The sequence below is a fragment of the Primulina huaijiensis genome, chromosome 11 (assembly GCF_012295235.1).
Source record: "Primulina huaijiensis isolate GDHJ02 chromosome 11, ASM1229523v2, whole genome shotgun sequence".
In the NCBI taxonomy this organism is placed as follows: domain Eukaryota; kingdom Viridiplantae; phylum Streptophyta; class Magnoliopsida; order Lamiales; family Gesneriaceae; genus Primulina; species Primulina huaijiensis.
The window spans coordinates 24,571,432-24,710,220 of record NC_133316.1 but is presented as its reverse complement, the minus strand read 5'-3'; the positions used below and the strand labels follow the sequence as shown (position 1 = coordinate 24,710,220).

Here is a 138,789-nt window from a genome sequence, read left to right as displayed (position 1 = left end):
TGGTTAATTTCTGGTTATTTGGCCATGTTTTTACCTCTTGGTTTTGGTTTTAAAAACTTTTCTATGGTGATAATCGTTGGTTAATGGTGTAATGCTGGTGAAATGACAGGGGTCGACACGTGAATTGTTGGAGGCGCTGCAGAATGAAGTTTTGGAGGGTGATTTGCTAAAGGACTGCCTTGAATTGGGTGCTAATGACCTCCAGGGTTTGATTCAAGTTTTCAAGGACATTGTTAGTCAATATGCTTATGCCTCAACGAAGACTGAGCTGTGAGCTAGACATTTTATTGCGTGGAGAAGAATTAATCAATACGAGGAAAAGCAGTTTTGTGTTATTACTTCTTTGCCAACTGATTGTGGTGATGAAAGTTAACTCATACGTGGAGGGCGCGCCTTTTCAAACACGTGATGAGTTCACATTTTGGACCATCAATTTTGTCGCCTCGTAGATGTTTCTCTGGTGGAAATAAATTTATTTAGCACTAGAATTTTCCATTTCCCTTCACCCCATTGCCTCGGGGACTACAGGATGAGTACCCTGTTCCTGCTAAGTTCTTGAGCTATATTGCTGATGTAACATCTGCACGGGACATAACCTTATTATGTTTATGTGAATGGTGTCACGATGATTGTACATGAAATTTCTTTGTTCTAACTGAAATTACTCTATTCAAAGTTTGTTTCTTTTTCCCCCTTGGAGTGAGTGCTTTCGGTGCACAATTTTATTTTATGGAGTATTTACTTCTTTCAAGGATGAAGGTATTGAATGACATCTTCTTTTCATTTGTTTTGCGCATATCTTCATGAATCATGATAGATATTTATTATGTCCCTTGTGACGTCGATATTTAGTCTTCCTAAGATTTTCTCTAACAATTAACACGACAATTAAGAGAAATATTTGTACATGGCCAGATGAATTTCCTGCAGGTTGATTGAGGATTGTTGGAATGAGAATCCAGAAGCAAATTTTCCCCCAATGGAGGCCGTATATAACAACTTGGGTTACAGAAGGCGATGGAAGGTTTCTATAATCCTTTTCTTACTACTAGAAGCCATGGTCGTCTTCATGCCAGCCTAATGCATTGATATTATTATCTTTACAGGTTGGACCATTGAAATGCTTTCAGAAGAGGATAATAGCTTTGATCATTCCTCTCGATCTGATGGAAGCATTTAGACTTTCGGCTACCTTATTTTTCATTACATTGCTGATGTGATATATATATTCTTCTTTTGTTTCGTTTCTTTTTTGGTATGGTATTTTTTCGAAAGCAGCTGAAAATGAAAGGTGATGGATAATCCTACACCTGACTTACTCTGGTGTTTTAATGAAACTGTAATTGTATTGTGATATAATAATGTTGTCGGCCATTTCCAAACTATTCCGCCTTTACATGTTCTGAGTGCTCGATTTTTTTTTTATTTTTATTTAAAAAAAAACATTAGTTGTGTCTAAATCCCATTTTCTGGTGATATTTTGAGTAAATTGTTCAGTAAATGGTTATTAAACAACAAATGGGAATAATTGTCCTTTTTAATATATGTAAACTAGGAGGTGCTCCTGAACTTTGATTGTATTCCGACCTAAATTCATGATTTAATATTTTTTGATTTTTTTCTTGGTTTACTTGAGATTTTATCATATTGTCTATAATTTCAATGGAAAAGGTATTATTTTGAATTTTATGATGTATTTGCCTATAAACAAAGCATATATTCAAACATAAAATATTTTTATAAATTAAAATTATTATAATTGTAATTAATTAAGTAAAATGTAATTAATTAATTATTTTTTAAAATTCCTCTATTAAAGTGTATTAAATAGAGAAGATGAGTTATGTCTCATATTTTAGTTTGATTTACGTTGAACTTTGTATAACTAAACTAAAATTTTAACTTATTTTTTTTTTAATAAAGTCCATGAAATGAAGTATTTTTATTCCATTATCGATTTCAAATAATTTTCCATGCAATTTACCATTATTCAAGGTGGGGAAATTTGTAAAATAATACTATCAACTATTTTTTTAAAAAAGGAAATGACAAGTTATGTATATATGGCATACCTAGATACATACTGAATACGTGAGCAGCAAATAATGGCTAAATAATTAAATTAATAGAATTAAACTGTTTGATGTGAACTGCATGCCTCCCATTTAATTATAATTCCAGAATAATAACAATTGACCATCTCCATTGATTCTTGTTAACTATGGTAAATGACATATTCGCCACTACATTCATAAATTCCTCAAAACATACGAAAACAGTTGCAGAACAAAACACAACATCAAAATCACATGTAATAATCGTACTAATGATCAAACTTTGGTTATTTCTAGGATTGAGCTAAGCGACTGATGTCGTAGGGATATGCATCGGATGCCTTAGCAGCACGATATGATCGCCTACCGACGACAATATTTGCGGCTTCCGTTGGATGAAATGCGTCCCAGAACAGATACTCGTTTCGGTTTCGGCATGCGGGTTGAAACGGGAGACATGTTATTTGTCCATTGTTCCTCCCCACACCGCAGCATCCAGCATTCGTCACCCTAAACCCTGAGATGGGAAAACAGAGTATATTAGCCTCTGATCATGATGTGCTACATTTGGACATGCACGCATACGATTGGTACACAATGTTGCAGGATTGCAAATTATGATATTCTTACCGAATGATGCAGGACTGCTAATCAAATCTTGAAAAATTCCGTAGGCGTCGATGTAGATAAACCTAGCATCCCTTGTATTCTGGTTAAGGTTACCAACCAGTCCCTTGAGTTTATTGTTAAATATTTGGTTTGCACTGTTGATTCTTTGCACGCATGTGGTTCCATCGGGGCTGTTTTGTGCCAATGCATTTGGGCTGCACCCGATTTGGCCTATTCCGATCAAAGCAAACTTCCTAGCTCCAAAGTTATACAAAGTCTGCACAAAAAATAGAATTAAAATTAGGATCAAGAATCATCCAAAAATAAATAACAAGATTCAAGTTAATAAAATTAAGAGAGTTCAAATTTGAGGCATTAGTAGGATTACCGTTAATTGCTGGGAATACTGTTGAATGAGAACGTCGGCATATTGTTGAGGCGTGTACTGGCGGCTGGTAGAGTAATAATTAGGCATGAAATAGTTGTTAAGGTAGTCATTACTGCCTACTCCAATGGAGAAAATGCACTTGCTCAGATAATTTGCAGCAGTGTTTTCGTCACCGAGTATGCTCACAATCTGCGAAACTGTGTTCTTGTAGTTGTTTACTTGTCCCGAAAAATCGATTCGGGCACCCTGTTTAACAAGAAATTTGCCGTTGGTTATTTGTACTACTGTTGTGAATTATGCGCCTTTATCCTCGATGTGTTAAAGACATACCAATTGCTGGCCGGTTTCCCGTCTGATTCCGGCAGCAGCAGATGCAAAGTTTACTCCCCGGAGTAATTGCTGGCCACGGGCGGTGGCGTATGGCGGGATGTAATCATCAAAGCCTAGTAGCTCAGCTGTAGTAAATGTCCAACGATGATAAAACATTATAAGAATGATATGCAGAAATAATTCACACAGATCAAGTGTGCCATAATCAAATAATCCCGTCAAATTCTTGATAATTACTATGAAAAAGGGAGAAAAATAGCTTACCAATGACATCAACGGTGGTTTTACCATTGGAAAACCTTCCAGTTGGGCCCGCAGGAAAATCAATTCCGTATGGCAGATAATTAGCTCTGGCCAGTGACTGAATATTATTGTTGTTACCATTGTCCACTAAGGAATCACCGAATATAAAGTAACACGGGACCTGAGGATCCGCCGCAGCCATATTTACGGCAAAAACGGCTACGAACGTGATAACCACCAGCATCCATCTCTGAATCCCACCACCCATCTTTGTATGTATTGCGAGATATATATATGTGTAATATGGACGAATGATTATGTAGTAAGTAAGAATGTAAGAGAAGAAAGTTTCTGAGGATGCATGAATGAAGATTCATAGCAGCACTTTTATAGTATTGGGAATGGGGGACATGCAAGATTTTCAGTGGGGTTTGACTTTTTTGAAAGGTTTGGAGTTGACAGAAATGTGGTTGGAAAGAAGCATTGCATTGATTTCACGCGGAACGGTGGTCAATGGTAACGTCGATTCTTTACTAAATAGTATTTCATATTTATGCTATCCTATTATTTATAATATTATGATCTTACATGCACTCTAATTAACGACGTTACAAAGAAATCCATTTTGAACTATGCTTTAAGGAAACTATGAAATAATGATACCGACTCTCAAAACAAGAAGATGTATTTGCATCTTAAATTGCATGCATATTGAAATTACGAACGTTAGGATACTATATAATATTGTTCCTACTCCGGTATCTATCGGTTTAAGCTACGCTTTGAATTGATTTGAATTAAAATTTATTCTCTCAAATAAATATACAACTTGTAATTAATTCGATAAATAATGCTTGTACATTAGTAGAAACTTATTATTAGTATGTATGTTAGGTAGCAAAGCGACTGGTCAATTTAATGCCAAGGACTAAGTCGTGGGTGGTAACGTGCTGTGTTTTTACTAATGTTTATATATAAGTGTGAGCTATTAATTCCCCATCACTTCTTCACATGGCAAGAGTATAAAATGTCAACTCGATTAAATTACTTCAATCTATAAGACACCAAAAAATCACGGATAATATTTGTAATAATAATACAGTAAACGGAACTAGGCTCTCATTGTATTGACTAATAGTTGCATATAGGAAGGATAAAGGCTTTGAAGCTTTTCTTTTGTTTCAATAAATGAGGCAGTTGGACAAAGAATACTTCAAAAAGGTTCACGAGTGAGTCCCTGAGGATGCGAAGTATCCATCACCGGCACCGGCAAATTTCAACGCTAGCTCTCCTGTACCTCAAGCTTATTCATTACGTTTTGGCAATTCTAGGTTTCAATTCTAGATTAAGAAGAAATTTCATGTCGTGACACCATTACATAAACATATAATAACTTTGTGTCTCGTGCAGATGTTATATCAGCAATTAGCAGGAACAGGATGCTCATTTTGTAGTCCCCGCATTCTGAAATGAAATGGGGTGAAGGGAAATGGAAAATTCTAGTCGGACGCTTTCGCTACAAAAATTTATCCTCCACCAGAGAAATATCTGTGAGCCAGCAAAATTGATCATCCAAAATCTGACCCTATCATGTGTTTGAAAAGGTGCACCCACATAAAAGTTAACTTTCTTCACCCCAATCAGTTGGCAAAGAAGTGATAGCACAACATTGCTTTTCCTCGTATTGAAATCACCCTCCATAACTTCTTTCTGCAGCACCTCAAGGCCACACGATAGTAAACCGAACTTGATGTTTCAGCCCAATTATATGGCCCATATCATATCCAAGCCGGGACTTTAAACAGCTGTTCAATATATGCTGAGATTTCAAACCTGAGCAATCCAGCAGGCAGCAACATATAAAACCCTCACGAGTCCTAGCAAACCTTTTCATCAGCATAAACACGCCAATCACGGCTATTGAATGTTTGAATCTAGGTAAAACTAGAGTCCCTTCTCCCCTTCGTTTTGAATTATGGTCAAGTAAATTTTTACACTCTTTGTTTACAGTTTTGGATATGGCTGCTTATCATATTCTTGCTGCCATTTTTTGGGCTTTTTTTTAAATTTTTTTTGCTGAATAATTGGTTATAGGCGAGGGACAAGAAGTGTGGAAGAGCTGTGTGGTCGTGACCATAAACAGGAAGCAAATAATGTTTGATTGTGGCATGCATTTGGGATACCTTGACCACTGACGATATCCAGACTTCTCTTTAAATTCAGATTATGGTGATTTCAATGGTTCACTCGCATGCATTATTATTCACACACTTCCACTTGGATAACATCGGAGCCCTCCCATATTTTATTGAAGTTCTTGGGTACAATGGCCCCATTTACATGACGGAACATATATCTTGCTTTTATGTGCTTCATAGAAGTTTCGCGAGTGTGTCCTACGAATTTGTGTATCCAAATGAATGTTTTGAATGCATTTTTTGACAACAGTAGTTTTCATCTCTAAATTTCTCTTTTATTTCACACTTTTTTTCATTACAACACGGTGGAGGGGGTTTGCTGACATAAAGGTTTAAACCCCGGCCTCTCCCACAACGGGAAGATGATTATGTAACTCCAATCACAATGGTGGTGGCCTTTATCTCACACCTTTTGGGTTTGCACTCATAGAATATGCATGGAAGCCATATAAAGGAAAAAACATATAAAACAATAAAATTCCAGCATAAAAGATGTTATTTGAGAAATGGGGCTCACGTAAATAAAATTTCAGAATATTGATATCCCACTATCGAATGTTTACAATTAAGTCGTTGGGAATTAGTTATAAATAGAGCTAAATTCATTCTGTTATTGTATCCCAAAATCAAAAGCTTTTTAGCTTTAATAAAAAGAGAGTGCATAGAAAAAAGAGTATATTTTTTTCTTGAGTACGAGAATTCTCTTGTGTGAGTTAGAGAAATTATTTTCTCGGTATACTCGGGTTGGGAGTATGAGAAATATTGAGTGTATTGGTGTATACACTTGTTGTAATAGTTCTTCCAGTTATAAAAGTTGCAGTGCTCCGTGACGTAGCATATATTGGGTGAACCACGTAAATCTTTGTGTTCTTGTTGGTTATTTTATTCCGCAATTTTTTGGGTATTATATTATCATCGTGGTCGGCATTGCTTGGGTGTAATTCCCCAACAGAAGAGACAATGAAAAAGGACACTGAACCGGTCCTGGAAATTTCTAAATAAAAACAATTAGGCACAAATTAAGAGAATAGCAGAAGACTCACAAAATGTTTTTCACCATGTTTATCCAATAGTTCGATCACGTCATGTTTCTTATAATGTATGGCATCTGCAATAGGCTGTTTAAGTAAGATCATGTTTAGATTTAAGCAAATCTTATTATTACTATAAATGAGCACATTCAGGATTTCAAATTCAATAGACGTTTCGAAAGAATTGAACTTCAGCTATACATCAAGCTTTAATATATTTATTAGTTTTTGTTATAAATACATTTAAAATTCAACGAGTTATATTCGAGCCAAAGTTACAGCATTTGCTTAATGAAGGAACGATTATTAAGTTTGAACCAAACTAATTGAGCTTCATTTCAAAACTTAAGACGAGCTGAGCCCAATTCTTTTCTAAAAAATAAAAATAAAAATAAAAATCGAGCAACCTAACAAAAAAATCTATCTCGACCTCAAATATAAAAAATGACAGGTATTCAGCAGTTAGTTTGCAGCCCTTCATATATCTTTCTAAACCAAAATCCGAAAATAAAACCCATAAGTACGAACAAAGAGATTTCGAAGATCACTGAAAATACAAGTGTAGGTCTGTAGGTGTCCCCGGCTAGTTCATGAGTACGATGTCTACCAGGCGGATTCAGAGACCCAAAGAATCGGAGATGAAGTGGGAAAGACTTTTAAGAATTACGCTAGAAATTTGTCGAAATGGTTTAAGACTTGGCTACGAGCCGGTCGGGGTCGAACCTGTTGGGTCTGGAAATTATCGACCATTGACTGGCCTGGCATGTTCGTGGCTGGTTATGGTTCTAGTCTGGTTAACCGTTGGTTTCCCATCCAGTTTGATCTTTTTTTAATGTCTGTCAAAGCATTTAAAGAAGGAATTTTTTTTAAAAAAATTAATTTTTTTCAAAAAAATTCCTTCTTTAAATGCTTTGACAGACATGTGAAGTGTGAAATTAAGGACGATAATTTAAGAGAGATGTTTTTTATTTTATAGACTTGTAATATCTTTTTTTCCATTAAAATTTTGATTTGAGACAATGAATATTATTTTTTAATACTTATGTATTGTTTCACATTGAAAATTTAGTGAAAGAGAAAGGATTGAAAGTTTATAAAATAAGAAGTCGAACCATTAAATTCTCAAAATAATTTCAATACAAAGGCAATGTTTACGCAGCGGTCACTTCATATTTATTTTTATTTTTTAAAAAATATAATACGACCCATCGGATTAGACCCGTTGAACTAACCAATCGGCTCATTGAACACGGGCCAACACCGATCAGGATCAGATCCGACCCTTGGCCAGATCTAATTATTTTATGACATGGCTGATTTATTGTTTTTTATCTTTAAAATATATAATTAAAACATAGTTATCATCTATCGTACTAAAAAAATTAAATCATCATAATCATCGAAAACTTAATTATTTAGTATTATATTAAACTATAGGCGTCTATTTAAAAATTTTTATAATCTTTCTAAATACTGTTACGTGTTCTCATGAAAAGTTATATAAAATTATTTTTTGTGGTTGTTTGTAATTATTGTTTGGATAGTTTAATTTTATTTTAAAATGACATAAATATACTATATATGTTTGTAATTTATATGGATAATATGGGAAATACTAAATTTTGGATTATACTTGTAAGTACATGGGGTAATTGGATAGCATCCCATAACATAAAATTTAAGGTTTAAATTTTTTTGTGTAAGAACTTGTTTGCATCTAGAAAGGATTGTTGAAACACTATATCTAATCTCTCTTCTTTTTTATTTTTTTTATGACGTGTAAATCATACTCTTCGGTGTGTATTGAAAAAACTCTCGAACTTATGTAATGGACTGCAAACTATGTTAGCAATATAAATCAGACTAGATAAGCCATGTGTGACAAGCTTGCTCAAGAAGTTGTTAGTAATGATAATCAAACTATTGTCCATTGATCAAGCTAAGTGTGACAAACTTGTTCTAGAAGATGTTGGTAGTGAGAATCGAACTCTTAATTATTAGTCAAATATTTGTCTGCTCTACCAACCGGACTTTGGAGCTCTTCTTATCTTGTTTCTATGGAAAATTATACTGGTAAGACTTCCCATATCTTAGATTTTTTGTTTGTGTAAGATTCGTTAATCTGTAACTGACATTGATTATATATACTAACTAGATATCCATGTTGAAAATATCATTAAAACATACTCTGGCACTCATCTTTATTATTTAGTTTACAATAATATCATTGTTGTTGGGGTATTCAAAATTTGAGAGGAAAACAAGAAGAAAACATTGATATAGGCTTTGTAGAGGCAAGTGTTGAACACTTTCTCTTTAAGAAGAATTTGCCCCTCACAATGTGCTAGAGGTTTGTGGTAATCTTCTCCCAATATACAACTACAACTCTTGAATAATGATCACTCAAATATTCAAGTTCTATCACAAGGAAATGAATGAACTCTCTCTTATTGAAGAAGGAAGAAGAACAATATGCAAATGCTTGGAAAATCATGTGTATTTGTTTTTGATTTTCAATAAATCAATATTTAATGTTTTTCAAGTGAAAACACATAATATTTCATTCATAGGGTTGTCCCTTGGCCATTGTAACTGACCACAATCATCAAACAATGCCAAGAGAATGAAAAAAGGCAAGAAAAATCTGAAGGGACGCATCTTGGTGCGCGCGCCCGCGTGCACGCTGCCGAGCACTCTCGGCAGGAGAGCGCGCGCTGCCGAGCGCTCTCAGCAGCGCTCGGCAGGCGCGCGCGCAAGCGCGTAGAACGGGGGCGGCCGCGCGCACGCTACTGGTAGGCGCGCGCGGGTGCTCCGGTGCTACTGTCCATCGAACTTTTTTTTTTTTTTTTTTGTTTCCGTACCTGAAATTTTTCGATTACTCGTTTGAAGTTCTTTCAACATTCGATGAACTCGTTTCGAGTTTAATTCAGAACCACCGAACTTAATATTCGTTCATTAAGCTTCGTTATTCGTTTCGAATTTTTTCATTCAGACACATTGATTAATTTGCTTAATTTTCATTCATTAAGCATCAAAATTATCCAATAATCAGTTCCGGTTATATATGTAAAAGTTATTGCTCAAGTAATCCTTTAATCCCAATGGAATCTTTAACCAAACAATTCCCGTGATTTCTGCAGCCATTTTTATTTTATCCCCCTGAATCTTGATCTCGCTTCTCTAAATCTGCACTATTCTTGAACAATCTGCAGCTCATGAACCCTGCTGCTCTCATTTGCACTTTCGGGGATCACTTTCCTGTACTTGTACCTACTTGAGACCCACAGGTAGATGCAAAAATTGATCAAGCTCAAGAAAGAAAGCAGCCAATAGAACAGATTCAAATGGCCACGGTTGATGTTATTTCCTGCCAGCCATCCCCCACTACTGGTGATATTCTTTGTAACACCGTTAACTATCTTCACAGTTATGGTGCTAAGGAAGTACCCAAGCGCCATTGAACTCCAAAAGAAACAGCTCGATAACGATTTGAGATCTTTCGGGGCCTGGGAATAGAAGAATTCGAGGAGCCCAACGTATGTAAACATGTCTGCTACTCCGAATATGAAGTACTGGAACGATAGCCAGAAAACGCTGATTGGAAGTGGCGGCTGAAGCAACGGGATTGAGTCAAGCATGTTGTAATCCCTTGCAACTCGTTTGCGCTTTACCTCCATTATCGCAGCTGCGGCCATTGACAGTGAGGATAGGATGAGCCCGACTCCAACTCGTTGAAGATACGTTATTCCTGTGGGAATGCCAGTGAGTTTTCGTGCAAATGGAACAAATATTCGATCGTACAGTGGAACGCCGATTATTAGAAACAAGACAGGGAGGACTGATATCGATGCAGGTGGTATATCAAATTTTTTTATCCTTGTGTCCATTGTTATTCCCTGTTGGATGGAGAAGGTTTGAAGCTGAGCCAAGCAAAGGGTCATGATGGTGGTGCAGCAAAAGATTGGAACAATGTTTAGTATTATTTTTGCATTTTCGACTTGCGTCACTCGACAGAGTTTCCATGGATTCGGCCTTTCCGAGTTTTGTGTTGAAGGAGTCAGGATAGCTGCTTTATCAAGAAACCTGGCAAACAAAATCACCAGAAAATCTGATATATAAAAGAAGCAATTTATGTCATATATTTAAATTCTTTGAAAATGAGGGAACCTGAAAGCATTTGTGTGCGGTAAAACTTCTGGTTGATTCACTGCTTCCATGTCTTTATTGATCTCATACAAGTCACTGAAGTCATCAGGAAGTATAAGGTTTCTGTTCCGGGTGGCTGCAACATACACCTTTTCGGGCAAACAAAACTGAAATTAATTTTAGTCCAAAGAAGAGAAAACAAAGATTATTCGTTTACTATGTTCACCTGTACTATTGCAGAGAGGGCACTACTCCCATTTATTACATGGATACGATACCATGGTAACCCAGTAGCGAAGATTACTAACCCACAGAACATAGCCATCGTGCTCGCAAAGAAACCCCAATCCCACCCTTTGTTATCTTGGATCCAAACAAAAACAGTGAGACTAATAGCACCTCCTAAGCATCTTGCCAATAGCAACCAGTTAAAGAAACTCGACCTCTGTCCCTCCTCCTTCGGATCCTTATCATCGAACTGGTCAGCACCATGTGATGGCAATGCAGCTTTTATTCCTCCAAACCCAACGGCTGCGGAATAAAGACCAACAAACAAGAGCGCAGCTTTGGTTCCACCGACTTGAACACAATGAGAGTTTTTCTCATATATGCTGCAGAGAGGTGGCTTGAGTTTTGGATAATGAGCTTGCAGAGCTAGCAGCCCAAGTCCCTAAATTAAGAAAAATTCAGTGACTACAAAGTTTTTAATGAATGAGGCATCTGAATTCATGAAAAACTAACCAGAAACTCGACAGAAGCTGCTACAAGAACCGCTTTGAATCTGCCAATATATGTATCTGCTAGAAAGGCCACACCGATGGTTATAATGTAACTAGTTCCCAACAAGTTTGTCAGTTGAGTCGCTGCATCGGCTATGCTAAAGTGCATCACCCCCGTATAGTATGTCACCAGGTTTACTGCTAAGCCGAAAGTAGCCATGTGCTCGAACGCAAACGTCCCTTAAAAAAGGTTGACGAAAACCAACATTAGTACCTGACAGACCTAAAAGTATGTTTTTGTATTGAAAGTGATATGGCGGTACCTAGAACGAGTGATGAGACACCCATTCCACCATGCTTATCTTTTCGAGCAGTGTTTCCTTTCCAATCCACCTTCCCTTCAACAAATTTAGTCTTCCCCTGCATAGTTTTTGGGTACATGTAGTATCATATGCATATGGAAACCAAAAATGCTAAGTTACAACTTGTAGTGAAGGAATATTTGATTGAATAGAAGTAAAGAGAGTACCATTAGCTAGTCGAATTTTTTAGTAGCCCTTTTTGCAGAAGATCCCAAGTAGCAAGAATTGCAAAGGCAAGAATCAACGAGGCTATAAATATATATGATTCTAGGGAGATTGTATGAAAACTATGTTGATTATTTTGTGTACGTATAACACTTTTACCAAAGGTCGAAGCATTTTATATCAGCTGAGTTGGCCAAAATCTAAAACAATAAATACCAAAAGTCGAAGCATTTTATTTTGTGTACGTATAACACTTTTGGATTGCTCGTATTTTTAACAAACATAATGTCACTCATTAGATGTATAAAATAGGAGGTTATATAACAACAAATAGAACAATGACCAATATTTATACAATAATATGTTCTTCATAGGAATGAATAATCTGCTAGAAAACATCAACTATTCCAACTCTAATCTAAAACAATATCCAATAAATTATTACGATAATCTATCGTTATTCTATCTTTCCATCATGCATTAGGAAGCGGCAAACTCGACAAATTGTATCGGGAAACAGTTCCCTTTTTCCGAATATTCTTGTACATATTCCTGGAATTTTGCCTACTTGAGAGTATATTCGGTCGCCCAAGTCAACTGTTGCAATAAAAGGCAAAAAAAACGCAAATGATTTCGATGTTTTTGATGTTTTTCCGGTAACCAGAAACCAAACATCAACATCAAGCTTCATTTATGCTGGTATTTTTTGCACAGCAAATAGAATTCTTGGACAGTTTTTGTTAACTTTTATGGTAGTATGTTCTTGAAATTATCCAACACTTCCACCCTATTGGGATGGATGGTTATTAGTAGAATGCCATGGAAAACCACCCCTTGGTTCGAATACTCTTGTTTTATCTATTTAAATTAATGTCAGACTCAGCATATCTTGATTCCATCTGATTATTTTTTGAACATTCGCAATCAGGTTCGAGTTGAATTCTAGTCTTTTATGTCACAACATTCAGTTCGTTCATAATATTCTTCCTTACGAAAAAACATATTTCTAAAACCGATAAAGAGGGACAGAAATTTTTTGACCAAAGAATAATTTCGGGCCAGATACAAAATTGTTTATATGCAGATGAATAGAAAGAAAATTTAGCTTCGGCAAAAATCTACAATTTTTTTTTGTTGATATGCAGATGAATAGAAAGAGAATTTAACTTGTGAGAAACCAAATTTTTTTGCAGGTTTTTGCCCTTACACACGACAAGCATCAAGTATAATCTCAATAAATATCCAAGCACAAAGAATGACTAACTATATTGGCATAATGTACAGAAGAATACGGCGGCAGATCGCCTGATCGAAAAATGAAATTATACTGTCCTGTTAATGGAGGTGGTACATTCAGAATCCTAACTAGCAATCAGTAGTTCAGCAGAGAGTTCTTTACACGTAAAACAATTTTCCCTTTATCAACTCCAAGCTTGGCTCCAGTTACCAACCAGTGCCCTGGAATATCTTGGGGCCCTTTCAACATTTCCGTCATATCCACAATTTTGGCCAGTTTTCCAAATATGCTGGGACCGTCCCCTTTTTCGTTTGATAATGATGTAGACGAGCCATCGAGGTTTTGTGCAGCAGATAGATTCGAGGGACTATGATCCCACACAGATCGCCTCAAAGTACATCCTGGTACTTTGGAAAAGAGGAGTTTAAGGTGAAGTACACTTTTCGCCCCAAAATCCCATACACCTAGCTGAGCCCCGGTGACAATATGAACGCCAGAAAGATCTCCGATGCATGTATCTGTGTACTCTATTGGTGCAGTGCTTACATGCGAGAATTTTTTCCACTTAATTGGTTCAAACCATCTGCTATCCTGCTCTTCGGGTCCTTGCCACTTTGGTGCACCTATAGCCATGTGGGAGTCCCAATGGGGTTGAAGAATTTTGGGAAGAGACACTAGATGTTGCAGGTTTATAGAAAGACGATTTTGCTTGCTACCATCCAGGCTGAGCTTGAGCCCCGTGACAGGCTTCCGTCCTACAGTAACCTGTAACATTGTAGAATATCCAAAATTAAACATTGAAATAAACAATGGAAAGTCGACCCTGACATAACATTGTAACAGCAGACAAAGATACCTGATCAGGGTTTATATAAAGCTTAGGACCCATTAAACTGAGCTGGAGAGATGAACACACGGGTCCCTTCCTTTGTAGGTTGTTCTGCTCAGGAGCCCAAACCCGAGGAATTTGGAAATCCAAGAAATACTGGAGATCCTCGATAGGCGGCTTATCTGAACAAAATGATTTTTTTTTTCAAAGTTCAAGATGTAAGAAAAACATCTAAGATATTTCAATAAAAATATATTTTTCAGCCAAATCATCAATTTCCGAGAATTTTGACCAGATAATTAGAAGAAAATTCTGCATGATTTCCAAATTCTGTTTAGAATGAAACAACAGAAGAAGATAAAGTCTTACACTCCAAGTACAACTCAATAGCACGAGCTAAGTGTTTTATTCCAGGCACTCCTTCAAGCAAAGACACAATGGGCATAAATGTCATGTTGATAACATCAGGCGCTCCTTCTACGGTCCTGGCCCACTTGCCATAGCTCTGTTCAAGGTCATCTCCTCCTCTCCTTCTGAAAATGACGGTAACGTCCTGCGTAAATAAAATAAATGCCAAAACTCTGTAAAAAAATTGATACATAAATCACCTAAAAGTATTCAAGAGGAAAAAGTATGTTTAATGATCAGCACATAGTCAGCTATATGGTACAAACTCAAAGAATGCTGCTCCACTAACCTTGTCCTTGTATTTTAAGGCACCAGAACTCGTGTAACCCTTTGAATCTGAGAACCTCTGCTCCCCAATGTCTTTCACGTACATTTCAATATCTGACATTGATAATGGCGATGGCTGGTGCTGTCTAATGTAGACAACATCCCTTCCGCCAATAGTTGCGGAGGTAACGATATGGGTGCCATAGTTTTCAATAAAGCTGACAAAATATTTGATGTAAGAAAATCGAAGAGCGTGTGATTTCATATTCATATTGTAGAAGTAACCAAAAGCTATAACTTCAGATACACTTCATAAACCAGATAAACTTGGAAACTTCATGCAATATCCTAGAAAAGGATGATATATCAGTGAAATTCGGATGCTAAAACCAACGACTTTCATAGATGTTACCTTGCCAAGGATGCAGGATCCCAGGAATATGGAACAGCACTTTTAACTTCTTCCCGCAAAATTAAATTGGGATTTGTTAGTTTGACCGTATATAAGGGAATAATATATCCGACCATTGCGAGGGATTGTGTAGCTGCTGCATCAAGCTGCCAAGAGCCAGTGAAGTTAAACATGGCATTGAAGCTTCCAAGCGGTACATGACCAGGTATATCTGATTTTTCGTTGAAATACTTAGCCATCTGCAAATGCAAGTACCGAATAAACATAAGATGAATAGCTAAATGAGGAAATTTAATTGTAAAAGAATACCAAAAAAATAAATCATGAGCAGCTAATGCACATTTCAGACACAAAGATGGATTGACATTCTCAAGTCCATAGGTCCTCGTTCAAGTATAATAAAAGTTTAAGGGTGCCGTCATATCAGGAAATAAAATATATTGAGGACTCCACCAAGAGAGATACTCATTCTCTAGAGCATATGACAAATTTATTCACCTATTTAGAGCCATGGCATCAAGATTTAGTAAAGATGAATGAGGAAGCAACATTTTGAGATTTATCACAGTTTTACCTTAGCCCATGATCAAATTTGAAACAAAACATTGTCTTAAATGAATTGTGCAACACAAAAATGGGTAACCTTGTGTGGCATGTGATCAAGCTATTTGCCCAGAGCTATTTAACTGTCATGATATAACTAAATTCCTCGATAAACACCACATTCAGGAAATAGGCAGGCACGATTTGCATGTTGTCGCAGCAAAAGGTTTTCTCAAATGTGGTTTCATCTGTAACACCACTGTTTTCAATCATGATAAATGTCCACAAAAGTGGTCACGCGCCAACTTCAGATAGAAGCATTTTTTCTCAGTCTTTTTTTTTTTGGGGACATGCCTATAAATCATACTATGGATCTGTCTAGGTCAAGAAGTGGTTTCCAATAGTGCTTAAATTTTTAGAGAAGCTACATTTTTTAAGCCTGCCGGGATGTATAACATTGGTCGTGCCTTTAAATGCCAGCATCCACGTCTGGATAGCCTTCATTAACCAAGCAACATCTGTCATATTCGACTTAATTCTATCTCTAATATGAGTATGGATTACAATGCAGGCACTTAAACAAAGATGGCGCTTTCACAGGTCGCCCATCTGCTATACCATTCATAAAGGAGCACCAATATTATGCTATAAACCAAGAGAATAAACCAAAGAAAATAATAATAATAATCAGTCTGTTAAGTGAAAGCAAAAAGCTTAAAAATAGCCCCCACATTCGTTTAGAATCCATTGTGGGACATACAACAGAGTGTTTTTAAAGAATTTGCTCGTGTTCCTCAACATAAGAGAAAGAAGACAATGTTTCCACACTAGATCCTACATATAACCAGACGATCCGTTGTCAAGAAACGAGTCGTAGCTTACAAAAAAGTACAGTTCATCATCAGCATTTTTAGTTCAAGTGTTCAATAAAAAACTAAATCTTGCACAGCCTCCTTCAAGATTCAGTATCCAACCAAGAACGATTCATTATCATAACCACAACAATTCCAAGGATCTCAATCGAACAGAATTAAGTCACGTGATTAGGTCAAGGCAAAAAAAAAAAACCTCGTGGAAACTAAAAACAGGGGTCTCTTCATTAGAGCTATGGCCTAAGGAACACTCGATGTCAACAGAAACATCTCGGATTGCACAAGATTCAGAGATTTCAAGATCCTTGGTGGCTTCTTCATCAATATGCACTAACCTAGAGCCAGGGGCTCCTTTACAATAAAGCAACCTGATGTCAGAGGTGACGTCAAAACCTCGTCCTAGTGCTTGGATTGAGTTGCAGAGAGTGGTGATCAGTGAGTTTTCTGGAACTGCGGGGCTACTGATGCTCTTCTTCGGAAAATCCATGGAAGAGCAGAGATTCAAGATGTTTCATACAGTTGATTGGAGAGGAAAAAGATTGAACTTTGTTCTACATGATTTTCTTGGGGGGGTTTGTTGAGACTTGGTCAAAGATTGGACTTTTAACAATTTTGTTGGATCGGATTCGGTGGTGGCCTATTAAAAAATTTAATCAAAATGAAGCTTTTTGACTGTATGCATACACATAATAATGACAAGAAACGCGTTGCCTTTGTATGATTCCAAACCATATCTTTTCTCCTCCTCCTCCTCCTCCTCCTTTCCATCTTGGAAATGAACATTCTCGGGCCATTTTGCAACTCATCATAATAAATAACCCAAGACCGTATGTTTATAATCGAATTTGCCTTTAATTTAAAATGTTCCAAACTCATTTATTTCTGAATATTTCAATCTGATGAGATTTATTATATTTTTTTAGATATAAAATAATCTGATATTTAGTTCTCCAGATTTTACAAGATCAAGTATTAATGAATCTTGAAGTGTGTAAACAAGAATATGGACGAAAAATAGCTCGTATCATTGGAAACAAAATCACAGTCAATATAAAAGCATTTTAAGTGCATTCAAATTTGGTAACTAAAATATGTGAGAGCATTTTTAACTCGATTGATATAGGAGGTGTAATGCCAATTAAGAGTAGATAAACTCGTAGCTTTCATGCAATCATCTTGTAATCTATCTATTAAAATAGTCAATTATTTTGAATCGTTGAGCTCTTGAAGAAAGATCCGGTCTTGGTGATTTCGTGTAGAGGCTTCTGTGTGAATCTGATAATATTATAGGCCCAGGCCCCAGATATAGCCCCGAAAGTTGGGCCTACAAGGTATATCCATATGCCTCTATAGTTGCTCCAAACTATAGCTGGGCCTAAGCTCCTTGCTGGGTTCATCGAGGCCCCTGAAATTGGCCTGCCCAACGCAATATTCAACTAGTTTTAATTATTAATAAAATAATATGAAGTTTAGTACTAATTATGCCTCTCCAAAAAATAATACTTAAATCAGAAATGAGTATATATATATATTAGTTAATATCCAAACGTACCCAGCAAACATGACATTAAGCAATATGGTAGCCCCAATAGCAAGACCCGCCAGTTCTCCGATCTACAAGTATAACAGATGAATTTAATCGAATTCACATTCTGTGAAAGTAAATAAATTCAAAAGAAAATGAGCCATCATTCCACTAATTATACAATATTGTACACATCAACACCACATCACTCCCACTTTTTGTCATAGCGAAAAAAGACTAAATTGTAAAAAAATATAAAGATAACATATTTACTGAAATTCGATAATATAGAAAATCAAAATTACAAATATACATATGTATATATATATAAAATTTTAGCAGAAGAACTGCACTAACAGCTCTGTTATCTGTGGCAACTCCAGAGATGACGAACATGAGGTAGAATGTAATGATAAATTCCACCACTAGAGACTGCAAGTCTGTGCCAGTTGGAAGAGTTCCGGCGAAATGGTTGTGAGGTCCGCCAAATAGTAGTCTTAGGGTTCCGCTTGCTAGGGTGGATCCTAGCATCTGAGCTGAGATATACGCAGGTACCTACAACAAATAGTTGACTGATAAATTCACAAATGAATTTTTTTTCTAATGAACATGATCTGAGAATCGTGATATTTACCTGTTTCCATGGGAGCCTCTTGCAGGTGGCAAAAGCAACTGTTACTGCGGGGTTGAAATGTGCGCCGGAGATGTGTCCGACTGAGTAAACCATGACCATCACAACTAGGCCCCACACGATGGCGATCCCCGGCTGCGTCAGCACCTTGTCCTTATCGGCATCCACCACAGCCGCCGCACAGCCGGCAAATATCAAGAAATAAGTGCCCAAGGTCTCTGCTATCATCTGCCATGTGAAATATTAATTAAGTATTTTTTCATACATGAAAGTATTCATGATTGTAATAAGTTAATATATTACTTTTTGCATGAAGGGTAGACTGAAAAGGGTGCATTCGGTTGAAGAATTCTCATTCATGAAATTTACATCATCATCCTTTATATTTACAGTTACGCCAATACTTGATTCTGCTGAAATACCGGCCATGTTTGAGAGACGATAGTGAAAATCGAAAGGGAAGATTACTTGAATATATATATATATAATTTGGTTAAGGCGGGTGAGCATATCTGAGTCAAAACACCGAATTATTTATACATGCACCGAAGAAATAATGATTTCGTCATTTTTTTTGGACTTTAATGAACTGCATCACTATAAATTAATATGATATATTATTTAATTGATTTGACATCAACCAATATATATAGTGGTACATATAGTCCAACTTCTATATTTAGTATCATGCATGTACTCTATTTGTTTCCTTATTATTCAATAAATATATTATTTATTTCCAATAATCATAATAAATCACTTATTAAATAACGATAAAATGATATTTTTCCGTAAAACTATCTTTTCTGATAATTTTTCTTAATTTGTGTGAAAAATACACAAATATTGTTCAACTCATAAATATAACAATGGATGGTGTGTCTAAATTATCGATGGAAGCATATATATAAAGACAACATTTCTATTTTAGAAGTAACAATCTTGAAAGCCATTAATTATGTACTTGTGAGGAAATTAGGACAAGAAAAGGAAACAAATTATATGATGCTAGAATAATGTCCCTTATGTATGTTTCATCAATATGTGATCAAATGGCTAAAGTTCAAGCATTAGAAACTATGGAAGCGGGATGGTATAAATTAAAATCAGATACCCCGGCCCATTCTGACGTTTTTTGATGTTTAATTCTTCATTTTTTAAAAGATAATTTTATAGTCGATATTATAAAGAAAGTTTTATTATAGGAGTCAATTGAGCACATATTCGAAAAAACTAGCTAGTGCATGTGATAGGCATTCAAATTTAAAGACAAATGTCACTTCCTTTCTTAGAGGTTGAGTTTAAATAAATATTTGGTAAATTTGAGTCCAAATTTTCATATGGCCTGGCCGGCGGGGCCGGCAATGAGAACTATCCATCAAGTCTTTTTCTCGAGTCACCACGTATATTAATGCACTAACTATGCCATCCAAATAAGAAACTAAGGAATAAATTGTGGTATTTATTTTATATATATTTGGTGAAATAAACCTTTATCTGATTATATGATCGTCTATCATTACACATGTGTTTTTAATTAAATTTATATATTCATCAATTCAACAAATTTGCACATATATTTGTGTAAAAGTTAGCATTAGATCGATGATGATGTATTATAAGTGGCCATCAATATATATAACTCGCAGGGACAGATGAATTTTCTTTTTGATTAATTTGTTTTATATATATATATATATATATCCTGTCTCTCGGGACGGATGAATTTTCTTTTTGATTAATTTGTTTTCTCGCTTAAGTTCTCGGAGGGTAAAAAAGGGAGATCAAAAAATATAATTCAAAATTGGCCTATGCAGGTCTCGAACCTGCGACCTTCGCGTTATTAGCACGACGCTCTAACCAACTGAGCTAATAGGCCTTCGTTATAACTTTCCAATCTTGTAATATATATTCAAGTTTAAATCGTGAAATCGTATATCTTGGACAAATGATTTGATGACACAGGATCGAAGCCTTCAGGGTATCGGCGTCAACACCTCCGCTTGATTTGTTTTCCCAGTCATTCGGTTTTCAAGAGTCGATTAAGCTTTGAAATCGGGTCTTTGATTTTGCAGGTTGTTTGTGTTTGAACGTTCTTCTATGGAGGATTAGACTGGACTTCGTTGGTTGATGGTGTCCAATGAAAGGCGTTATTTAAGCCTGATTTCCTCTTATTTTGTTTGATTAACTTGTTCGTTCGATCGTAGTCCTACCAGTTGCCAACTTTTTTTATTGTCTATTTTAACTTGGTTCATTTACAGGGGAGCCCGAATTTGCTTGCAATTCCAATATCGTCGGTTATGGTATGTTCAGTTTCACCCTGCAAATATAGATTGTTCTGTTTTTGAAGCTCCAAATAAATTTGTTAAAAAAATTTTTGATTTGATTCAGCTCCTTGTTATGTGAAGCTTGTGTTTTTTTGGTTCATTTTTCTTTCCTTTTCTTTTTGATTCCGTTATGCATAGAACCCATCGTTGCTTTATCAATGGACTAATGGATACCCTTGAGAAATGTGATCTTCAAGAATCCTTAGACTCCCAGGTGGATATATCACATAGCTGAAGGCTCATAGTCATAGCTGAACAATCTATTTCTAACTTTCCAATGCAGAGCAAAGGCCAGCCGAGTGATGCAAAAATTCGTCTTCAGAGCGAGCATGGAAAGGAGGAAAAGTGTTATCGGTCTCAGGATATAACCAAGAACTGTGTTATGGAGAGCGACGTAACATACCAAATAACGTCCAAAGCTGAAGAGATTGGTTCTTTTTCTTTATTGGAATATGAAGGAACTTCAACCAATGAAAGTGATACTTTTCGCTGCGACTACCTGCTTAATCCTGCCGGGACTGATCTAGACGCCTCGCAATCCTCTGAGGAGTTGAATGCCAATTATGTAAATCGATTGGGTCGTCAAATAGCTGTGATTAATGAATGTGGTTCTCCCTCAATTGAAAAGATTGACAGCAATGATGCTGTTCAGGATACTCAAATTTCAATTCAAAATCTTATGAGAACACCACCTCAAAATGAAGAAACCAGTAACTCCCAGAAGGAAATTTCATGTGCAAGGAATAGCGCAGAAGAAAAGTACTTTTATTATGAAAAGCCTCTTTATGAAGAAACTGGAATGTGGATACCTGTTTCTGTTCCTCCAATGTCAGAAAGTGAGCATGAAGAATGGACAAAAGGTATTTGTTCAAATGGTGGATTTATTTCGGAAGGAGAATTGGGTTGGGATCAGACCGTTGGTGCGGAAAAGGAATTGACCATGTGGGATGTGGTGGTTGAAATGTTACTTGTGGCCCGTGGAAAAGTGACTGGTCTAACTTCAGTGGATATTACACAAATTTCGTGGATATCGGCCCACGTAATTGAGCAAGCTTGGAAAGAGATGGCTGAAACTCTCACGGAAGCTAATTTCAGTAGTACCCAGGAAATTCTTGAATCTGAACCACCAAAATGGTTGCCTGATAGCCTAGCTTCTTCCTGTATGCTTTGTAGTGTGCGGTTTCACCCAATCATGTGCACTAGGCATCACTGTCGGTTTTGTGGAGGAATCTTTTGTAGTGAGTGTACTAAAGGAAGGAGCTTATTACCTGAAAAGTTCCGCACCAGGGATCCACAAAGAGTGTGTGATGTATGTTGTGTGCGTCTAGAATCTGTGCAGCCATACTTGATGGATCTTGTAAGTCGTGCTGCACAGCTGCCAATCCACGATCTGACGGACTTAAGCACTTTAAGATCCTGGGTAAATTTTCCATGGGGACAGTCAATGGAGTATGAAATTTATAAGGCCACAAACACTATTCGCAGTTACAGTAAGGTGCTTGTTTGAGTCATACATTTCTTTAAGCCATGCTGTGACATGTTTCCCTTTATTTTGAGTGGAAAAATATCTAAAAGGCATGTGTTATGATGCCGAACAAAACTAAATTCAACCATTTGAACAGACATGGAATGTTAGGTGATACTTGAACATGTGAGTATTTTACGTGTAAAGTTCCTCTTTATCCTCGAATCTAATGGCCTAGAATATTCCTAGCTCATATATCAAATGAGGTAATTTAGCAAGTTGTAAAACATTGATTTTCGTGGATAGCCTTGTGTAAGAAAGGAGCACTTGCATATACATAGGGAAACGTGAGTCCATTATGAATCTTCCGTGCCGTGTGTATTAATTTTACAGAGGGAAAGGAGGACTTCTCTTTCCAAAACATGTCTATCTAGTTAATGTTATTGTGCTTACCGTGTTGATACACTGAATATACTGTGGAATTTTCCAGGTTGGTTCCTTGGGAGCAGAGAAGAGAATTCCAGAATCCATATTACGAAATGCTTTAGGTTTTGCAATACTTACAGTTGTGAAAGTTGGAATGATGGTTACATATAAAATCGGAACAGGTTTGGTGATTGCTCGTCGGGAGGATGGCTTATGGTCACCACCATCTGCCATTTCTTCATTTGGTGTAGGATGGGGAGCTCAGGTGAAGTTGCACTGTTTTGCTTCTACTGTCCTGTATTTTTCTTTTTGCTTGTGGTAACTGCTGGAATAGTTTTTAACAATTTATGGATGGGAGATTATATAGTCATTTTTCTTACCGGTTCATAAACTTGATTTGCCAGCTTATGGCTGTATCAGTTTGTTCTTTGGAAGATTAATGTATGCTTATAAATGCAGATGATTTAAGTTCGTGTGGTTATACAATAATGAAAGCTTTTAGAAATTCATAAGTTTCCTCGGAACATAACATTGTGTTGTGATATCCTGTATTGATTTTCCCTTGCAGGCTGGTGGAGAGTTGACGGACTTCATTATTGTACTGAGGACAAATGATGCTGTGAAAACCTTTTGTAGTCATGCACATCTCTCGATTGGAGCTGGTCTGAGTGCAGCAATAGGAATTATCGGACGCACTGCAGAAGCTGATATAAGAGCTGGTCCCGGTGCACATGCTGCTTGTTATACATATAGCTGTAGTAAAGGTTTTCTTTTATCCTCCTTATTTCGACATCTCTGCAGTGTGCTGTATGGGATATGGTTATATGCTATTTTACTAACTGGATTAACTGGATTATTTCCTGGATAAGACATGGTTCACAAATTTAATGACAAAATTCACTGCTTGCTCTATAGGTGCTTTTATCGGATGTTCTTTGGAAGGGAGTGTTGTCACAACTCGTGCACGAGAAAATTCAAGGTTTTACGGTAGCCAGTTCATAAATGCTTCAGAAATTCTTTGTGGTTCATTGCCACGACCACCTGCTGCTGCCACGCTTTATCGTGCATTGGATGAGATGTATATGGAGATTGGAAGGTGAGTGCATATTTAAGCAATTTAGATTGCCATCCCAAGATCAAGGGGCGTGGGTATATTCTTCTCTGTGCAGAATTAGTTTGTGATTATTGATCGGGATTGGTTTCTCATAGTTTGATTCTTTTAGTCGTATATACTCAAATTTGTACAGTATTTATGATGTATACGGGGAATTTATATGCTTTAATGTGTGTAAAATANTGGGTGTTTTCTAAAAAAAATCTTTACTTAGTAACATCATTCGTTATCGTACTCCCACGTGATCTTCAGTTGTGTCTTGGATTGGTCGATTTTCTAGAAAAATATATACATACAATCATTGTTTTTTCTCTCTTTACCACACAAGTTTTGCAAGTGTCGTGATTTGATTTCTTTCTATTTTTCTGCTGTTAGTCCATTAGTTTTTTAACCTTATTTCGATCTTATTAATGTCGAATCAACTTAAAACTTCTTGTTACCATCAAATCGTAAAAGTAAAAGTGCATAGCATTTTTTCGAGTTAATCTATGTTTCACCGAGAAATCTGTTCTCAATTTTTGTTTTGTATAAATGATTAGACGATCATATCATTTTAAACAAAAAATATGAGATCCATCAATATTTTTTATTTTACAATGAGATAGTTAGCTTATCATATCATACAAACATATCGGTAAAACTCTCGACATAAGATAGTCTCGTCCTTTTTTACCAAGCCTTGCGCAAGTAAAATCATTAATTCCTTTTTTTTTTTCGGCGACGTGATAGGAGGTTACGGATAGGAAAAACCCAGGAAATGCATAGTCTTGCCAGACGAGCCGTACAAGAAAATTCGATATCTTTTCACGTCCAAAGTACATTCAATTACAACACAATTAAATACTACAGAATGTTTCGGTATTCAAAGTGGAAAAAAGAATCAAAACAATTTGCAGAGTAAAACAAATTAAAAACCCCTGCGCGGGAAAAAAATGTGCAGGCTAACTACATAAGCTAATTATACTATAATATGTAGTAGACATTCTTTTTAGAAAATAGTGAAACAAAAAGGAAAAGACAGAAAGTAACCTGATCCTACTGTGTGCAGTAATTTTAAGAACGGTCAACACAAACGTAGATAGGTACCGGTCTTAACACCTTTCTGCCATGCCATCACCTGAAATTTTACCAAATCAAACATTTTGTCCTCAACCAACCACAAACAAAGCTAGAAAAAAAGTCAAAGAAGAAAGGCTTGTGTGTTACCTATTACCAGAAATCCCAAGAGTAAGCTCGAGATCATCAGGAACGCACTCATCATGTATTCGCTCTCCTTCCCAAGGTTTCACTAGTCCCTTGGTGTTGCTTCCAAAGGCAAACTCAGCTGAAATTGCGTCGGACATTGGAACATCAGCTGTCTTGTCAAACCCTACCGTGATAGCAGGAGAGCAAGCTCCGCTTTCGCCTGGGGTCCACATACGGGAACCCCCATTCGACAATGGTTCTTTGAAAACAAACGGGTTTGCTGATACAAGGCTGAATGTTGGAGACGAAGGTCCCTCTTGAGGAGTTTGAACACCAGAAAGCCATCCTGAATCAGTAGGAGTTTGTATACCGGGACTTTGGGGAGTAGAATAGGGTAGGAAAGGGTGGTGCTGACTAGGCCATGCTGAATTGGTTTTTGCTTCATCCCAGTTACTTTTTAATTTAGGAGTACGTGAAGTTGGTGAGCTCAGTGGAGGGGTGACTGGAGCACTTATAGAACCTCCTGGTATATAGAGATGAAGCGGGAGCTTAGATGAAGCGGGCACTGACCCGGATGATAAGTTTTTTAGCCATGGGATGAGAGAGTTAGGATCGGCAGTGTTACTGACATTTACAGCATAAGGAGTAGAGATGGGGCTAGGAAAGGAAGATGATGCAGGGCTTGGATTGAAAGAGGCTCCTGGGCTTGGTTGATATGGCGAGCATGGGCTGACTGCTGCTGAAACCATGATGTCCTTTCGTTCAACAGGCTTGCAACCCTGAAAAAGATAAAAGCGGTTGCGAACAAAAATGGAGGAGCTAAAGACAATGAAATAGGTCAACAGCATGTGTAGCCGTGGAGACCACTAGAGCCCAAAATATGTTCATTAGGGACTTCAACTTTATCACAAGGTTTCATTGATCCACCGTTCAACTAGTCCATTTCAACATGATAATTGTGAAAATATTTCATATTAAATGAGGGATGCAAAGGCACGAAGATTTATCATGTCCTTAAATCTGTAAAACAATGAATCCATCACTGTATAATTGGGTGGAATCAACATGTGCTGGCAATCACATTATGGGTTCCCACCAGTTCAATGTGTATAATTTAACACAGCTTACTCGTCAATACTCGATCCTTGTACTCAAGTAGGTTTATGTGGTTGGTTCTCAGGTCATAAACATTTTAAGATCGAATTGCAAAACATGGAAATAGGACAAGCCCAAGTCATGTTAGACAATCCATTCTCCCCCGCCTCACCATAAAGTGTACAATGATGGAGATATGCCGATAACACGGTCAAATAGCAATTATTCCAGCCCTATAAAATTTCTTTAATAGCATAATCATACTGTCATCCATTATCGCAGCATTCCCCCTCATAAAATTCAAACTAAAATAAACATGTTCCATAACATGCCCACAACAGCCTTATGGTTAAGTAAATGGTATGGCCATAATGAAGACGAGTTCAGTTTGATACCCACTGTTCCACCATAATTTTTTAGTCTAAAGCATTTGCAACATGCAATGCAGAATGGAGTGATCTGGCCTAGGCATTCGATTGAAGGGAAGTAGGGACGATTTAGTGAGCGTTAATTCATGGTATTGAGACTTTTCATTGCATACCACTGCTGAGCTCTTGGATCTTCCCGAGTACTATGTTCACCAAAAATCAATGTCAAAAGATTAAAAAATAAGCAAGAAATGACGGCCGGCATTACTGACTAGAGTTCTACATATATTAATGTCTTGAGTCCCTGCAGGCTTTGCCTAAAGAGAAAAGTGAAGATATTGCCGTCATTCACGGCGAGTGGTAAAACCCTAATTTAACCTCGACAAACATCGTATAGGGTTTGGTTTTCCAGACAGGACCAATACCGACTTTATTTGTTAACGCCGTGGATATTTTTTTTACCTACGGTAAAAAAAAGTCATGTAACCAATGGTTCGGAATAAAAGAACTCAGATAATTAATTGCCTGACAATTTGATCTGTACAAACAGGGAGAGAAATTACAGAAGGCCCATGTGTTTGTCACTTTGCCTATTATTTAATATTTATTCATTTATTCCTCCAAAAAGAAAAAACCAGCAAGATGACTGGGAATGGTGGCAAGAAACAAGAATTTTTAGAGGTCCGTGCACTACTAAAAGTAAAATCTGAGGTGATCTATATCGTACGCCTAGAACAGTAAGAATCACGGGTCTTTCTTATGCAAAAATATCTTGCAATATCTTTAGTTCAGGAAAAAAAAACATTAGTAGCGTATTTATACTTACTCTGTGGAGAAATTTTTGTTAAGAAAATTTCAGTTACAATTAAATACAGAGCACAGAGGATAACAACCAGATTACTTTATTCTTATTTTTTACAAAAAAAAAATATTATTATATTGTTATATTATTCTCCCCTCCCATTACTAGGAGCACCTGCTGACCGGATCAACACGACCACGTCGAGCGATTTTAGCAGACAACCAGTGGCAGAGTCAAGAATGACCCGGTTAAGATTTTAATCTCGACCGTCTTTTAATATTATAAATTGATCTATTCGTACTAATATTATATTAATTCAAAATTATAAAAAATTTACATATAATTTTTTTTTAGCCCGGATATCTATACACATGTTATGTGGCTACGCCACTGCTGACAACACCACACAGAAATGAAGAAAGCTCAAAACTACAAGCATAGCAGTTATCATTACGGTTCCAGAACTAAACTAATCAGCTCCAGTCTAAAGATCTACACCACCATAGAGCAACTAATACGAGGCGGAGTGTTTTCGTTAATTGTATCGTACCTTTCTGTATGTGGTCCCGTCTTCTTCCACGATCCAACCAGCTTCATTGCAAAGAGCTTTCAACACCTCGTTGTTGTCACAGTGCTTGGGGAGCTTGTAGTTTCCGTACAAACGCAATCCGGAGAAGATCTTTGCCGCGATCGCACGCCGCCGTCGCTCCCTCCGCTTGTTATTCTCTCTCTCCTTCCATGTCGGCAACCTCGAGCCCGACGTCATCAAAACGGCTCGGTTTCGAGATCTTCCGCAGGCAGATGGGATAAAATCACCGGCGAGTTGAATGAACCGAGTTGTGGTATATGACCGGTCCGATTGGACCGGGATCGTGTGAAGATGATTTCAGAACGTAATGGAGAAGGGTTTCGTATTTTGGGTTGTTGTGGTCAGTTAAGGAGAGGAGGATGGTGTTTTAAATAAATATTTTGGGATTGATAGTTGGGGTTAATTACGGAAGTGCCACTGCCTGATTGGGCTTTCCCATTTCCCTTGAAATGCGGGGGATGCACATGTTTAGCCTTTTTAAAGTGTTTGGATTTCATAGCTTCATTGGTTACACCTGTAAGAAAATATAATTAAAAGGAATCATGATTATTATTTATAATATTTTATTGATTTAGTTAATATTATATTCCATAAATGTTTTTTTTGTATAAAATATCAAACCATCTATATATTATGTATAACGTTATAAAGATATGTGACATTTATAGTCACCAAATTTACACCTTTTATTTTAGTTTTCAGAAGTGATTATTTTATTCATTTAAAAATAAAATCAAATATAAAAATAATATTTTAAAAAAATATTAATATACTGTATTTTGATTTATCGCGTTCAATAATATGGTACATGAAGATACACTTTTTATTTTAGTTTTCTAAATTATTTACTTGGAAGATGGGAAAAAAACTATAGGTCGACGGTCGGTGTGGGACCGAAAGGCCTATCCAAATTCAAAGCAGGTGCACGTGCGCGGACGAGTGGGAGTGGGACGTGTAAGTCGTGACAATAAATCAACGCTATCGGAATATGAAAGTTGAGACTTGAGATAGAGCGTGGGATCAAGACTTATTCGTCGAGGTTTCTTGCCCCTGGTTTTTTCTTTTAAAATGTCACATCTATTTCTATTTATTTAAATGTCGGATTTATTGGTTGGGACTTTGGGAAGGGGAAGTGTGAAAGGTTTTCTATGTAGGAACATCTACTGAATATATACATATTGTATATAAATGTGTATATGTGTGTGAAAGAAGTATTTTGTTATTATTGAATTTAATTTTTTTGAAAAATAATGTCTGACCATGATATCCAGCAAGATATTACAAGTTTAAAATTGAACTGGTATTGAGTGGCATTAATCGATTCAACCCTGTTATGTTAAATGAGACAAAATTAGAGATTTTCTTCATTTCCATGGTATGAAAATCATGAACAATTTTCAAGAACATTAGTACTAAATCAAAAAATAAATTAATGCCGGTGCGTGTGGACATCTTGAGCGTTTGATTTGATATTGTTATGACGTTAAATATTTGTGTTGCGGGATCACAGCCAGCCAGCACATTGACATGGAGTACCGGCCTTTTGGTAGGAAACTGGCAATCAATCATTAATTCTCCTCCAACGCGGAGACTAATTTATTATTAGGTCAAGTAGGTGCGAGATTAATCAAAGTAATTATGTTGCCATTTTCTCAAAAATATGGAATATTCCACGCTAATTGGATGTGTTTTTGACAAATTACATACGTCTATCGCCTCAAATTGTACAGTAAATAGCCACCGTAGTGTAAAATTATATAAAAATTTCGAAAGATATAAATTTATTACTGCAAATTTTGATTCCTCTTGAGTAACGGTTTATATATAATGTGTGTACACATATATATGACGTGAGAACCGCAATCGCTATCCTTTGGTGTGCATTGACTATTGATTAATATTTGAACTAACACAATAATCTACAAAACATTTTGAAAACCGAATAAATTATACTGGACAGATTCTACATGATAAGCTTGTCCCGAAAAATATTGATAGTATACGATAAGAAAAAGAAGTGTTAAACTTCATATGATCAATTGTTTAATTACATAAAACTCTTCCAGTACTTAAAAAAAAAAGTTATGGAGTCGAATCATGTTAAAACATATCATCAGTAAATTGTAACAATAAACACTTATCGACTTCATTAAAAGTTGCAAATAATTTACATAAATGCTCATATAAGATGGTTTCATATGTCAGTTTTGTGAGATAAATATTCAACTCGGTTTGATTTATGAAAAAAAAATTTATTCTAAAAGTATTATTTTTCATTTTAAGTATAAATAGGGTCGACCCGTCTCATGGAAAAAAATGTGAGATCATATCACAAAAGACGTATTCAATAATTTATTTTATGAAATGTATAATATTTGAATTGTTTTACATAACTAGATTAAAATTTGATGATGTTGGCGCCTAATAGTTATCTCTGTTAGGGACTTATGAGAACGGATGACAAGTTACACTTGAGTTGGTGTAGGCATGCTTAACGGACTGGTTCAGGCGGGACCGACCCGAAATCGGTCCGTTAAGCCCGGAACCGGAATCGGTATAGAAGAATCGGACCCGAAACCATATACAATCCTTTGGTATGTGGGTTGAACCGGTTCATCATTTTCTGAACCGGTTTCGAAACCGACCCTAACAGGACCCGGAACTGGAGCCATAACCCGGAATCCGAAATTTTAAAAGGCCTTTGGGCCAACGGCTGCTGCACATTTCATTAGCTGTTCAACGGCTACTGAAATGTGCAAATTTTTTTTCCATTTTGGGGGCCCAATTGCAAATATAATTTTTTTACCCCCAAAATCACCTATAAATACAAGTCATTTTTTCTATTTCACATATCAATTTTCTCTCAACTTTTCATTTCTCTACAATCATTATCTTTCTTTGCTATCATTTCTCTAAATATATTCAATAATTGTGTCATAATTTTATCTATAATCAGTATTATTTTTATTGTTATTTATTTATTATTTCGTAATTTACTCATATAAATAATTCGAATTTCAGTGGCATCATCTTCAAACCGTCGTGGTGGTGGTGGCGAATACGTTCCCGACTTTGGTGAACATTTTGGCTACATCCCCGACTTTGATGAAGTTGAACCTGACCACGAGGATGAAGAAACCATGGAACTCCCTAACAAAGATGTAGAGACGCCATCGTCTACTCGAGCAAGCAACACAATGTCAACGAGCACGACGACAGCCCGTGCAAAGCGAAGCAAAGTTTGGGATCACTTTGATATTGAACAACAAGGTACGAATAAATCTTTTGCCGTTTGTAAAATTTACAAAACGAGGTATTCTTACAAAACGGGTGGTGGTTCCGGTGGAACCGACACTTTGAAAAAACATTTAGTTAAGGTACATAAACTTGACCCTGATACGTACAACCATTCAGTAGGGAACCAACACAACAACAAATTAATCCTTCAAGTGGTAAAGCTTTCACAATTACAAAAGAAATTTCTCGGAAAGCCATCGTAAAGTTTGTTACTAAATGTTGTCAACCTTTTATAATAGCTGAACAAGAAGGTTTTGTTGAATTTACTAGTACTATTCAACCTGATTTTCACAATATTTCTAAGCACACACTTAAGAAATATTGTTTTGATATTCAAAATATATTTTAATAAAGCCAGAAACACTTTTCATGCTAACATGCCTACAAGATTGGTTTGCAGCAGAAAAAAAGAATAGGACCTCTGACGCGATCGACGAATTTCAAAGCTCAAGCTCCGACGAAGATCCAGAATATTCAAAATATATTTTAATAAATCGTGATGAATTTTAAATGTTTAATTGTAAAAATAAATGTTTAAATTATTTTGTTATAGTTTTTTTATATAATCACATTTATTTGCAATCAAAATACTAAATAAAAAATTGTCCATTAATATTACTAATTTTAATTATATAGTAAAATATAATAAATTAGAGTTCGGAATCGGTTCAACCCGAACCAAAACCGGTAGGAAACGGTCCGAAACCGGTTCGATCGAACCGATAAACATGCTTAAGTTGGTGAACGTACAATTTAAAAGATTATAGTGTAACATTATTAATAATTGAAAAAGTAAAGGGGCAATAGGAATTTAAGTACATGATTGTTGGCCAAGAAATTAGCCAAACCTACGAATACCACCACCCGCACAGACTTCATTGATGCAAAACCCTAAAATTCACCACCTCATCTTTATCCACTCAATTCAAACAAACCCAACTGCAGACAATGAGATCCGGTAGTTGTTGAGCCTTGTAGGTATACATTGATAAATTAAATGGAAAATTAATATAATAATTAATTATAAGTATAGATGAATGTGTTTGATTTGTGTTTTCCTAGTTTGTACTAAATTTGATGCTTTTACTTTAAGATTCGGGTACAGCTTTCTGATCTAACGACCTTGACGTGAATGTAATGGCAGCTTTTTCATTTTAGTTTTGTATGTTCTTGTGCACAATTGCAGCGAATGTTTTGTGGCGGTTTTTGTTGTTTTATTCGGTTTAATCTCTGTATTCGTTTGGATTTCACGGAGCGTCGCAACGAACAAATTGGTGGGATTCTGAAATTTCTTGTATGGGATTTGTAGGTACTCGGAATTATACAGCCACAGAGAGTATCAATCTGGTGTTTCCTAATTTGGGGTCGAATGAGTGGGAATTTACGGGAAACCCAAAGCGTGAGGCTGGCAAGAATTTGAAGAGCTCTGTTGATTGAATTTCAATTCGGTAATCGTGGGCGAAATTTCCAGGAGCGTGTGATTGTGGAACGGATTTAGGATGGATGAAGCCCCAAGCACCTCCAATTCCCTGCCTCCTTTCCTTGCAAAAACTTATGAAATGGTGGATGATCCGTCTACAGATTCTCTTGTATCGTGGAGTCAAAAGAATAATAGCTTCATTGTGCAGAATCCGACAGAATTTGCTGGAGTCCTCTTGCCTAAATTTTTTAAGCACAACAATTTTTCCAGCTTTGTTAGGCAGCTGAATACATACGTAATTGTTTTGGTCGTTTGGTTTTTAGCTATGGCTTTGATAGATTTTGGACACGCGAAAATTATTGTATCTATGCTAGCTTATAGGTTTCGCTTGCAGGGTTTCAGGAAAGTTGATCCTGAGCAGTGGGAATTTGCAAATGAGGATTTTGTCAGAGGCCAGCCACAACTTTTGCAGAATATCCATAGACGCAAACCAGTTCACAGTCATTCCACACCAAATGTGGCAACTTTACCTCCACTAACTGAAATGGAAAGGAAAGGGTACGAGGATGATATTGAGAGGGCAAAGGGCGATAAAGAATCCCTTCTGTTGGAATTGCACAGACGCAAAGAAGAGCAACAAGGATTTCAAATGAAGATGAGGGCTTTGACAGAACGTGTGCAGAATATGGAACAAAGCCACATAAACTTGTTATCCTCACTGGCACAAACGCTACATGAACCAGCTGTTGCTCTTGATCTTATCCCTCAAACTGAAGCTCATGATAGAAAAAGAAGATTTCCTGGAAATAGCTTCTTCTACAATGAAAGGAGCATGGAAGATAATCAAGGAGTTTCTTCTCAGATTTCGTCGATGGAGCATATAGATGTTGATTCACTTTTGACTCTCAACATTGAAGTGTTGGAGCAGCTGGATTCTTCTCTTATGTTGTGGGAAAAAATAGTGCTTGATGCCCGTGAAGGTTTAGCGCAAATTTATTTGCCTTTGGAGTTGGATGAATCTACAAATTGTGCACCTAGCCCTACCATATCTTACACCCGACTAAATATTGATGTTGAGTCCAGGACTTCTGGGATTGACATGAATTCCGAGCCTAATTCTGCTGTTGTTCCTGAGGACCAACCTCCTACTGAAGAACAAGCAGTTGGGACATCTAATACTGCAAGAGCTGGGGTCAATGATGTTTTCTGGGAACAATTTCTTACTGAAAATCCCGGTTCAAACGATTCATCTGAAAGTCAAACAAGGAGGAAAGATGAGGAAGGGAAGAGAAATGAACAAAAACCAGTTGATCGTCGGATGTATTTGTGGAATATAAGGAGTGTAAACAACCTTGCGGAGCAGTTAGGACATCTTACTTCAGCGGAGAAAACTTGATACCAGTTGGTAATGTGTTAATTCTTTTTGGTTGATGTACTTTCTAGGTGTATTGCTTGGATTATGCAATTATAGATATGGCTTGTTTGATCTTGCTGTAGATAAACATTTGATGTATAAACTCCACTTTATGTGAATATATTATGATGTTTGGTCCAGAATTTTTTAATGTTATTGCACAGCTTTGTCACTGAACATGGAACTGCGTGAAAACTCCGATACTTTGCATGCATGAACTTCAATTCATTAACAAAGATTGATACTTATCATTCATGTAACAGTATTATTTTAGTGTTAGCTCAAAATTTTTTTTTAGTGTTTTTGCACATCTTTGTCACTGGGCATGGGACTGCCTAAAAACTCTGATTCTTTGCATACCTGAACTTCAATAAACGAAGATTAATATTTATCATTCATTTAACAGAATTATTTTACATTTTACTATGCGATCATTGGAACTGTGCTGCTAAAGTTCTTACATTAAGCTCTGGGCTATTCTCTGCTTTCAGGGTCAACATCCCCTGTTCAGCTCAAACCATACTTGCCGGAAGACCTTGATTATGAGATGATGATATTCATCGCAATTAAATGTCAGATAACAAGCCAAGAGTTCTTCAAGCTCTTCTGTTCGTCGAATTCCTTTCTCCATTATCATCTCAATCATCGACTCTCGGAAGTCCTGTTGCGGGTTAAATGAACTCTTCACCACTGCAAAGCCATCGAACATGGTTCCTCCCTCCACCATTTGCCTCTTCGGCACCTTCTTCTTCAACATCTTTCTTGATTTCTTCATGTCTTCTAGTGCTTTGATTTTGCATTCTGTTCTTGGAGAATACACTTTTACGTTGTTGTCCTGCTTTGTTTTCCTGCTATAAGATTCCCTGCTTCTGTATGCAGCCTTTTTCTGAGACTCATTTTTCAATTTTATGTTCTTAATATCAACGTCTTCAAAAATCTGCCATTCTGAAATTGACACTCTTTCAGAAGGACAATCTTCCTCAATTGAGCTTAAATTCCAGTTGGGAAAAGAAACATCACGCTGCTTTCTTGGATTTGAAACTGCAGGCTCAGAATATTGATCCTCCATTTGAACCATGCTCTGTTCTATTTCAAATATATCCTTCTGTTCTTCATCTTTCACCCTCGAACCTCCATGGTTCAATTCTCTTAACCGTTGATCATTTATTACACCATGCTCCTCCTGTTCTTTTTCTTTCATCTTCTTTATATCTAACACCATATCATTGAAATTCCATCTTTCTTCACGTCCTGGCACTTCCTTATCTCTAAACTGTAAGCACTTAAAACTTGAAACCGGAACCTGAGACTCATCATCAGAGTCATACCAAAGAGGGTTCATTAATCCCCCTGTACTCCGCCTTCCTTCGACCTTTTCTCCAGTAAACGAAAGCCTCCAATAAGCATCATCTTCATCCATGCTATAAAATCTTCCTTCCCTCCAGCAGGGAGGCAACGATGAATTGGGGGTCGGGAAATCCACCTTACCTCTCTGTTGTTCCTTGACTGAATTAGTCTCGAGATTCCCCCCTCTTTTTTTGAACTTGTTAATCCAAGTTACTGGAAACACACGACCAATTATAGAAGAAGCAGTAGTAGCGGATGAGGAGGGGTGGTCGCATTTCTTTCTACCCCAATTCATTTTCATTCAAGAAGCTAGATGAATAATGGATTGAATAAGAAGCCGAGGATGGAGAATGGGGCGTATATTCTAATTATTGAAAATGTAAGAGTTAGTGTATGTGTGCAGTTAGGAGATGGTTAGAGGGTTAATAGGGATGTGGCTTTCATACTCTTATTTATTTCAAAAGAAAGGCCCGCCTTAGATCTTGTGACCACTTTACTTTACTCACTTTATCCCACTTTCTTGTTTGTACCTTGTCCACTTTTATAGAATAGCTGTTCTTAGTTGAGGGGACCTTATTTTTAATATTATCTTTTTGTAATATTTTCTTCCTCCTATGATTATCCCATTTATTTAACGGAAAGTCCATATTCTGTGTTTTTATTCCATTATTATTATTAGCCTCAGTTCCATATTAGTTGAAGTTGTAAGTTTGTCACAAGTTAGTTTACATATACATTTTGCCTTTTCTTTCATTTTCCCGTAGGCGAGCATGTAAAAAACAGTTGAGTTCATCAATGCCCTGAATGTGTTTGTCAATGATTCACATTTATTTTTATGTGTATGGGCTTCGTAATCTTTTTACGTAGAACTCATGTGTGCAAATGAACGTGGATAATTGGATGTATTTTTGGTAATTTTATCATAGTTATATCTTATTAACCCATGAAAACTGAAAATAATTGCATCCAAAATGTCAAAATCATGGTCAATCATTCATTTGTTTGTGTTGACCATTTTCTTCTCTCTTTGATGTATATTATTATTATTTAAATATTATAATTACAGTGAAATTTAGCAGTAAAAGTTGACGCATGCATTCGTTTAATCTAACAAATACATGAAAAATGATATGTTGCCCGTACCGTCCCTTCAGTGATATCTTAGCATTGGAGTCACCATTTCTGCGACTCTGAATAATGCAAATACGTGATTATTGTACAATTTGTACTGTTGTTTATCCACGTCTAATTGGAGCCTGTTTCCCCAATTTTACCCCGTCCTTCACTGTTGTTTTCACTAGCATAGCCTGTTTGTTTTGTATATGTACTGTTCCATTTAAACTTCCCTTCCCGTCAATAATTTGTGGGTTTGTGAGTTTTCGCAAAAATAAATTGGATTGGAATGGGTGAAAATGTCTAAAATTTCGTGTAAAAAGACGGGAAAATTTCATTCTACTTTTTTTACAATTTACAAAGAGAATCGATCCGACTCCTTTTTTGTTTTTTCGTAGCTTATAATTTTTTTAGCGAATAAAAGAAAAAAGAAGAAGGAAAAGGTTTACTATATTCTGTTCAAATTTTCTCATTGATTTTCATGGGCCAATAGGCGACAACCTCTGTGGAAGGCCCAATCTTCTTCGCAGGCTGAAGGCGCCTTCTCGAAACGGGACTGGCCCGTAAAATCAGTGACCCACTTAATTCATAATCAGTGGCAGTCCTCACTTCTTTTTAGCGAATGATTATTTTGCTTGTGTGTAAATTACTTATATTAGATAATTTAATTTCATTAATATTAAGATTTGATTTTTTCGAATTAGCATTAAATATATTAATGATAGATAGTATTTTAGAAAATACATGTTAAGATATTTATTAAAAATGAAAAATCTACCAGATATACCGAAAATTAGTGGATGACTTCTTGAATTGGACAAGCCTACGAGACATTATTTTATTCATAAAAGACAAAAATTACATCTCAAGTCATTGGTGGAACTATATTCTTGCATAATATCCTATCTTTTATTGTTCCAAATAACAAATATGAGTCTAATGGAATGTCCTAAAAGAGAAAAGTACACAAATAAATCCAACTGATAGTGCTGAAATCTGCTATGAATCTATCTAGTATTTAACATTGAGGACCTACCAGAGAAACACCTTCCACAGGAGACTAACTTCAGTAAAGCATCTGGCCCCCTTTTTCTAACTCTCAGGCGTGAAAGCTGCATTTAAATATACACTTTGAGTCGTTTGCAGGACGTTGATGTTGGGGAAAAAAAATCAATCTCCAAGAATAATGCAAGTGCAATAGCAGGATGTTGTCATGGCAAAAGACATTTTCCGTTCCAATTCAGGCTATTACAGAGCAAGGTAAGTATATGGTAGCTTTGCAGAACTAATTAGAACCTTTTTACATTCTTTAAGCTATATGATGACAAAACACGACATATTCGATATCAATTATGATGATTATATACATGAAGATTAATTTAAACAGATGCAATCCAATGTCTAAGCTCTCGTATGTCTCATATCATGGTTGTGTTTCTGGCAATGGATATATGAACTATATTTCACTTGATAATATTTTTGATGAATTGATTGTGTGGTTGCTTGGTTATATTCTGTTTCCACAAATTTCATAATGTCTTAAGTCCGATCCGTAAATGTTTTAAAACTAAAACATAATTCCACCAAGTAAATGCATGCAAATAGCTTATATAATTACTTTATATTTAGCCTTTCCATTTTGTCGTAATATGCAAGATTTTATCACAAGAGCTGATGTAATACAAAATCATAATTTTTAATAATTCTACCTTACGGTGGGAAACTCTTGGAGGGTTCCAGCAAAACAATCTCCTCGATCTTGATTCTAGTTTCCTGCGAAGGGAAAGAAATATACCCTTTAGAAACTATATCCCGGTAGGAGTTGATACTTCATAGTCAACAAAAAAGCAATACAAAATTGATAGCAGTGGTTTTCTAAACAAAAGGCAGCAGCACTCACAGATTTTGTCGTTCAAGCTTTTCAGCAATGGAAATCCCTTTGCCTTTTGACCATCCACTGTTTCGTGAACAGACCTCTGCATGCCTAAATACATGAGCAAGGGAAACCTTACGTCTAACAAGGCTAAGACTTGGTTTACTGTTTCCCCTTTTCATGTGATCGGGAAATGAGGAGGTATTAGTTGTCTTTTGTGATGTTAATCTTCTAGGAAAAGCTTCAATTTCAAGAGTTTGGGTTGTACCCACTCCAGCAGACAACTTGTCTTCACCTCTCAGTTTGAGAACACCATTGTTTTGTGGAATAGATATTCCACTACTGGTAAGAAGATTAAGGTTTGTGTCCAAATGAGGTGGATCCTGAGATGTTGGTAATGAAATTTGACCTGGCCTAACATCATCTTTTGAGTCACAGATAATCTTGATGGTCACTGAGGATCTCAGAACAGTTTCGAAAGCTTGTATGATGTGTGGTATAAACTTTTCAGCCTTAGATTTTGCCAGCTGAGAATTGAACAGCAATTGCACAGTTGGAGCTGCAAATAAGACCAACGGTAAAGACATGCAATCTTGTTATACAATAACAAGAATGATTTGGTGACATTAGGACATACGGTGTTGCAAGAAAATAGTACCTGCGCCATAACTGAGTGAAATCAGCTTCCCATTCCGATACATCAACTCTTTTATGCTATGGATTGGGATCTTTTCCAGAACTTCCAACCAAATTACTTCGATTTCTTGACGAACTTTACCATGGAATTGAACCTCATATATGTTATCTTTACCATTTGTCGCAGTGTAAACCTGTCGAGGAACCCGATCTTTGATACGTCCTGTGACATCCGAAATAATTCCTTTTAGCTTGGCATTACAGTAAACATTTCCAGAATTTCCAACTTGAGCAGCAAGAACGTCAGTATCAATTTTCCCTCGTTTCTCTTTGGAAGAGAGTGGACCATGATTAAAACTAGTACGTGAAGAGGAACTGTGTAGCATGTACTGTTGATCCGGAGCCAGTTGCAGAAGCGCAGCTGTCAGCCAAGTTATCCTGTCATTTGACGCCCGCAGCTGTTTCTCTGCTTCAGATAACGTTTTAAGAGCTTGACGCAGTTTCTCCATGTCTTCTTTTGTTACTGTAAAAAACAAACTTTTTCTGAGTCACAGAAAGGAACACAAGATCAAGTCATGCTCCACGATAAGACTCACATTCTTGCCGGTGAAAAAACTTTCTTGTAGGCCTTCCTTTCAGGAAATCATAGCTTCCAGCAAGAATATCAGTTATGAGAGTAGCAAGCTGTGACATCAATGCCAATGGCTCAATACCAGATTCCATGATGTGTCTCAGATTCTTCACTGTATTTACAGTGTCTGCAGATAATGCTATATCAAGCAGGTCCACTAACTTTTCATCTGAAATGAGCCCAATCTGCAACTCATCAAAACAAATCCTCAAGTATTTTGATGCGTCTGATTTACAAATGTACATTACACACCCACACATGCACAATAATGCTATGTAAGAACCATACCAGTTCCTGTACAAGACAAACAGAAATTCTATGTCCAAGCAAACTTAATTGTTCCAATGTCATCTCAGCATCCCTAAGAGATCCATCTGACCTGGACGCGATAAGCTTCAGAGCATCCATATCAGTATCTAATTCTTCTTTAGTTGCTATCGATTGCAAAGTATATATTATGTCTGAATCCTTCAACTTTGGGAAAAAAAATTTCTGGCACCTGGATATTATTATGTGAGGTAATACATCAAAACTTGAACAAACAAGGACAAAAACTACATGCCTAGGGGCACGAACGATGAACTTCAAGATTTCCTTCCAACAATCCGAAGAAAAGGTATCACATTCATCAAATATGAATACTCTGTATCGAGACTGAGGTTGTGAGGAAATCATATTGTCAAGAACATCAATTATGCCTTCCAAGTCAATGTTACTAACTGGTCCTATCTCCATAATATTTCGGTTTTCTCCCATGTCATGTGCAGAACAAGAGCTACAAAATCCACAAGGTTTTGAATGCTTCAAAGATTGGCAATTCAAAGCTCTGGCAAATATACGGGCACAAGAGGTTTTACCAGTTCCATGAGAACCATAAAACACATAGAGCGAACCAACCTTCTGCTTTACAACTACATTTGAAAGAGCCCGTGCCACCAAGTTCTGGCCCACCAGGTCTCTGAATGTTCTTGGCATATATCTTTGTGTAAGATTTTGATGCATGCCATTGCGGTTTTGCCTTCGAGATTTGTGTTTCTCAGGTGATCTATTTCTTGATGCAAAGTTGAAGCAAATCTCCTGCTTGAGGAGATTGTTAGCAAAAATACCTAAATCTCCTGAATAATCATGCTCCCACACAGAATTGTCCACATTTCCTTGAGATCCCGAAGAATCCAGCAACAGAGGTAATGCTTCGCCATCAGATTTGGTAGATGAGCTTGGACACTCCGATATAGCAGGCATGTGAGAGATATCCCTCTCTTGAGAATTAGAACTACCTTTCTCTAACCTTGCATCGGTTAAAGCACAAGAGAGGCTCCGGCCTGCCATGTCAGAAAATGACTTCCCTCTGAGATGAATGCTCGAATAATTCCAAGAAATGCTATCTTTTGGAGCACCCGGAATAATTTTCCCTGTATCATACTCTTGGCCCGTTTCAACTACATGATATTTCTGGGAATCTCTGCCTCTAGGAATAGAGGCCATTGAATTTTTACTTTCACTCTGAACTTCTCCGGCTGCAATATAAGATTGGTTTTTTCTTGAACCTCGAAACCTGAACCTTTTCACCCTATTTATACTATTACCATGCCTGTGGCAGCTTCCTCTTACATGTTCAGCCTTTTTTTCATCTCGTCTCTGCCTCACATTGTCAATATTTCGAGATGAAGCTCCGTCCTCACATTCAGCTGTAACATCTTTTACCTGGTCAGAGAGCGTCTCAAGATGTCTATCTTGTCTATGGCCTGATTTTGTTTTCACACTCCTGTCTCTCAAATTTGAACTTTCAAAGACACTGTCAGAGACCATAACATTACCAAGTTGTGGGCAATCATCGTGCCCACCCGTGATATCTTTTTCAAGTGATCTTTCATCTGATTCTTCCCTCTTAGCTCTTCTGCATTCATGTATCATGTTCTCAATTCTGAGGTTAGTAGCAGCGGCAGCACCTCCATTATGCCTGCTAAACTGGACGGTAGCCGCTCCTGATTCTGGTAGAGTAGTAACTGGGGGGGAGATTCTTGATTCTTTGCCAAACTCCATTATAGGTAGCTCATCGCCAACAGATTGTCTTGCATTGTATAAAGCTTCCCTTTCACCACCTTTGTAAAGCTCATCAACAATAGGAGAGTGCCAAGAATGTGGACTAGCAGAAGGATCTCTTAGAGACCTCGATCTTTGAAGGACAACAAGGTCCCTCATAAGAGCTTTATCGGCCAAGATGGAACTATGCCTGTAATGCACATGATTCTTCAAATGGATGCAATTTGTTAGGTGGATGTGGTTGTGTTGATGGTCGCTAACATTACCATTTACATCCTTCAGTATTCGGTCTCGAACAGCCTCCGTCATGATTGGAACATAAATGGATCCAACCGAGATGTTAATGGATTACGTCAAGAAAGGAAGCTTATGATCTTCTTAAGTTTTTATTATTTCGACTCGACTAGTCATCGACACCCACCAATCAAAGATTCCACCAATTGCCTTCTGACGATAAAAAGCCTAGAGTTCAGTAATGGCGCCCCGAAATTCCAAATACAAAGCCTTGAATACATATCTACAATTTATCATCTGAGACATAAAAAACTACGCATATGAAGAACAAAACCCACCTAATTTCAACAAACTATAGACTTTTCTCACCTCCAAAAACCAACTGTTAGCTTTAGGAACAGTAGTGCATGCAGTATGTAGAAAAAAGCTCCTTACTTTTTTAACAAAAAATTAAACGACTCAAACGTTGTTTCTTCCCTTAACTCACCAATCTTGTGGTTCTAGCATTTCAACAAACAGTAGCAATATTCTTTTTTTTAAGCGGTATAAAACGTTAATGCGCAAATGGGTGACCAGAAAAATCTCCGACACATGGAGAAAACAGAAATTCTCACCGACTCACCACCGCCATCAGAGCAAGCTACCCATTGCCTTCATTAAGCGACAGCAAATAGTGCAAGAACAACCTTCTCGCCATCTCAGATCTTTTTCTCCACAATCTCACGAGAGCAATTCTTTCATTAAAAACGATGTAGACACCATTAATATGTCAAAGAAACAAATAATACATGGGAGTGCGGTGCTAGAGGCCGAGAAAATATATGCATAAACAAAGAAAGAAAGAATGAGAATTATTGTTGTATGGAACTGGAAGCTGGCGGTGGTGTCGACTCTTCACAGAAATGCACCACAACGGGATACTGCAACAAGCACCATGCTCCATTCATTTTTTAACCTTCGTTAACATATACATACATCAAATGTTTATTATATATTTTTTATGATTATACAATATATGCTTAGGCTTGCACGGGTTAAATTTTAAGATAACTCATTACCTGCAAAACATGCTAACAAGATAAATTATATTGACCAAAATATGTGAGACATATTCGTTGAAAAAAGTATCCGTCCAAAAATCAAATTATCGACCATTCATCAAACATTTTCTCACTCCATCAAAAAATGCTTATATTGATAGTTATTTGATTGATTATTATTAAGTGATATTTTATATTGTAATTATTAGAGTCAGTTAAATCTACTCTCTAACTTGTTTCATCCTATGTACAATAATCATGAAATTATTCTCTTAATATGCATGTGTAGATTACATATAAATTTACTGCGGAATCTTTTAAGTGTTAAATCATTAATAATGTACATGCACATGGAATGATTCCTTAATTTTTGTGAAGTATCTAGCTAAGAAAAGAATCGTGCTAATTGGGTGAAAATGATTTACATTTAGAAAATAAATAAATAAAATTGCAAATGCACTGAATTTTTTTGCATATTTATTTTGAGGAAATATGTATAGAAATTAGTATGACGAAATTAAAAGGGCCATTTATTCAAAAGCAAACAAAAAAACGCCGTTGCGATATGTACGGACGCAGGTGGGACGGAATTTTGAAAGGGAAGTTGAGACATAATTGCATTTCGTTCGTTTCAAAATTAGATTTAAAAAAAAATTAAGTACTAGGTTGAACACCAACATAAGCAATAAATATATGCCAACACAAACGATAAATATATGAAATAATATTAAAATATCATTTGCAATAAATTTTTTTATTATAAATAAATTTGTAAAAAATTTGAACTAAACACATAAAAAGAAAATTTGTTGGAACATGAGATGATCTGAGGAATAAAAATTTAAAGCTTTGTTGGATAACATAATTGTAATATTAATGTGATATATTGAGGTTGATATAGTGTATTAATTGATAATATAAAAGCATTCGAGTAACCCTCTTCATTGGATTCTCTGTAATGGAGTTTTTTTTTATAGTGTCATGTGTTTCAGATTTCAAGAATGGCTCTTACATTCTGGCACCATGTGCTTCCTAATTTATTCAACAACTTGTTCATTGGACCAATTGACAATAGTTTCACATTGTGTAATACAGAATTTGTATCCAGTTTTTCATTTTGTTTCTTTTTTCAATTGCAATTTCTGGATTATTATATATACACTAGACTAGAAACAACTATTCTAAAATTTACATAATATTCTAGTAGGATGTATTGACCTCTATTATTAGAATTTTTGAAGAACTCTATTATTAGATTTAGAAAATATAATGCATGCTAGTTTGGAAATTCTCGAAGAATGTGACAATTTGGCGGCTTGAGATAAAAAGTTGTGCCAAAACGGGAAAAAAGTATTTTCCAAAACCAGTTTGTTTAGCAGCTTTAAGTCTTTACATGTGGATTGGGTTTATTGGGCTTAAGAATTATGTGATTGGGCTTTGGGTTTGTGCCTTTTCACGTATTTATTTTTACTAGCAAGTAACACGTGCGTTGCACGTGGTGAATAAACGTTATAAAGAGTAAGTGAACATAAAACGCTTATATTAAATAAAATCGAAAGAACCATTTTCTATTGAAAATTTATAATATAAAAAAGCATTATCGAATTTTTTCTTATTTAATTTTCAGTTTTTTTGGGTCATCTCTGTATGACTGTTTTGTCTAAGTTTCCTCATCATTTTACTGAAATCATCTATTTTTTCATTATCTTGAATTTTTATGGTTTCTTCTTTGAAACATGATGAATTTTGTTTCTTTTTCTGTGGTTTTGTCATTTCCTTAGTGTTTGTTGTCTTCTTATCTTCATGTTGTACTTGTTTTGCCCTTTCTTTTGCGTTCATTCTTTTCTTATCTTCATTTTGTATTTCATTGATGTTTCCGTTCTTTGTTTTCTTATCAGTATTTCTCTTGAGTTGTGGTTTCTCAAATCCATCTACAATTATTGTTGTTATTCCATTTTTAGTCGAGACAGATTTGTCTAATTAGAAAAGAGAATTATGATCTTATTTTTGATCAAGTATTGTTAAATGCTCCAAATTATTTTTTTATGCAATATAAAATTTGTAGTTATTGGCAATATGTATTGGATTATTATAATATCATTCAAATAAATATTTTAATTCACCTTAGTATGCATGTCAATTATTTTTTGATAGAGCAATCAATAAATGTTTCAGTAATCTCTTCGAACAACGTCACTCTAGCTATTTCATTTTCATCTTGAACCAGCATTATCATCTGGTACTTGAAAAATTAATTGTGAGAAAGTATACAAAATAATTAAATATTTTTAAGCATGTAAAGTTAATTATAGTTACAATACCTTGTGACGATCTCGATATTCAGCTTCACAAAGTGTTGAACAAAACTACTTTCCTCCGGTGAATAGCAATGTCATCTTGTTTTTGAAAATTATTTAATGATCGAATCTTCTTGACGATGTCAATGATATATGTGCATAATTATATTATTCGATTAAAAAAATATACGTAAATATCAAAATAAATAAAATGGAAACATGCTTTAGTCATTAGTGTAATTTGAATTACTTGCTAAATGATCAAATTCTCTGAAGCGCAAATTAAGTTTGCCTAAATTTGACTTCTTGCAACTCGGTGACTAAAGTTTCATTTCGCATTATCAACTCAATATTCGAGTTTACCTTTGGATAACAAGAATTTATTTAATTTCCTTAACGATTGAATTTCATATAAGTAACTTTTGTTACACTTTAAAAGCTACTCAAATTATTGAATAACATTTGAAAAAATCAAGCCATGTACCATAGTTTCTTGCAATACCATATTTATATTGTTAGTACATAACCGGTGGTCCGAAAATAATGTTATTATTTATTTTAAAGAAATATAGCATTTAAAAAGTAGTCATTTGTACATTTATGAAAGTTAACTTTCGAATAGTTTTTGAGTTACGTCTTGTTGAAATTTGATATTGTAATGCCCGAAAAATTGATTATCGTAATCTGATATGATTTATTGATAATGAATTGATGGGAGTATAGTTGGACCACTCCGAGACCAAATTGGTTAAAACATATGAGTTAGGTGATTTTCAGGCAGAACCTGTGGCGCCCGAGCGATAGAAGACGACCGCCCGAGCGCCAATGCATTACAAGCGCATGTTTTGGACAGAACGTCTGGCGCCCGAGCGGTAGTTCATGACCGCCCGAGCGCCAGTGTTCAACATAAGTATGCTTCGAACAGAAGGTGCCGCGCCCGAGCGGTAAAGATTAACCGCCCGAGCGCCGCCTGAAGGTTGTGAAAAATGATGACACGTATCATTTCATGCAATTGGATATATATATATATACAAATCCTTAAGAATGAGCAAAACAAGGAAACGGGAAAAGCTACGAGAAAAGCTTTAGAAAATCCTTACGCCTTTATATTTCGATCCGCCCGTTAGATTTTGAATCCGACTTCAGTATGATGTTCCTATCGACGCGGGCTACAACTGGACGTAAGTTTTGTTATGTTTGGAGATGTGTTGAAATTATGCTATTGTCAGAATTGAATAAAATTCATATATGATGTTCTTGACATGTTAGACATCATATAATAGAAGTCAGATTAAGAAACAGATTGATTACGGATTTGTTATGATTTTTCAGATTATATTGAGTGGTATTTGACAGATTTGGATTATGGTTGAATTACAGATTGTATTGGATATGGGTTATGATTGATATTTGATATCTGTTGATATGGTATTTACGGGGATATTGAGATTGCGCCGTTATGCCGATGATTTGAATTAAAAGCAGATTAATCAGATCCAGTATGGAATTGAGAATGGAAGGTTGATATTATTATTCTCGATATGTCATTTCAGATTTACAGAGACAATCTCTAGTTTAGAACTTCCGTTTCTTTATACCGAGACTACAAACGAAAGGTATAAGTCAATGTGGTATTGGGAGATCGACTGAAGTCGGTTTAGACTTGAGTTTCCCTAAATCACATACTTTACTTTATTGCATTGATATTTGCATGGATTTGATGGATGTACTGGTTCTCTTGATTTATAGATAACAGGTATTAGACGAATAATCTTGTGACAGAAGTACCTGATAGTGGCGGGATCGTCACGGGCACATTGCATGATGTCACAAGATAGTGTATTGGCGATAGTGCCACAGTCTGTGACGGATAGGTCAAGACACTGGATGTTTGGTTATATCGACGTGGATAGAATCGGAGTTTCTTCTATTACTGTTGGTCGATACAGGAATACCAACATCTGGAAATCGGGATCCCTAGACTAAGATTGAGTCTAGTCTGAATTGTAAAGTTACGAGCATTGTCGACAGTCGGATATTGATTATGTTTCAGATTTTGATACTTATTGCTGTTATCTGTTACATGCTTTATATTTGTTTATATGATTGCATGTTTCGTTGATTTATATTGGGATTATATTCTCACCGGAATTATCCGGCTGTTGTCGTGTTTGTATGTGTACATGACAACAGGTGAGACAGGTTCAGGGTTGAGGAGATGAAGAGAGATCTTGATTAGAGTGGAGGCTCCGGTCCTGGATTAGAGATAGGGTTGGACACTTGATATGAGTTGTTAAACCTTAGTTGAATAAATGTATGTGATACAGGACTTGTACTTTTATACTGAGATGTATATACGTTTTATTTCACTACGTTCCGCCTTTTAGAAAAAAAAATTTAGACCCTGTTTAATAATTGATTAAATAGTCCCAATGATTATTAAGAACATGATTAGCGTCCGGGTCCCCACAGATATCTTTGTCGAATAATAAATATTTTGACTACTATATTTTTTAGATTAAGTTGGAACATATCAATCAGCATCACATCAAGATTTTTCATTATTAGTATGTCTTTATTACGGACGTGTAAAACTTTTCTTTGGCTAGTGAAGTGGGTGCATGGTCTGCCGTATATGATTGAATCTTATTTAAAATTGTTAATAACCATCGTGACAAATAATATTAAATATTGGCTTTGAAGTAATTTCCATTTAATTTGTTAGTACATAATTGGTGGTCCAAAAATAATGCTATTATTTGTTTTAATGAAATATAGCATTTAAAAAGTAGTCACTTGTACATTTATGAAATTAATTTTCGAATAGTTTTTGAGTTACGTCTTGTTGAAATTTGATATCTTTGTTGAATAATAAATACTTTGACTACTATATTTTTTTGATCAAGTTGGAACATATCAATCAGCATCACATCAAAATTTTTCATTATTAGTATGTCTTTATTACGGACGTGTAAAACTTTTCTTTTGCTAGTGAAGTGGGTGCATGGTCTGCCGTATATGATTGAATCTTATTTAAAATTGTTAATAATCATAGTGACAAATGATATTAAATATTGGCTTTGAAGTAATTTTCATTTATTTCATTAATATTAGCTATTTTTCTTTTCAGCTACCCTAATTATTATCTTCGTTAGACTAATTATGTTATATATAATTAAATATATAATGGTTATTTATTAATTACACGTTAAAAAACTTATGATATTGAATATGTTTTGATTTTTTTATGAATATTTGAGTATAATGAAATATTTATAATAATCTATTTAGCACTGGGCATATTTATATGTGTTAAATTAAAGCACTTAGTGTAATCATGAAGATGAAAAACGATTTTATCTGTTAAATTTCGTTGTTGTTAATTTTTAAAATTTAAAATAATAATACTATTAAATTGATTTTTTTAAAGTGAGTGGTTAAATTATTTCAGAAAATAATCATGTATACATTTGTTTGGAGATTATATTAATAGATTATTTTCGTTAGACTAATTATGTGATATATAATTAAATATATAATGGTTGTTTATTAATTACAAGTTACAAAACTTATGATAATTGAATATGTTTTGATTTGTTTATGAATATTTGAATATAGTAAAATATTTATAATAATCTATTTTGCACTGGGCATATTCATATGTGTTAAATTAAAGCACTTGGTGTAATCATGAAGATGAAAAACGATTTTATCTGTTAAATTTCGTTGTTGTTAATTTTTAAAATAATAATACTATTAAATTGATTTTTTAAAGTGAGTGGTTAAATTATTTCAGAAAATAATCATGTATACATTTGTTTGGAGATTATATATTCTTGAATTAGTATTAATAATTAATTAATTTTATTAATTAATGAAGGACTTAAAAGTCAATTCACAATTAATGAAAGACTTAAAAGTCAATTCACAATTCAAAAAAGATTGGGTGTTTTATATAAGTAATAGATATGAAATAAATAAAGTAATTATAATAAACTCCCAACCGAAGGGTCCTGAAATACATACCTATGAGCCCATTCTTTATTTTACAAGTGCGCCTACCACACGCAATATCGGTGGACCAAAGAAAACCACATTAGAAAGGAAAGTGAAAAGCATGCGACGGATTTTTATATTTAAAGGAGGCAAAAATAAATTTTAATCTCCGACAGAATGGAGTTCGAGTTTGAGCTCGTCTTTGCTTGTAAAATGCGAGCATGCCGCATTTATGAAAGGCATACCCTCGCCACATGGTATAGTTACTGCATCAATTCTCCAAAGTGCTCGGCCCCTACATAACAAGAGTCGTGTAGCATCATCTTCAACATTGCTCTATAATAAATAAAAATCGTGATAAAGAAGAGTTATTACAAAGAAATCTTGAATTAGTTGCTAGTATTCTTTTAGATGGGCTTGCTCATGCTATTTGATTAGTATTATGCTATGGATTACCGTATTTATACGAATGATCTATCGATGATATCGTCGAAGCCAACGTCAATACTCACATGTTTGTGTTGGCTGAATCCTTTGTAATGCCAAAACAAATGTAAAGAAATCTGAGTTGCCTGTTTATCAAAATTCAAGATGGTGTGTTCGAGGTTAAACAACCAGGTACAGCATATGAGTTTGGACAAGAAGCATGAATCATGTTTCCTAATATTATATTATAAATCTGTTACCTCAACCAGACAAATGACAGCTGATTATTTGTCTGATCAGGTAGTACCTTAAACTTTTAATCAACGGATTGTGGATAGTTGCATGCATTTGAGTAATGCTCTAAGAGCAGTTAATTTTCTAAAATCCTGGCGAGTTTCCGTGGGTAATTTTTTGCTTGACGCGAAATCAAAAACAATATCAAAAATAGTGTAGCAGAAGCTGAAGGAAAAATAATAATGTCCATTATCATTGCAAAATGTTGGCAGTATTCTTCATTCCCACGTTAAGTACAGGCAATTATAGTTAAAAACAATCCCTCCGAGGTACAGTTGTATACTAAGGTACCACTCAAGTCAAAACTTTGAAAATTGGATTTCACATGTAATTTTTTTTAAAAAAATTTCATTCTTTTAAAAAGTTGGGGTCCATCTCTTTTGCCACTTATTAGTAAGGGCCGATACCATGAATAGAGATAGGTCCAAGGTGTGGCCTTCAATGTTTTTCTTTAAACAAATTGATTTCATAATTTATTGATCGTATTAAAAACTTAGAGTTGTTGGGCATTAATTTCGACAAATATATATATATACACACACACACACACACACACACACACACACTCTTTCATAGAAAAAGGAGATGAAACAATGATGTCAATTAATTGTCTTGCCATGCCATGCCATGCCATGCTTAAGATTTTAATAGTCGAGCTACTTTTTCAAGCTTCTGGCTTTACATATTTTAAATTATTTGCTTGGGACTAGTTTGTCTGGTAATGATGTCTAGAGCGCCAAAACAACTACATTTTTATCTAAATGTCTCTTCGAAACCAAACTCTGCATTTAATATTAATTAATATTTAATTAAGTGGATCGGACGAATTAATTAAAATTATAAAAATTTCAAAGTGATCATGAAACTCCTGGCATGCAACTTCAGATTGACAGAACAATCATGCTGCGAAATACATATATAAAATGTACCTCCAAAATAAATTTTAAATTCCTCTTTTAATCTAGCTGCAAGAGGGCTGGTGTTTTGTATTTCATATGTGCTTTAAAAGATTAGTCTACACACACACACACACATATATAAAATTTTATCAACTGATCATACGTATAATTATAGTGTGTGTATTAGTATAAAGAATGATTGTTGATGGAATCGTATAGCGTGTTTGTTACTTAGAATAATGGTGCGTCCTTTAATTTTAAGTCAGACAGATCACTAATGACATTCCCCTAATCATAAGCCGTGTGCAATAATACCCTTCGTTTTTGGCAGCACTAAAAATCATGATCTGCCCAATTAATTTTTATTCAATCTCATGGTTGCCTGTCTATGAGCCTTCCATGAAAGACACGCTTCACAAATCACACAAGCTCCTATTTTTTCACAGGAAGTGCAATGGTTTTTGGTTCTTGAATCCGAAATCTATCAAAAACTTAAATTTCGATTCACTTATTCTAAATCCCAGATATGTCACGGATAGTTACTATTGCACGGCCTAATCCAAAACTCCTCAAGTTTCTGCCTACCCCTCAAGAATTATAAAATAATATGTATACACCACTCCAAGTCTACATTGCTCGTGTTCATTTTTCTTCTCTTCGCATGCAAAATGCTGAAATTTCTTTATTTGTTTTTGTCTATCTTTCTTTCATACCCGCCCTTTAGATCTTTGCTTTACTGAGCTAAATCTTTGCCACAGAGTCAAAGTTAGTCTCTTGCCTTTTCTAATTATTATCTACTTCTCCTTTTGTTCTCTTCATTCACAACCACCCCTTTACTCTTTTTCAACTTTTTTTCCCGGAAACCGTTTTCAAACTATTCATGGCCTCATGAACAAGATTTAAGATTTCTGATATCCTTTTTTCTCAAATTTCATGGATCCAATCCGGCCCTCTCCAGCTACAAACAGAAGCAGACTAGCTAGAAAGTTTCGAAACGTTATTAACCTGAAAACATCTAAAAAAACTGGCTCGAATCCTGGATTTTGCCTGCTCATCCCCCAAGAAAAGCTCCGGTGCTGTGAATCTCACCAGTTCGAGAAAGAAGATGCGGAGGAAGCCAAAGAAGAGTCCAGAAACAGGGCTGCAATGGATGCCTTCGTTGCCAAGCTTTTTGCCACAATTTCAGCTGTTAAAGCAGCTTATGCGGAGCTTCAAATGGCTCAGTTTCCTTACAGTGGCGAGGCAGTGCAGTCTGCGGATCAAGCTGTCGTGGATGAGTTGAAAGCACTTTCGGAGCTGAAACGTGAATTCTTGAAGAAACAGTTTGATTCTTCGCCATCCCATGTGACTTTAATGCTTGCGGAAATTCAAGAACAGCAGTCTTTGATGAAGACGTATGAGATTACAATGAAAAAAATGCGCGGTGAAATCGAGAACAAGGGGGCGCGAATTTCTTCCCTTGAACACCAGCTTCAAGATATCATTCAGAACAACAAGACCCTGGAAAAAATGCTGAATGCTAGTGGATCCTTTTCGATTATTGACAACGTTAAGTTCTCCGAAGTAAGTCCTAAAGATTTTATCTTGGTTTTGCACTATGCGTTAAGATCTGTGCGCAACTTTGTCAAGTTCTTGATTCGAGAAATGGAGTTTGCGAACTGGGATATTGAAGCTGCAGCAAATGCTATACAATCTGGCCTCATTTTCCGCAAAAGGGATCATATATCTTTCATGTTTGAATCGTTTGTGTGCAGAGAAATTTTCGCTGGCTTCAACGATCCAAGCTTTTCTGTACAAGAAAACGATCAGTTCTTGCCAGAAGAAATTCATCAGCGTCGAATTTTCTTATTCGAGGAGTTCAAGAGGTTGAGATCAGCTAGTGTAATCCATTTCCTAAGGCAGAATCCCAATTCATTGTTGGGGAAGTTCTTGAAATGCAAGTACCTTCACTTGGTACACCCGAAAATGGAGCTCTCATTCTCTGGGAATTTGAACCAAAGGAAAATGGTGAATTCCGGGGAATACCCAGAGACCGAATTCTTCAAAATGTTTGCTGAAATGGGGAGGAGGGTTTGGCTTTCACACTGTTTGGCATTTTCGTTTGGCCAAGAAGTCAGCTCATTTCAAGTTAAACAGAGTTCCAAATTCTCCGAAGTTTACATGGAAAGTGTCAACCAAGACATTTTCACGGCAGCGGAGTGTGAGTTGGCGGTCGCGTTCACCGTGGTACCAGGGTTCAAGGTTGGCCAGACGGTGGTGCAAAGCCAGGTGTACTTATCTCCGGCAACCTCTCCGGCTTAATCCTCGTTCTTCTCATGTACAACAACAATCATCACTCAAGTTACTACGTCACGATCAGATTATAAATACCCAAATGTAATCTATGATTTGCACATTTAATTTTCAAATTTCGGCCAAATGGACCTTTCAGAGTGGTGGGGGGTGGTAATCTTGAAACAAGATCCGATGCGATAGTGAGCACATCTTTACAAACTGCAATCCCAAGAAAGGTTGATGGATGGTGGGAAAGAGTCGGGTTAGTGGAGGCGCGTCGACGAGCGCGTGGCTGTAGTATTTTGTATTATATACGGTCTTCGGTATACATAAAGTCCAAGTTCAGAGAGGCAGGATCGAGGGAATCTGGACCCACACGTGAAAGGAATTCAAAGAAGTGGGGCCGTGAAGTGTCATATTTTGGGTCCAATCAGCTTCTGGCTTTGTTCTCTGAAGTGACAAAAGGAGACGATATGGGCCCCTTTCTGATATAATATACAATCATAGTTTCCACTTTGGTTGCTCTCTAATTTTAGGGTTCTCAATTTCTCCAAAAAAGAGATCGTTCGTAGCCTCCTACATTTTTCGACCACATTGTGTACGAATAAGTTTATGTAATATATTTCACAAAAGCTCTTCTTTCAAATTTGCCGATATTTAATTTACTAGATCGTGTGATTATTCATAAGAAAATACATATGTAAAAATATGAATTTTTATTTTGTGTTATTTCATAAGATATAGATATCATTATCCTAAAGTCAGCATCAAGGAATAATTGAGTTTTAGATAGCTATCTTTCATAATTTTTTGTTTTAATTTTTTCTTCTATTTGGTATTCACATAAAATGAAATCATGTTCGCACCAACATAACCTTGATATATTTCTACATCAACACTCATATTAAAATGAACCAAAATTATCAAAAATTAAAATATACATAACTAAAACTGATTATTATCAATATAAAATATCGAAATAAAAGCATGTAAACATATAAAACTCAAATTGTGATTTTTCTTTCTTAAATAAAAAATTATTTAATGGTTTCTTGTACAATGTATATTGAATTAAGGACAACATGTTTTGTGCAATGAATGAGACTTATCTTGGCGCGTTATATTATATTATATATTTGGAAAAGCGCCGGTCACTGAAGCTACGGGGACAGCGAAAGAGACATCGAATGTGTAAATGTTGGCTTGGGTTGCGGTGATGTTAACTATACATAGATTCATGTTCTGTGCCTCTTTTTCATTTAAAATCAATTTCCCATTTACTTGTCTTTCTCTTTTGTCATTCATTCTCCCAATGTGATTCCCATATTTGCAAACAAAATTATTTTACTACATGAATTTACTCTGACAATCTCGACACGGACATATAAATTTTTGTTGAAACAAAGTCAGTTTTTTTCTGTCTGATATAATCTATCAGACATCCACCATCCAATTTTATATCCCCAAACGTAATCACTACTTTTTATTCAGCTTTCACCATTTTTACAAAATTCGTTTATCACCTCTTACTATATTTTAAAATATTGAAACATAAAATAAATTATGTGGAATTGCTGACCTTTGCAGAAACACTTGACGAAAGTTGATAGAATATGAGTCCAGGTGTCGAAAATATTCATCGATGGCCAAGAAATGCATATAATTGGACGATATTTTTCTTCTAATTAGAAAGCCCGAAATCGATTGGTTGTGGTTGGCAAACAAACGCGTAAAAGTGTTTTAGTACAAATCATAGTTTCTTCACGGTGCCAACACCATGAGATAATGTTGATTTTCACATTTTAATGAAAATTAACATCTTGTGTTAATTGTTTAATGACTAAAATTTCGTCTTGAAACACTCCAATTGTGTTGTAGTATAAAAAAAGTATAATAGATCTACTTAAACATATTATATATGTATGTTGGGCTCGTCACCTTTTTAAGTTAAAATCCATCAATAAAAATTATTATGAGTGTTAATAATTTTTGGCTAAGTGAAGATTTATGTAACGATCCGATTTAATTATATGTTATTTGACGATAATTAAGATTAATTATTTTAAATTGAGAAATTTAAAATAATTAAGTCAAATAATTAAATCGGTTTATAGACGATATTANAAAAACTCTTGACGAGAGATATCCATTGATACAACTCTTGCTATTTAAAATCGTGATTTCCGAAAACCCGAAGAAAACGCTGCCGGTTTCACCGCTAAATCGCCGTCTTCCGCCGCTCAAAAGTAAAAATTGATTGAGGGGTTTTGTTCCTTATGTCGTAAGCTTTCTTTTGATACCACTTTTGCAAATTTTCGAGAACGACCCCTCAGCTCTGTTTTTCTGCGTGATTCCGGTATTCTTCTCCGGCGAGTTCGTCGCCTGTTGCCGGTCAGCTTCGGTTTAGGCTCGAGTTTAGCCACTGTTATTGGACGTACAAGCTATATCGGTGCGAATTGTTGTCTATGTGAATTTAATTTAATTCCGACTCAAATATTGTATCATTACTAATTAATTATTGGGTTATTATTGCAGGTTTCGGAATTGTCAGTGTTGGAGATATAATTTGTTGAACCTATAATTCATCGCAGTCACTTGAATATTAGTTAAAGAATATTTTGCGACGAATTAAAATAGAAATAATTGATTTTAGGCATTTTAGTCGCATATGGGAATTTTAGGAATTTAAAATGCCTAAATAGTTGAAATTGGATTTTGTAATGAATTTAAATGGTTGTGGAATTTTTATATGATAATATGACCATTTAAATTAATATTCAGGTGATTTTTTTGAGTTGGCATTTCCAGGATTTTCTGGATGATTTAAGATACTGGTAAAATTAGTTGAGGTACGTAGAGATCGGTTATTTTCACGATGTCTGACAGAGGCATCTGATGATCATGTGTATGATTTATGTGCTATTTGTTGATTTATGTGATTTTATATGCTGACTCGCATATTATCAGTTGGTAATTGATGTGCAAAATAAAATAAAATATTTCTTTGGTTCACACATTTTATTTTAGTTAGACACATCAATACCACTGAACATATCATATTGAGATCCAGTTATATTTCGGTTGAGATCCATTATATATATGATATGATATGGTGTTCTGGAGATGTTTGGCTACCTTGATTCGGTCCGGTTTAGGTAGTTGTTGGCTTCGAGGCTGGGCCATATCCCAGTCACGGTCCGCTGAGTCGTGGACCAGCTCGAGCATATATGTATGATTGTTGATGTCGATCGTTTGACTCCTGATATCCTGCACCTATACATGCATTGCATTCATGCATGGCATCATTGCATTTCTATGTCATATATCGTGGTTTCTTGATGTCTCGTACTGGGGTTTCTGACCCCCGAGAGGGGCCTGTCGTGTCTTTTGTTTGTGGACATGACAGGTGGTACAGGTGGTTCGACCTCAGGTGCTCGAGAGGAAGCCTCAGGAAGTACCAGAGCTCCTTGAGAGTGGGTTCAGTTGTATTTAGGTACTGCGTTGTGTTGCTGTCTCCCAGATACTATATGTATATATTTGGAGGATTGTATTATAGTACTATCGAGCCTTGTCGGCTCTATGATATTTTGGGTTTGTATATGTCATGATTGTGTTTGGCTGACACATGTTTATGTTGTTGTGTTTATTGAGGACATATGTTGTTTATTTTGACTATTTGATTTTCTGGTATGTCTTATTTATGCGAAGGTCATGCCGAAAATTTTATAGGCCCAAACGCAAATTTTTAACTCACTTTTCCGCTGTTTACTGATTAATCATGATTGCATGTTAATAAATCGTTATTAGGATAACATGCCCTCACAGGTACTGTCCACTTGTCGCACTTTGTGAACTGCTCGAACTCGAGGAACTAGACTGATATTTCTTTTTAAACTGTTTTTTTTTTGGTCTGAATTGTTTTTTTTTGCTGTTGGCATGACTGTTGAGATGAAAAAGACGGTGTACCTGCTGAAAAATAGGAACCACCACTAGGCATTGGTGGAGCATGTAGTTGTTTTCCTCGTCTCAGCCCCGCCTCAATTCCAATCGCCTTGTCCACAGCTTCTGCATAAGTTGTAGGCGACCCAGCCATAACCATAGCATGTATTTGAAAGTCCAGTCCTTCCAAAAATTTTGAAAATTTTCCTTTTTCACTGACAGCCACATGTGGTACATAAGTGAGAAGAGTAGAAAGTTGTCGAGCATATTCTTCAACAGACATATTGCCCTGAACTAGTCGATGAAATTTCGATTCTCTGGCTGAATAGTAGGATGGTGGAGCATATTCTTGGAGAAATTTAGCACGAAACACCTCCCAAGTGATCTGAGTACCTGTTCGCTGCAGTACATTGGTAGTAGCCTCCCACCAACGCTGTGCACGATCCCGGAGTTGGAGAACTGCCATAGTTAACCTTCTATGAGAATCATAATGTACTGTGTTGAACAGAAATTCCATGTGTTTCAGCCATCCTTCAGCTCGATCACTTCCTTCATTCCCAAAGAATTTCGCAGGATGCATATTCTGAAATCGAGCTACAGCCAATTCCATTTCATCAACTATGTGCACCAATTGTTCTACCTCTGCATCAGCTTTATTGGCTACCTCTGCAGCAGGACGACCGCGCCTACCTCGAGGAACTCTGTCATATCCTAAGATACTAACATGTAATTCACGCCAGACAAGAGCAAGTAATTTCAAATAATCAAACACATGCGCACAAATTTGTTGTGCCGAAACTCGAGTGTACTAACTCTAGTACGAGCGTATCTCAGTCTACGCTCTGATACCAACTATTTTTGTAGGAATTTTTAAATAATAGTATTGTGTAGAAATATACGAGTGATTTTTGCGTGTGTAATGGGTTTCACATGATATATTTGGCAGGCCCAATTAGGTGATATGTTCGGCTTGTTCCATTTCCCGGGTCACACGTTTCAAAAAACGACCCCAAACCTGTAATCTAAAACCAGTCTTGCCATGCCGCGCAACAGCTAAAAGGAGGACACAAGCACCCACGATAAAGCTCAAAAATGAAAAGAAACGAATAAACTTTTACAGTCACTGTTGTATAAACAAGAAAACCAAAAATCTTTACAATTTTCTCTGCTGTTCCCATTTTCTTTATCACACAACTGTATTCTTTAATCTGAGAAGTGATTAATTCAGTTTAGAGATGGCTGGGAACAGAGCGGAAGATGACTATGACTATCTGTTCAAGTTGGTTTTGATTGGTGACTCGGGTGTGGGTAAATCCAATTTGCTTTCGAGATTCACTAGGAACGAGTTCAGCTTGGAGACTAAATCCACCATCGGAGTTGAGTTCGCTACCAGAAGCGTGACTGTGGAGGGTAAAGTTATCAAGGCTCAGATTTGGGACACGGCTGGCCAAGAAAGGTGACATCTTTATCATCTTTTTATTATTTTTGGTGTTTCTGATCTGGGTTTTTCGATTTTGTTTGGCCACATTGTTAAGTTTCTTTGACATTTCAGAGGAACGGATCTTACTGTTGTTTTAGTTGAAATCTTGGTCCAATTATTGCTATTTTCCCAATTGGGTTTTGCACAAGATTTGTGAATTTCATGCTTTGATACCGATTTTGTGTACTACACTGGTTCTCGAGGCTTCTTTAAATTCTTAGTGTCCGTTGCGTTGTGCTGACTATTGCTTAGGACAGATCTGAAGGCTATGAATTAGCTTTCAGTTTTTATCTTGAAGGGGTAGTTGTTAGGGGACAATGTGAATTCGAGCATACTGTTGAAATTTTGTAGTGAACTGATTGTACATTCGCTTTTACACTCCAGAACGAAGGAAGATGAGTTCTCGATCCGTATCATGGGAGAAAGATCGTCGATTTTAATTTTATTGCACTGAAAAACTGTAATCATGCATATCGGTAGAGTGGAGCCCTGCCCTTGAGTCTCGACTGTAAACGGCCTGGCGAAAATTAGGAGAAAGAGAAGCCACGATATTTACATTTTCATGGTGCATGAATTTCCAGCGCTGTTTGTCAAATCTGCTATATTTATATGCATTCCTCAGGATTCTGATGTTCCACTTGCTTTTGAATCTTCCTATGTAAGAATGTCAAAATTTGATGGAAGTGCTGTTCAAGTGATTTATAGATACCTTCTCTAGAGTAATTTTATAGAGTGGCAAATATGTTTGCACGAACCTATGTTCAAATTTATGCCTGCGTTCATTATGAAGAGAACTTGTGCTGTCAATTACTGTTCTAAAGAACCAATCAACAATCCTCTTTATAAAGTAGTGTTGGTAGGTACTATATGGTGATGTATCAGACATGGGAGTTAGATATGAAGAGATAAATGATGTTTCAACGGGTGCTAATGCGTATCCTTTCAACATATGTCTAAACTAAAGGTTGTCATGGTCAGTGATCAGGACGTCTAAGGATCTTCCAGAATTGCCCGAGTATAAATCATAAATGGTTATCCCTACTTTTATTGTAGCTTACAAGCAGTCTAAAAGTTTCATATCCTTTTGCTTTCTAGGTACCGTGCCATCACCAGTGCCTACTATCGTGGTGCAGTTGGTGCTTTGCTGGTATACGATGTCACCAGGCATTCCACATTCGAAAGTGTGGAAAGATGGCTTAAAGAGCTGAGAGATCACACTGATCCCAACATTGTAGCCATGCTTATTGGCAACAAGTCGGATCTTCGACATCTGGTGACTGTCTCACCTGAGGATGGAACGTCATTTGCGGAGAAAGAGTCGCTCTACTTCATGGAAACTTCTGCACTGGATGCTACTAATGTGGACAAAGCGTTCTCAGATGTTCTTGATCAGATATATCGTATGGTGAGCAAGAAGAACATGGAGGCGGGCGAGGATTCAGCTGCGTCGAATGTCCCTTCAATGGGGGAGAAAATTGATGTTAGTAAAGATGTATCGGATATGAAAAAATCTGGGTGCTGTTCCTCTTAGGCTTTACTCTAACTTAAGTATACTTGGGTGATTCCAAATATTGTTGAACTGATTTGGAGTTGAGCAAGAAAATGTACAATGTTTCGAAAAATATTCTTATCATTTGTTGTTTCACCATGCGCGTCCATCTATATATATGAATACCTAATGTTGTGGCGGCGGAGGTTTAATTATAATTCATTGATATTGTCATCATAATTTATTTAATATTTCGATATGAGTTCAATGTATTTAGTTTCAAAAAATTTCAAAAAATTTTAAAAAGAGAATTTTTTTATCAGGGTGTCTGGTGTAGCCTATCAATTACTCTAATTATAATAAACATTAGATGGCCTTTATTTTGAGCATAAGGGCACAAGATCTAGTGTCAAATTTTAATTTGGTCAAAATTTGACTTTTGGGTTTACATGCAGCTTTGGATCAAGCGAATTATCGTTACCTTTTCTTTCTAAATTTTTTTTTTTAATCTGCCTAACAAAGACTCAAGTGGGAAAAATATTTTTCCTTATCCTATTATATATTTAGGTATAATTAGAGAATAATTTTAATATTAGCTAAAATATATATTCTAACAAAGGATAATTTTGAAGAAGATGGTTCTTTTGGTCATCCTGGAATGTATTAATTATGCTAGCTAGCTAGCTGTTTCAGAGTGAATATATATTATGTTTCAAGTGTCTCCTCTATTCCAATAATATATGTAACTGACTTACATGTATTCAATTTAATATATTTCACATTTTTAAACAAATTATAGAATTAAATTATACCTAAAATCCAACATAACATGCGCATTCGATGTTAATCTTATTTCAATACTATTTGGAACCCACCCCATCGTAATTGACTGGACATCACACATTAAATTCCTTTCAAGAATTCTTGAGTTTTTTTTTTAAAAAATATTTTTATTTCTTTAAATGCACCGGCTTATATATTTATTTAATTAAAACCAATTTAGCTGAATTTTAGAGTTTTTTTTAATTTAAAAAATTCAGTTATTGCATAAAGTGGTTGCATTGTTCGGAAATAACAATGTAGCATGATGAGATAATAATTAATACCATAATTAAAATATGATTTAACATAACCGTTAAAAGAAACAGACGGCCATGGCGCTAACTACAAGAAAATGTGACAAATTTCCTAACTACTACGCTCAAATCTTTTTTAAAATAAATCAGTAATTAATTAGAGATTTTCAATATTAAAAATTAATAATAAACCCGTTCATGACGGAAGACAAATTTGGGGCAGGCACATGGCCTCATCCCCACTGTGCCGCCGTGGCTCCGCCTCTTTTTGAGCCATCCCACGCCGGAATACAGTTGAACATTCCGGCAACTCACCGAGGTCAGCAAACAGCGACTCATCTTCTTCACGCATTGTGAAAATCATAGCCATTTCATTGTCTGTAGCGATCCCGTCCTCGGTTAAAATCGGACTCTCTAGCATGGTATAAGAAGTGGATTCAAACTCAGAAAACCACCCGAATTCGCAAAGATCGCTGAATTTTTCCTCCTCGATGATTTCTTGAGAATGATTAGAAGGGTTATTTACAGATTTCTTCTTCTCTTCTTCTTGTTCTTCTTCATCTTCTTCAGACACAGAAGCTGTCGTCAAGTTAGTGGCGGCGGTGGCGGCCGAGCTTGAGCTGGTGGCTTTTTGGTGGTTGGTATTGGGAAGATTATGCCTAGATGCCGGGCAGGGGTGGTTGTGTTCACAAGAATATGTCACCAATATCATGTTAGGGTCAACTCTACTCCTCTCCACTTGTTTTCTTGCGGGACATCCTTTTGAACTACTACACCTGTAATATCCTCTGCAACATAGTAGGATGAAGAGAAGATCATTGGTTAAGCCATTCCAAGAAATTGGGATTTTAATTAATAACCTGATTCCAATTTAACACAGTTTCTTGCTGATTGTTTTGATGTGTTTCATTACTTGAAACCCGTGTATGTTTTTAGCTGACAAACAAGATAGAGATTTGGATAATTAATGTAGAGGTACCTTGGATATGGAGAACCTTTTATGGGTTTCTGGCCGTATTTTCTCCATGCCCAAGAATCAGACGGCGGAGCAGTCATATGATCACCTTTCAGCTTCAATCCTTCCACTTCTTTGATCGGAATGGACACAATTCTCTTCTGTAAGCCTCCTCTCCTACTGTAAATCATATGAATAAACAACCAAGTACCAATTAAACTAAGTTATCAATAATAATAATAATAATTTCTTCCATGCACATGTAGCCCAAAGAAATAGTTTAATTACCTTCTTCTGGAAGAGGAGGTGGAAGCGGTCTTGATATCTCCAGACACGACGGAGCGAGGCGAATCTCCGCTGTTTTCCGGGGAATCCTCGGAATCTACAAGCTCGCTAACAAGTCTAGTGTTTTTCAATCTACTCATCTCTAACGGTACTGGAGTGTGAACTGTGAAAATTATGTGATAAAGGAGATATTAATGAGAAACAATGGAGGAGAAATGGTGAATTGGGGGTTGTTTGTTTCCTTAGTTTTAATTGAGATATAGTTTAAAGAGGACGTGCAAGCAAATGTGATTTTAGTATATTTTAATGTTAATTGTGTGAAAGGAACCCTTACGTTGATTCTTGTGTCGTAATTTGTAATTAATTAATTATGTGATTTATTAAATATTGCAACCTAATCTGTCCTTTGGATTTATCAGTTTACTATCATATTAATTAATAATCTCGAGGCAAATTTTCTTTAAGGGGATTTATCCTAAACTATTTTTTTGTATTCCATATTGTCTTATCCTCAGTATTTATATCATTTATTAAATGCGGATGGATTACTTACCATTAATATAGAATGGATAATTGATTATTCAAACCCTCATATGTTATATATCAAGAAAATGATATTTTTGGTCTTATTTGTTATAAATTTCAATTTTAATCTTATACCTATTTTTTAAATTTTAGTTATTTTTTGACATTTTACTAACAAGATGTCGAAAAAAGATTAAAATTGTCAAAAATAAAAAGATATAAGTAAGAATGAAATTTGATAAGATACCTTCTCTAAACATAACGAAATAAATATTTAGTACTTCATCATAATCAATGCAAAACTCCATCATCAGCGGACGTTGCAAAATTTGTAGCTCGTTGCCATCATTATCGGATGCTGATAGCAAAATTTTTTTTTTCGAAATTTCATTTTTATTTGGACTTGAGAGTCATTCCCTTATTTAGTGTAATAATGGGACTGGAGGTTATATACTAAAAGATGACAGTTGAATTTTCTGAAAGACAAATTATCTAATATTTTAAAAATAAAAATTTATTTTAAAAAAAATTTGTTGACCGGCTACATCCATTATTTAATAAAATATAACTTAAGGCCGCATAACAAAAAATGTGAGATGAACTCAAATTTACTAAATGGTGAACAAATTAGTGAATCCGAGCTTCAACTCCATTTTTTGATATGTAATCTCAAATACCATTATATTATNTGGCAACACACAAATTTTTTCACAGTCCGCTCCCACTGTCCTCCGTCTTCTTCGGCCAAATAAATTTGAAAAGTCCACTTTAATTTTGAAATTTATTATATTTTTCAAATTAATAATAGAAAAACCATATATATTATTATTAAATATTTTTTGGAGTATATAATTCATTGTTTTATTTACTTGATAAAAACTTGAAAATTGGAAATAAAATTTAAATGTTTTACTTTTGTATAGACTAGTACTAATATCCGTTCCGCTAATTTAACTCGTCTAGTGGGGGCAGCGCATTGAAATGTTCGATAACGCAATAATTGAGCAAAAGTAAATGTGATGTTGATTAAATATCTTAATATATTATTTTAAGTAAAAAATAGAATGCTTCTGATCTTGGATTTGTTTGCCGTCTAGTATATATCTCTCATATTTATGTCCTCCCCCAAATTATTATATTTAAAATATACTATTTTATTTAGTATTCCAAAGTCAAATAATGTTTTGAATCGATTCTATTATATATTTTCTCGCGTAAATATGGTTGATTTGTGGCTATCATGTCCATCCTCATGATCACATAATCAATTATTTATCTACGAGTATATATAGGATTTTCGAATTAACCTATACATTTTAAAATTATATATTGAAAATTTCGGGGCCAATTTAAAACTTTATTAAGAGTTAATATTATTTTAAGAGAAATTGTCATTTTTTATATTTATGTTTGCTTTTTCGCTGTTTCGGTAGTATATATTACAAAATTTTAATTTTAGTCTTGTATTTTTAAATTTTTTGATTTTTTTCATTAAAAGTGTTAATGTCAACATCCATGTCGATGATTCAATGTCATATTAGAAAACTGAGTAAAATTACCAAAAAAAAAAAAACCGAATTAAAGCTGGAATTTGACAAATGAGAATCTAAATCACTGTGATTCAAATATAAGGATCTAAATTAAATTAGTTTTAACAAATAAATTAAAAATATATTTGTTGTTGCATTATAAATATAAATAAATAAAAATCGATCGCAAAACGTCTAATTGTGTAGTGAAGTTATGGCATGGAAATAAAGTTCGATTTTATTTACTTACTTTGTTTGGCATGATATATATTTTGATATAATTTATCAATATATTTGAAAAATTAATCCCAAATTATCGGTATGTACATTAGTTTATTGACGCTTGGAAAAATTTAATAAAATAGACTATTTATAACTGCGCGCACAGATATGATAATTAATGAAATATGTCATTTTCTTTTTCTATTCGAAATTCGAATTGAGTTACTATGATTTGTTAGTTTTATTTAATATATGAATAGGATAATCGAACTATTTATAAACCAGCAATATCCAAAGAGCGAATTCGAGAAATATAAATTAATGATAATCTGTACTTTAACAATTCTTGAATGTTGGCATGTCTAAATTTTTTTAGTGAATTTTCGAACTTAAAATATCTTTTAAAGTTTGTGTGTGTGCGTATTCATGAGGTCAATCTAATTATTTATTAAAAATATACAGTGGGGGATAAGAAGAAGTCTGGCAATTCTGACTTTTTAAAAGATGGGAAATTGCTCTTTCTATATGGTTTCATGATGAATAGTTAAACGCGAGATATGCGTAGTTGAAGTAAAAACGTGCGTATAATATTATTTACTTTTCGCATATGGATGAACTTGTTTATATATTATATTATTATTACTCTGACTTCCATTCTCTGTCTCTCTTTTACAAGATTCACACTGCACGTGTATGATATTACATGTATTTGATTAACATGATTTATAAATTATTATATTATTTACTTAATACGTATAAAAAATAATGATTATAAGTTCAATTGTCATAAAAAGAAAATAGTATATAAATGTAAATTTGTGATGTAATCAAATAATAATATTAGGATACTTTAATTCTTCACTTAAATAGTAATTTTATTATGTAAAAATAATAATTTCTTAGAGTTTTGGTGGCAAAAACATCAACTTAGGGCCTATGATTATATGGATTTAAATTTCAGTTGAATCTAATATAATGTTTGATTCAATATTGAATTTTTTTACCCTTCTAAGTGTCGGGCCTAAGGTTGATGTTTCTTCGATCCAAATGCAACTTAACTAATTTATAAAAATCAATGAAGAGTATTCTTTGATAATTTACCTGGGAATCGATTTCTAGGCCCGAAAGTGGGCCGTAACAGAAATATTTTGGATCCAAATTAGTGAAGATGTCCAAATGTGTAAAGTAGAGAAGACAAAGTGTCTTTTTTAAGCTAAAGGCCCGCTTATCCATTCAAATATCAACAAGACAATCATCCAAACAAGTTTGGCCCTCATCAGTCATCATTATCATATTTTTTTTCATATAGCATAGGAGAACAACAAAAATTTGATCTCTATATTTAATGTTAAAATATTTTTTGTTCCTAAAACTTTTAGGTTATGTTTGGATTGGTGGAATTGATTTGAGAAAGGATTTTAGAGATGAATTTCAATGATGCTGGTTTTGGGTGTATTTGAAATTCATACCATCAAAATTATATAGCTAGATATAATGTGATATGAAATCCACTTGAATTTTCTCTCCAAGCAAGTCAAATAATTTGAACTTTATTATCTCAAATCCTCAATCCAAAGTTGCGCTCGGATTGATAGATAGATTTTATTTAAATAGAGTGATTTGATTGGAGAAAGATCATTTTAATTAGTGTCAATTGAAATTCATAACACTTACTATTAAAATTGCATAACTTGATATGAAGGAGACTGAAATCTACTTGACTTTTGTTTATCAAAACAGATCAAGTTAATCTAGGTTTGGCCACTAAACTTTTGAAAATATTTAATCATCTCAATCAACCCTAGTTAATGGCAAGTGCTAATTTAGCGACATTTTTAAAAGTTTATGGAAAATCATTATGGCAAAACACAAGAGAGCTAAGTAAGTCTATATTTACAACAAATCTATTTATTTTGTTGAAGTTCCATAATATATTATACACTCGAAATATTCTATCATTCACTTTTTTTTTCCATAGATATAAGTTTATTGCTTGCATGGGTTAAATATAATTCAATTTTAGCGAGGTTAGTCTTGAGATATTTTTAAAAACTGGCTAGCTAGGGATAAAAATTGTTAAGATCAAGCTGAAGATAGGTTTAAGGAAGATGGACTAAACATATAAACAAATACAGTCTGGAAGGTAATTGGGATATGCTGAAGTAAGAAGTAGCATATGCTTGAGACTATTATTCCTCTGGGTTTTTCACCCCTCAACCTTTTTCACTCGCTGCCCTTTTTGTTCCACGGATATGCCTTTTTACGTGCAGAAGATCATGATCATTCAAACATGGCGCACGTTCATGTTCAGAAGGGAGATTCGATTCTTGTTCGTAAACGCTGAGGATATACAGTACGTACGTATTTCTAATTCAGCCATTTCTTTAATCTCGTAGCTGCTAAAGAATATACTGAAAATATCCTATCCAGTAACCGATATGCGAACAAGTTTCACTATATGCTAGCTCTAGCTGCTATAAATATTTGCGAAAACTGGAATACTGTTCATCAAGGGAAGCTGAAACTTGAGTGAATTTGTATTTGTGTGGGGATGCATTACTGGGCAAATACTCCATTGGCAGTAGGCCGGTAATAAATGGCTAAATACATATATATTATTGCGCTCACTGCCAAAGGAGATTTGCCCGGCAATTCAGCCTCACTGGCGGCCGGGCCATTTAATTATTGGCCAGTACAATCTAAGGTATTTTGTTATATTACTTTTTTCATTTATACCTGGCAACTTGGTCTTTTCCTAATGTTTTATCTCTCTCTGTTTTTTTTTTAAAATAAAAAATACCAATTGTCAACTTGACTCTAAGCTAGCAAAACAAAGCATGAGATAGATCCCAGAAACTGAGAGGAGAAGGGAAAGAAAGAAGACAAAGCGCGGGGTGACTCAGGTTTCGGGGAAAACCAGAGCTTCCTGCAGAGGAGTTTTGACCCAATTTTATACAATATTTATTTCTCTAGGGTCCAAAAATGGAATGAGAAATCACAGGCAGTGTAATGTTAGATAGTTCCCATTGTGCAGACGGGCATTTTTTAGTTGAAGGTTAAAACCCTTTTAAACCAGCTAAATAGTAATTACCTACCGGACTAATTTATTGGACATCACATACCTTGAAGTCTAATTTCCCTTGAAAGGAAAAAAACCCAAATACGTATAATCTTGAACTATTGGATACATAGAAATTTATGAAATCTTGTATTTACAACTCAAGAAAATCATGTTACATTAGCAAGAAATTTGTATGAACAAATGGAAAATACTGAATCCATGATAATTTAATTAGGAATCTCGTGATTATCTATTAGACCTAAGTATTTTCCAAAAGGATTCTTTTTAACTTTCTCTTTGTTCTTGATAAGATTATGAGATGAGATCTCGGGATTATATTATATACATATTATATTTCTGCTGCCATATAATTTAACAAATAACTATTTGTAGTATAAAATAAACACTTCATAATATAAATTAAATCCTACGTAACACAAATAGTAGGAGATCATCAATTTCAATCGGGATTAATCTTAAGCGCAGTTTGTAATACATAATTATATATTCATATGTAAGTCCAGAATTATTGGATCAACGATCGAACATGAACAAAACGAAATACTTTGTGTTACATCGATTTGTTCGAATTGAAAAAAAAAGTCGATCAGGAATATTAAAAGCTACTATGATTAAATCAATCTTCAATGATCGTATTGAGATTTTGACAAAATCATGATGTTTTTCCAGCCGAAGTGCATTTAGCGTCCTCTTCGATCAGAAAGTTGTATACATGTTTATAAAGAACCGTGGAAAATCGAAAAAAAGAAAAAAAAAACAAATAATAATATTGGCTATAACTAAACTAAATGTTTATATAAATTCTTAAGACAACACTAATTTTTTTAATATTAGTCACTAATTGATGTTTCAAAATTTTAAATAATTATATGGTGGTGCAAAACAAACTCCTTGTATTTACACCACTTTATAATTAAATGCTGGAAATATTTTATTCATGTTAAATAATTGTATTTAAAGACAATTAAACTAATTTAACGAAATGTGCATAAAAAACGTAGTCATGTAAACATATTACACTGAGAAACTTGCAAAAAGGTCGAAAATTTTATACAAAATGAAGTGAGGTGTACGTATTTTTCAGAGGCAACATGAAAGTTTATATAAATTTTGCAAGATTATACTTTGTAAACTATTTTTGGAAATGCCAACAATCTAGACAAACGATCATCGTGACTTAAGATAATGCACGCATTACACTAAAGAGTTTGTCATAAAAATAATAAATAGATGAAGATTGTGTGAATCAGATATAGATGTTGTGTATATTGTAACATCTTAGCACAATAAATAGCGAAATAATACAATCTATCACACAATTAAATTTTGATGAATAAAATAAGACATAATTAATCATGCACAAGTGTTTCGTTGCCTCATGGTAAAATATTTACTAGAAAAAATTGTAATTTTACAAAATAATTACTAGTGAATAAAGAAAAACTAACTCCCTTAACGAAGTGAGAGAGCAAAGTATATCCAAAACACTTATCAAACCAAATAACCAAAACTACGGAAACAATGTTTTTGTGAAGCCGAAATTTTGTTTGATGAACTATACTCTAATCAGCACTGTTATTAAGTGTTGTGTCTGCATGTCCTTAATACTCCACGAAAACACATCAATACGCCAATGACTTGAGCACTTGATCTCTTCGAATTAAATCACCAACTCTCATGTTTGCTCTTCTACGACGTCTATATTAATCCCTCAATCCCAACGTCTATATTTGATTATTTATAAGCTTTCTTTGTCCTAAAATTTATTCTTTAAATAGAATCCTACAAGATATGAAAATAAGAGTTTTATTATGAAATAAACTCTTTTAAATAAATCTATCATATCTAAAGTTTATCAAAGATCTCAATAGTCTAAAAAGACAAAACTCTATAATTTAATATGCAAAATATTATTAAAAAAATATAATTAAGGACATTTCATACTCAAGTTCAAATAATGAATTAAGGTACGAAGTCTTAATTTCTATTAATTTTTTTTACATTCATCCATAATATATATTAAGAAGAAGCTTTAGTTTAAAACTCAAATTTGGTCATCTCGCATTCATTTATCTACTAATTATATTAAAAATCTATATTTATATATGGGAATTACATATGTTTTTAACTCCACCCAAGTTTTCCTTATAGCACATGCAGTACGTAATTAATCTTTGCTGAAAATTTCTTTCTTTAATTTTCTTTTTTATATATACATACATATTTGTATCTTTATCCTTAACTATATTGTAATTGTTTTGAAAAGTCAATGTACGAATACAATTATTAGAATATATAAAAAAATTAATTCATTTTCACCTTGGAGATGCACGCCTCTCTATATGGTATATATCTCATAATTTATCTATAATCTAGCTTTCATCTATTACGTTAATTTTTTCATGATAAAGAGGAACTTTGTTATATAAATATAAAATCTCTAACATACACACAATCACTGTGCAGCGCGATTATTAATATTTAAAAAAAAAATATCATTTCCATGCAGGTAAGGTAAGGTAAGGTTAGTTATCCTTATGTGGTGGACTGATTAATTGTGTACATTAATTGCAATATTTAGGATAATTAAAGCATCGTATGAAAATTTAAGACGTGCATGGATGGTTTATAAATTAATTAGTTCTCAATTGCTGTAATAATTTCACGGCTTACTTTTCGCCACATTCCTTCAGCTATACTTTATCTAAACATCCTCGTACGGTTCGTGTTTCCGCATGGATCACAACAATTAGTAGTCGAAACTTGAAGCCTAAAATTTGGAAACACAGGAAAAAAACGAGTTGGCATATGCTGGGGACTATGCTTGCAATGGGGTCAAGGTATCAGTTCTATTCTCCAGCAATGGAATCACTTATCTTCAACTATGTATACTTTTTCTAGGCACGTGTAAAATTTTTTTAAGTGAAAATTGCTTTTTTGGTAATTTATGTTTACCTCTTTTTTATTTTGGTTTAGTCTGTTATATATTTGTTTTATTGACAACTTTAGTTCTTTTTCTGATGTGGCACTATGTTTCTCTATTGCAATACCGATGAAAGATGACTAAAATTGTTAAAAATTAATGGAAAGATACAATAATAAGACAAAATTACAAACATATAGAACAAAAAAAGAAGCAATTTTCTCATATTTTTTATGTCATGTTTCCACAGTTAGCTAGGAATTGAAATGGGATTACATTACATTCATTAGATGTACGGAATACAAAAAGGTTCGCGCTGTAGATGCCCACTTCTCCAGCCCTTCAATTTTTATTGCGTCCCTCTGAATATTAAAGGGTCAACATTCGATCTTCATGAGTTTTCGAAAATTGACACCATAAATTCACAAAAGGAATTATTTCAGCATATACTGTTTGTACGAGAAAAAGCACCCTATATATGTATTTATATTTACATTCTGAGCTTCAAATATATATGTATTGAGAGCTGCATACAAATATATTATTGAGATGTATAAACGCATTCCTGGGCAATTACTCTTTCGGCAGAAGCTTATAAATTGATGCAAATAATAAGGGCTCGTAATGGCTTTATTATTGCAGCAGATTTATAGCATGCAATTAATAAACATTAAGTAAGTGAGCTCACTGCCAAAGGAGATTTGCCCCGGAATGCAACTGTACTACCTACCCTTTGATTAGGGCACACTTCACCTCATATGTATTGATAAATATTCACCTTTAGATACACTCTAGCTTGAAGTAATTTCCTTTCACTGCTACTTTGCTTCATCCATGATAAAGAGGTAATAGTATTTTATATCCCTCTAGCTAGTTTTTCAATTAAATCTATATATNGAAGTCGAGTATACATGTGGCAACATTAATTTGGTTTTATCAGTTTTGAAATTGTCGATCATTTTTAACAGTATAGAAAGTGTATTGAAAATATTTTGGCATCATTCAAAAATTTGTGCCTGCAATATATGTTGTTCTATAATCTTATTAAATTATAAAAACCTTCTAAAAATTTAGATCGCGTTTTCGTATGCTTTGAGCCTGAGTTAATCAAGGATAAATGAATTCATCTACTTCCAACTTATTTTTTGCTTATCTAAATAAGGTAATTTGTGGGTGAATCCTTTCTTTTCTTTTTGGCTAACAGCTGTATTTGTTATATTTCCTTTTTAGTAACTATCTCATGTTAATCGATAAATACGCATTGCAGATGATGTCATGGAATCCTTGATTAATTAACGCACGTTGAAGTGTGAAAATTAATGGATTAAAATAAGAGTAAATTAAGTTGGATAGATCGATCATAGATATGCTAAGAGATCTGTTTTAAAGTCGTTCAACAAAATCGCAGCCTTTAAGTTCCGAAGTAAAAAATTTTGGTCAACGACTGGCTGCATTCAACTATTAGCGTGCATGTCTCGTGAAGTGCACGTATTTTATTAATTTACAATTTACAATAAAAGTCTTCAAGAAAGCCTAGCTAAAAATACAAAGAAATATAAGAGTACACGCTTATTTCGGTCAACATATTTTTAATATTCCAAAGTATATGCTGTGTCAACTTTTCATTCATCTCATCCTTCATGCAGAAAATATAAATGTATAATTATAAAATAGTATTTTTGTGAGGAAATACTATATTTATTTCTAAAATGATAAATAAGAAATCTGTATTTTATGTCAAAAATAGTTAGTAAATAATCTTGATCAATTTTTTTTTTTACTATATTTATTTTTAAAATGATAAAAAAAAAATCTGTATTTTATGTCAACAATAGTTAGCAAATAATCTTGATCAATTTTTTTTTTTTTTTTTAAAAAAAACTGATTCTCGCAAATGTATTTGAATACAATTCAATACATTTGAGAAAAGTTGTTTTTCAAAAATTTCCTTAACCTCGAGATGAGTTGTTAAATGTTCATTACGATTAATACAATTGAATCCAAGAATTAAGTCGTAGTAATTTTGTACATGTTCTATTTGCAACCCCACGGTATTAATTTGTTTTGTCTTTAAGCCATTTAACCAACATTTTCGATTGCTACGGTTTTCTTATACAAGTAATTAAATTTCAAAATAATAATAATAACAATAAAGAATGTTCTCCTTCGAAAACATAAGAAACGTGTAAATAATCCGATTGGTCAATGTACTAAACTTCCAAAATTCTCCATATTTTACCTTGCAAAACGAGTAGTTTGAATGCCATTTTCAGTCAACGGCTTCTTTTTCTACAGTATATATATATATATATATATATATATATATATGTGTGTGTGTGTGTGTGTGTGTGTATANCTGAAAATCTAGCCTAAATAGTAGCTGCATTTTACAGCCGCCATTAATGGAAGCGGAGGATGTTGTAAACCTCTTGGAATCTTTCTGGTTCTACCCCAAAGTTATCCAAAAACATTTGAATTCACCAGCTCCCGAGCCTTCGCCTGCGGGCCAAAATCAAGAAAATTCGGGAAGACAAAGATTTCCAACCAAATTAAACATCCATTCTAGATCGAGAAGCCATGACCATATTATATTACAACGCGATAAGAGTACTTTCAGCCCAGATTCATCCTCTTCAAATTCAGTCCTTCCAAAACCCCATCTCGAAACCATTCTCTCACAAAATGAAATTTCGCAAGATATTCCAAGAACCCACACCACCCCGCAGGTAAAGAAACACAGTGAAGGTTTCAAAAGGGCAAAGAAAAGTTCCAGCAAGAGCTTGTCGGAGCTGGAGTTCGAAGAGCTGAAGGGGTTCATGGATCTTGGTTTCGTGTTTTCTGAAGAAGATAAGAATTCGAGTCTTGCGGATATCATACCCGGTCTGCACAGGTTCGGACAGAAAATTGATCTTGAAGTACAAGAAGAGACAACATGCGGTGGTGGTGTTGAAGAATTTGGTGCATCGAGAGCTAGGCCTTATCTTTCTGAAGCGTGGGAGACATTAGAGAAAGAAAACAGAGAGAATCCATTGACTAATTGGAGAGTTCCTTTTGTTAGCAATGAGATTGTGATGAAAGACAGTCTGAAATGGTGGGCTCACGCTGTTGCTTCTGCAATCAGATAATGTGGGCAAGATGAAACTAAATTACGAGCCTCTGATTCATGACAATATATATTCCTTGTTTTCTTTTTCTTTTTTCCAGGTTCATCGTGTTCTAAAATTTTGTGAATATGATTTTCATTGACTTGTAAATTATGTATATAAATTTATTTAAAGGTTTTGGATAGTATTGGTGATATGTTAGTGTGCGTATTGTATTCGTAATGTAAAGTACTGCCTGCATTGCAGTTTAGTTGAATTTTTAAATTTGAAGTTTAGGGCAGCGTCCTCTTCAAAAAAATGTATAAAATCTCAATATATAGAACAAACTTCGTCTGCTATTTATCTTAAAAACAAAATATATATATCTAACATACATATAAATATACCATTTTCATTTGTGAATTTCCTTATTTGTCCTTATTCATTTATTTAATTTAATTTAAGCAAACAAATTAATAGGTTATCTTAAAAGTTTTTTTTGCAATTCATTGTCCATCTTAAATGAATTTGGACATTAATATAAATTCTTCTTTCTTTCCTAACTTTTATGCCAAAAAAATTATTTAATTAAATTTTCTTGTTAATTTAAATTAGCAAATTAAATAAATATGTTTTTTTAGGAGTTTTTTTGTAATTCATTGTCCATCTTAAATGGATTTGGAAATTAATACACATTACTATTTCTTTTTTAAATTTTAGGCAGAAAAATTATTTATTTACATTTCTTAGTAAAATCTAACATCTAACATACATATAAATATATCACTTCTAATTGTGAATGTTTTAATATACCTTCATTAATTTAATTTAGCAAATTAAATCAATAATTTTTTAATGGGTTCTTTTATAATTTATTGTCTATCTTAAATGCCTTTGGATATTAATGCATGTTGAATTTATCAATTTACCCATGATTTTTCTTTGTTGCTGCTAAAATTTGTTACTAAAATTAGTGTATTTTTTCATAATTGCTAATAAATATTTTATATTTATATCTTATATTTTCTTTTATTTTACATATAAATAAGTCACTTTTATAAAAAATTGATTTTAAAATAATAATTTTTTAATGGATTCTTTTATAATTTAATTTCTATCTTAAATACTTTTGGATATTAATGTATATTGAATTTATCAATTTACCCATTATTTTTCTTTGTTGCTACTAAAATTAGTGTATTTCTTCATGGTTGCTAATGAATATTTAATATTTATATCTTATCTTTTCTTTTATTTTACATATAAATAAGTCACTTTTATAACAAATTGATTTTAAAATATGAACTAAGAAGCATCGTATATTTTGTAGATATTGAAATATGTTAAAGATTATTTGTAAGAATATTTTTTTAACGTAAAATTTATCTGTGATTGCAATTTTGCAATACTTTTCTCAAATTATTTTTTCAATGAATTATTTTTTAATTGTGGTTTTACTACTTGTACATCTCATTGCGGGGTAGAAAACCTTGTACCATATATGGGTGTAACTCGTTTTAATTTTTAAAATATAACTAATAAAATTTGTGAGTTCTTCAACTATATTTTTCAATTTTTTCATAATATTATAAACACGTTATATTATTTTTTTTAAATTTTATATATTTAATTTAAGTTATTTTTACTAATTAATGTCTATAAATTTGTGAAACTCTTGATATTTTTATATAGCTGATAAGAAAAAAACTTCTAATAAAATGTTTAATATTTCAGATATAACTATAAAATAATTTTTTTAGGAACTTAAAAATTTTTTTATGTATTTAAATTAAAATTTTTAATTAATATCAATGAATTTATGAAGCTCTTGATATTTTTATGTAGATGATAAGAAATGCTAAATTTTTGACAAATTCCAATAAATTGATTTAAGTAATAATTAAATAAATAGTTACTCAACAATTTAGTGATTTCACTTATGATTCATTATGTATTATGATAATATTTTAGATAAAAAAATGTTTTTAAAATTAAAGTTTCTATTATTATATATTTTGTTATCAATTTTCAATTGCGTTCTAAACATAATACAAAATATGATTATATTAACATTATTCTATTACGAAATCATCATATATAATATATTATTTGTTATACTGTTTGTTCTTTTCAACCTATTAATTAATTTCTAATTGTATATGATGAAATTACATACATAAAAAACAATTTTTTCTCTTTTCTATATATTAATTAATTTAGCATTATATACGATGAGTTTATATATATATAAGCTATTTTTCACATTTCAAAATAACAAAATTGTTATTTAATATTACTCATTTAATAAATTAACTAAGTTATGTTTACCAATTCATTGTGCATTATTATTATGATTGCAATTTAATGAAGCATAGGTGAGGACATATAGTGGTCACCCTAACAATTAATATTTGTGTTTAAATTATTATTAGTAATTAAAACTACTTTGTGTTCGATGAAATTATTTGATTAGTGAGAATAAATATTATTTAACAAAAATAATTTTTAGAATATAAAATAACAATTATATCATATTTGTTAGGTGCAATAATTGTTTATGTAAGGTATAACAATCGAAATGTGACGTTTGAATTGCTTTACGATTTTAAAAGATTTTAGTTAATGTTGCATCGTTACCCTGGTTATAACCTTTGATAAAGCGACAAATGCATGATCCTACAATTGGTATATATAAGAGTCAAAGTCATGAGATCAATTCTCATATATTGCAATTAGTGTAATTATTGATATTGTTGGAGTGCAATAATTGTCCTTGTTGGATACATCGATCGAATCATGATGATTGAGCTACTATACAGTTTAAAATATTTGAGTTGATGTGTAATATCTATTCTAAAAAAGGAAAAAGTTAAACAAAATTCGCAAGGAGTTAAAAGTTAGCAAAAACACAATTGATATTTAACTTAATAACAAGTTTAGGGGTTTTATTTTAACATCAGTATGATAATTTAGTTAATTAAGAGAATTTTATTTGACAGTCACTATATGCACTCCATTTAAATACATTGTGATTTTGATTTTAGAAAAATTTACTATTCTCTTAATTTTATTTTTATTGTTTTCCATTGTGAATGATATTTGGATGAAAATTATCTTTGTTAATTTGAGAGAGCTGTCATTATGTTATAATCATGCAAATTGAAAAATGTTATATAAATAAGTGAATATATTTGATTTATCATTATGATGTATTTTTATTTATTGTGTTTTGATATATTTAGATCAATAAATACTCATAAACAAGATGTTATTTAAACGATTTTAAAAATTATTTAAATCTTGTTAGTATATATTTCATTATTAATCACCCACGTGCATCGCACGTGATCATTCTTAGTATATATATATATATATGATTTTTTATATAAAGTTTAACTCCAACAAATAACACGGAAATCATCAGACTTAAAGCCTAACTAAAAGCATTTTTATAACTTGGGTTGTATAGCACCAACGAGACAAAAATTCAAGCAATAAAATAGAAAAATATAGCACCATATATACATTTAAGAATTATTTTTCTTTACTTTCCTGACAATGCTGGCCCCTGGGACAGGAATCAAGAATCATCCAACAATTATTAGATAAAGACAAGTTTTTTTGTCGACAAAATTGTTAGCACTGATTGGATCATAACATAAGCCATCTGCTTCCATCATCACTAGGTTTTTCACCTTCCGACCCAGTAAAATGGCGGAAATTGGGCTACAACTCTGTCCAATGACAATAATGCCCCTAGGAAGAAAAAAAAAACTTAAAAAATGCCTAAGCGAAAATTGTTTGATTCTGTTGCCGGGACTTGAACTCGGGAACCCTGGGTGACAGGCAAATAACCCGACCAACTAGACTACAATGGATTTGTGATGGCATTTCCTAATTATATTTTAACAATATTACTTCATTAGATACTATTGTTTTGGCTTGTTAGTAAAATTTATTATTTATAAAAAGCTCCCTATTTATTAAAATTAAAAGGGGAAAAAGGTTTCAATGAATTCAGTAATTTCTTTTTATTTCTCTAAGCAACAGTGTAAATGATTTTCAAGAACAAATTAAAGGTCTTGATTCAAGTCATTTGCATCCATATAATAACAATGAAATTTAGCAGGTTCGCATTTTCCATATAACTTTTTGACCCCTGAACTTTGAGTAATTTCCTCCACAGTTCATATAATTTAACAAGCATTCCTTGCACAATTCAATCGACGTCCATTGGTGACCATCAATCCACGTGTATACATAACTATTTTGTGAATCTCTGAAACTTACAAACGGGAGAAAAAATAGACTGAAACAATCAAGAGAAATTGAAACGGGAAAAACTCAGCCTAATAAACAGACGATTATGCAAACGTCAAGAATCCAACTCGCCCAACTTCAGAAACTATCACAAACAATGGTGAATAACTAACTGTTCACACAGACAAAAACTGACTTTCTGCGACAAATGAGTTCGTGCTGGGAATTCTACTTGCGTCCCTAGAACATGTTTACTCGGAAAAACCACGGAAGGATGAATGCTATCACCAGACATGCCATTAAGAAATTACACAACGGTTGTCCGCGCAAACACCTTCTGTTGTTCTCTGATGAACTATTACCAGTATCAGAAGATCTATGTTCATTCCATTCTTCCATAAATTCATTATTGCCAACACCTTTGATGTTTTTTACAGTCTCACCACAAATTTCGCAGAATCTGCATGGATGAATTGAAACCAATCACACATCACAAAACAGAGAAGAAAGTGTAAGGGAAAAGGACCTCAAAGGAAGCCATTTTTCAAGTTATGAACTAGTTCAAAACTTGAATTTGAACCATGATTAAATCATCTTCGTCAAGTTAAAGAGCAGCCTTTGCTCTCTTGGTCTAGAAAATAGTAGTTGATTCAATTACTAGTCTACTGAAAACAATGCAAAAGCCTTATGCGGACTAATCTTCCACGTTCCCTTAGGAGCTCTCCCCAGTTTATCACGATACCAAGACCACTAAGTACTAACAAGTGGCATCTATTTCTTCTATGCCAAGATCCAATAATAAAACTAGTTATCCGCAAAATATGAACACATCTAAGAGCTCAAAATACCGAACAACATTGCCAGCATCAGATAGAAAAACAAAAAACAACCATTGCAATGGTAAAAATCGGAATATATAAACATTTAATGAGCGGAAGATGCAATATTCAATTAACAAGAGTTAGATTACCTATTCCCTCGAATCCCAAACCAAGTCTCACCACAATCCTGATGCACAAGTTCAAGCTCACCTTTGCACTCGCAACCAAGTTCAATTAAATCCATTAAACTTTTCCCACTTTCCTTTGAACTCAAATGGCATATTCTACAAACCCTATAATTTTCTCCCGAAGAATCTCCGCTGTTTATATCAATCACACAAGAAGAAAACTTATCTTCAACTTTTGCTGCATCATCCACTGATGACCCATTCGACCCCGCATTTGGATCAGAGATTTCATTTTCCCCCATCTCAATCACAGTCTCCGGATGAGCTGAATCTCTCGAATTATCAGGGGCAAGATCTCCGGAGACTCTTTGATTAGTTTCTCTTACCTCTGGATCCATAAATGCTTGCTTAAACAGCAATTCCCCAACCAAAGTCAAAACTTTCAAACAAACCCAAAACAACCACGACAAGAATCTATCTACTCACAAACAAAACAATATGAAGGCGTGAACATCAGAGTCGGTCTGGAGTTCATAGCCCAAAGGGGAATCCAAGGGGTATTTTTGTTGAGGAATCAGAGAGGGGCGACCAAAGGGCAGGTGTAACATAGAGGAAGTTGGCATATAGATCCAGAAAGAAGCAGTCTTGATTGATAAAGAGGGACAAAGCCTGAAGAGATAGGGACCTGGTCCGAATATGGGATTTCAGTATTTCGCTGTCGAATTTTGTATTCACCCATCTCAAATTGACAGTTGACTTCGAAATTAAACAAGAATACAGCAGCTACAAAGTGGCGCTCTGTTTATGTAATATTTAATCTAAACTCGTCAGTTTGTATTTGTTGTATCTTCTGATTCCAATGACAATTTTTTTTTTTTTTAAAGAGCCCAAATGAAAATTTTTACGCGACTTATTCCGTAAACTTCATTAAAATAAAAGATGATTATGTGTGAATATGATATACTAAATATCAACTTCATTATTATTGTAATTTTTTTCCATCTAAAAGTTTTTAGCAAGCCTGATCATAATTTCACTAATAATTGAACATAAAGTTAAAAGATTAATGTATATTTAGTTTTGTTTCAATTTAAATTGGAGTTATTGTGTTAGTTTTTTTTAAAATTTTAAATTTAATTTAATTTTCATTATAATTATAAATAAAAAGTTATTTTGTAGAAGAAAATAAGTTGTTTTTAGCCAAAATATTTTGCACCAAAATGTATTATCTACAGGTAGGGAAACCAGTGTCGTGAATTTTCTCGATCGAACTTCCATTCGAAAGGTTTTTGAACAAATATTATAAACTGATTGTTACGAAAATTTCCCTTAAAAATTATGAAAAATAGTTAATTATCCATTCATCAGAATTATAAAAATTCTGAGGTCCCTGTCTGTATGGTATAACATAAACTGGCTTGTACATTTTCAAGCTGTCTGGATTATGAAAGTTCACCGGCAATATTTCTGAGGTCACTGTCTGTATGGTATAACATGTACTGAGTTTTCACTTTCACGACTTGTGCCAGGACATCTTTCATGTTCATCCTTCTACCAGGAGATTCTTCCAAGCAATTCAGAGCCAATTCCAAAACAGAGGAAACACAATACTGTAATTTGTTGAAATTTTCTTCCTCGGCTCGTATTAAGTTTCAGTCAATAACCTGTGCTAAAGCATTAGGCATTGAACTCTGCACCCAGTTCTTTAGGTTCAACTGCCCATCAAACATTTCGTCGCTCGGCCGTTTTCCTGTGAAGGTTTCAAATATCATGACACCGTAGCTGTATACATCACATCTTGTAGAAACCATACCTTCCAATCCATACTCTGGAAAGGACAGATTCAAACAAAATGCTAAAAAAGAAGTTGAAGGAAAAAAAGAAGAAGAAGAAAAAAATAAAGGTAAAAGGATTTGCCTGGAGCCATGTAACCCAATGATGCGAGAGTCCTCGTCTGTTTCATACTCTCTCCTTCGCCCAACAGTTTTGCAATACCGAAATCACTGACATAGGCAATCATGTTTTCATCTAGAAGGACGTTATTAGGCTTCAAATCACAGTACTGAATCACAGGTGTTGAGTAACCATGATGTAGATATTCCAATGCACGGGCCACGTCTATCATTATATTCAACCTTTGCATGATATTCAAGAAATATGACTCGGAATACAACCATTTCTCCAGATTCCCATTGGGCATGAATTCAAGCACTAATGCCTTGAAGTCTTGATTGGAGCAACTACTGATGACTTTAGCTAGATTTCTGTGGCGAAGATTACGCAATACTTCACATTCGGTATCAAAACTCTTCAACGCACCTTCAAGTTCCATGTTGAAAACCTTTACCGCAAAAACTGCCCCGTCCTTCAAAACACCTTTATACACTGAACTGAACACACCCCACCCCCCCACCCCCCTACCAAGAAAATTGCTTTCACTGTATCCATTTGTTGCCTGTAAAAGCTCATAATAGGAAAGTCTTGCAGGTCCTACCGAAGATAATACATCTTGCAGTATAATTGTAGATTTGTTTCTCCTTCGGTACTTAACCCCCATCAGGGTCAGGGTGATGATAAATACAAATGTAGCAATACCTAAAGCGATAAATGCAACTCTTAGAACTTTCTTCGCTTTCGGTCGGTGCTTTGATCCTTGGCAAGATGGGACTTGAGACCTCGGACTACCACATAATGCACTATTGAACATGAAGGATTCGCCGGAAAAGTCTCTGAAAGGACCACCAGTTGGTATCTCTCCTTTTAATTCATTGAAAGAAACATTGAAATGCTCGAGATGTTTAAGTGCCTCTAAGGACTTGGGAATCGTACCAGAGATCTTATTATGGGGAATATCCAGGGACTCCAAATTAAGCATATCACCCATGGACTCGGGAATGGATCCTTGAAATCTATTATGAGCCAAAGAGAGATAAGTTAAGCTTTGCAATTGTCCAATTGTAGCGGGAATATCATTCGATAGCTGGTTCTTTGACAAGTTGATTGAAGTTGCCATCTTTAGATTTCCTATTTGAGGGGAGAGAGAATCGGTGAAGGAATTTGAGGAAATGTCGAGTGCCAGAAGATCCTCCAAATTCCATAGGCTATCTGGTATACTAGAAGACAAGTTGTTGAGATTCAGAAATATCTCCCTTAAAGAAGATACATTTCCTAAGCATTCTGGAACTGAGCCAGTGAGCTGATTTTCGCTCAAGTCTAATACTACCAAGTTCTTTAACTTGCATACGTCATTCGGAATGGATCCTGTTATTTGGTTGGCCGCAAGAGATAACCCTTGAAGTTTCGATAAACCATTAAGTGTTTTTGGAATAAATCCAGTCAAATCATTTGTTGCAAGATATAAAGTAACCAATCCACTTAAATTACTGATTTCATTTGGGATGCGACCCTTGATTTTGGCATGGTTCGCGTGAATAATCTGTAGGGAAGAAGAAATATTCCCAATGGAGATAGGAAGAACACCATTTAGTGGATTAAAACTGATAGCCAAATATGTTAAGTCTCTGCAGTTCATCAGGGAGGTGATAAAGCTCAATTCAGGAGAAGAGGATTCAGTTATGAAACTGTTCGCCTCCAAACCCAGGTAACGTAGAGCTCTCAAGTTCCCAAGAGAAGTGGGAATAGGACCAGTGAATTCATTTTCCGAAAGTTCAAGAAAAGTGAGCTCAGAACAATTTAAGATAGAATATGGAAGCTGACCGTTTAAGTTGTTTTCAGCAAGGTAAAGTCCTCCAAGATTTGGAAGAAGATGACCAATATCTAATGGAAGTTCAGTGCAATCACCGTCAGTGTCGAGATGTTGAAAATTCCCCAAGGTATGGAACCACTTAACCGAGTCAGAGTTGTGTCCAGTTACGTTAATTGTCCAAGTTCACTGAACCTTTGTGGTATCAAACCTGAGAATACAAAACCAACCTGTCATTGATCTATAAATTTACACTCATGATACAAACCAATATCATCAATGTAACACAGGAGTTGGCTAAATATATCCAAAAGTAATGATAAATTCTCCTATTAATAAATATTGTCTAAAAACATTATAATAATACAGTTTAAATTGACAAATAATAAAAAATAAGTTTTGGATCTTAAAATTTTTTTTTATTTTTTTACGAAAATAAAATTTAATGGTTTTACTTCAGTCAAATATTTAAAATGAGAATTATATCATCGGTTATAAAATCCCGTTTATTTATGCGACAGTAGAATTTTATTAGAATAATATAATTTTTTATGCCAATTTATTTTATAATTATTGTATAATTTTTCCTTGTCAAATAATTTTATTATTTAATAAATAAATGATCACATGAATATTATTTATGACTTAAAAGAGTTTAAAGAATTAAAATAAAATACTAACGTTATAAATAATTAATATTAAAATATCAATTATTACAATTATATCATATGTTTTGATTTCTCAACGGTTGAAATCAAAACATATATAAAACATATGTTACTGTTTCAAAAGCAGTTGTATGCGAAATAGAAAATAAATCAAATAAGTGGTATGAAACATATAAACAATGAAAAGATAATTAAAAAAATTATATCATCAAGAAAAAAAGAAAATAACAGAATACAACATAATTAAGAAAAAAAGAAACGAATTTGAAATAATGTATTGATTGACATGATTAGTTATATTTGTTTTAACATCGTCCCATTTCAAAATACTCAATATGAATATAATCTTTAATCCAATTAATTAAAAAACTGCTCTTACTTTTGAAGCACACGTTGTTTACTAGTAGCATGAAAAATATAAGTTTACATTATGAATCTTCATACCTGTGAACCTATTCTCCCTAAGAAAAAGCTCCTTCAGCATGGTCAGATTCCCAAATTCTTCGGACAAGGATCCACTTAGTTTATTTTTTGACAACCATAGGATCCTCAGAGATGTGCTGTTGAACAGGCTACGCGGTATAAAACCACTAAGAAAGTTGTATTCCATGCCCAAGTCCAGGAGATTTTGAAGTTTGCCAATCTCAGATGGAATTGTGCCTAACACATTCCAAAAAGTTAATAGTAATCTGAAATTTTCAAAAACGTGCATGATAAAAAAAAATATAGAACACTGCGTCCAGGTAAAGTTGTACCAGTTAACCCGTTGTGACCAAGATATAAGAACTCAAGCATCTCTAGATCCGTGATTTCTGGTGGTATGGTTCCAGTCATTCTGTTATCTGACAAGTTTATGGTTTGAAGCTGAGAGCATGAAGAAATGCTAGATGGAATTTTGCCGAATATATCATTGGAAGATAGATAAAGCCCTTGAAGTAACGCAAGTCCAAAGAACATGTCATCCGGAAGAGTACAAGATAATTTATTCTCTGCGAAAGGTAGGACTTGTAATGTCGATATGTTGAAGATGCTAAATGGAATAGACCCTGTTAGCCGGTTCTGTTGCAGATTTAAATAATTCAGATCAAGTAAATTCCCAATGCCTTCTGGAATCATTCCTTGGATTGAATTATTTGCCATACTCAATCTCTCTAAACGTGTTAGTTGTCCCACATCGGTTGGATAAAATACCTGGGACTTGCATATATGGGCTTGGACAATCCTCCCCCCTTGAGCTAGCTTTTGGGGTTGAGTTAGGTCCAAGTTCCAATCTTAATATGGTATCGGAGCTCAGGTTCCACCGTTATGTGTTGTACCACCCGTTCTGCCCATAGTTGGGTCATTTACAAACTTCACGCTCCAGATGTTCATTCCTGGGCGTGAGGGGGGTGTGTTAGTTGTACCACAACGGTTGGATAAAATACCTGGGACTTGCATATATGGGCTTTGACAATCCTCCCCCCTTGAGCTAGCTTTTGAGGTTGAGTTAGGTTCAAGTTCCAATCTTAATAAAACGCGACATGTTCCCTAGTGAAGAAGGGATGGAACCAGAAAGATGATCGTCGTCCATGTCCAGAACCCTGAGATTACGAAGATTGCTTATGGACTCCGGAATTTTACCTTGAAGAGCATTAAGTGACATGTCTAAAATCTCGAGCCCTGTTTCATTAGAGATCGACTGCAGGAATAAGCTCAAACCAGTAAACTTGTTGTTTCTTAAAACCAAATACCGAAGTTGAGGCAAGAAACTGAACAAGCTAGGAACTTCCCCTTGGAAGTTGTTGTCTGTCAGTCTGACAAATGTCAATCTTCGCAGACGAGCCAAATTCTCAGGAAGAATTCCGCTGAAATGGTTGCCTATCATGTCAAGTGAAGCAAGAAAGGAGAGATTTCCGAGTTCAGGAGGGATGCTTCCAGTAAGATCCATGTTCGACACATTCAAGTAAATAACTCTACGATGGCGAGATCCGCAAGTGACTCCAATCCAATTGCAAACTGAAGATGAAAGGGTCCAGTTTCTGAGGGCACCATAAGGATCTGAGGTGACGCATGCCTTTAAGGCAAGAAGTGCCGATTGACCGGTAGTGATATTGGTTTCTGCAGTGGCTAAGTTAGCCAATAAAGAGTGCAGGAATAAAACTGCAGCAAGATGAACGTAGTCGGATTTTCCAGTTCCCCCCATAATATTTTTTGTTGTCTAGGATAAATGTCCATCAGCGTCTGGCTTGTTTTTCATAATATCAATGGGTTTTTGAAGTCTTCCTCTATATTATCAAGTCAATGACAATGGCCCAGCCACACTGGAAAAATAATCTGAGTCCCAGGATTTTCTGTTACATGGAAAAGGAATTGGTACGCGAAAATAGAGTTTGGACTGTAATTTTATTCACATATTCCATTTTCTACAAGAAAGTTTCAAGAAAATAGTCCTAAAGGTATTCAGACAAAGAATGCTCAGTAAATGAAGAAAGAAATCAAACACCACACTGATCCACACCACGTAACTGAAGCGTAAGACACAAGTAATTCAAGTCTTGCTCATATTTTAAGTTTCACGAAAAATATTTCCACCAGTACAGTGAATTGTGTCCGATAAATTCCATGAAAATTACAGCACCATAGAATCCCAGTTTTCCTTGCAGTGGACCAGACTTTACTAAAAAATAAAAAATAAAAATAACGTACCGAAATTCATGATAAATGAATTGAAGAAAAATTAATGATAAATTATTCATTCTCTTATTGATAAATATTGTCTAAAAACTTCAAAATTTTGACGATTTATAATTTTTAAAAAAGTTTTAATTGATAAATAATAAATAGTAAGTTTTAGAGCTTAAAATTATTGTTTCATTTTTAATGAAACATATTTTAATGGTTTTATTGATTATTATTATATAAATTTTCCATGATTAAAAGAATATCATATATGACTTAAAGAGTTTAAATGACTATGACTAAATCAACTAAAAGGTGGAAGTTTACACAACGGTTTCGTTGAAGGATACAAGTTTAAAATTGCTTTCAACATCATTCCTTTCATCTCTTTCTCGCTGGCTGTCTTAATATGAATGCAAATGTTTGTAACGAAACAGTCAATACTACGATCTTTTCTCCGATTTTCTTTCACTGGATCGCCTATTTTCTGCCTCCTTTCTCCTTTGTTGCCTGCCACAATAGATATTAGACCATTAATTCAAGAAACCTAGTATTATTTTGACAGCTGAAACGGCAATTACTCAGACCGGCGTTATCTAGAATGACATGCATCTACAGTAATGTTTCTTTAGCTCCCCAAGTCCATCATAAGACAAGACTATATGTTTTCAGTATTTGAATATAATTATAAAAAATGTATTGAATATCCCTATCACTTCCACCTCTGCTAGACCCATTACCTCTCCTCTAAACCGAGACATAAAGCGAGGTACAGAAAATAAATTTCAAAAAGCAGCTCTATTCAAGTCGAATCAGCACAAGTAATTCCTTCGTCATAAGAAGTTTGGACAGTAGGGCTCAACATGCAGCCTCATGTATAATTGCTGCAGAAGACATATCCAGCAGGTTCACAGAATCTCTGATGATCGTTTCATAAAAAGTACCACAACATAGAAGCACAATTTTCAACATTTCCAACGCTGAAGTCAATATCAAAAAAGAATATCACCACCAAATTGTAAACTAGAAGATGGAAGTTTCGAGTAATCAATGGAGATTCACATATGAAAACTTACGCAAAAGCAGAGTATCCACTACCAGCTTTAGCAGCAGAGATAAGGGCTGCATGAGCACCAATAGAAGACACAGTTTCCTGACCTCCAGCCGGATTAAAATTCCTTTGATCAACATCCACCTGAAACCAATATCATTGAGATTATCATCAATCTTGAAATAATCCAAAAATATCTTTAAACAGATGGAAACTAAATGAGTGAACCTTGTCCCACTTTGACTTTTTGTTATGTCTCCCATCTCGAGCTGCAACATCTACAGCAACCGGTGTTATATTAGACACACCACCAGCAACCACGGTCAATCCTAAAGTGCATAGAAACACCAACTAACAAGAAGGTATCAATCCTGATATATTTTCAAAAAACAAGCCATTTTATGGATATATGATGTTACAGGCTGACAAAAACTTAAGGACCTGGAATTGGTGTGTGAATCTTTGGAGTAGGAACAACATTTCCCTGCTGCATTCCTCCAGAAACAAAGTCAACCTTTGGATTTTTCTTCTTTTCTTGCTCCCTCCTTTCCACCTCCCGCCTAATATCAGCTTCTATTTGCAGAAGACAAACGCAAAAACTTGAAGATACACTATCCTAAGAGTTATGGTTAAAGAACTTCACTACACGAGACAAGAAGACATTGGTTAAAGAACTTCACGACACGAGACAAGACGGCAATTATGTATCGGTCATCCAAACATACGACTCAGAAAACACATTACGAAAGGAAGAAACGCATGATAAGAGTTCAGAGGGTGTTCAAGAATATTTATACTCGACTTATGTCCCAGATCGAAGATAAAGATAGAAAAAAATAAACCCGACATAGAAACCCCACAATAAAACATTAGGGCAAACACTTCAGGAAGAAGTTCTTCATACACATCTCAGGTATGTTTAAAATGTTTCTAAAGACGATAAAAGCACCAATATGTAGAAAGAAGTGAATGATATAAGAGAATGTATTCAGAGCTCAATAACAAGTTCAGAGGATCTTATTAATCGAGCACATAGGCTCGTTTTCAAAATTTTCAACATATTCTACTAAAGGTTATAAAGGGGTAGATATTTCATAGATTTGACAAATTTTTAGCATGGATATTTCATAGATTTGACAAATTTTTAGCATGGATACACACCAACCAAATCAAACCAAATGATCAAAAACAGTTCGATTAAAATGAAATTAGAACATAAATGGGAATACAGATCTCTAGACAGCAATCAAACAAATCTAAATAAATTACAAATGAATTCTAACCTATTTCATCATAGAAGTCACTTTTGTCATATCCATGAGGGTCGAAAACATCTTTATTGAAGCAAGATCCTATCTGATCAATATTTTGGTAAGTCACAGCGTGCAACAAGAAGTCAGGGTTTCGATATTCCTTCTTATTGCGCACCTCTGCGTTGAAACTTCTTCCAGTTGTCTTCTTCAGTGCAAGAAACTTGATAATCTTCTCCTGAAACAAAAAAGGATTAGAAAGTTGAAGAATGTATTGAAAAATAGCACAAGAAATCATAGCAAGATGAAACCGATAATACAACTGACAAATAACGAATTTATGCAGATTTCGATAATACAACTGACAAATAACAAATTTATTGCTACTGCATAGTTAGACTGAGAAAGTATGTTATAGTTCCTTCTTTCTATCACGAATATTCCATTATGCGCCCTACCTTGCAACATGCACGGTCCACGTTGAATTTGTTAAATGCTAGACTAGTTCATAAAACGTGTAAATTTGCAAGGGCAAGAGTATATATTGATTGTATCGTTGAAGATATTAGCTAACCAAAGGTGGAAAGAGATGCTGTAAAAAATACAAGCAAATGTGCATAACTGCGTTTGAGTACACTTCTGCACTCACAAACTAGACGCTCATTTTGCGATACAAAAACAATATCGTCTAAAATAGCTACATCAAGGCTTTCAAATCATAGTTATTTATGGCACAAGGAGCAGCAAAGGGCAAGGCGCATGGCGACGCACACGCCTAATCAAAATAAGGGGCACTATGCATGCTTTATTATAATGTATATATATAAAGATAATTTCACTTCAATATTACATAGCAACAAAAACATTTTTAAAAAAACTATTAAATAGCAATGAAAATTAGAAGGACATTAGTAAATATTTTCCATATCAATAGATAGAATCAAATTACAGTAGATGAAGAGGTTACATAAATATACCCTTCAAGATAGATTCTACATCAGCTTAACATAAAATATTATAATGTAGTCCTTCCACTAAAAAGTAGGGACTTACTTGCAGTTCCTCTGAGCACTTTTCCTTTGGAGGTGGGGGAAGAAACTTGTCCAATGGATCCATATCCCTTTGCTCTTCAGTAGAAACCTTAACAGCATCTTCAGTCTCTGCAGATTCCGATGCATTAATTGCACAATTCATGCTATCAGACTCAGGTTGATCGATTGCAACCAATAATTGAGGCGTCGCAGTTTGAGTATTAGATGTTGCGAGCCGAGCACTTCTTGGTGATCTGCTATCCCAAAACTCACCTAAATTAACAGCAATTACAAACTTAAGAACAACTCCAGCAAAAAAAAAGCTTCCAATCCATTTTCAAGCTTGATGCATATCAAAATACAGATTTCAACGTCATAATTCATAAACAAATGGAGCATACCATAAATTATTTCAAATGGAAATGAAATAACCAATTCGATATCCTAATTTCAGAATCTATATCTTTGAATATTTTAATGTCTCTAAAATTAGGTGCCATATGACGTTCTAACAATCATAAAACAAAAATCCATCCAAATAAATTATTAAATTCAATAGATAAGGCAAAAGAGAAAAATAGACACCCTTACGCACCGTCACTAGTTTGAAGCTGCTCCACATACATTACTCGACCAGTCGCCACTATTTCTCCATCCTACAATCACCGATCATTCAATCCAAATTGGAAAAAAAATAGAATTCAATACCTTTCAGTACGTTTACAAATTTATACCTCAGCTTCAGGAGACATTGCCCCCTCCTCGTGTCCATAATCCACAATCGTCAGCCGATTCTTTTGAACATGAGCCAAGTTCAGATCCAAACCAACCGTATGTTGCGGCGGTCGAGGTGAGACGCGAGATAACAGTGGAGAGGCAGTTAACGAGGAAGTACCGTAATTAAAGAGCTTATTAGGAGAAATAGCATTCAGACCTCGCTCTTCCTGTTTCTGCGATGCATTTTCATTGCCGAAGGCACTAAGATCATCTTCATCTTCATCTTTCACCATAACGACATCCGGCGCGATGGAGGGGATTTCTTCTTCTTGAATATTTTCGTCATGTTCTTCGGCGCCTTCCATTTCATCGTCTTCGTCTCCATACATGGACAACAACGCTATGCCCTCTGACGCTTTCTTCTTCGATGCCATTTCAACCAAATCAAAACCCTAGTCTAGTATATCTTTCCTAATATCTGCAATTCTTACTTGTCTTCTATCTTCGAATTGTAAATAGAACTGAGAATTCAGAGCACTGAATATAGGATTTTGGGAACAAAATATTGAGAGCGGAGCTTTGTTTTTAAGATTCAGGAAACATAAGCACATCGAATCGGAAAGGGCTCTTTATCTATGGCTACTATAAATATTATCTTGATTATATGAGTTTGAATTGTGAATTTACATCTATATCTTTATCTTCATTAAATAATATTCATTAATACATGTCATTTTGTTTGTTTTGTTTTCTTATATCAATTAATGAAATCTAAATTAAATTGAAGAAAAATAAAATTTAGAGTCTATTACTATTATATATATATAAGTTTGAATTGTGAATTTACATCTACGTCCTTATCTTTACTAAATAATAATCATTAATACATGTCATTTTGTTTGTTTTGTTTTCTTATATCAATTAATGAAATCTAAACTAAATTGAAGAAAAAAAAATTTAAAGAAAAATAAAATTTAGAGCATATATAAGCTACTAACAATAATATTCATTAATACATGTCATTTTTTTTGTTTTGTTTTCTTATATCAATTAATGAAATCTAAACTAAATTGAAGAAAAATAAAATTTAGAGCATATATAAGCTACCAACTTTTAGAATGAAAATTTTAGTTATCATTTTTTAGAATGAAATTTAATTTATTTTCCATTTTTTAGAATGACATTTTCACTCCATTTTTTTTAAAAACAATATATGTTTTTATTGAAATTTAAAATAATAGTAATAATAAATTTTCTAAAAAAACTTATATCTTTAATTAAATTCAAAATGATAACAATAATAAATATAAGTTTTTTGTTTGTTTTTTTAAAATTGTGATGTTACTGTCTTGTCCACAAATTGTTGGTTGTTGAGATATTTTAGTAATCACTGAAAATCGAGTTTCAAATTTGACATTTGAATTGTGTTTTTGGATTCCTGACAATATGTTCGTCAACATATTATTTTTAAGTTATTTTTATCAGTATCGTGAGAGGTAAACACATTTATTACAATATGTAAATATTATAATCTGTTTAAATTAATATTCACTTTCATGTTTGACATGTTATGAGTCTTGGCCAAATGAAAAACAATAAATTCAAGCAAGCAAATACATAAAGTCTGGGGCGAAATCAGAATTATGTGGTAGCGAGAATTAAAATATAAATGAATATATTTTTAGTGAATTTATCGATGTTAAGATGCATAAAAAAAACTTATATAATAACGTATAAAATTTTTTTGATGAAATTTGCACTTCATTTTTTAAAAAAAAACTTATATATTTAATGAAATTCAAAATGATAACAATAATAAATATATGTTCTTTTTCCTAGCTATTAATGAATTCTAAAATAAATTTAAAAAAATGAAATTTGACTACCATTTTTTAGAATGAAATTTAATTTATTTTCCATTTTTTAGAATGAGATTTAAATTTATCTTCTATTTTTTGGAATGAAATTTGCACTCAATATTTTTTATAAAAATATATATCTTTAATAAAATTTAAAAGAACAATAATAATAAATACAAGTTTTGGTTTGTTCTCTCATCTATTAGTGGATTCTAAAATAAATTGAAAAAAAAATAAAATTCCGTCACAACTTATTGGAATGAAATTGGCACTCTATGTTTTTTTTTAAAAAAAACTACATCTTTAATGAAATTTAAAATAAATAGAAGAATAATGAAATTTACATTCCATTTGTTTTAAAATAAACTATTTTTTTATTTTAAAAATAATTATTTTTGTTTTATTTATCACTTTTTTTTGTTAGATCAATAAAAATGAAGTTTATGTTTTTGTTCAAAATTTTATATTTCTCTAATTTTTTAGTAGGTCTTCTGTAAGACGGTATCAAGTAAAAATAATATCTAAGATGAGTTGACATTTTTTATTAATTACTGTTAATGCATTTAAAATAAATCAAAGAAAAATGAAGTTTACAATCTTGTTCAAAATTTTATAGTTCTCCAATTTTTGAGTATGTCTTCTGTGAGACGGTTTGATGGATATATATCCGTGATACGGGTCAACCCAATCATTTCCAGATTGAAAAACAATGTTTTTTCATTATTCAAGTCGGATATGGATATGTTTCACAAAATTGACTCACGAAACAACCTCATAGGAGTTTCTGTGCCAATTTATTTTTAACTTGAGTAAATTAATATCCATGAATAATGTAAATAATAATATTTATTACATGTTTCTTTGTTTGTTTATTTGTTTTTTCCATCTAATAATCAATAAATTCTAAAATAAATTGAAGAAAAATGAAATTTAGCCACCAATTTTTGGGATGAAATTTAAATTTATCCTTCATTTTTTAGAATGAAATTTACACTCTATTTTTTAAAAAACATATATATATATATATATTTAAAGAAATTTAAAATAATAAAAATAAATACATGTTTTATTGTTTGTTTTTCTAAGCTATTAATGAATTCTAAAATAAATTGAAAAAATGAAATTTAACCACATTTTTTGAAATGAAATTTATACTCTATTTTTAAAAAAAAAACTATATATTTAATAGTATTTAAAATAAATAGAAGAATAATAAAATTTACGCTCCATTTTTTAAAAATGAATTATATCCTTATTTAAAAAATAATTATTTTTGTTTGATTTCTCTCCTTTTTCTTTTATTTAATTTATGAACTCCATCTTAATTTTTTTTGGATGTCATCTTCGCTTGATTTCTTTTGTTCATTAATTAATGAATTTAAAATAAATCGAATGAAAATGAAATATATATTTTTGTTAAAAATTTTATAGTTCTCTAATTTTGAGTAGGGGTTCTGTGAGCTGGTATCATGGATATATATCCTTAAGATAGGTTGACCCGTCCATTTTCGGAGTAAAAAACAATGTCTTTTCATGATTCGAGTCGGATAAGAGACATGTTTCACAAAATTGACCTGTGAAACAACCTCACATTAGTTTTTGCCATTTTTTATTTTTAAGTTAAGTAAATTAGCATCCATGAATAACATATATTGTGTGAATTTACTTGTATGTCCTTATTTTCATTATATAGTATTAATAAATACATCATTTTTTTTTGTTTTTCAGATATTAATGAATTTTACAATAAATTAAAGAAAAATGAAATTTTATTTTGGAGTAAAATTTACGGTCCATTTTTTTAAAAAAAATTATATATTTAATAGAATTTAAAATAAGAAACACAATGTCTGTAGTACACACATGAACTTCCTAAGAGTTCATCGATCTCAGTACTATTCTCACTCATGCACGCTTAATCCAACAAAATTGAATGATAGTGAAAGATTAATCTTTTAGTTCAAACATTTCTTGACGTTCAGGTCAAATGTTATATTTGTTACCCAAAGCAAGANCGTCAAGAAATGTTTGAACTAAAAGATTAATCTTTCACTATCATTCAATTTTGTTGGATTAAGCGTGCATGAGTGAGAATAGTACTGAGATCGATGAACTCTTAGGAAGTTCATGTGTGTACTACAGACATTGTGTTTCTTATTTTAAATTCTATTAAATATATAATTTTTTTTAAAAAAATGGACCGTAAATTTTACTCCAAAATAAAATTTCATTTTTCNAAATTCAAATATTTTTTATGTGAAACAAATTAGTCTTACATCATAGTTATTCAAAATGATTTATAAGATTTTAAATTTTTTTTTATGTTTTTTAAATAATTTTTTTGTTCGAAAAATAAAAGTTTTTAAAAATATTACAATTATCTTCATGTTTTATCTCTGACAAATTTCCTTCGATGAATATTTGTAGAACTTGTAGCTACTTTTTCAATGACGTGATTTATGTATAGAACTTTATAATTTCAAAATATATCATGAAAAATTCAGAAATTATGGTTGTTGTATGTTCCATCTTTGTATGTTCCACACGTGCAACGCACGTACATGTCTTCTAGTATATATATATATATTCGTATATCCTCTTTAATATCGCTAACATTAAGACACGAGGTATGATATTTATTATTATTATTATTATATTATTATTATTATTATGACTCTGAATATTATGTTTAAAATAAAGACCTTTTTTCCAATATATATATTGTCAGTGTTTTTCTTGAGTGAAATTTAGGAAATATATTTTTTGAGATTGGAGTGGATAATATGATATACGTTTGGTTTTGCTTTTGAAGAAGATATTTGTTTATCGTAAATGATGTGTTCGGTTTTTTATTATTTTGTGTGGTATATTAACTATTAAAATATAGTATATTAGATTAAAACATAAGATAATAATGGTAACTAAAAATAACAATTATTTAGGTAATTATGAAATGAATAAAAATGCTTGCACCGAATGCAAACCAAGTAAAGCCTATGTCTCAATCTTCAACCGAGTTGCCGCAAGTGGAGTTATACATAAATTGACCAAATTCTAGACTTTTGTTTTCTGAGGTGGGTGTAAATGTTTGACATGTAAATCTTATATGAAGGCATGTATTCCAGAATAAGTTTTCTGGATTAGATCGGGTGACATAGCAACCATGTGAATATGCAACTGAGTAAAAAATCACGAAGTGCTGGAAAAATATCTTGCACTAGTATTTGATGAGCACGGGTGGAAACAGGAAGGGTAGACAGAAACGGACGGATTCTCCCATCATTTCTCCTTTTCTACGAATAGTACCTTCTATCATGAGATCCAAACGGCACTAGCTCCTGTCAAAGAAAATGGAAAGGATCATAAAATAGTAAGTATAAAACTTGCCAATCACAATACAAAGTTCAGTAAAGAAGGTAAAAGGTGAGGTTACCGCTGAATAGCGAACGTGATTATGTCGTAAGTAAGAAGATTTTACTATAGTCTCCCATTTGGTGACAGTCTTCGAACCTTGCGGGACCTGTTTCCTAGGGTCAAATGGGCTTTTGCTCCGCTGCTGCGAAAACTGATTGCCCAAAGAAATAGAAGGCAGTGTACGCCAAAGCCATGATTCTGAAGGTGATTTTGGTAATGGTGGAGGTAAAAGAGACTTCATATAGGCAGGATCAAATTCTCTTTGATCATCAGACTTCAGGCTATTTTCTTCTTTTGCACCAAAATTTACATCAGATTCTAAAGGTGGCCTGGATTCTTCATTGGGTAGTCGATTCATTTTAATATCCTTCATTCCATCAATGGCGCTTTCAGGTTTCAGGGTGTCATTTATCTGATTCCTCGATACATCTTGCAAGGCCAAAAACATTTTGAGGGAAGATGCGATTTTCTTGGCACTGTCTTTCTCAACTTCCTTGGGAAGTCCAAGAAAGCCCACTCCTTCACGGAATGGAGGCTTCGTAGATTCATTTCGGTATGGAGATATGCCACCACTTCTGTTACGCCTCAAGGGGGGCGGTCCTGATTTATATGAGCCAAGAGAACTCAAAATCTGATTCGAATCACCAGCTAGTTTTTTCTCCATTTCTTGAAGGTCCCGAGATAACAATCCGGAATAAAATTTTGCCCGAGGAGTCGGATGACAAGAATTCTGCAGGATTTCAAACTAATACAATTATAAATTTTATATTTACCGTAGTTTTTCCTACATATGCACAAGTTAAACTTCAGAATTACCTTGTACAGAGGTCCGCTGTATGCTTTTTGAGTTGGTCGCCTAATTTCACCGGCTGAAAAATTTGGAGTGTGGGTTCTCAATTTCATTCCTGGCAAAGGACTAAAGAGGCACAAAGTATTCTTCACACACAGCCGAGGGATAATCCCCCAAATTTTCCCCCGCTTTTTCACTGGAACGGGACACTCCTTTTCATCTTCGCTTTCCACATTATCCGTATACTCGCTATGTTTCTGATTGGAATCAAAACCGTACTGCTTTGGTAAAGGCTTGTTCTCACAAGAAATCACCTTCTTTATCTGTTCTTTTGGTGGCTTGTTCACCGCTAACGGCTTCTTCACGACATATTGCGGTGTCTCCAAAACAACAGCCTTGGCTGCTTGTAGGAATCTATTCATCATAAAATCTCGTGTTTGAACATCGACAGAGAATGTCCCGGATGGTTTCACACATGAACTATGGTATCCACTCAGACCACTTACACTATAGTTAAAGGATGATGATTCTGTTCGTGAAAGCGAGTAAAGTTTATCGCAACATTTCTCATTTTCACTTACTGCATCAGATTCATCTTTACAATCTAAACTCTCATTCAATTTCTCCAGAAGACTGGCATGGTCCATGAAAGATATTGTTTCAATCTGAGTCCTATGAATATTCTGATCACTCGATCTTTCACCTGAATTGTATCTTGAAGAACTCGACACCCTCCCCGGCAGGAACCTCGGACTTTCACCCGAATTGTATCTCAAGGGATCTGATATCCTTCCCGGTGCCATCCTTGGAAGTTCACCCGAATTGTGTCTAATGGCATCTGATACCATGGCAGGTGGAAGCCTTGGTGTAATCGAAGGTTCCTCTGGCGTGTAAACTCTACCATTCGATTTTCCCGGGATTTTTTCCCAGTGAAATGGAACTGAAGCTGGTTTTGTCAGCTCCTCCATTAACGGAAGGGACTTCTGTCCACAGGGTTGTATATTTTCGCTCCCATTGCGATATACAAGCTCTGAAGAGCGTATGGGTGATGAAAATCGCCGTACGGATAGAAGAGGAGCATCGAAATTTAGTTGCCTGTTCTCCATCAGCTCGCTTGGATATCAAAATCTGATTCAGAAACAAAATCGCATCTTTAAAATTCGTTACAAGACAGTGTCAAATCACAAGACTGCCCAACAGCTAATGAATTAACCAAGAATTTACTTGATAATCCACCAGAACTCATCAGTGAGCAATTGATTTTAGTGGCTTCATTATTTCACACCCAAGAGCATAGAAAATCTAAGCAGGAAAAGGGGAACAATGTCTCGCCAAGATTTCTTGAATGCCCATCAATTCCAGACGCAAAAATGTTGTACCAAACCCGTCAAGAACTAAATAAAACAATAAAAAAAGAAATTGACCAAATAACATCATTCATTCTCACAAGAAGCACGCTTGGTCCAGAAACAGGGGCCATAATCTTTTTTTTTTCCTTCAAGAGTGACAAGCAAGCATAACGGTTAGAAAGAAACAATCTTATATAGATTAAATTTCCAGCAAACACCCTAAAACATTGAAATGAGATCACAAAATCCTCAAAACAGAAAAAGAAATATATAATAAAAATCAAAGAAAACACCAAATAAACAAAACCCAGATGCATCTTCACTCACCCAGGGCAGAGAGAGAGTGAGTGAGAGAAGGAATGCGCACTCCGCAAATTATGGGAAGAAAACTGGTGAGAAGTAAGAAAAAAGTGAGTGACTGAGAGTGAGAGTGAGAGTGAGAGAAAAGAAAGGGACTGGAAAAAAAACTGAACAAATCCTTTGATTGCTTGTGGTGATGAATATTTAGTAGAGCGGAGAATGGAGACGAGTGATTGCCAAATGCATGTGGATTTTGGACACTGATAGGCCTCAATCCCAAAAGAAAATTAGTAAATACCAAACTCCAATTTTCTTGATTTCCACCCTACTTGGGTAATCGTGTTCTTTTTTCCAGCCGCTCACTTTTTCATATGCTGCTTATAACGCCTGGAGATGGAGTGGGCAATCGTCACGTATATACCGTTGGATTATAATGACAGTTAACCCCAACTGCCTTTATTTCGCGCCCTGTTTATTTCCTAATAATTCCCAAGATTATATAGTTAAGGGGACCTCTATTTTTATTAGATTATAGATTACAGATATTGAGATTAAAGCAGGGATAAATTTGTTAAGTTTAACTTTAATCTTAATTATAGAGAAAAGTGTAATTTTAGACTTATATATTTAATTTTTGCGGTTTTAGTCATCTATATTATCACATTTTAGTTTGTCATACATTTTTCTTTTTTTGATAATTTTAGTCTTTTTCGTCTGAACACGTGTGTCAGCATCACTTAGGCAAAACATCAACGATACATTGTTGACATGTCAAAGAAATGACTAAATCTAGAAGAAAAAAAATAATGAACTAAAACTAAAATTTGATAAAATAGAAAATATAATTTTCTCTTAATTGTATAGAACTTAGTGACCTGAAACGCTAAATTGAGCTTTGAGTTGACTAATTTTTCTCTCTCAAATTTGAGCACAACATTAGTTGCTTAAGCTAGGTTACCACACTATACATTAATGATGAGCTTGCCTCTTGTGTCAAACTCCTAATATTAATTCATCCATCGAACATGTTCGTGAGCTCAAGCTTTTTTATAGTAAATTTGATGAGCCCAAATTCACTCTGTTTTTTTAAGAAAAAATCAACCTATGCGCATCCTTAAATATATATATATATCTACAAGTATTATGATTCTGTCTGTTTTAAATATGTACGAACAAAAATATTGAAAATACGATGAATGTAATTTTGGTGCAATGTGACAACTGACGTACAATTTGGGCTAAAAGTTCCCCGTGATTGATGGTAAGAAATTAACAAAACACGCCCATGTTCTGCTTTTTTGACCCCTAATAAGAGGTCTTTTTTTCTAGAGATTAGGTTTTTCAAATATTAATATTATACATTTTAATGATATAGATTATTTATTTATTGTCAGTTTGGCCCAGTAATCCTTTGGAAAAAAGTAACAAATGGGGGCGTAAAGTAAGCATGTTTGGTGCTTCCTCCATGTGAGATATCTAATACGTATACCAGAGCTGCCTTGACTAATCAATCAGGAATTAATTAATTTATTGCATGGGACAATGTATGGTCGGGGTCCGTCACTGTTTTTGTTTTAACATAATATGCCTTGCGGAATAAAATAATGTTAGATTTAAAGGGGGAAAACGAAAAACTATCTTTATAAGATTTATTTTTTCTCATATTTTTACCGTTATTGTTTCATGTTGGAATTAACTAAAGTAGTTAAAGACATTGTTCTAAATCTTCTCATCAAAATAGGATGGCAAGCCTATTATCATAAAAGGGGACGATTTTCATGAAATTTTATAATGGATATGCCCGATTAATTTATTATCATATGTTTTTAAAAGAGTATTTGAAACATCTAACAAAATTGATTTTCGATAATCACTTTTTTTTTTTTGGGTTCTTAACCCTAGATTTTGTGTTATAAGTTTATGCTTAATTTAATCAAAATCTCAAAGCTAATCTCATGGTGATTTTGATTATGGTATTTTGATAAATAAGTAAACATTTATTTGATGCTCTTACAAACCTTCGATAGCAAAAAGCTCTGCATACAAGACAGATAAGGGTTTCTCATTTTTTTTTCCCCAAAAACAAATATCGATTGACCCTCGTGATTTCGGATTACACCTCCAATTGCACAGCGATTAGTGCTCTCATTATAAGCTGCCAACATCCAAACGTAGAGTATCCACAGGCGGAGCAATCCGATGTTACGGTCAGAAGCTAGCTGCAATGTTTGACGAGCATCTTGTAAGTCACGCAACCGATCCTTATTTCGTTAACGTGTTGCTATTGGTGAGGAATAGACAACGAATTTCGGCTTGTTATGTGCTGTATTTATTAAATATTGAACTGTTAAAATTGTCTTTTAACCGTGGGCATTCTTCGTATGTGGTCCAAATAAATTCGGGCCATGTATTACGCAAACAAAGACTATCCTAATTTAATAAGATAATGATTAAAATTTCATTAGGATCCTACATACATTTGTCTTTTTCATCCAAAGATAATAAAGAATCATTGAGAATTAAATATATGATGTACTATTTTACCAAAAAAAACTATTGTGAGACGGATCTCTAATCCTATCTAACTTTCTAAAAATATTATTTTTTATGGTAAATATACGTCGAGTCGATGCGTTTCTTGGATATAGACCTTTGAGATAGTGTCATGATAAGGGACATTTTCACTAATTTATTAAACATTAAATAATATCTTAAAACACGTGTATATGAATAACAGTGCCGGTAAATGGGAGTTGGCTTGGGTTCGACATGAATTTGAATCATAATTATATTATTCCAATGCGATGCTTCCATTCATTAAAATTAAAACATACCTTGAAATTAATTTGCTGTCAACTTCAGGGCGGCGTTTAAGCAAAGCTGAGTATTGATAAAGAAAATTGTTTTAGTTAATTCTATATCAATTTATCTATTTTGTTAATATATAGTAAGAAAAATAAATTTTGTGTGTGTGTCTGTGTTTTGAATTTGTACTCTCTAAAATGTTCACATCCTCCTCCCTATTCAATATTCATTTATTTAGTTATAAAAATAGTTATTTTATTGATGTCGACTTCATAACAAATTTGACAGTAGTTACTATATTTCCTGTCAACATCATGAATTTTAACCATTATATATCTTATCAAATTTATTTTTCAAAAACGTTGAGTGGCAAAACCAACACAAATCTTGTTACCAGTGAAGCTCGAATAAAAATCGGAAAGTTTGAACGTAAAATTGCAAAGCAAGATGACCAATGCTCCCCAAGTTTTTACCGCATTTCAGCGAACGGATTCCTTCTCCATCGAAGAGGTTGACGCTCCTTTTCATTTTCTTCAATTTTACTCCATGGAAATTTATGTCTTGACGGTTTCCTTTTCCCTGCTCTCAATCCCAAGTAATCTCCACGTTTCTAAACAAAAAATAAGAATATAAATGATTATGGACTGTGCATGGAAATACCTATAATCACATGCATGATATTCAATAGATTTATTTTTGAAACTGTTAACATGGTATTGCATACCTTGAGACAAAGACCTTCGTACACATCACAAATGGGGAATTCAATTGGACAACAATATTCAGAGCCATTACAGCAAACCGCACTATTTAGTGGACAACAATCATAAATGAGACAAATGCCCCATGTATGAAAGCGGCAACAGCATGTGGTACGTGGTGGACAGAAGGAAAAGTCTCCACATAAAGTAGGGGATGGTGGTGGTGGGGGTTGTGGTGGTCGTGGTGGAATTGGAGGTGGCACTGGAGGCGATGGTGGAGGTGGTGATGGTGGTGGAGGAGGTGGTGGGGGTGAGGGAGGTGGTGGAGATGGCGGCGGCGGCGGTGGAGGCGATGGGGGAGGAGGTGAGGGTGGTGGAGGTGGTGATGGTGGTGGAGGCGATGGTGGAGGAGGTGAGGGAGGTGGTGGAGATGGCGGTGGAGGCGATGGGGGAGGAGGTGAGGGTGGTGGCGGTGACGATGGTGGAGGTGGTGATGGTGGTGGAGGCGATGGTGGAGGAGGTGGTGGAGGTGGTGGGGGTGAGGGTGGTGGTGGAGATGGTGGCGGTGGCGGTGGAGGCGATGGAGGAGGAGGTGAGGGTGGTGGCAGTGACGACGGTGGTGGTGGTGGTGGAGGGGAGGGAGGAGGTGGTGATGGCGGCGGCGGCGGCGGCGGCGGAGGCGATGGCGGAGGTGGTGAGGGTGGTGGCGGTGACGACGGCGATGGTGGCGATGGATGATGTGGTGATGGTGGTGGTGGTGGCGGCGATGGGGGAGGTGGTGAGGGTGGTGGCGGTGACGACGGTGGTGGTGGTGGAGGGGAGGGAGGAGGTGCTGATGGCGGTGGTGGAGGCGATGGCGGAGGTGGTGAGGGTGGTGGGGGTGGAGGTGAGGGAGGAGGTGGTGATGGCGGTGGTGGTGGTGGTGGAGGCGATGGCGGAGGTGGTGAGGGTGGTGGTGGTGACGACGGTGGTGGTGGAGGGGAGGGAGGAGGTGGTGATGGCGGTGGTGGAGGCGATGGCGGAGGTGGTGGAGGCGATGGGGGTGACGACGTTTGTGGAGGTGGAGGTGAGGGAGGAGGTGGTGATGGCGGTGGCGGTGGTGGAGGCAATGGCGGAGGTGATGAGGGTGGTGGTGGTGACGACGGAGGTGGTGGCGAATGATGAGGTGGAGGTGGTGGAGGCGATGGGGGAGGTGACGACGGTGGCAGCGGTGACGACGGTGGCGGTGGAGACGGAGGAGGTAGTGATAGCGACAGTGGTGGAGGCGATGGGGGAGGTGGTGAGGGTGGTGGTGGTGACCACAGTTGTGGTGGCGATGGAGGAGAGTGCGTGGGAGGAGGAGGTGGTGGTGTAAAAAATGGGAATGGAAAAGGAACCAAGGACTGTGTCAATGAATGAAATAGAGGTGGTATCTTAGTGGGATAAGAAGCCATGGCATTGATCGCACAAACACCATATCTAGATCCAGTATTCCTTCTAATCCAAGCAAATCCATCCATCCCCCAATCCTTCCCCCAAGAGTTCTTCACAATCCAGTATTCCTCATCTCCTTCACTACCATATCCCACTACCAACACTGCATGATCTATTTCATCCGGATTCCCAGAGCATTCCCCATCGTAAATCCCCTGCAAAGCAATAAAACCGAATCATCTCAAACTGCGGTAGATAAAAGCCAGATAGATAACGCTTAGCATACCCCTGTGTACAATTGGAAATCAATTGCGGAGCCATAAATCCCAACGCTAACTGGCTGTTTCGCAACTGCACATAGCATGGCACTTTCTTCTTCTTCAACGTCTATGTATCCATCAATGCTCACAACTTTGTCTCCTTCCTGTTAAATCAATCACAATTTCCGCCTCTCAAAACAAATAAAACTCAAAGTTCAACGTAAAATGTATGATAAAACCTTGGTGCTGTTGCATTTGTCATCTTTTCCATCGTATGGATAATTAGATTCCGCACTGATTCCTCCATTGTTAATGATCCATTCAAAAGCATAGTCCATGTAGCCTCCATCGCAACCATAATTGGTCGAATCACAGTCAACGAGTTCTTGTTCCGAGAGGCTAACCAGTTCTCTCGTGGTCAGGGCATTTATCCCTTCCACTGCTCCGGTGGAAGAAAAGGCCCAGCAACTTCCTGTAAAAAATTTCAACCCATGGGTTCAAGATTTACAAAGTAGTGGTGTTAATACGTCTCAGTTATACTTAATCGCCAACTCTTTTTTCAATTAACAATAATTTCTCATTTGCATTTCCTTATTCGTGTTCTTATAAAAAAAAGTTATAAGATTTTAAAATACATTTTCAATAATTAACTCTAAACTTCTAATTTATAATTATTTTTCCAGTTAAAATGTACATATTACCAATATCAAAAACTTTGAATTTTACAAAGGATCCGAAATATTTCAGGAATTTCGTTTCCCCCACTATTTGGAACAGATAAAGATACGTATTTTTCCTGCCAGTAATTTCAGAAGTAAAAAAAGTCGAATAGGACTTGTGTACAAGCCAAAACAAGCAAATCAAGTCTATTAAGATGTAAGAGTATCCAATGCCCCAACTCAATTTAACCCCAAAACTTCCATCATTTAGAAAACTTTCAGCAAACTTGTGTGACATCATTAATCTATGCACCTGCTTTTAACTATCTAAAAATTTATTTATAATTTAATTAATTTCATATATGTTGTTATTATTTAATAAATGTTATAGTTTTTATCCAATTTTTTTACAATATTAGACACAGAATGATGCATATTCATTAAATTTGAACGATAAATTTAACGATTAAGTCTTCAACTTAAACTTATAATTTATTATTTATTCCGTAACTTTCCTTTTTTTTTTTAAAAAAAAAAAAAAAAAAAAAAAAAAAGAAAGTTGAAGATATCAGGAGAAAGAATTATTTTAGGAAGATTTTTGATAAATTTTTATCGAGGAAAAGAAGATGATATTTGCTATAGTAGAAGATAAGTTGATGCATTATAATATGTTATTATTTACAATGCCCCCCATTTTGAAATTTCCTACTCATTCGAACTTTTCAAGATAAAGCTGTCATCGCAACTCAATCATCGATCCCCACTCCTTTTTGTATATGTAAATATATTCTACCATTTACACAAAAATCACCGCTGTAAGAAATTAAAAAAAAAAAAAAAAACTTACCACATTGACCTTGATCCTTCACGCCTGTAACAACGCCGTGTTCCCTCCAATCCAGAGAAGTAGGAGCGTCGCAGGACGAAAGCTTCATCTTTAGCAGAACATCCTCCAACGAATATCTCCTCCTTTTCTCAAAGGGCTTCTGTATTTTCCTAGTGTAGATCTTCCTGAACTCCTCATTGCTTAAATCTGCGAATTTGTTCAACCCCACGAGGAGCCCCATCGGCAATCTTCTGTCCATGTTTTTCTCCAGCACATACTTGATATTAGTCCGGAAGATCCTTAGTCTTTTGGCCGCCTCTTCCGCGTGCTCGTACACCTTGCCGTGCTTCTCCTTCCATGATTGGAAAAGCTCCGGGATTCGCTCTTCAAAAACCTCATCAGGGTTGGCTCCGATGATTGAGAATTCGAGGGGGAGGGAAGAAACTACGATTGCTAATGAGATCAGAAGGAAGGCGTGGAGAAATCGGTGTCCCATCAACTCCGATCTTCATTGACTGTTGTGTGGCTTCATGCCTTTGAGGATGAAGTATTAAAAGTGTTACCAATCAGTCAGCTTACAGTGATGGCATATGGTATAACTGACCCTTCATTAAAAATAAAAGAACAGCCGATGGAAAAATAGCCCATCGATATAAAAGGATAAGATAAAATCCGTTCAGGCATCATGTATTTTTATTTTTTTTTATTTTTTAAATTAATAAATTAATATTTCTTTTCAGGGATTACAAGTTTATAATAATAATAATAAAGAATACGAAAAAAATATTTGATCATATATTTATTAACGAATACTAATTAGGTTTGCGCTGGTTTGTTGGATAAGGAGAAAAACGTGGCCAATATAAATTGATTGGTGATTTTAAGAAAAACACTCACCCCATTAGGTTTACTATTTAATTTCATGGGTCCAGAATTAATGGCCACGTGAATTTAACAGATCGGAACAAATTTCTATTGGTTCATTTTATATTAAAAAAAATCGAAACAATATAATTTCTAATTCAAAAACGTATATAGTGTTGTAGCCAAAAATTGTGATTATTCGAACTATTTTGCATGTTCGTAAACGGATCTAAGTAATCGTAGAACGATATTCTTGCTATCTCGTAAGTGGGTTTAAATAGCTGGTGGAAAGGATATTTTGTGGTTTATCATCTGCGTCACAAACAAAAGTCAAAGGTGTCGAGGTTTGATCAGCGTAGACACTCCGAAGTTCAAGTCAAAAAATAATTTAAAGATGAAGTTATCTGAAAGCTAAAGTGTTTAAATATAAAATAATGAGAGTATTCCTTTATTTATATATTTTTTAAGAATGTATATAAGATTAATCACACTTAAACTTTAAAGTTAAACCTTTTGAAGTGTCTGGTCTACTTCATATTTTCTAATACGCTGTTTACAATTTACACCGAGTCTGAATAAAGTTCAGGCCCGCAACTGACCGACATTTTGGAACTTGGGATAGATTTCAAAAGCAGGTCAATAATTGTTTGATTTTTCGATAAAACATTTAATTTGCTATTATATTTTAGTAAACAGCTATAGCTTCAATATGGATATTTGTTACGTACGTACAGAATAAGAAATTAAATTGAGAGCACGCAGGCAATAGTATATTATAGGAATTTGTACACAACTTAAAATTGAATCTGTAATTATTAATCATGAGGCAAATTAAAAGCGTCTTGTAAATTGAAATATTTTGGGTTTTATTCATATAAGTTGAAATGTTTTAGATTTTTGTCATGTAACTTATTAAAATTTGATTTTCATACATTAACTAGAATTATTTTTTTGCTTTTAGTCTCTCTTTTTTTGCCTGAAACAACAATTCACAGTGATTATCGATCCTATGTGACACATGTAGTCAGAATAAAGATCATATTGATCACATTAAAATTCATCTACTAATATGGATATGATATAATGAAATAGAGTCACTTTGAAGTTCTTTCTGAAATGAGGTATGGAAGGGAGTCACTATGAAGAAGTTCCGAGAATAAAAATAATAAAGCAAAATGACTTTCGATATTTTAAAATGAGAGGAAAAAATTTGTTGTTTAATTTTATTTTTGTTTATGTATATTTTAAAATATGTAATATAAGTTTTATTCTCGGTACATGTGACATGTATTAGAGAATTAGTGTCCAATAAATCATATTTAATAAATTTAGTGGTTTCTTAAAGGGGAAAAAAAAGAACAAAACAAANACAAATTATTGGACTATAACGAAAAAAAACCAATTTACATTATTAAAATTACCATTTTTCCATTGATGACGTTGTTGTAATAAGGAATTGTTCTCTCATACTCTCGATATTGTTTATTATTTGTGTAATTGTCAGTTTCTTGAGATATCAGTGATCTGATCCCTAGGGAACGATATTTGATGTGTTCCACATGTTGCACGATGTGTCTGGTTTTCTGTAGACCGGATAATTTTTTTATTTTATTTTTTGTTTTCGTCGAATATGTGTATCTATATCTATATATATTAATTTACTATCATATCTATATCCATTTATGTATTTAATTATTTACAATAATGATACTTATAATAACACCTTACTTTATTTGAAGTTTGTTATGTGAGATTATAATTAAGTTAAGAGATAAGGAGAATATAACTATTTTAACATCTATTATTATAAAACTCGAGTAAAAATTAGATAAGACAAATACAATGAAGTCTTTTGCGAATATCTATCGTTCTACTTATCAAACAGTAGTTAGAATTACGTGAAAAGGACGTGTTATGTAAATAATGATTAACTTGGATGGATGTAATTAAATTATGAGCGTTGAAAATTAAGAGCCGTTGTCACGCCATTAACTTGGATGGATGTAATTAAATTATGAGCGTTGAAAATTAAGAGCAGTTGTCACGCCTCGAAACTCGGGATTGACACCGGCGTTGTTTAACAATCACACAATCGAAACAACGAGCCTTTCGTAGCACAGTATAAACCGAACCAGTTTATATATCATGATTTCAACTCAAAGAAAACATTGTCTTTTACAACCAAAAATTTCTAAACAACAGAAATAAATGTGGAAACGTAAAACTGCATATTAATACTAACTTAAACTTAATCTAATTCTTGAGATTCACCATCCCCAGAACTGCTCGGATTCTTCATCCTCAACCTGTTCTTCGGACTTATCTGGGAGGGGAAAGTAAGGGGATGAGTATTTTGGGAAATACTCAGTAAATAGGGGAATTTCGAACACAACATAAAATTTTATAACATTTTCGAAAACATAACATATAAATACAACATGCTTTTCATAATCGTAACATCGTATTCGTAACATAACAACACTGCGATTTTTCACCTTTAACGGTTTACTGACGTCAGTCCCTAAGTTTTAATCCTCTAAGAGGGCGAGGCCATAAAACGGTTCTATCCCACCGTGAAGGGCCATATGTTGGAATTCCACCCATTTTCAGGGAATTCTCACAGTGTAAAAACATAAACGTATCAAAATTTCAAAAACGTATAAACGGGAGACAGAGCTCGACCGAACTTTAAAACAAAAACCGAAAGGTTCATATGTATAAAACCGAGATTTTAAGATTTAAAACAACCCACTTACAGTATAATTAATGCTAAAAACGTGGATGCTCAACTCGAAAATTGGATCGCTCCTTGCTCCTCCTTCGGACGGAACTTCGGCTTAATTTCTTGGACGATTTTCGGGGCAGAGTTTGGCTATGGAGAGGCTGCGAAATTTCGAGAATTTCAGCAAGGGAATTTCGAGTTTTTAGTGTAGGGAATGCTAGGCTTTGATGTGGTATTTATATGGGTGAAGGGTGGAGCTCAATATGGTAGCCCAATCATGCCTAAATTTGATTCAAATCTCTCAATTTTGGCTCTCATCTCCTTGCCATTATTTCGAAATTCTTGATGCTTAATTAGTGAGAATTATTCCTTGATCTCATGCTCTCCATGGGTTCAAGATTTAGGTTGCTAGGTGGAAAGGATTTTGGTCAACCTTGGATGATTTAATTCCATGTACACTAGTATCTATCCATCCCCATACTAGGCAATTAATCTAGGAGGAATTTTCGAGATTCCCTAGCAACATCACACCTCAATTCTTTTAATTTGTATGATACCCAAATCTTGCAAAAATTTTCCTTCTCAATTTCGAAATTTGCATGCCTTGGTGTAATATTATTGACTTAACAAAAGATTTTCCAACCACTATTTCCCATATACAAATATTATTCTAATGAAAAAATCTTGTGCTAAAATTTCCCTACAATATTCAATTATATACAAATCTTTGGTTCTCACATCAGCTTTTAAGAAATAACATACAAAATATATATGATAATTTTTTGTAGTCTCGATCATTGATTGATTAATTAATTGATAATTTGTTGTTTAGTTAATGTCATAGTATAATTATTGGCAAAAACTTGTGTGAGACGGTCTCACGGATCGTATTTGTGAAACAGATCTCTTATTTGGGTGATCCATAAAAAAAGTATTACTTTTTATGCTAAGAGTATTACTTTTTATTGTGAATATGGGTAGGGTTGACCCGTCTCATAGATTAAGATCTGTGAGACAGTCTTACATGAGACCCAGTCATAATTTACTTTTTTTTCCCACTTTTGCTCAATCAATGCTTTTGATGATTGGTCGGATGGATCCAAAGGACGGTCACTCATAAAGTCGTGTGTGTGTATATTTTTTTTCCATAGACTACCTATTTAATATTCAAAAATTATTCAACCATATGGGAAAAAATTTAAAAGTAGATTACTCAGATTTATTTATTTATAAAACAAATCAACAAAATTTTCTGTCATTTTATCCATTTTCTTACATTTCAATATTATCGCTACATACATATATTAAAATACTATATCACAAATCATTAAATTTTAATATTAACAATAAAAGTGCATTTTATTATTAAATATAACATGCATTGGAACGCACAATGTATTGTATATATTGAATAATTAGATTTTCCAAAAATATCATGTATTTGCCACCATCCTACAACAAATAAAATACTAATTGGTTACTATGAAATAAATTTCACAAATTATAATACTGAGAGTTTTATTTGTTAAGTTATATAGACATTAATACTGTGAAATTCACCATTATTAATGTTAAGATGGAAAATAAATTTAGAATGGTGAATAATTTTATCTCAAAAAATATTTTGGTTGGCCAGGTTAACAAAAATGAAATTTTGTTCTTGTCAGTTGAGTTTTCAGTAAGTCAATTAATGTGAATTATGTGTAAGTAGACTTACTGAAAATTTTTGAACAAATAGCTTACCAAGAAAATTAATTGAAGTTTCCAAAATAATATAAAAGTATGTACACTTGAAAGTAAATAAGCACAATGTTGTATCTGGATGTTTGGAGATTTCAAAACTCCTACGTTACCCTTTTTTCATCACGGAAGGTTTGCATTAAAAGACTTTAGTGATTAAATGCACTTCAGTAGGACTTAACCTTGTTTAACTGAAACGCTTAGTAAAACTTAAACCTAAACACTTTGAGTAATAAGACTTCTTACTCTTAAATACACATATTTCACATATAAATTATAAGCACAATTTTGATCATCAAAATGATCAGATAATGATTTATTAGCATGTGCTAGCTATTTCAGTTTGGCTAACGAAAAAATTCTTCAGATAATATCAGTTTGCTTTTGATAATCCAAATATATATGGTGTAATTGTCTCACATTTAAAGCTTGTTTAAGGGATCTATTTAGAGCTTACTATGCAACGATAAACTTTTAAAAATATATTTGTTTACAAATGCAGATATTGATGTCATGTCATCATCTTTTCTGACATATCTTGGTAGTGCGTCAAAACCTAACATATTCTGATAGTTTTCAATGACTGTTAGTACGGAAGGTTTTATCTTTTATTTCAGCTGGGTAAAATCCAAGATTTTGGTTTAATCATGAAAATATTTTGAAATTTTAGGATACTAGGATTTTCACAATTTTCGGATATCTATCTCATTTTAAGATGTAAGATTTGCAAGATTTTCTTAAGGTTGAATGGATAATTTTATCGTGTATATATTTTCGAACTTGTGAGCAGATAAAGATCTAAGATTCGAGATGATATTGAGATACCGAGATAAAAATCAAGCAAATGATAATACAATTCCTAGAATTCGAATTCAATAGTGTATATATTATATAATTTAGAAACTCATTGGGATGAAAGATTTAGATTTCGAATATCACCCAAGATCACGGGATAGATCATAATTCTAGATGAAGATTTGATTCAGAATTCAAACTCGCGGATAAAACACGATCGAGATAGCAGCCAACCCCTATAAATAGGAGGGCCTTGGAGCTCGAAAATCACACCTCAAAAATCATCAATATTTTCGAGTTTCTCTCTAGTCTCCTTAGGAAATTTTCGAGATTTTGCTCTCGAAGTTATGCCGAGTTTCGAAAAGCTGCTGCAGTCCAGAGCCGGGGAAAGACTTTCGAAAATTCCAGTGCAAGGAACCCTCTCTTTTTTTCACGTTTTTCTTCAAAGATTAAGGTAAGTGGACTTGTTTTAAATTTTTAATTTCGGTTATGCATTTCGTGTGTTTTAAAATACGGTCGAGTGCAAATTCTTATTCTACCCCTTGTGGTTAAGATTTTTGCATGAGTTATGTTTTGACACTGTGAGGATTCAACTCGATATGGGTGGTAATCCCAACCATGACATGACCCTTACACGGTGGGGATATAACCGATATATGGCCTCGCCCCTTTAGAGGATTAAAAATTAGGGACTAATATCAGTAAACCATAGAAAGTTGAGGAATCTCAGTGTCTGGTAAATGTTATGCATGTGATATGAATGATGTTATGCAAGTCATGTGATTTCAAAATTTTATGCATGTTGTTATATTGTGCTCGAACGGCCCCACTTACTGAGTATTTCCCAAAATACTCACCCCTTATTCTCTCATTCCCAGATTTATCCGAAGAATATGTTGAGGATGAGGAGTCCGAACAATTTTGGGGCTGGTGATTCACGAGATTTATTAATAGCCATGTTATTTTTGTTACTTTCGAATTTCGTATTTCTAATTCCATGTAAGACGTTTCCGCATTAGTTATTCAGTTGTAAAGACATTGATATTTTTTTGAGAAATTATGAAATAAACTGGTTTCGGTTTATACTGTGCTACGAGGCTGGTTGTTTTTCGATTATGTAATTGATGAACAACGCCGATGTCGACTAACCCCAGTTGTGGGGCATGACAGAATACATGAATTTAGACCGACTGATCAACTAGACAGACTGTCAGTTGAGCTTCATTAGTCAACTGTCAACCTTGAATCAGTTTGGTTATCAGTATCTTTCTCATGTTTTATCAGTTTGACTTTGTAATCAGTTAGGCTTCTTAGCAAAATTATTGTGAAAGTTCATTTTGCCTCATTGAATCGAGTTGAGTTATGTTATGTAATTATCCTTTGGATCAGCAATCTTATTCAATCACTAAAATTTAAAAAGTTCCAAAAAATAGAAGTGTTATCCATGGTAATTGTCATCAAAACGTTCAAAAGCAAAACATTTATTTATTATAAATTTAAAATAATGATAGAATGGGGGCAATTTTCCTTTAAATTAATATTTGGATTTGATTGAGGAGCCGAGTTGCGAACCCTATCCCACCCATAAATATTTTCGATATTTTTTTAGGAGTTGGGTTGCAAACCCCAATCCTCAATAACCGTGATAAATATTTTCGATTTTTTTGAAGTGTCGGTTTGTGAACATCGGCATCTCAATGAAATATTTTGGATTTTTTTTTGAGGAGTCGGAATTGCTTACATTGGCTCCACAATAAATGTTTTCGATTTGGATGGACAGCCAAAGTTGCTGTCCCTCGGATTGCAATATACCAATATACTCCTTTCCCGCTGCGGAGCATATATATTCGCAAGCTTTGGATCGAACTGCCCTCGGATTGCAAACCAAATGACTCATGGATCTGATGCCAGCACCGTGCTAAGTACAGCACTATCATGTGAATTTCACATACAAGTTTATGTGATCTAAGGGCTCTGTTACACATTAGAGATGCACAGCCATATGTACCTATAATTTCTCGAAGAAAATCTCACTTTCCAAATATAAATCAATTTAATTTTTTACTTTCTGAATAAAATACTGCGTTCATAATCGAATCTCGCCACACTTCTTGGTGTGTGAGCACGGGCGGAGGCACATGTACAAATAAGCCCGGGTGGTACAATTTTTTTTTGAAAAATTTATATGTAAAAAATAGTAAAAAATTATAGAGTTTAAAATTCAAGCTCGGACAGAGCCATATTTCTGGCTCCGTCACTGTGTGTAAGGACAAGAAAATGCAGTTAACACTCCCTTTAATTTGTGCATACTTCTTCTTCGTGATGATTGTCAAGATACAAATACTTTGTGCACATTCATCCAAACGTACAAGTGTTTGATGCACTACTATTGAATCCATCGGACGACCCCCTCAAATTCTTAACACATTCAAATCTCCGTAAGAATCCATTGCTTCAAAAAATTCGCACTGATGTTGATGTGATTGGCTGAATTTCACAGGAAAATGCTACTCTTGTCAATAAAATATGTTAAAAACTTCATATTTAATTTTCCTAGAAATTATAATTTTCACCCATAAATTACTTATACTAATGATCAAACCATTATACAACTGATCAAAAACAAATCCCAAGAATATAACATACTTGGACCCCTATCTATCCATATATATGGACCCTTTATCTGCATCCTCCACATGTTTCCCACTAAGAACCATTAAATGGTTTGGGTCCTCGTGTTGGATTATACATTAAAATGCCAACAATTAAGCAGGATCGGATAATATTCAATTAAACCAACTTAGTTTTATTACTTTTTTGGTAGCGAAATTCAATTTAAAAAATCGGCCCAAGAGGAAAGATATATATAAAATCAAGTCATATTACAATTCTTTTGGATTTCTGTCACGAATAACCTTTTTCTATGTGTCATCATCTTCCTTTTGAATTTATTCACTCGAAGCTAACTTGGAAGGGACATGTAATGAAAGCACATGGTTTTCAAGTTGGTGATCATTTTTAGAGGATTAAATTTCCAAAAATATGGATTATTACCTACATACATAGACGATGCTTTAATTAATGAATAAGTATCTCGTGAGACGTTCTCACGAATCTTTATCTGTGAGATAGGTCAACTCTACCGATATTCACAATAAAAAGTAATACTATTAGTATAAAAAGTAATACTTTTTCATGGATGACCAAAATAAGAGATCCGTATCATAAAATACGATCCATGAGATCGTCTCACACAAGTTTTTGTCTTAATTAATTGTATGGCTGCTCCTTTTCTTTTTCTTATATTTTTTTTACTAATACTTAGACTTACTATTTTATAATATTTACTATGTTATCATTATATTATATTGTGTAAACTCCTTAGAATAATTATATTTGACAATTTTAATAGATGTTCAAATTACTCTTGTCATTCTACCTAGATATTCAATAAGTAAGATGCTAAAAAAATAAATCGTTCACTTAAAAACTTCCAACATTAGCTTTCCATTATTTCATCATCATAACATGAACCAAAAAAAAAAAAAAAAAACAGAAATAAATTTTAATTGCAAATAATATTTATATTTGAGCAAATATCTTGTGAGATGATTTCACATATCTTTATTAATGAGACGGGTTAACTCTGCTCATATTTATAATAAAAAGTAATATTTTTGTCATAAAAATTAATATTTTTCATGGGTGACCCAAGTGGAATATCTGTCTCCCAAAATAGACTCGTAAGACTGCCTCACATGAGTTACAAATGTTTATATATTTTATACAAATACAATGTATGTGCTTGGTGTTGATTTTTTTGGTAATTACAAAATATTAAGTTTAATATGTATATAATAATAGCTAGATGCTGTCAGGCATGTACTTAACGTGTTGATTTTTGAGTAGGTCTCTTGTGAGACGGTCTCACGAATCTTTATCTGTGAGACGGGTCAATCATATCGATATTCACAATAAAAAGTAATGCTCTTAGCATAAAAAGTAATGTTTTTTCATGGATGATCCAAATAAGAGATCCGTCTCACAAAATACGACCCATAAGACCGTCTCAAACAAGTTTTTGCCTTGCTTTTTTGGTAATTAAATAATATTAAGTAAAGTTTTATAATAGAAAAGATGTAATTTTTCCGATGGTTGATGACTCGTTCAAGTCACCAGAATATATAATTTAATGATTACAAATTAATTTATTACACTTTTTTCTTTCATCCATGTGATAAAATTTTATGAAAAATTAGAATTATAAATAATTATGTTATCCATTCACATGGATTTATTATATATATACTTGATCATATCATATTTTTAAGTTAATGTCATGTTTTTTTTTTTTTGACGGGGAATTTATTAGGTCATAGTAAAACCTTTAATTATCTCTGGTCTCTACTTAAGAGACGACCGACAACACACGAGTCAAAGCACTTCAAAAGTCTAAAAATAAATCACACAGTGGAAAAGTACTTTCCATTCCCACCCCCACCCCCCCCGCCGACGATCACTTTCCAACGAAAGCCACATTCCACATGGTTTTGCTCAGGGGCCGTTTCTGAAATACCGCTAACACTCTCGAAAGATAAGGTCTATTTATCTATCTCCAAAACCAAAAATGATAAAAGATAAAAATATAGGACAAATGTAATCGACCCATTTGTTTTCCCTTCTTCACACACTACACTCTCCTGATCACAAACCCCAAATATCTCCGATCCTTCCTTTCTTCTCCCCTTTAATATACATGTAGAGAGCTAGCTTTCCATTCTTGCCTATCGTCTACGATACGAACAAATCAACGACGCCTTGACAAGTGTCGTGCATCCATTCAAACACGTGTGCTTGGTCAATTGGTTCGAGTTGGATGCACCAATCATGGAGGAACATGTATCTCCACGTAAGCCCCAGCCTCTCACACCCTACCCAAAATTATTGAACTAAAGGTGGGATGAAGTGTAGGATTGGAATGGATCCAAAGGCAAAGTACAAATGAGGTGCAATTATTAAATCACGCCATTTATTTCATTCCAAGGAAGTGAGAAAAGAAAATGGAAAATGAAATGAACATTCCTACAAAAGCAAAATTTGTGATTCGTAAAATTTATTTTAAAGAGTGTATGTTCTTCAAATGTCCTTATACTAGTGTTTTTAACATTTTATTGGGGGTCAAAATTGTCATCTTCATCGAATATAAATAAGTGCATCAACAACTCATCAAACTCGCGACTTTTGTTTTCAACCTCCCACTACTTGTTGCGCGCGCGCGTGTATATATNNNAATAGAAGAAAAGAAAAGAACCTTATTTTAAGCAGAGAAAATATATATATATATATATATAAGATTATAAAATAGAAGAAAAGAAAAGAACCTTTTTTTTAAAATTTTCTCTGCTTAAAATTTTCACTTGCTTTCTACTCATGTGAGAAAAATAAGAAGGGGGAGAGCTAGAAAGATCAGCAGCCATGAAAAACGCAATCAGATGCTGCATATCTTGCATTCTGCCATGCGGGGCACTCGACGTGATCCGAATCGTGCATGCTAATGGCCGCGTTGAAGAAATCAGTGGCACCGTAAAGGCAGAAGAAATCATGAAATTGCATCCCAAACACGTCTTAAAGAAGCCATCAAAGTCGTTTTCTGATGAAGGTGTGTGCCCCAAAATCGTGCTCGTTTCTCCGGACGCGGAGCTTCAACGTGGCAAGATTTATTTCCTCATGCCACTGCCTCCGGCGCCGGAGAAAATCCGATCGAAGAGGAAAAAGAAAGAGTATTCTGAAAATAACAACAGCACGGCGGCGAACGCTACTGGAGGCAGCAATGTTTCAGTTACAAATCTAGTCGTTTCCGATCGCTATTTGAGTGAGATTTTATCGGAGAATATTTCAACGCAAAGGGATCGGCGGCGAGGTCGCGTCGGCGTTTGGAGGCCCCATCTGGAGAGCATTTCTGAGACCCAATCCGAAGCCTAGCTAATCAATCCGCGCCAGTAAATTTTTTCTTCTCCTTTTCTTTAATTTTCCTCAGTGTCATTTTCATTACATTAGTTCACTAGGGTTCCGATCCGAGCTAAAATATTTGATTTTCTTGATCGTTGCTTTTCCCTTTCATCCTTTTCGTTGTATATAAGAATTCCAGAAAAGAGAGCAAAAAAATTAAAATTGATCAGAGTTACTGTGATCTTGCAAGTTGATGAGACGCAGAGATTTCAGGATTTGATATCACTCAGTTATCGTATATTAGAGATTGTTATTGAATATGATCCCACTTCTACTGTTCAGTCTTCATTTTTTTTTTTTATTAAAAAAATAATTGTATTGATCTTATAATTTTTTTTTTAAAAAAAATAACGTAGTGTGCATAATAATTTGAGGTGATTTTGTATGTTATCTTATATAATTTCATAATAATAATATTTATGTGCTCCACCCATCAATCGATATAATAAAAATATTATTAACATGTCACACTATAATTATTTCAATGTGGAAAGAAACAATATCAGTTTCCATGTTTCCTGGCTCTAGTTCCCTTTTCTGCCGGCACCACTATCTGCAAAGCAATTCTCATTTAGCTGACTTAAGATGCGTATATATATAGATCATGTATATATACAATATACTCACTTAAACACACATATAGCTATATTTCGTATTCCATTTTTTCCATATATTTCTATTTCTCTTTTATTTCAAAGTCTTATTATCACGTACGTGGCACCAATTTGAAAGAAAAAAAATAGTAGAATAATTAATGATCAATGCTACTTTAAAATATTATTTAATTTTTACAACTGAAAGTCTATACATGAGTAATATATGTGGTGGATAGAGCTAGACGCTGATGGAGCGCATCAGAAGAAGTTAAATCATTTTTTTTTCCCAAATAAAAACAAATACACGATAATTTAGAACCACCTTAAGTAGTGCCTTTCATTAAATTATTGCATCATGTACGGTCTAATGTATCTAAAATGCTGTAGATAATCAATATTTTTCATCAATCTTCACCACACACACGCTGATTTTTCTACGCTATAATTAGAGTGTTTTTCTCCTATGTGTGGTGAAATTTTAGCCACTGAATTATCAACATATAATGTCGTTTTCCATTAAAATATTAGAAACTCATATTATCTCATGATATTGAGATTTGAGTCGAATTACTCCCGATAGATAATACAATAACTATACAAACACGGACATGTGTGAGTGTGTGTGTATTAAATTATGTTGATATTTATGAAATTAATAACAGTCCCCTCGGTGGAAATAATAATAATGGAGTTGTAGCTCGCATCTTGCCTGCAAGTGGGCAGTGCCTTTAGGAATTTGGTAATATTGTATATAAAGAGATGGATTGTGTATATGATGCCAATAGCATCTTAAAAAGGTGATTTACAGCAAAGGGTTTTTAGTTATTTATTATATATTCGGATTGATCCATTGGTACAGGCTATCTAGGTAACTCTCCCATCATTAGGGACTCCAAAAAATTTTACACATTTGTTGGAATCCAATCCGAGCGCATCAAATTGCATGTTAATTTAATGTTTAACATATTAATTAGGTTAATGTTGTGTCAATATAATTATCTTTCTTGCCAAAGTCATTTATGGTGAAATTAGATACCTATACAGTTTGTCTTAAAATAGTTCCATTTAGTCACACACACACACACACACACACACACACAGATATATATATATATATATAAAAAAAATATTATACATCATTTATTTCATCTCACGAATCAAAATGATGTTTTTACGTCATGACTATCCGCCTGCTTTCAAATTCCAGAAGTTGTAAATGTGGAAGAGAAAATTGGCAATACTATAACGCATCTTCTTCTTTAATTTAAAAGAAAAAACTCTTATAAAATTTACACATTTTCTCATTTTATTCCACCTTGACAACGTTTGTCTATATAACCATAAAATACTTCTTCTGTATATAAAAATACATAATAAAGTAATCATAGTTTTTTTAAATATTGGAGTACCGTTTTTTCGCACCCAAAACACAGCGAAACTTTCAAATCTTGCCTTGGATGTCGTATGGTTCTAAATCTGTTAAATAATGTTGAGATGACTTAACTTTAGCATTTAACGCTTGAATCCAATTATTCCGGATTTTAAACGAAGATAGTCGTTCTCGTAAATCTCTACCAACAATCTACTGGAAGTCATCTTTCTTCGATCTCCAAGAATTTGATCCACGATTGAAAGGTTTCTCTTTGTCTATATTGCACTAGAAATCTAGACAAATTAAATTTACATTGAGAATCAATCATCGAAAAAAGAGGCTCAACAACAGGTTTCTTCAAGAGAGGTATGGCCGAATTCTTGTTGTGGGAAAAGAGGAAGAAGATGATCTCAAGTCTAGATTTATTTGATTACGTTGTTTGTTATCAACTCTTGGTGATATATATGTAATGTCACTCAACTGTACATTGATCATTTTAGAACTAGGAGCTTTTTCCTTGTTCAATCTCTTATGTTTACCTTGTCAACTTTTAAATAAAATTTTAAAGGGTTAGATAAGTCGTTATCTATTCATGAATCATGAGATTGTAGAACATTTTAGAATTCTCTTTGGGTGATATTTGACCAATTAGAAAATCTACCAATTCATGTTTGACTCGAAAACTCCAAGTTTATTAATCAAACAATCAATGATTGTGGTTTCATCGTAATTCCGATTGATGATCAGACAACAAAACACGTTAAGATGATGTAAAGTGAAATTTTCAAAGATCAAAATTTTCATTTATTCATTTTTGCAGCTACCTGTTTTGGAACTATTTTATAAATTATGAAGTTGCATTCTCATCACAAAGTCCAAAGTCAAGATAACTTCCGCAACTTCAAAATATGAAATCCACTCATAAAAAACTTTTTATAAGCTATATTTTTTATATCCTTCAAACTATAATCATCAAATTTAACTCCTTAAATTTGACTATGAAACACATAAATCAATATTTGTGTGATCCTCACAACTCATGTGATTCGAGATGACATTTACCTTTCGTATAGGCTAACTTTTGTTAGTCTCATTATGTGCGTCAACCTTTTGATCACAAGAATGTCATAACTCTATTCTGATTGCATCAATCAGATCATGATAAGAGCGTCTAGTAACATAATATCATAATCCCTTAGATATCACTAATAGTGTCTGCAATAACCAATATGTTATTGTTAGCCTACAGTAAAGTCCTTTCATTCATAGCGTACAGTAAAGTCCTTTCACTGATAGTGTCTCGCCACCTGATGACCCTCACGGAGTCAGTAAACGGGTCAAAATACAACACTATTACGTAGAGCCTCTATGTTGTCCTGGGTCAAAGGCCTAATAGTGTACAATCATAACCACAGACTTAATACACTCGATAAGTGATAACCACTTGAAAAGTCCGGTGGTAGGTTGTTCAGTGACCCATCCATTAATGAGCACTCATATGTATGATTGGACATATCCAGGATCATACCAATGAAACAAACGTTAACATCACATTTGTTAGCATCGAGATCGAATGACCTTTATCCTTATTTGAGGTGACTGAATCGAATATATATAGACTAGTTTAGAATACACAATATATATATATATATATAATTCGAGCGGCGCCTCTTTCTTGGTTGATGGATTGTTATTTGTCGGAGCCAACTTTACGTTCGGCCTTCCACGACGAAAAAGCTCAAAAGTTGTTTGAGCTAGCACAAATAATTTATATATGTAGTTATTTTTTAAAATACAAACTTTTAAAAGGCACACGCTTCGGACAAAATAATTTCCTCTCGTTCTCTTAATTAGCTCACTTGTTCGGCCGGCTTCCTTATTAATGTATGACATATTCAAGTTGGAAATGTAGTTTTTCAGTAAATTCATTATCAACATTTCAAGGGTCGTTTTTTTTTTTAAACTATAAATGTTTATGTAGGGTAGAAATGAATTTAAAAAGTTTGGTCTATTTTATGTACTAGAGTGAAATATTATGGGTCTTTTGCACATATGCCTCATTTCTCAAACCTTCAGGTGATCTTGGATATGTTCCGGCAAGCTCCAGTTGACTTTGGTGACTGTTTCAGCTTTAACTATTTTAAGTATGATTTTTAGATATCAATTTTTAATTTAATCCATCTATTTGTTACACAAGTAACGTTTATCTAAAGAATTTGTGTAGCAGGGAAAAATACATTTTTTTTCATGTATGTTTTTTTATTGTGATTTTGGTCTTTGTATTATCGAATTTCAGTCTTAATCCTATATTTTTTATTTGTTAGTAATTTTAGTCATTTTTCATCGAGAGTGATGATATAATACTACACACATCAGTATCATACCAGAAAAAGAATTAAATTTTCAAAAAAATAGAAATAACGAATTATAATTGAAATTTGACAACATAGATAACTAAAATATCCTAACGTCAAACATACAAAACTAAAAACTTTCCCTTTCTTAGACCCGCTTAAATTTTTTTTGTCAAACTTAGCCGCACGCACCTATTTGTAAACCAAATACAACAATTATTTTTCATAATAAAAAATCCTACAATAATTTTAACGCTTTTTTTTAAATATATATACAAGAACTTTAGCCAATCCGGAAATAGCGCTCCGTTGGGCCACAACGAGGGGCACATGAATTATGGATCTTGTCTGGACCAATAAAACAAGACATTAAATCGATCATAATCCAATGATTGAAATTACATCTGCAATAATGTTAATTGTTAGTCCATTTGAGCGGCGTAGGTCTAACAGAAAAAATGAAATAAATATTAAAAAAAAAGAAAAACCATCGATACTATATTAACATTCCGATAAAAAAATTAAAAAAAATTAACTTATTAGAATAAGATCAAATTTTACGAGATGAAAAGTTAAAACAATCTAACTTATAGAACTATTTTTGTAATTTTCCCAAAATATTCCATGGAAGATGAGCAGTAATACTTGTACTATAAGCGTGCATACACATGATATCGATGAAAAAAATTGAAAATTCTGGAAGATAATAGAATTTGATGTTTTCTCTATAATAAGTGATGATTTCTGTATTCAAACTGCCCTCACATAAAGTATAATGCTTGTAGCAAGATAAGTATTTCTATACGTCCATGTAGTGATATTTCTATATATAGACATATATATATGTATAAATTAAGCAGTACTTTACATAACTTTGATTTGATTATACATATATATGTCCGCAAATAGTGGGCGGAGAAGAAAATCTACGCGGATACATTGTTCACGAATTCCATTGCTCGCTCCAATATTCCATACAATTAATAACCGTAATCCCTGCAAAAAAATCGTCACAATTATGTACATGATGAATCTATAACAACAAAACCAAACTATATATACAATTAAATCACTTGACGTATGTATATNGTGTTAAATCTCATGACTAATGTATTAACATACAAATCACGCTGACTATGCAAATCGCACTAAGCAATACATGTACAAAAAACTCGCTCGAGAAGATATTGATTGGGGGAATTGAACTCCTGATCATTGGCAAGCGCTCAACTACTCATGACTAACTAGGACATCCACAACACTAACAATATTTTGTTCCTAATACTTGTGAGTTACAGCGTGAATTTAATTCTTTGAAATAATAAAGAGTAAACTAAAACCCTTAAAGTATCAACAAGTTTCTTAGGATGATCGAGCAACAATTTGGGAGGAGAATGTTTTTCATATTAAATAAAACTGTGTGAAAACAGTGCCTTTATAGATGAGGCCAAGTAAAAAAAAAGTCGTGAAAAGCAAAAACACGACTTTAAGACCAAAACAACTAGCTAACAAAATTAACGCCTGATCAAAAACATTTCTATATACTTTTGCATATATAGCTCACCTGCCGACCCCATAAAGATCAATCTCTAGGAATCCTGGAAAGGCTTGTAAGGACAGAGAACATTCAAAAGTAGGGAGAAGCAGTACATAGTGCATAGGTACATAAAAAGGGTTGGGATTTGCTAATGCAGGAGGACTCAAATTTTATTCCTTTTATATTCTCCAGAACAGTACTAATTAAAGTACCATAGCTAGTTCTGATAGAAGAACAAATTACTCATTCCTCTTGGTACGCTCACCAAAACACATTACCACCGATAGATCGCTAAGGGGTCTTTAGTTTGTGGTCGAAGGCTGAGCCTGATCAAACCTGCCCGTCGTTACAGTTTCCAAAGTGTAAGGTAAGAGAAGGAAAGGGTGAATTTGATTTACTCCATCTACTCTATAAACACGGATGACTTACTACAAAAAGGTAGCTAGCAAGGGTGCTCACGAGTGGGCGCGCCATCATTGTAGGAACTCAGTTCTGCAGTTAACAATTCTATCTCCATACCAAAACAATGTTTGGATACAAATCATATAATTCTATGCGAAGTTAGCCACCAATTAACTTCTTCCGTCTTGTTAGCATGTCGTTTTCGATAACAATGACAATAGTACGTATACAGAGAATACAACGTTTGAGCCACTACAAATCACCAAATAAATAAATTAAGAAATCAGATAGGAAACAGCTATGTCAAGAACTTCAAATTTGCGGTTCAATATTCAACTTCAATCATTCTCAAAAAGTAAATGCGCGTATATATATTCATTTTTTCTAGAGAACTATCACTCGTGTTACTTGGTTCTAAATACTTTGGTTCTATCCATTTGAATTAAAGAACATTTTTAAGAATAATACCTGTTAATTTAATTAACTCGATCATGCATGAATTGAAAGGCAGAATTACATAGATATGATAAGTCCATTTCTGTTTAATTTGCTAGTCATTTGGTGTACAATAGTTACCTAAATAAATGAAATGCGATTCATGAAATATTTATGATGGAGTTAGTTTTTTGTTTTCCCGTTAGGGTAACATTTTTTAATTCGAGAATAAAATTTTCCGGACACTGCTAAGCAAGTTCAACACCATGAATCAGGAGTAAATAAATTATTAGAAAAAATTATAGCTTAATACCTACTGAAAAATTTACAAGAGACAGAAGGAACTGACAAACGAGGCTGTTAAAATGGGTGATCGATATCTAAATTATATAATTCGCACATCTAAAATGGATTTGATCACCTTCACCTCCCTCCATTGATTAATAAATTTATATATATACACACACACATGTATATATAACTCTATACATTGATAAGATTGTAACTCAATTTATAGACATCCGGCACATAATCATTCGGTAAACAAAGAATTAAATATTCGCCGGATGTAATGAACAACTGCAATTTATTTTTTATTTGTCTAAAAAAACTTCATCCACGCATATAATAGTTACATGTACACGGCAAAATATGAGGTAATACATTTGAAAGAGGAAGAAGAATATCAATCATCCCTTGAATTAATCGACGAATATTGTGTGGTGTTATGAAAAATTTACGTTGAGAAAACAATCATCATAGAGTAAAATTTTAGACTTTCAAAAGAATATGATTTTACATTCCAAAACAGTATATGGAAACATGCTTTTTCTAATATTGTACATATTTCAATTCAACTGTGGCAACTAACATGAAGCAACAAAAATAAATTCGTCATTGTTTGGAATTTTACCAAATTACTAATAAGTTTCTGGAGAGGAAAATTCAAGTCGTGTGTATTGGGTATATGTACCTCCACAGTTGCGGAAAAAAAACACAAACAAGATGATACGCTGAAAGGTCATTCATGGGGCACAAAATCTTAAAGAATCTGAAAAGAGTAAAAAATTAAAGGAAATATTTAAATTGTGAAGCAAAAACAACAGTGTTTTGCATGATTTGAGAGAGAAACAAAGAGAGGGACTTAATTAATTGCTTATTTAAACAGATTCTTACCACAATATATTTTTTTCTCCATCCAAATATATAGTTTACAAGATGCTGGAGCTGCTTCACCACCAGTGGCTATGTAATTTAGGGTTTTTTCCTTTGTGGATCTAGGGTTTGTCTGTTAGTTATAGCATTCTTTAATATACTATTATTAATGTTCTTTGTGATCTTGTGGTCCTGCCCGAACATATTTCGTCTGTTTCCTTCTATGGGTTTCAGATAGCTTTCATGTATCAAGGTATGTTATTAACTGAACATCTAATGATTTGTGTTCTCTTTTAATTCCATGAATCCCAGCGCTGAATTTGGTGTTACCAGACAGAAGCTGCTGACCTTAATTACGAAGAAGAAATCAACACACACATGTACCTTAGCTGAATTAAATAGGATCAAAATTGGAGTTAATTACCATAATTTTCCTTACGAAGTCAAGTGGGTTGCCTCAGATTCATGATCGGATGGTTGATTTTCTTCTTCTTCTTCTTCTTAAAAGCTATCCCCCTTGCCTTAGCTTGGCATTCCTTCACTTCACGCAAGTAAACGCGGATTGATCCGTTGCCAAAAGGGTTTGTCTCCGGTGATCCGCCGTGCTCTTCGTAAGCTGCCCGAAGCCGTCCGATCAAAGCATCAAGGCTTCCCCAAGCCTGCTTTAAAGGGCAGGTGCAAGGCGCCGGAGGATCGGGCTGACCGAAGAACATGCAACCGGGTAAATGAACCTTAGTTTTTCCAAACTGGTCCAGGTATCGGAGAAATTCAAGGACATGGCCGCAGTTGAACTGAGATATTGTGAGTGGAGGTCTCTGGTTTTTCAGGTACTGTCCGAAAGTGTTCCAGTCTCTCCTCTTTTGAGACTCGTAACGGCTAAGTGGCGGCGGCTGCTTCTGGTGCTTACTGGCTGAAGCTTCGACAGAATCCTTGGACATGATCGTTGCAGAAGGAGAATTCATGGTTATTTTTAGCAATTGGAAAAGAAAGAAAAGTGGGAATTTTATTTACAGGAGTGGAGAAAGAGGAAAACCACGAGTTAGCTAGGGTCTACTGAGCAGACATGATATGGGCCCTTTGCTGGTGCTTTTTTTTCCCTACTTTCTTTATATATATATATATATATATTTTTTCTGTATTATTTCTTCTCTCTCATGCATTCATTTTCAACTTCTGTTTTTAAAATGCAACAAAAAGTACAATGCACTATTAATTAATTTTTTAAATTATTGATCTTGTTTGCAATTATGTTTTGTAGTTATGATATGATATATAGGCATCTATAAATATAGCCACCCATGTTTTTATCCTGATTACCTTAGGAATTGGAGTTCTACAGTAATTTTACTATCATATATACAAAATCTCTTTCCTCTCTTTATGCTTTATATTGTATGTGAAGGTTTTCGCAAAGGTTAACTAACATTGGTTTGGCTACTATTTAATAATGGAGCCAATTTATTCATTTAAGTTGCCATTTTTTTGGTCTTCTATCTTATCAAAGTTGTGTTTTAGTCATGTAATTTTTGTTTTTGTTGGTTATTAGTCCTATTTCATTGGAGCACTGACATGACGTCAGACACATTATCAAATTTTTTATGTCATATTGGCAATTTACAGTGCCACAATAACATTTTCTTCGACGAAATATGAATAAAAAAAGTCATAACTAAAACACAAATTTGACAAATTAGAGTATCAAAACAGAAAATATGACAACTTACATAACTAAATTAGCTATTTTCCAATTCACTCACTAAATAACTAATCAAAATTTTCATAACGGAAGATAAAAGTGTAAGGTGGCCGAGTCAACCTATAGCAAAGCACTCAAAAAATCTGATTCGATTTTGAAACACTAACTTTTTACCATTTAAATATTAAACGATTTGGTGTAGGATATTAATATTCAAGCCATCATCATTAACCATATTATATTTCCTAATATAGGATCATATGCATGAACGTGATCGTATATATTCCACCTCGCATAATAGTTAATTTGGCTAGTGTCTCTATCTTACGACTATTCAGAATTCGCACCAACAAAATCATATACTTGTCGCGCTTGTGTGTATAATTAATTTCACCTTCGTAACCAGTTGTTCACTCCTGAAATTATCGATGCCAATCGGCTGATATTTGAAATGTCCACACCATTATTTTCCCACAATTAATTAGTAGTTTACAGTCGTCATCGGTAGTATTGACCAACTCATAAAGCTAATAATCCTTAAACGTTTTCGAGATTAGACTCTCGAACTCTCAAACTAGTAGTATAGAAACACAACCGAAACATGCCGAGTTCAGGTTAACTAACTCGGCTCGATGACCGGCTAAGATGATAGCACAACTCAGCTCATTTTATATAAACTAAAATAATCATGTACTGTGGCTTTGCGAGTAAAGATCCAAGTAAGCAAAGTGCTTATCCCGAAGATTCCATATGATACAACCATGTTAAAGTTTGAACAAGTAAAGTATGCTAGAACGCACGATAATCACGGTATATTATATCGGATCCCTAGGATACGGTCAGTGTTTAATTTACACCATAAAACACATGTCTATTCAAATTTCAAACCTATAACCCACCATGTATCATAAAGTTAATCACATGTAATGCTATCGTCTTGATCACACATGTTATCTTACAATTCAACTATATTTATAGCGGAGAAAATTGTAATTTTGGTGTTCCATTTGATTTTCATTTTTTATATCATCAAATTTCAGTTTTAGTTAGTTATTTTCGTTTTTAACGATTTTAATACTTTTTCTACATCGACGCTGAAATTTCCAACAAATTAATAATCGATAGATTTAGTCTGTAAATCCCAATTGCCCAAGCATGTTTGTTTGTTCTCACACTTGGTTTGAATGGTTAGATTATTAAATGATTAACAAATAAGTAATAAAAAAAATGATAGATAAGAAAATGTAATACATGGTGATAAAGTAACGGTATGTTTGATATAAATTTTGAAGATGAGATAAATTAAGGATTATTATATTTTATGCCTAAAATACTCTTGGAATGTCTTAAAATTACGATGGAGAGGTTCAAAAGACTGATGGAATTTTTTTTGGGTGAGGAAAATGGCATTCATGGGATATTTCATATTAAAATAGGTAAATTCTAAATGAGGATTGTTATTATCATGGAAGTAGTTGGGTTTATTTTCCTTTGTTTTTTATGAGGTGGAACTCGCTGCGCTACATTCAGTGTATACTAGATAAATTTTTGGACTAACGTAATAGCTCGCAAATTACGTTAGTCAGATAAACTACATTGGAAAAATACAGTTCGACAGAAGAAAGTTTTAATATGGATAATCGAACTTTTGATCATTAGTCAAAAACTCACACATTCCATCAACTTGAATACTCAATTATGAGCTTATTTTCCCTTGTTTCATACCACAGTCATGGATTTGCTTGACAAAATGTTCGATAAAAAAAATTAACCACAAAATGGTAAAAACGCTAAAGCAGCCCACAACCCCACCTAGTTCCCATACCAAACGTAGTCGCCGAGTAATATTCAATAGGTAGCTCATGAAAATGATACACATACGTTTAGGTTATGTATGGATTAATGAATTTTAAATTCATAGATTTCGATTATAATTTTATTTTTAACAATAATAATAACAAAACATTAGACAGAATCTAGAATTCACACATTATAACTACACAAAGAAAAACGAATTTCAAATTTCTCAATTAGTGAGTGAACTTGAAACATTATATAAACATGTAATTTGTATATTTGATGTTTATGGTATTATTTCTCTAAAATTGCAAAAATACATCTGAAATAATGTATGGATCAAAATGCAACCTAATGTTTTGCATACTTCAAGTATTATTTAAGAGTAGGTCTCATGTGAGACCGTCTCACGGATCTTAATCCGTGAGACGGGTCAACCCTAGCCATATTGACAATAAAAAGTAATACTCTTAGCATAAAAAATAATATTTTTTCATGGATGACCCAAATAAGAGATCCGTCTCACAAATACGACCCGTGATACCGTCTCATACAAGTTTTTACCATTATTTAAATTTTACTGGAATGTACATAAAAGTATGCATTAACATTTACTAATCCGAGGCACATATCTTTGAGTTTCTATAGATTCAATTTATGTAAAAATAATGATAAAAAAACTACACGAAAAGACATGCCGATCTATCAAATCGGGTGGTAATTAATTGAAGGCTTTTGGCGACTAAATATACATGGTCATGATTATAGTAGAATTGGGAGTATGTCTTTTGTACGTGATACGGTCTCATGGATTTTTTTTTTTTTTGTGAGATTGGTTATTCCTTCTTATGTTTACAATAAAAAATATTACTTTTGTATGAAATTTAATTTTTTCATGAATGACTCAAGTAAGAAATCTGTCTAATGAAATTGATCCGAAGTCTCGTAAGAGTTTTTGTACGGAATCGGATATCTAGTAACAGTATATAGATAGATGTAGAAAATTCAAAGTTTTAACTAACAATGAAATCTCTAATTTGTTGTCTTTTTATTATTATTTTTAAATTATAATTTTATTTTAAAAATTTATCGTAATTACGTGTTTTTATGATTAACTTTAGAAAAATGGTGGTCATTTTGTAATTGTAGTGCTAGTTATTATACTACACTAGTTATTATTATTAAATAATGATAATGATAATAATAATTAGTTGATTCTATATATATCAAGTTAAAAAATGCCTATTCAATTTAGCTTACACATTAATTCTTTTGTCGGTTCAAAACTTTAATAAAAACTTGTCTCTCTCCGCAAATTGAATGCATACATTGATATATAACCGGAAAATGATGTTAACAGTCACACCACACCTACATCCACTATTGTCGGTCCAAGTCCTTCTCATAATAATAATAAATAATTATAATTATAATAATAATTATTATTTAGCTTTAATTATTATTAAGCTTGAAATAACAATATTTTATTTTATGTGCTTCAACATTAATTTCTTAATTTATTATTAACTTTTTTGTTCAAATATTAACCGCAACAAATATTGCCCTGATTCACATGGGTCCAAAATTTTTCATTTGGCCTTTTATGTGAAGATGAATGTAGTTGTTGATATATTTTTAAGATAATATGTTAAAGGGTAACATCTCATTAACTTGTCAGGTTTCTATTTTACGGGCTGGTAAATTATAAATGCAATGTTGTGGGATGAAATTTATATATATCTACAATGATGAGATATTGTCCATTTTGAGTATAAACATATTGGATTTGATTTTGAACTTTACCTAAAAGACCTCGTATCGATCAAAAAATCTTTCAACTTATATTAACACATTATCTTTTCTTTTGATATTTCAGTGCAAGACTTTGGTTGGATTTCGAATAGGATATATGTTTATGTGAATAGCAAAGAATTAAATTCCCCTCCTAATGTTGCAAATCACATGGGGGAAATCGAACTTTCGAACAAATGCTTTAATTCTTGTACGGAAAGAGTTGTCACTCCACGTGATTGGGTCCAGCGCTCTTGTCCAATTGTCTTGTGCTCCGCAACTCAAGTTGAAGAACCCCACCATACACGTTCGTTGTGTTGGCTTTTCAATTATTTAAAGTTTAAACCACTTCAACGTCCCTACAAAACTTGCATCCATTTTCAGACTTGTAGATTCGCGCAATTCAAATTCATTGATATTATTATTTGACGAATAAGATATGATAATTAAGATTAATTATACAATATTGAGACGTGATACAACACTATTTCAAATCAACGAAAAACGAGCACAATTTACTTAGACATCTTGATGTATCCAACATTCGCAGGGTTCGAAACCTTAACCAAAGTTCCGAGCTCCGGCACCAGCAGGTAATTGGAAGACTCGGTCCCATAGAAGAACCCCAAGCATTTGCAATCTTTGCTACATTTATCTCTACACTTAGCCAGACACATGGCCCATTCCCCTTGTTGTAAGCACTGTTGTAATGTTCAACACCTTCAACCATCTACATTTGCACCATCCTTGCAGGGTGGCACCCTACTAAGCCTTGAGGCTTGGGGCACGCGACACATTGATTCTTGTCACAAACTGTTAAGAATAGAGCTTGGACCTAACTCAACCTCAAAAGCTAGCTCAAGGGGAAGGATTATACAAGTCCATATATGCAACATCCAGGCATTTAACCCAACCGATGTGGGACAACTAGCACACCCTCCTCACGCCCAGGAATGAACATCTGGAGCGTGAAATTTACAAATGACCCAATTATGGGCAGAACGGGTGGCCTAACTATAGGAGGTCCAACACATAACGGTAGAACCTGCTAATAACGGTGGAACGAGCTAAGATATATGGGTCTGAAATTGACAGCTCCGACTACTCTTTTTTGTGACAATACTGCTGCTATACACATTGCGGCAAACCCCATGTATCATGAACGTACAAAGCACATTGAAATTGATTGTCATTTGGTGCGTGAACGAGTTAAAGATGGTACGATAGTTACCGCACATATTCCCACCACCGAACAATTGGGTGACATCTTTACTAAAGCTTTGGGAGGTCCTCAACATTCTTATTTGTTATCCAAAGTTGGTGTTTGTGATCTCTATCAACCTCACAACAGAAATTGATGTCCTGTTTTTTTTCTTTTCCAAGGTTGCAGTGTTGTTTGAGTTGCAACCTTGAAGGGGGGATGTTGAGTATATTAGAATAAAAGCGTATTAGCACTTTTTAGTGTTCTATCCTTCTAGAAATAGACATAGAAGTAGTGTTGCCATTGTAACCAAAGTTAGTTTTTCTAATAATCAATAACAGATTGAGAGTCTTTCGATCACTACAGGGGCAACTTCAACACAAACGCCTAATGATCCGCATCTGTTCGGCAACTGGCACTCGCTTGCTTGCCCATCATCTCTATCAAGCAGCACAAATGTCACTTCCCATGGCCCCCAATCCATGTTTTCATCGTATGTATACATTCTTAAGTTACCATCGATATCGACTCTTAGCATCGTATATATGCTATTGTACTTGGGGCGGGAAAATATGCTCGTTCCGGAGCTATCCGAGTTGCTTAGATTATGTGAGAACCCGAGCTCGAACGCGTAGTTTCCATCATACTCAGGTGCACAATAAAAGACGAGAAAAGCCAAAACACCCTTGACATCTCCAAGGGTTTTTGTGTATTCTTGGATTGATAGTACATAGCCCAATATGTTTTCTCCACGACAAAGGAGTAAGGCCCATTAGACGATCCTGGTTCCGATAACCGACTCACTAGTCTTGTTGGGCTGTTTGCAGCCCTTAAAGACTGGCCCACCAAGAGTGTGTCCGTATGGAAACTTCAAGGCCAAATTCGTCTTTCACTTTCTGGCTCGGGAATGACTTGCAGAGTTGGCAATGTCATCCTCTTAACTCTCTCTCTCTCTCTTCTAACTCTGCAGTTAATTTGCTGCAGTTGCCTACCTAATTCTCTCTCTGTCCAACCTGTACTCTCTCTCTTCATCAGAGTTCATTAGAAATCATTTCCAATTTGCTTTCCTTTCTGTGCTATACAATATAGTCTTATTATTCGTTGACTCGACTGTTGTAGTTCCTGTATTTCTGTGCTTGTGGGTCGAAACGATGCCGTTGGTCAGAGTGGAGGTGAGGAATGAGTACAAACTCGGAGTGTACAGAGAAGCAAACATGGAGAATCCGAGGGTGATTCTTGAAGGAGTCACTGTCACTGGTCTTGTCGGGATCTTGCGCCAGCTTGGCGATCTAGCTGAGTAAGATTTGTTTTTCCTTCTCTTTTTTTCGCTGCTTGTTTGTTCTTTTTGGTAGTTTTTTGTTGTATTTAGTATTTCAGTTATTGATTTGGGAAATCTTTTTTTTTTCTTTTGCGTTTAAATTTCACGATTTTGGTTTAGTTAGAAATATTAGTGTAGCACAGGTGTTTTTCTATTTTTGGGTAGTGTGAGGAGTATTGGTGCTAATTAGGGATTTCGTGGTCGTCTTCTACTGAACGCATTTACTTGTATATGCAATATGTCAAATTTTATTTTGATTGGTTGCAAATTCACTGAGTAAGAGAAATTCGGTTTAGATTTGATTTTACAACATGTAAAGGTTATCCATACATTTTAGGATGCTTTTAGCCAAGTGGCAAGTTGGCTGTAACAAAGGACATTTAAGGGATGTAGTGTGCGACTGTTTTGGAGTGATAACTGAAGTGAAAATAAGTGGAAAAAAAATCTGAATTCTCGTTATTTATTTTTCTTTTACAATTGAGAGTTGGTCGTGAAGTCAACGAATTTTGTGTTTCCGGGCTTGTATATATATGTGCTTTTTAACTGAGACTTACTTCAGAATTTCTTCCCTTTTCCGAGCTAAAGAAAAAAAATGTGTTTGACATCATAGTGTTCGTTATGAACATCATCAAGGGGTGCAGACACTACAAAAATTTGAGTTGAATTGCATATCTGCATATGGTAGATTTAAAGCCGAAGTTTTTCATGGATTGCAGAAAGAAATGAGTATAACATCTTCAAGAAGCCATAAGTTGGTGGCTCGTGTTCAACAAATTGAAGCTGCCCTATCTCCACTTGAAAAGTCTGTTTTGGCACAAAGAAGCCACCTGCATTTGGCTTATACAACCGGTATTGTTGATATCCTGACTTTGTTCCCTTAAACTCATCGTAACAACTGCACCTTTGTCCCTCCAAGCATATGTAATGAGCTTCCATTTTACCGAATTTTGTGATAAGAGCTTCATAAATTTTTGCTCTTTTTTTTTTAATTTCCAATGGAAAAATTTGACCACAGGTTATAATTGGCATGCTCATGTTCGAAGTGAACAAAATCACTTTATTTATAGTGATGTGCCTCAATTCATCATGGATTCTTATGAAGGATGTCGTGGCCCTCCATGTTTGTACTTGCTTGATAGGTACAACACATCTTTAAGATTCAATTCCATCCTGGCCTAGCGAATGAGGCTTGTGCTTTCTTTTAGGTTTGACCATGGGGGTCCTGGATCTTGCTTGAAAGGGTATTCAGATCCAACTTTGTTTAAACGAGCATCAGTGGCTTTTGGTGTAGCAAGTATTGTGAAAATTTCGAAAGATGAAAATGGCCGAAATATTAAGGTATTACAGTTGAAAACATTCATCAACTTGACTGAAATTAATGTATTTGGCTTTCATATGTGAGCTGCATTTTTCAGTTGCACTTGCAGCGCCTGAAATTTTGATGTTGATGCATGAACAATCCATTGGTGGCCTTTTCTTGTATTTGGGGTTGTTAGATTGGATTATTATTCGCACGAAATTATAATACCATCTACCAATTGTACTCCCCGATAGTGGCGGTTCATCTCTTATGCTAACCTATAACGCTAACCATGAACTTATCTAAGACTTGTGAAGATAACAAGGATTTGTGAAGATAACATGTAAACACTCTTAAATTTAGTGATTTTGTTATTTGATTGCAACATAAACAAATAAATAGGACGCAGAAGGACCATAACATTGTGTTACTAGTTTTTATGTAAGGTTGATAGGAGTTAAAAGATTTTCTTTTTATTTTCATGATGTTGCCCATTTGTCATACATGCTAAGATGTTTTGAAATTTGAGCAGAGAAGGTCATGGCCCAGCGGTGGAAAAGTGTCACAAAGAGCATCATTTTCCTACCACATTAGCAGGTAAAGGCTATTTAAGCTCTTCTCTTGAACTTGAGCTGGAAAAGTGCATTAAGCAAGGAGGGATACTGATTGTTTGTTTACATTTAAATCTACTGTTATTTTTGGCAATTAGAACTAAGTTTGTGCTTTTTGAACTTCAGAGTATAGTTCGCTCAGGTTAATGCTGGTGGACGCTCTTCCCCTTCACTAACAGCTTCCTCGTATGATGCTACACTCAGATCTGATTTGTGTGAACAATCAAATTTAGAATTGAGAAATGGGTCTAGCTTTGTTGTTGACGATTTCTGTTTTAGTAACTCAATGCAACCTGAAGAGCTAGAGTCTAGAGCATCCATTTCTTCTCCCATAAAGAGCCAAGATGCTGATTTCTTCAAATACAATCTTTTTGAGGAGAAAGGTACATATGTCCATGATGATATTCAGGTCTGTCTATCACAAGAGCAAGCTCGCCATCTGCATCACCTCCACTTGAGCACATGAAAATGTCATTTCAACCAATTGATGGTTTTCAGGCCCCCAGGCTCAAACTAAAATTCCCTGATGGGAACTATAACAGTGAAAGCAGAAGGATTGTCTTTCCTTCATTTCAGTTGGTCCCTGAGGTTTCCAGCATTACAAAAAATGATGGTTCAGACTCTGATGATGACACATTCTATCGATCATCACCATCTTTAATGGATGAATTTCCATGTCATCAATCTGAATCAAATTCTGAGAAATGGGAGTCTGGAGAATCTCCCTGCAGCAAGGACCCTGACTTATACGATACCTTTCATCGAATCTCTTTGACGGATTCTATTATAGCAGTTCCAGGAAATGGGAGGATAAGCAAAGGAGATATTTGTGGAGTTCAAAATACTGTGCAAAATTCTAAATCATGTCATTCCTCTGATCTTCAAAGTTTGGACACTGAAAATCCTTCATTGAAGGAGTATCTAGGAAAAAAAGCCAGTTCACATGATCTTTTGGGGCCACAATGTGCACTCGCTCCTACTACTCAACGTCTACCTCCTGTACAGTGGTGCAGTTTGAATTCCGATCAGAATGATATGGAAGATGAAAGTCAGTCAATGCCTGAAGCATCTAAATATGTATTTAATCTTAAGCTTTCAGCATCTACATTTTCTCAACCTAAGTTAGCCCCATCGAATCAAGATCCAATCATGGAGGCTCAATATATACAGAATAGCCAGGTCTTGTGATTTGAATCTCCTTAGAAATTCCTGCCCTTCCATTAAAATTTAAGTTGAAAAAAGCCCTTTTAGTGATGCTGTTTAAGCATACAGTCATCAGGCTCGTATAATTCCAATGGGCGAAAGGATGCTAATCAGAGTAATGGTAAAGATGAAATGGGGGACTTCTTGCACCAATTAAGAACTAGAGTAAGTTTCCAGAAACTGGAGATATTTTTAAAGTTTGATTGCTCATTAAGTTTCAGCACCTTGCATGTACGTGTACCAGAGAGATGGGTATGAATTTGGTAGCCATTTCCTTCCATACCTTGCTGACTCGCTCCAATAGCTGACCCCATATTATACCTAAATTGTACTAAAAAATTTGAAGCGATTGTTATTTGATATTTTATTGAATGTTACGTTTAGAGCATAAGTTGTTTGCCGTACGTTTTTGCATTTTGGTATAATACTTCAATACTTACTAATTTATGTGATTGTCCTGAAAAATGAATGTGATCATGGTTCTCTCGTATTATTCATTCATATATGTGTATAATTTTTGATGAGTTGAACTTTTATGCTCACTAATTTGTAGTGTGTTCTCTTCATAAAAAAATGATTCTCATTCTTTACATTTCATCAAATGATGAGGAGCAACTTGATCCATGATTACTTGAAGATCAACATTCTTGTTGTTTGTTGTGTTCCAATGCTAACTTGTTTTATGATGTCAATCATTTAATTTGCGCCAACTGTGACATCAAAACCAGCTGCACCAACGGGTACCCAAGCTAATGTCCAAGTTACAACAATTCTGGAAAAGGCAAGTGCAGTTTGCCAGTTAATCTATCTGGCCCAATCCATAAATGTTGTTACTTGTCATGTTTTTATCTATGTTTAATCTTATTTTTGGTTCAGGCTGTTGATAGTGATGATGAGGAAGACAATGGTACTTGGAGTGACCCTTAAATTTTCTCCTTTCATGATGGTGTATATGCCCTCTGAGTTTACAGGTTTGGCGAAGCTGTTGTATCTATTCGAGATCAACTCTTTTCCTTCTATGTAAATAGTTGATTGAGCTCTGTTGTGCATCAGAACATTTTTTTTTCAAATTAAAATAACATAGCTGAAAGAACAATTTTTTTGGGACTTCTAAACTTTTAAGAAGGAAAAAATCACCACATTCCTCGATTACAAATACGTATTGGGAAGAGTGAATTTTATTCACTGAACACTACACTTACATGTCTCTCTCAGTCTAAAACAATGGTATCATCCTTCACGATCAATAAACCATCAATTTCCAAAAACATTAACAAAAAAATGGGTACTTTAGTTGAAGCCCATCAAATTCCAATAAATATTAACCCAAGAAACAACAAAATTTAATCAGAATCAAAATTACAAAAATCTACAAAGGATGCAAATTTGTTTGCTTTGATCTATAAGTCTTGATCAACAGCCAACTCCTTGAAGATCTCGGAGCATTGTGGCAGTGCCACTTTCTTGGCGAAGCCAAGGGGGTTAGCATTACGGGTGTCGCCTTGAATACCATTGTGAGAGGTGAGTGTCACTCTTGATGCTGGTTTCTCTGCCCATCCTTCATCTGGGAGATCATCACAATCAGGCCTACTGCTTTTCACCAATGTTATTTCGCATAGTTCTTCTTCGTGATCACCCTCGACTGGCAGCCGATAGAGTCCCTTGTCATTGGTTTCTCCCTCTACGCTGTATGTTATATTACCTGCTTCATCTCCTCTGCATTCCAATCGAACCCTTGCCCCTGAAGTGATGAAAACGACATGCGAATTAATCTTGCTCGTGTGTGTTGTCTTTGCACAAAGACAAACCGGGGTAATCTCAATATTTTTTAGATGTTCCCGAATTCATGGTTTTTGGATCTCCTTTTGAGATGCATGCATGGTACTTAAAACATCATTATTCCCAGAGCCATGTATAAGCAGTAAGAACATAAAAAAGCATATGGAAATGAATCCAGTGTTGTCCTAGGGATTGTTGGTTAATTTCGATGTTAACAAGTGAAATTCCATTGGGTGTCAGTTCGATCGTCCACCTCAAGTGACAATTTTTAAAATATTTTGCGTTTTTTCGAGACAACATTCTGTTTTCACTCTGGGTATGCTAGGTCTGCCTCACATTGAGGTTCCTAGGATCATGTAATTCAATATACCTGCCATAGGCTCGCTGAGTTTATTGATGAAATTGGCTCGACATACTTCACAATAGACCTTTCCTTCAACAAAGAATTTAGGGGCTGCAGAATGGGTGATGCCAGGGAGATACATCAAGCATAGAGCCCCAGCAAAGAGGAGTGCAACTTGTGTTAGCCTTGCCATTTTTAGTTCTCGTATCTTTATCAACTTTTCTGGACTCGAGACTCTACAGATGGTTCTGCTTTGTGTTTTGTGGAAAGGTCAGTTTATATTTCTATTTGGCAGTTATATACGTGAGGTTATAGTTCAAAGTTTGGTCTCCAGTGGTTGAAAATTTTATTTGGACCCATCTTTTGTGGGAAACTAAAACATATGTAATCTCTCACCTTAAATAATCCATCTTCTCAGGAAACCATAAGAAATCTGAAATCCCTCTCTGAAACACACGCACTCCCTCACAATCAGAACAATGGTCATATGTCTGATTCATCGCCCATTTTGACTGGCGAAATGAGGAGGGATGTAAAACCAGAAATTCTGTAATCAAACAATATATTGACCAAATAACTTATATACATCTTACGTGAATTGTAAATATAATATTTTGATACATATTGAAAAATTTTTTGTTTAACATAACAATAAGGATTCTACGTATCAGATATAAATGTTGTCTCGAATGTTTTAACATTTTGTGATAACATACAGTTGAATAATATAACACACAAATAAGCAACTTAATTAAAAATAATACAGAGATATGTGTGATGCCTCAGAGCAAAATAATCACTAGAAAAGAAATCAACTTTACAAAAAAAATACTAGTGAAGAAACAAAAAACTATATTCCTTAACAAGTCAAGAAAATATATTGCATATTAAAATATCAATAACAAAAATAATCAAAACGTAATAATACAAATTTGTGTGGCCGA

The 138,789-nt window shown here is 34.3% G+C and overlaps 20 protein-coding genes, 3 long non-coding RNA genes, 1 other non-coding gene and 3 pseudogenes across 40 annotated transcripts in view; 10 read left to right on the top strand and 17 right to left on the bottom strand.

Moving 5' to 3' along the window:
- LOC140987147 (uncharacterized) overlaps positions 1–691 on the top strand; it is a 1,534-nt gene extending 843 nt beyond the window's left edge. The window contains exon 2 of the mRNA XM_073455552.1: positions 110–691. Coding sequence (XP_073311653.1) covers positions 110–274 — 165 coding nt within the window. The 3' untranslated portion in view covers positions 275–691. The remainder of the gene's footprint in view (positions 1–109) is intronic.
- A 1,514-nt stretch (positions 692–2,205) lies between these two features.
- Positions 2,206–3,990, bottom strand: LOC140987328 (GDSL esterase/lipase At5g45670-like). The gene is made up of 5 exons (XM_073455788.1): positions 3,646–3,990; positions 3,382–3,506; positions 3,052–3,297; positions 2,685–2,940; positions 2,206–2,571 (listed from the first exon to the last, which is right to left on the bottom strand). Exons 1-5 carry the CDS (start codon positions 3,890–3,892, stop codon positions 2,348–2,350), a joined length of 1,098 nt encoding a protein of 365 aa, XP_073311889.1. The 5' UTR covers positions 3,893–3,990; the 3' UTR covers positions 2,206–2,347.
- Positions 3,991–4,780: 790 nt separating this feature from the next.
- Positions 4,781–7,341, top strand: LOC140988921 (uncharacterized). Its single transcript, XR_012177393.1, has 3 exons — positions 4,781–4,955; positions 5,035–6,316; positions 6,780–7,341. It is a non-coding gene; the product is annotated as an uncharacterized lncRNA (long non-coding RNA).
- Positions 7,342–9,925: 2,584 nt separating this feature from the next.
- LOC140988977 (protein NRT1/ PTR FAMILY 4.5-like) lies at positions 9,926–12,324 on the bottom strand. Its single transcript, XM_073458107.1, has 5 exons — positions 12,042–12,324; positions 11,741–11,958; positions 11,226–11,669; positions 11,021–11,148; positions 9,926–10,936 (listed from the first exon to the last, which is right to left on the bottom strand). The coding sequence occupies exons 1-5, from the start codon at positions 12,157–12,159 to the stop codon at positions 10,045–10,047; spliced, it is 1,800 nt and encodes a 599-aa protein (XP_073314208.1). The 5' UTR covers positions 12,160–12,324; the 3' UTR covers positions 9,926–10,044.
- A 1,177-nt stretch (positions 12,325–13,501) lies between these two features.
- LOC140988830 (MACPF domain-containing protein CAD1-like) lies at positions 13,502–17,605 on the bottom strand. The gene is made up of 6 exons (XM_073457907.1): positions 17,010–17,605; positions 15,399–15,637; positions 15,009–15,204; positions 14,681–14,864; positions 14,339–14,493; positions 13,502–14,247 (listed from the first exon to the last, which is right to left on the bottom strand). Exons 1-6 carry the CDS (start codon positions 17,298–17,300, stop codon positions 13,618–13,620), a joined length of 1,695 nt encoding a protein of 564 aa, XP_073314008.1. The 5' UTR covers positions 17,301–17,605; the 3' UTR covers positions 13,502–13,617.
- A 355-nt stretch (positions 17,606–17,960) lies between these two features.
- Positions 17,961–19,398, bottom strand: LOC140989028 (aquaporin NIP1-1-like). The gene is made up of 5 exons (XM_073458185.1): positions 19,273–19,398; positions 18,973–19,197; positions 18,696–18,893; positions 18,366–18,427; positions 17,961–18,229 (listed from the first exon to the last, which is right to left on the bottom strand). Exons 1-5 carry the CDS (start codon positions 19,396–19,398, stop codon positions 18,013–18,015), a joined length of 828 nt encoding a protein of 275 aa, XP_073314286.1. The 3' UTR covers positions 17,961–18,012.
- Positions 19,399–19,838: 440 nt separating this feature from the next.
- LOC140988527 (uncharacterized) lies at positions 19,839–24,470 on the top strand. Its single transcript, XM_073457524.1, has 7 exons — positions 19,839–19,845; positions 20,935–21,044; positions 21,231–21,272; positions 21,580–22,791; positions 23,252–23,452; positions 23,756–23,951; positions 24,103–24,470. Exons 1-7 carry the CDS (start codon positions 19,839–19,841, stop codon positions 24,285–24,287), a joined length of 1,953 nt encoding a protein of 650 aa, XP_073313625.1. The 3' UTR covers positions 24,288–24,470.
- TRNAI-AAU (transfer RNA isoleucine (anticodon AAU)) lies at positions 20,775–20,848 on the bottom strand. Its single transcript has one exon. It is a non-coding gene; the product is annotated as a tRNA-Ile (tRNA).
- A 613-nt stretch (positions 24,471–25,083) lies between the features above and the next one.
- On the bottom strand, positions 25,084–28,755 carry LOC140988015 (BES1/BZR1 homolog protein 4-like). Of its 2 annotated transcripts, XM_073456853.1 has the most exons (3): positions 28,302–28,754; positions 25,508–26,265; positions 25,084–25,418 (listed from the first exon to the last, which is right to left on the bottom strand). In XM_073456853.1, the coding sequence occupies exons 1-3, from the start codon at positions 28,515–28,517 to the stop codon at positions 25,415–25,417; spliced, it is 978 nt and encodes a 325-aa protein (XP_073312954.1). In that variant the 5' UTR covers positions 28,518–28,754; the 3' UTR covers positions 25,084–25,414. The 2 variants fall into 2 exon arrangements, with proteins under 2 accessions (XP_073312954.1, XP_073312955.1); XM_073456854.1 differs by lacking the exon at positions 25,084–25,418 and having other exon boundaries at positions 25,425–26,265; positions 28,302–28,755.
- A 3,716-nt stretch (positions 28,756–32,471) lies between these two features.
- On the top strand, positions 32,472–35,188 carry LOC140987748 (heat stress transcription factor A-4c). 5 transcript variants are annotated; one of them, XM_073456402.1, is made up of 4 exons: positions 32,472–32,615; positions 32,947–33,352; positions 33,452–34,462; positions 34,963–35,188. In XM_073456402.1, exons 2-3 carry the CDS (start codon positions 33,137–33,139, stop codon positions 34,451–34,453), a joined length of 1,218 nt encoding a protein of 405 aa, XP_073312503.1. In that variant the 5' UTR covers positions 32,472–32,615; positions 32,947–33,136; the 3' UTR covers positions 34,454–34,462; positions 34,963–35,188. The 5 variants fall into 5 exon arrangements, with proteins under 5 accessions (XP_073312503.1, XP_073312499.1, XP_073312501.1 ...); XM_073456398.1 differs by having other exon boundaries at positions 32,947–34,462; XM_073456400.1 differs by having other exon boundaries at positions 32,481–32,595; positions 32,947–34,462.
- Positions 34,965–36,506, bottom strand: LOC140987750 (transcription repressor OFP5). The gene has a single exon (XM_073456403.1). It carries the CDS (start codon positions 36,117–36,119, stop codon positions 34,965–34,967), a length of 1,155 nt encoding a protein of 384 aa, XP_073312504.1. The 5' UTR covers positions 36,120–36,506.
- Positions 36,507–37,765: 1,259 nt separating this feature from the next.
- Positions 37,766–43,301, bottom strand: LOC140988185 (protein STICHEL-like 4). Its single transcript, XM_073457161.1, has 6 exons — positions 40,360–43,301; positions 40,037–40,256; positions 39,463–39,963; positions 38,832–39,363; positions 38,641–38,704; positions 37,766–38,043 (listed from the first exon to the last, which is right to left on the bottom strand). Exons 1-6 carry the CDS (start codon positions 42,421–42,423, stop codon positions 37,939–37,941), a joined length of 3,486 nt encoding a protein of 1,161 aa, XP_073313262.1. The 5' UTR covers positions 42,424–43,301; the 3' UTR covers positions 37,766–37,938.
- Positions 43,302–51,801: 8,500 nt separating this feature from the next.
- Positions 51,802–54,296, top strand: LOC140988725 (protein GRAVITROPIC IN THE LIGHT 1-like). The gene has a single exon (XM_073457779.1). It carries the CDS (start codon positions 52,234–52,236, stop codon positions 53,599–53,601), a length of 1,368 nt encoding a protein of 455 aa, XP_073313880.1. The 5' UTR covers positions 51,802–52,233; the 3' UTR covers positions 53,602–54,296.
- Positions 54,297–55,749: 1,453 nt separating this feature from the next.
- LOC140988978 (uncharacterized) lies at positions 55,750–57,240 on the top strand. Its single transcript, XR_012177401.1, has 3 exons — positions 55,750–56,023; positions 56,110–56,423; positions 56,981–57,240. It is a non-coding gene; the product is annotated as an uncharacterized lncRNA (long non-coding RNA).
- Positions 57,241–58,507: 1,267 nt separating this feature from the next.
- LOC140987095 (ras-related protein RABA1d-like) lies at positions 58,508–60,672 on the top strand. Its single transcript, XM_073455487.1, has 2 exons — positions 58,508–58,969; positions 60,089–60,672. Exons 1-2 carry the CDS (start codon positions 58,749–58,751, stop codon positions 60,522–60,524), a joined length of 657 nt encoding a protein of 218 aa, XP_073311588.1. The 5' UTR covers positions 58,508–58,748; the 3' UTR covers positions 60,525–60,672.
- A 912-nt stretch (positions 60,673–61,584) lies between these two features.
- Positions 61,585–63,049, bottom strand: LOC140988251 (probable WRKY transcription factor 65). 2 transcript variants are annotated; one of them, XM_073457261.1, is made up of 3 exons: positions 62,802–63,049; positions 62,538–62,690; positions 61,585–62,346 (listed from the first exon to the last, which is right to left on the bottom strand). In XM_073457261.1, exons 1-3 carry the CDS (start codon positions 62,936–62,938, stop codon positions 61,755–61,757), a joined length of 882 nt encoding a protein of 293 aa, XP_073313362.1. In that variant the 5' UTR covers positions 62,939–63,049; the 3' UTR covers positions 61,585–61,754. The 2 variants fall into 2 exon arrangements, with proteins under 2 accessions (XP_073313362.1, XP_073313361.1); XM_073457260.1 differs by having other exon boundaries at positions 61,591–62,346; positions 62,538–62,693.
- A 15,305-nt stretch (positions 63,050–78,354) lies between these two features.
- On the bottom strand, positions 78,355–80,124 carry LOC140987187 (uncharacterized). Its single transcript, XM_073455598.1, has 2 exons — positions 79,393–80,124; positions 78,355–78,882 (listed from the first exon to the last, which is right to left on the bottom strand). The coding sequence occupies exons 1-2, from the start codon at positions 79,767–79,769 to the stop codon at positions 78,663–78,665; spliced, it is 597 nt and encodes a 198-aa protein (XP_073311699.1). The 5' UTR covers positions 79,770–80,124; the 3' UTR covers positions 78,355–78,662.
- A 558-nt stretch (positions 80,125–80,682) lies between these two features.
- Positions 80,683–84,894, bottom strand: LOC140987627 (uncharacterized; annotated as a pseudogene).
- Positions 84,895–85,581: 687 nt separating this feature from the next.
- Positions 85,582–91,068, bottom strand: LOC140987628 (uncharacterized). Of its 6 annotated transcripts, none has more exons than XR_012177192.1 (9): positions 90,467–91,067; positions 90,328–90,388; positions 89,755–90,005; positions 88,735–88,939; positions 87,893–88,024; positions 87,680–87,780; positions 87,477–87,595; positions 86,751–86,910; positions 85,582–85,599 (listed from the first exon to the last, which is right to left on the bottom strand). XR_012177192.1 is itself a non-coding variant. In XM_073456208.1 (8 exons), the coding sequence occupies exons 1-8, from the start codon at positions 90,881–90,883 to the stop codon at positions 86,844–86,846; spliced, it is 1,353 nt and encodes a 450-aa protein (XP_073312309.1). In that variant the 5' UTR covers positions 90,884–91,067; the 3' UTR covers positions 86,679–86,843. The 6 variants fall into 6 exon arrangements, 3 of the variants coding, with proteins under 3 accessions (XP_073312309.1, XP_073312310.1, XP_073312311.1); XR_012177193.1 differs by lacking the exon at positions 85,582–85,599 and adding an exon at positions 85,825–85,839; XR_012177190.1 differs by lacking the exon at positions 85,582–85,599 and adding an exon at positions 86,040–86,055.
- A 4,205-nt stretch (positions 91,069–95,273) lies between these two features.
- Positions 95,274–98,294, bottom strand: LOC140987279 (uncharacterized). 3 transcript variants are annotated; one of them, XM_073455732.1, is made up of 4 exons: positions 98,189–98,294; positions 96,539–97,640; positions 95,742–96,452; positions 95,274–95,646 (listed from the first exon to the last, which is right to left on the bottom strand). In XM_073455732.1, the coding sequence occupies exons 2-4, from the start codon at positions 97,616–97,618 to the stop codon at positions 95,602–95,604; spliced, it is 1,836 nt and encodes a 611-aa protein (XP_073311833.1). In that variant the 5' UTR covers positions 97,619–97,640; positions 98,189–98,294; the 3' UTR covers positions 95,274–95,601. The 3 variants fall into 3 exon arrangements, with proteins under 3 accessions (XP_073311833.1, XP_073311832.1, XP_073311831.1); XM_073455731.1 differs by having other exon boundaries at positions 98,185–98,253; XM_073455730.1 differs by having other exon boundaries at positions 97,737–98,249.
- Positions 98,295–101,178: 2,884 nt separating this feature from the next.
- LOC140987280 (cysteine protease XCP1-like) lies at positions 101,179–105,464 on the bottom strand. Its single transcript, XM_073455733.1, has 6 exons — positions 104,847–105,464; positions 103,580–103,812; positions 103,367–103,504; positions 103,081–103,295; positions 101,691–102,057; positions 101,179–101,576 (listed from the first exon to the last, which is right to left on the bottom strand). The coding sequence occupies exons 1-6, from the start codon at positions 105,319–105,321 to the stop codon at positions 101,436–101,438; spliced, it is 1,569 nt and encodes a 522-aa protein (XP_073311834.1). The 5' UTR covers positions 105,322–105,464; the 3' UTR covers positions 101,179–101,435.
- Positions 101,941–102,439, top strand: LOC140987281 (uncharacterized). The gene is made up of 3 exons (XR_012177095.1): positions 101,941–102,031; positions 102,125–102,148; positions 102,359–102,439. It is a non-coding gene; the product is annotated as an uncharacterized lncRNA (long non-coding RNA).
- A 10,838-nt stretch (positions 105,465–116,302) lies between the features above and the next one.
- On the top strand, positions 116,303–117,167 carry LOC140988737 (uncharacterized). The gene has a single exon (XM_073457792.1). The coding sequence runs from the start codon at positions 116,422–116,424 to the stop codon at positions 116,926–116,928; it is 507 nt and encodes a 168-aa protein (XP_073313893.1). The 5' UTR covers positions 116,303–116,421; the 3' UTR covers positions 116,929–117,167.
- Positions 117,168–122,123: 4,956 nt separating this feature from the next.
- Positions 122,124–126,015, bottom strand: LOC140987284 (protein LIGHT-DEPENDENT SHORT HYPOCOTYLS 10-like). 4 transcript variants are annotated; one of them, XR_012177096.1, is made up of 3 exons: positions 125,231–126,015; positions 124,625–124,702; positions 122,124–122,273 (listed from the first exon to the last, which is right to left on the bottom strand). XR_012177096.1 is itself a non-coding variant. In XM_073455737.1 (2 exons), exon 1 carries the CDS (start codon positions 125,766–125,768, stop codon positions 125,250–125,252), a length of 519 nt encoding a protein of 172 aa, XP_073311838.1. In that variant the 5' UTR covers positions 125,769–126,014; the 3' UTR covers positions 122,124–122,273; positions 125,231–125,249. The 4 variants fall into 4 exon arrangements, 2 of the variants coding, with proteins under 2 accessions (XP_073311838.1, XP_073311837.1); XR_012177097.1 differs by having other exon boundaries at positions 125,246–126,014; XM_073455737.1 differs by lacking the exon at positions 124,625–124,702 and having other exon boundaries at positions 125,231–126,014.
- A 4,485-nt stretch (positions 126,016–130,500) lies between these two features.
- On the bottom strand, positions 130,501–132,333 carry LOC140988526 (EP1-like glycoprotein 4; annotated as a pseudogene).
- On the top strand, positions 132,173–136,865 carry LOC140988525 (uncharacterized; annotated as a pseudogene).
- Positions 136,866–137,104: 239 nt separating this feature from the next.
- Positions 137,105–138,127, bottom strand: LOC140987823 (olee1-like protein). Its single transcript, XM_073456503.1, has 2 exons — positions 137,873–138,127; positions 137,105–137,464 (listed from the first exon to the last, which is right to left on the bottom strand). Exons 1-2 carry the CDS (start codon positions 138,036–138,038, stop codon positions 137,124–137,126), a joined length of 507 nt encoding a protein of 168 aa, XP_073312604.1. The 5' UTR covers positions 138,039–138,127; the 3' UTR covers positions 137,105–137,123.
- Between the last annotated feature and the right edge of the window lie 662 nt (positions 138,128–138,789).

What these genes read in the sequence shown, in the direction of transcription:
- LOC140987823 (XM_073456503.1), bottom strand. Translation starts at nt 138,038, where the DNA reads ATGGCAAGGCTAACACAAGTTGCACTCCTCTTTGCTGGGGCTCTATGC. An exon ending in ACTCAGCGAGCCTATGGCAG is followed by an intron (nt 137,465 to 137,872) that starts GTATATTGAATT and finishes TCATCACTTCAG; the next exon opens with GGGCAAGGGTTCGATTGGAA.
- LOC140987748 (XM_073456398.1), top strand. Translation starts at nt 33,137, where the DNA reads ATGGATGAAGCCCCAAGCACCTCCAATTCCCTGCCTCCTTTCCTTGCA.
- LOC140987750 (XM_073456403.1), bottom strand. Translation starts at nt 36,119, where the DNA reads ATGAAAATGAATTGGGGTAGAAAGAAATGCGACCACCCCTCCTCATCC.
- LOC140987280 (XM_073455733.1), bottom strand. Translation starts at nt 105,321, where the DNA reads ATGGGACACCGATTTCTCCACGCCTTCCTTCTGATCTCATTAGCAATC. An exon ending in GAAGGATCAAGGTCAATGTG is followed by an intron (nt 103,813 to 104,846) that starts GTAAGTTTTTTT and finishes AATTTTTTACAG; the next exon opens with GAAGTTGCTGGGCCTTTTCT. An exon ending in ATTTCCAATTGTACACAGGG is followed by an intron (nt 103,296 to 103,366) that starts GTATGCTAAGCG and finishes ATTGCTTTGCAG; the next exon opens with GGGATTTACGATGGGGAATG.
- LOC140987095 (XM_073455487.1), top strand. Translation starts at nt 58,749, where the DNA reads ATGGCTGGGAACAGAGCGGAAGATGACTATGACTATCTGTTCAAGTTG. An exon ending in GACACGGCTGGCCAAGAAAG is followed by an intron (nt 58,970 to 60,088) that starts GTGACATCTTTA and finishes TTTGCTTTCTAG; the next exon opens with GTACCGTGCCATCACCAGTG.
- LOC140987328 (XM_073455788.1), bottom strand. Translation starts at nt 3,892, where the DNA reads ATGGGTGGTGGGATTCAGAGATGGATGCTGGTGGTTATCACGTTCGTA. An exon ending in AACCACCGTTGATGTCATTG is followed by an intron (nt 3,507 to 3,645) that starts GTAAGCTATTTT and finishes CATTTACTACAG; the next exon opens with CTGAGCTACTAGGCTTTGAT. An exon ending in GGGAAACCGGCCAGCAATTG is followed by an intron (nt 3,298 to 3,381) that starts GTATGTCTTTAA and finishes CTTGTTAAACAG; the next exon opens with GGTGCCCGAATCGATTTTTC.
- LOC140988725 (XM_073457779.1), top strand. Translation starts at nt 52,234, where the DNA reads ATGGATCCAATCCGGCCCTCTCCAGCTACAAACAGAAGCAGACTAGCT.
- LOC140988015 (XM_073456854.1), bottom strand. Translation starts at nt 28,517, where the DNA reads ATGACGTCGGGCTCGAGGTTGCCGACATGGAAGGAGAGAGAGAATAAC. An exon ending in ACGGGACCACATACAGAAAG is followed by an intron (nt 26,266 to 28,301) that starts GTACGATACAAT and finishes TATCTTTTTCAG; the next exon opens with GGTTGCAAGCCTGTTGAACG.
- LOC140988527 (XM_073457524.1), top strand. An exon ending in TCGGGTCTTTGATTTTGCAG is followed by an intron (nt 21,045 to 21,230) that starts GTTGTTTGTGTT and finishes GTTCATTTACAG; the next exon opens with GGGAGCCCGAATTTGCTTGC. An exon ending in CTATTCGCAGTTACAGTAAG is followed by an intron (nt 22,792 to 23,251) that starts GTGCTTGTTTGA and finishes GGAATTTTCCAG; the next exon opens with GTTGGTTCCTTGGGAGCAGA.
- LOC140987628 (XM_073456208.1), bottom strand. Translation starts at nt 90,883, where the DNA reads ATGGCATCGAAGAAGAAAGCGTCAGAGGGCATAGCGTTGTTGTCCATG. An exon ending in GCAGCTTCAAACTAGTGACG is followed by an intron (nt 90,006 to 90,327) that starts GTGCGTAAGGGT and finishes CTGTTAATTTAG; the next exon opens with GTGAGTTTTGGGATAGCAGA. An exon ending in AGTGCTCAGAGGAACTGCAA is followed by an intron (nt 88,940 to 89,754) that starts GTAAGTCCCTAC and finishes TTTTTGTTTCAG; the next exon opens with GAGAAGATTATCAAGTTTCT.
- LOC140988977 (XM_073458107.1), bottom strand. Translation starts at nt 12,159, where the DNA reads ATGTACCCAAAAACTATGCAGGGGAAGACTAAATTTGTTGAAGGGAAG. An exon ending in TGTCTCATCACTCGTTCTAG is followed by an intron (nt 11,959 to 12,041) that starts GTACCGCCATAT and finishes ACCTTTTTTAAG; the next exon opens with GGACGTTTGCGTTCGAGCAC. An exon ending in CCGCACACAAATGCTTTCAG is followed by an intron (nt 10,937 to 11,020) that starts GTTCCCTCATTT and finishes TTTGTTTGCCAG; the next exon opens with GTTTCTTGATAAAGCAGCTA.
- LOC140987187 (XM_073455598.1), bottom strand. Translation starts at nt 79,769, where the DNA reads ATGGATCCAGAGGTAAGAGAAACTAATCAAAGAGTCTCCGGAGATCTT. An exon ending in TTTGGGATTCGAGGGAATAG is followed by an intron (nt 78,883 to 79,392) that starts GTAATCTAACTC and finishes TCATCCATGCAG; the next exon opens with ATTCTGCGAAATTTGTGGTG.
- LOC140987279 (XM_073455732.1), bottom strand. Translation starts at nt 97,618, where the DNA reads ATGGAGAACAGGCAACTAAATTTCGATGCTCCTCTTCTATCCGTACGG. An exon ending in ACAGCGGACCTCTGTACAAG is followed by an intron (nt 96,453 to 96,538) that starts GTAATTCTGAAG and finishes GAAATCCTGCAG; the next exon opens with AATTCTTGTCATCCGACTCC. An exon ending in ATCACGTTCGCTATTCAGCG is followed by an intron (nt 95,647 to 95,741) that starts GTAACCTCACCT and finishes TTTCTTTGACAG; the next exon opens with GAGCTAGTGCCGTTTGGATC.
- LOC140988830 (XM_073457907.1), bottom strand. Translation starts at nt 17,300, where the DNA reads ATGGATTTTCCGAAGAAGAGCATCAGTAGCCCCGCAGTTCCAGAAAAC. An exon ending in CCTTAAAATACAAGGACAAG is followed by an intron (nt 14,865 to 15,008) that starts GTTAGTGGAGCA and finishes TTATTTACGCAG; the next exon opens with GACGTTACCGTCATTTTCAG. An exon ending in TATTGAGTTGTACTTGGAGT is followed by an intron (nt 14,494 to 14,680) that starts GTAAGACTTTAT and finishes CATTTTGTTCAG; the next exon opens with ATAAGCCGCCTATCGAGGAT.
- LOC140987284 (XM_073455737.1), bottom strand. Translation starts at nt 125,768, where the DNA reads ATGAATTCTCCTTCTGCAACGATCATGTCCAAGGATTCTGTCGAAGCT.
- LOC140989028 (XM_073458185.1), bottom strand. Translation starts at nt 19,398, where the DNA reads ATGGCCGGTATTTCAGCAGAATCAAGTATTGGCGTAACTGTAAATATA. An exon ending in AGAGGCTCCCATGGAAACAG is followed by an intron (nt 18,894 to 18,972) that starts GTAAATATCACG and finishes TATTTGTTGTAG; the next exon opens with GTACCTGCGTATATCTCAGC. An exon ending in CTTAATGTCATGTTTGCTGG is followed by an intron (nt 18,230 to 18,365) that starts GTACGTTTGGAT and finishes TGCGTTGGGCAG; the next exon opens with GCCAATTTCAGGGGCCTCGA.
- LOC140988737 (XM_073457792.1), top strand. Translation starts at nt 116,422, where the DNA reads ATGAAAAACGCAATCAGATGCTGCATATCTTGCATTCTGCCATGCGGG.
- LOC140988185 (XM_073457161.1), bottom strand. Translation starts at nt 42,423, where the DNA reads ATGACGGAGGCTGTTCGAGACCGAATACTGAAGGATGTAAATGGTAAT. An exon ending in GTTTTTTCACCGGCAAGAAT is followed by an intron (nt 39,964 to 40,036) that starts GTGAGTCTTATC and finishes TGTTTTTTACAG; the next exon opens with TAACAAAAGAAGACATGGAG. An exon ending in TTCACTCAGTTATGGCGCAG is followed by an intron (nt 39,364 to 39,462) that starts GTACTATTTTCT and finishes TCTTATTTGCAG; the next exon opens with CTCCAACTGTGCAATTGCTG.
- LOC140988251 (XM_073457260.1), bottom strand. Translation starts at nt 62,938, where the DNA reads ATGAGTAGATTGAAAAACACTAGACTTGTTAGCGAGCTTGTAGATTCC. An exon ending in ACCTCCTCTTCCAGAAGAAG is followed by an intron (nt 62,694 to 62,801) that starts GTAATTAAACTA and finishes TATGATTTACAG; the next exon opens with TAGGAGAGGAGGCTTACAGA. An exon ending in AAAGGTTCTCCATATCCAAG is followed by an intron (nt 62,347 to 62,537) that starts GTACCTCTACAT and finishes ACTATGTTGCAG; the next exon opens with AGGATATTACAGGTGTAGTA.